Here is a 125374-nt window from a genome sequence, read left to right as displayed (position 1 = left end):
TTAGGTAAGGGGAAGCTTATCCCTTTTTGCTTTGTGTTTTGTTGTTGTTGTTGTTTTGTTTTGTTTTTGCTTTTGCTCCAGCTAGACCTGCGCCGTCCAACATAACTTTCTTTCTATGCCCGTGGGCACATTCTGTAGCTGGTTATCTAATACAGTAGCCACACATGGCTATTTAGCACTTGAAATGTGGCCAGTGGGACTCAAGAACTGAATTTTTAATTAAGTTTGAATTTAAATTTGACTGTCCACACATGGCTAGTGGCAACCCTACTGACCAGCTCAACTCTAATGCTCCACTCACTATAGCCTGGCGCACCCACAGAGGCCCCCTGCCAAGCACCTGGCTTTCACAAAGCCCTCCCATTTCACCAGGAAGCCTCTCTGCTGTTTGGCAGTATACCCTTTATTCCCAGTTCAGGGGAAGTCTCACCAGGAATTATCACTGGATGTGTGGATTAGTTAGGGCTCTCCAGAGAAACAGCCAACAGGAGACCTGTGTGTGTGCACGCGCACGTGCATATGTATGCATGTGTGCTCACACACTCAGACTGTCCCAGACTTGGGATGAACTCCACATAAGATTTTTCAACTCCAAAATGGTGCAAAAGCAATATGCATTCAGCAAAAAGCATACTGTGAGTTTTGAATTTCAGTCTTTTCCTGGGCTAGCCATATGCAATACAACACTGTCCCTGGAGGCTGGGCAGGGGCAGCAGGCCCTCTACCCACAGCTCCCAGTCAACTGGGGGATCATGAGGGGTACAACCAAGACTCTACCACGCACCGTGGAGCTATTCTAGGCTCCTCCATCAATTAGGGGAATTAGATGCTTTTCCACTCATGATACTTTCAAATAATGATGAGTTTGTCAGGACATAATGCCACTGTAAGTCCAACAGCATCTCTCCACTGGGAGAGATTTATGATAATTGGCTCATGTTACAGCGGCTGAGAGGTTCCACCATCTACCAAGTGCTGGAGAATCGGGGAGCTGATGGTGTAAGTCCCAGGCCATGTACAGAGGCCTGAGGAATCAGGGAGGAAGGAAGAGGAACTGGTGTTAAATTCCTGAGTCCAGAAGCCCAAGAATCAGGAACCCCAATGTCCAGGGCAGGAACAATTGGCTGTTGTAGCTCAAGAGAGAGAGAATTCCCCCACCATGTTATTCTGTTATGGCACTCAGTGGGTTGCATAATGGGGAGGCTAATCTCTTTCTCATAGACACACCCAGAAATCACATGTACCAGCTCTCTAGGCATCCAAATCAAGGTGACGCATAAGTCAACCATCACAAGACACAAATTCATTCCTGTCTAGTCAGGGAATGAAATGGGTTTTCTCCTTTGCCTTTTTGGTCTGTAACTTACACTAACAAGTTCTTTTCTGATAAACCACACTAGTATTTTCAGGGTAAATCCTTTTTTGTCATGATGCATATTTATAATACGTCATTATATTTGATGTGATCATATTTTGTATCTATGATCATGAGTAAAATTTGTCTAATAATTCTTAGTGTCTTGCACAAATCAAAATTATATATTGCATCATGAAATCAGTCGGGAAATTTTCTCTATTGTTTCTATCCTCAAATTGCTTTTTTAAAAGGGAGGGGGCATCTTTACTCACCCTCTGAGCATGCTCTCTTGGTGGCTAAGAGACAGGTTTTTGGAAATGTCCAATTCAATTTCCTGGCCTTTGGGTTCCTGGTATCTTGGAGAGTCACCTTTGTTAATTTCTGGTTTTCTGCGTGCTCTTCCATTCCCCCCAGGTCTTCCAGGAGCTCCCTCTTGACCTGTGCTTGGTTTGCCACCACCACATTTCTTGCTTCTTGGAGGACACCCGATACACTATTATATTTCCCCTACCCATGCCCTACCCTGCTTCTGGCCTAATTTGCTGTGACTATTCCAAGGAAAACTCAGGAGGGGCACCCCTAAGAGGAAGGTCATGCTCTGGGTTTTCTATTTCTGGGTCCTAGCTCTTTGGTTGCTTGTCTATCTGTCTGATTTAAAGAGGCATTTAGATCTCGTGTGGGCAAACCCACTTTCAGTGGCTGGTCTCTTCTGGCAGCCAGAGCAATCTCTGGTCTGGAAGGTCTTTGTTTAGCCCCACAGAACTGTACCCAGCCAAGAAACCTCTAGGGCAGCCAAAAGCTCTTGTGCAGGGAAAGCTAATCCCCCACCCCGGGCTGGTGTAGGCTGTGACATGGCCCAGACCTGAAGGTGGCATTGAAGCAGCACTGTGCAGGCTTAGGGTCTCAAGCCATCCAGCCTACCTGCTGGCTTCTGACCTGGCCCCCTGGGCCTGGATTGATTCTCTCGTGGGCTGTGCCCCAGACACCTGCCCAGGCGCGTTCTGGGCTCTCTAAAGTTGAAGCACGCACCTGCTCTCTGGCGCAGGGCGCTGTCCCACGTGAAGGACTCCACGAATTGTCGCTGGCTGCAACTATGGTAGAAGCACTTAATTTGCTTTGGGTGGAGAAACTGCCCAGAGAGGCTAGTAAGTGGTAGAGCCGGATGTGAGGTCTGGCAATCCTGCTCCAGAGCTCACACCAGTTACCGTGTTCCGCTGCCCAGCCTGTTGCAGGTGCCCCTGCCCACTCCTTCGGAGAAACGGAGCGAAGATTCAGAGCTGCCGGGGCCATCAGCAAAGGTCCCTGCGCAGCCGCCTTGGCAGCAGGAAGCCGGCGCTGGCCGGCGGCCGCCAGGGGGCAGTGCGCCCTCACCGTTCTCCTGGACGCGCGTGCCCGGGACGTGGCTCTCCAGCCCAGGGAAGTGCCGGCCTTGGCGCTCACGCTCCATGACCGTCTGAAGGCGGGATTTTTCAGACCCTCAGAGAACGACAGAGATGGGCTCCAAACCATTGCGGGAATCCAAACAGGGTTGTCACCTACAGGAAGAAGTTGCAGAACTCTCACGTTCGGGAACTGAGGACCAAAGAGGACAAAGAAAGGGAGCCTTACCAGTTGGGTGCAGGGGCCTACAGAGGGGGCTTGAGAGCTTGGCCCCGGGGCGGCGTGGAGCCAAAGCCGCTGTGCCTCTCCTCCAACAGGCCATACCAGCCCGTGTCTGCACTGCCCCCTGCAAGCCAGACTCGGGCACTGGGAGGTCCAACTGCCCTGACTGCACGCCACGAGCGAGGGGACGAGGCTCAGCGAATCCCTTGTCGAGGCTGTGCCATGAGCAGCAGAACCAAGACTGGAGCCCACGGCTGACCTACTCCGCATCCAAGGTTTATCTAACATAACCCAAAGTCCCCGCCCCTGAATGCTTAACAGCTGCCACCATTGTCCTAACACTGCTGACTTCGGTATCCGCAAGGGGTGGGCTCCAGGGCCCAGGCTAAAAGGATTGGAGAGGCTCAAGTCCCTTGTGTAAAATGCACGGTGTCGCGCACGACCTCCTCACACCCTCCCATGTGCCTTAGGTCATCCTTGGATTACTCCTACTACCCAATACAGAGTGAATATCATGTAAATAGCTGTTCTACTGCTCTGTTCAGTGCAGGCACAAGATTTTTAAAATATTTTGATTTATAGTTGGTTGAGACTGCAGGTGGAGAACCCACAGGTACACAGAGCCAACTGTATGTACTTTTCAGTGCTTTATTTAGTCCTCATCACAACCCTGTGAAATAGGTGGTAGCAGTAGTAGTATTTCCACTTTACAGAGAGATGAACTAAATCATAAAGGGTAAAGAAACTAGCCTACTGGTACACAGCTAGTAACTGGTAGAGCAGGATCTGAGGCCTGCAATCCTGCTCACACTAGCTACTGTATTCTGCTGCCCAGCCTGTTACAGGGGCCCCTGCCCACTCCTTCTATCTGAGACGATTTGAGACACATGAAACTCCTCGATGCTCCATCAGGGTAGCCGAAGCCATCAACCTGCTGCAACCCAGTTCCTGTGCGCACTGGAGCTGGAGCTCAGCCATGTCCTTAGCTACATTCTGAGAGACCCCCCTCTACAGACTGTACTTTTTTTTAAGCACAAATATCTGATACCTGTGTGTTTCCTTTCCCCAGTGAGCAAGTGTGTTGTAAAGTTCAAACGTGGAAATTGGTATCTGAATAGCAGGCCCCATTCAGAAGTTCAGGAAGATGAAGCAGGTCCCACCCAGCTAGTTCTGCATCATTTCCATCTCCTGGAGGCCTCAGGCCTTACACTTGTGCATGAAGAGGGTGCAGCTTGTGAAAACCAGATTCATGGAGCTCGGCTGCTTCCAGGACCATCATTTTAACCTGTGGGATTCTTGCCCAAATGGACACTATGTTTCCCAGCTACGATGGGCTGTGGATAGGCTTGAACTCCACAATACCTAATGTGTTGCTGGCAAGTGTCTGAACGGCAGGGTTTTAGTTATGTTTTTTTTGGTTTGACTTTTTGGTAGAATGCTAATAACAGAAGCCTCAGGTTTTTCTGCTGTTGCCAATGGAGGGAGACATGTCTGCATGTGTCCTAGTGCCCAGCACAGCAAGTTTCTGACCAGATAACTAGTGCTAATAAATACTTACCAAGCACTTAATATGTCACTCTATGTAATATGTTACTCTAATATCTAGTCTACCCCAGACATTTCTATGTCATTTAGTGGATGCCGAGGAATGATGAACCAGGCTAGGATGATGAACCCAGTTCCTTCTGGTTGTCATGGAGAATCCAAGGGAGACTACAAATTACATGAAGGTGTCTAGCCTCCCTTTCTGGAAACTGATATGGCCAAGGGAGATTACTGGACTGTGCTTGCTCTAACAGAGAATTATTTCTATTTAATTTGCCATACTGTGTACTAGCTTTGATAAAAGCAATGGTTCTTGACTGTGGTGTTAGAATCGCTTTGGACATGTTTTAAAACTCCTTGTCCAGGCGGTACCCCGGAGTAATGAAATCAGCATGTCTACGGAATGGAACCATGTATTTTTCAGAGCTCCCCAGGTGATTCCCATGTGCAGCCGTTGTTCCTAGTTTCCCCCAACCCTAATAGGTGACTTACCTTACAGGGCACCTGCAGAATCAGCCAGAAAATCCCTGTGGGCTGGAAACCCCCCACATTCCTGGAAGAGCCTGAACTTGGACTAGACTGAATCCAAGGAAGCAATTTCCAAGACACTTGCAATGATTCAAATCAGAAATTAAGCCAGGCACGGTGGTGCACATGCCTAATATCCCAGCAGTTCAGGGAGCTTGCAACAAGAGGATCACAAGTTTGAGGCCAGCCTCAGCAACTTATCAAGGCTCTAAGCAACTTAGTAAGACCCTGTCTCACAGTAAAAAGGACTAGGGATGTGGTTTAGTGGTAAAATGCCCCTGGTTCAATCAGTCCATGGCACCCCCCCCAAAAAAAAATGATTGACAGGGACATTTTATAAAAAGGAAAGTCTGTTTGTAAAGGGCAAGCTCTGTCATTTGGAGGAAGTTGAGCCCGGTCTTGGTGCCGAAGGGAGCCTCATCTGATAACAGACAGGGTTCCTTTTGCTTATTCCCGAGCTTCAGTGAAATTTGCACCCAAGATGACAACCTGGTTTGAGCTATGGTTGGAGAGTCAGAGTCTAAGGTGGAGCAAGGGGAGTGGGAGCCTTGTTCGGGCTGAGGTGGTGGCTGGACATGGCAGCAAGGAGCAGCAGTAGCATGAGAAGGAACCACAAGGAGCAGGGCCCAGAGCCAGGTGACAGCAGAAGCCCAGTGTTGTCGGGACCACCCTAGAGCCTGTGCAAACCCTCTGCCCTGGGACCACCTGGGGCGCCTACACCCCTGAAGTGTGGCTGGAAGCTCCGAGTGAAGGGGGCAAAGATGGGGCATCACTGTTTGGACATAGTGATAAATGAGACCCCCCCTGTGCTGGTGAGCAAGTCGGCCACATAAAGGAATCATCAGATAGCTCCAGAGCATAGCTCAAGTCCTGATCAAGTCCCATGAAAACCCAGCCCCACACCCAAACGTGTCAGTTTTCCCTTGACTTCTGTCAGTGTTGGACAGACAGACGTCTTCATGGTTGCTGCAGGGAGAAAAGTCTGACAGGCAGCACAGGGGTCAGAGCTCTGGGACACAGGGGCACCGTAAGTAATGTGTGTCGTACTGGGTGGCAAGCTCCTGAGTGGAGTCCTGTTCCTCGCTGGTGTGGTCATGAGTGCAATGGCCACGTGGAGCTTGTGCTCATCCTAATCTGTGTTGTCTGAATTAAGACACCCCCACGAGAGAACACTGAAGGAAAAAGGCAATGACCTGGGTCTGGCAAGCAGCAGTGTGATTGGGAAACATCTATAACATGCTGTTTACCTTCTCCAGAGCCTCACCAGCAGTGTCACACTAGCCCTCTAGTCATAATTTCAAGCACTGTGTCTCCATAGCAATGACTCGGCTCCCGTTGCCATGGCGATTTTCTATGGGCTAAAACCCTTCCATCAATCCCTTCCCTCCTTCCTATTACCATTGTCGGTTTTTCAATCCAGCCTCTTATTATATCTTCAGGATCTAGCGCTGGTCTGAAAAATAACGGGTGGTCAGGGTATTGAAGGAACAGCCTGCTCGAGACTATTAAACAGGGCTTCCTTGTTCTCTCTGCATCCAGGCTCAGTCCTGTGGGTTATTATACCTTGTCGTCTTTTTTTATTTACTGGGATTTTTAAATTACAGAAGCACAGGCTCATTTTAGAAAACTCAAACAATAAAAATGCCTGCAAGGTTAAAAATAAACCATTCCTTTCTCCACTAAGATCAATGCTGTGGATCAACAATTTAAGCATGAAACAAATCTCTAGAAGAATTTATGATACATAATGAGAAAGATGGTTTTAAATAAGCAGAAAATCCAGAAATCATAAGGAAATGAAACTAATCTATTTGTCCACATAAATATTTCAAAAAAACTACAAGGGAAATAATTCCATAAACAAAGTCAAAAGATCAAGGACAAACTGGAAAAGGTATTTGCAAAACAAATGATAAAAAGCTTAACTTCTTCTATTATCAAGAACTTTTGCAAGTCAATGTGAAAAAGAAGCCAGGAGGAAAATGGCCAAATTCCCTACAAAAAATGGACACGACTGGTGGGATGAGATGCACGGCCTGACTCATAGTCAAGTAAATGCAAACCATCAAAACAGCAATGAATAGAGAGATAGGATTCCTTTGCCTCTCTGATTGGTGACTAGAGATGCACAATGACCCCTGCGCTGGGGCTGAGGGGAGCTCAGGAGTCCTGGGTAGAACTGTGTGCTGTGCATTCTTTCTGGAGGAGTTGACAGCATCTGTCAGAATGAAAACTGCACATCTCCTTTCACTGGTAATCCCTCTCCCAGAAGTTTACCCAAGAGACATGGTTGTACATGTTCAGCAAAATGCACACACAACCGTGTTTATATATTGTTTATATATTGTTTGGCAAAAGGAAAACACTGGAAATACCAGAATTCATGAGTAGGGGACAAGTTTATAATTAGTAGTAAATGCCGGCGATGGACCAAGAACGCCTGGGTGAGAAGAACAAGGTAGCTCTGCATCCTCGAGAATCAAAAGAGCAAGTTGCAATATAACGAATAAGAACATAACCAGATGCATGGATGGTGTTTACGTGTGTGTGGAAGGAGTTTGGGAATGAATTACAGGAAACAGTTATCAGTGGCATGGGAGCGGGTGTGAAGAGGAGAAACTTTCATTTCCATTTTGTATCTTTTACTCATTAAATTTTTCATAATTACATGTTTTCACATATGACATTTAGAAAACTGTCAGTTTGCTTTTCTCCACTTCCCCCAACTGCAAAGGCCAGAGATACTTCTTACATTCTGTTTTTTTCTCTACCTACATAGGAAAGACACAGATATTGTATCTTTGAATATGAATAATTACAATTTTTGTCATGATAAAAATGGGACTCTCTATGTATTTAGTTCTATAATTTGCTTTTCTTCGTTTACATATCCTTCACGTCTTTCCACGTAAAAGCATACTAGATGAAATTCCATAGAAAGAATGTGCCACAACTTATTTACCCTTTCTTCTCTTGTGTTTTTTCCCCAAAATTTTACCTTCGTATTCAATTCTGCAATGGCCACATTGTGCATGATTTATCTGGGTGTCTGTGTATTTATGTGGGTTGATTCCCACAGTGGCATTCAAGGTGAAAAACAGGACAGAGGCTCAGGAGGTCAACCAACACATACAGGTCACTTAAAGCTTGCTCTTATGACACCTTTTGACCTTGCACTGAGAAACATAGTCACACAGAGAATACAAGCCCATGAGGTGGGTCACTCTGTACCCTTTGGCCCAGCAAGGACAGGGCAGGAAGGAAGGCTGGGTGCATGCGACCCGGTCTAGCCCAGTCTGCTGTCCTAGGGGGATCTGTATTTTTAGTCTTGTCTTTTGTTAATGGTGTCAGTTCCTTCAGCAGATGTTATCAGTGTTCTGTCCACAGCCCTAAGGAACCAGCACCCTTTACAGTGACCGTCCGGACTCCACCCAAGGCACAGGCGGGGAGCTGGGAGTTCAGGAGTTGAGGGAGAACTGCTCCCAATTCCTCACTTGCTGTTTAGGAGAAGGAGACACTCTTACAGCCTCCGGGAGTTTCTAACCTGTTGCAGGAAGCAATAGTAGCCTTGGCTGCGCAAATTCTTGTTTTACATGTGCCTTTGAACCCAAACTGTTCTATTCCAAAATTCATAAATCAATCCCTCATATGTAGAGAGTTGGGTGTAGAAATCCCTGGAACCTAGCTGTGTGACTCTAATCTAGCATATCAAGAATAAGGCACAAACTAAATACCTTTTGTAAATCACAGATGATTCTGATACGGGATGACGTGAAGTTCAGGAGAATCCTTAAACTGATTTTATTTTTACTTTCACACTAAACTCTAACAAGAAAACTCTGAGAAGAGATTTGGGAAAAAATGAACCAAATGTCAGGTGGCTCTTTGGAGAAAAGCAGTGTCCACTCTGTGCTCCTGCCTGGCTTGTATCTTCCAAACCCGAACTCCGTATCCAGGTTCCCTTTCACTTCTTGCCCGTTATTTTCCAGGAATACAAATTTCATTCCAAGGCTCTGGTGTGCATGTGTGTGTGTGTGACTATAAAGAGAGTTACTGAGTCTGAGACTCTGAGCACTCAATCAGAAAATAAAAGGGTTATCACCGTTCCTGGGGCAAAGGGGACAGGGAAGGAAGAGGGTCAGCAGTAAGAGGCGGGACTGTTGAGGGCTCTGTTCTGCATGTCCTTGCTTTCACCAGAGACATCAGGAATTGTGGTCCCAAAAGATATGTACATGTCCAAACCCTTGATACCTGTGAATGTGACCTTATTGGGAAATAGGGGCTTTGCAAATGTGTTTAAGGTTCTCAAGATCACATCCTGTAGGAGGTAGGTTTGATGGGTCAGCCTGGATTTAGAGTGGACAGCAAAGACTGGTGTTCTCAGAAGTGGAGGAGATTTGAGGGAGATCTCAGGGAAAGAGCCACGTCAAAATGAAGGCAGAGATTGGAGTGACATGGGTCAGGAATGCTGAGGATTGCCGGCTGCCACAGAAGCTGGGAGAGAGGCCTGGGACAGGTTCTCCCAAATATCCTCCAGAAAGAGCCAGCCCTGGTGGCACCTTGATGGAGGACTTCCAGGCCATAAAGGAGAGGAAGTTTCTGTTGTTTCAAGCCACCTGCTTGTGGAATCGGCTGACAGCCCCTGGGAGCCCACGCAGTGGGGAGGGATGGGGAAGAGGCTTGGCCTCGCTGCCCCAGCGGATCTCCTCCAGCGCTCCCTATGAGCAATGGCAAGGCAGCACGGAGGAGTCAGCCTGCAGGGAAGGGCTCACTGAGGACAGTAAAATGAGGTGACAAACAGAAGCCTAGTGGGGACAGACAGCTGCTCCAGAGAAGACACAGACCATGAGGAGTGCAGGTGACCCTGTGCTCTGGGGTGGTGTGAAGTCGTGAAGGTAAAGGAGAGCATGGAGATCACCCACCCGTCAGGCCTGGAGATGGCCCTGCCTGCGGCCAGAGAGTGAAAGAACTGGACAGCAAGGACATCAGGGCTTCCTTGGCTGCGGCAGGGCTCCTCCTCCAGAAAGATCTCCACCGGCCAAGAGCCCTCCTCATGCTCCCTCCTCCTCTGGTTTCATGCCACTCTCAGAAGAGAAGCTGTCCTTTCAAGGTGGTGTCTCCCGCAGAGCTGACTCGCCTGGGCACAGTGGCTGTCCTGCTCCTATCCTGCCTGGTGATAGCAGAGCTGAGGAAGCCATGCACGCCTCGGGGCAGCTGGTCACCCCGCCTTCCCCCACGGCTTTGACCCTGGAGGTCTGCAGAGCAGCAGGGGAGACGGATGGGCTGGGGCAGCAGGGCAGCGGTACCCACTAGGCACCGGCATGGAAGGCTGCTCCCCAGGACCCCAGGTGCTCGCGGACGTGTGCCTCCTCACCCTGTGAGGTCTGTTCGTATTTTTAGAAGGTTGTTTTTGAGAGCAGTTTTAGGCTCACAGCAATACAGAGCAGAAAGTGCAGAGAGCTCCCACCTGCCCTTCACCCGGGATGTGAAACCTCTCCCGTGGTAACATTTGGCACACTGAAGTGTAGGGACGCATCTTGGCCACCCAAGGTCCAGGGTCTACCCCAGGGTTCACCCTTGGTGTCATATGTCCTTGGGGCCTGGACAAATGTGTATCGTGTGCCACTCGGTCAGTTTCTTACAGAAGACTTTCACTGCTCTGAAATCCTGTGTTCTGCCTGTTCGTCCCTGTCCCCACTGAAACCACTGGAAATCGCTGATGTGTTTACCGTCTCAGTAGCTTTGCCTCTTCCAAACTGTCACATTAGCTGGAGTCACACTGCAGATAGCCTTTCACGCCGACTTCCTTCACCTACATGCACTTATGCTTCCTGCTTGCTTCCTCATGGCTGGATGACCACTGGCTCCAGCCCTGAAGAGCGTTCCATCGTCCAGTGTAGGGTATTTGTCCACGTACCTGCTGACGCCGTCCTGGGGGCTTCCAAGTTTGGGCAGTTATGAACAAAGCTGCTGTGAACACCGTGTGCGGGTTTTTATGTGGATGTTTTCAGCAGGTGTGGGTCGATACCGAGAATTGCTGGATCAGTTGGTAAGAGCATGCACAGTCTTGGAGAAAACACCAAGCCATTTTCCAAAGCGACTGTGCTGTAATGCACTTTTAAATGACTTGATCTTATGCCAAACAGTACCTACACGAGGTTTGCTTTCACTGACTCCAGAAACCCCCTGCTCGGCCGATTCCTTCTCCTGACTGGGAGACCCCTCCCTCTGCCCTTCCCATTTCTTCTTTTTAGTTTAAGTCTTTTGAGTCTGTTAAAATGCAAACCCAGTACGACTGGTGACAGTGTGCGTGGTCATCAACCGTGTGTACCTTGAATGGGAGTGGACGTTGTAAGAGAGCTTCCGTGAAGCGGGGAGGAGCCAAGCTCAAAGGGAGGCAGATACACTGCATCTGACTGGCCGGCTTGCTTCCCCTCCCAGGGACACACCCTGCGTCCAGGTGATAAGCGAGGAAGGAGTTAAGGTCACCAGGCTCTAACTAGAGTCAGGGACACCAGGGTGGGGAGGAACACTGTGGGTCCTTGAGGATCGCACCCCAGCCCCTGACATGTGCAGGCCCAATTTCATCCTAACAGGAGGAGCACTGTGATGACAGAGCACTCTTCCTCGATTCTCAGCTAGTCTGCCTACTTGCTGCTTGAGGTGTCCGGTCATGGGTGCGATCTTTGATGCAGACAGCGTAATCTGCTCTAACAGAGGCCTTAGTGCACACAGGAGCTCAGAGGGGCTCAGCCTGGGGGGCTGCGGTGGCAGAAGAGGCAAAGCTGGGGTTGGACACCCTTCCCAACTGAGGCCTGGCTGAGGCCCTGTCATGAAGGCACATGAGGGAGAACAAAGCACAAACATGTATTTTTAAAAGTTTTGAGGGCCTGCCAACTTAGAAACAGAAACCTAAGCAACGGCTTGTGTATCGTTATGCTTTGGTTTGAAGAAAAATGGACAGTTGTGGAGAAGCACACCTGGAGGGTGGGGGTGTGCTCTCATGTGAGCCTGGGCGCTGGGTGTAGTGGTGGTGCAGTACCTCACGGTGGAGTGGACAGGGGAATGCCGCAGTCTGGCTGGGCGCAAAATAACCAGGAGGTCACGAGCCACTTGTAGGTTCAAACAGTAACTACTTTATTGCCCGAACCCAACAGGAACTCTCTAGAACTCCACGGAAAAACCGCGAGAACCAACGGGAACTTAACGGGAACTCCGCAGCAGGTCCTAAACTCTATCAGTACTCAACAGGAACTCAACGGGAACTCAAAAGTAGCGGGCACCCGAGGTAGCAGGAGCCGCCCCATTGCCGGACAGCGGAGGTCCACATACTCAACTGAATGCACAGCTTGTTTCAATTTAGCATCATCCAGTTACAGCAATCAGTCATTATCTTAATAATTATGCACAGCTTAACTTAATTATCATCATCGTCATGGCTCGCCGGGTCACCTCTCAACCACTCCCTCTGGCAAAACGCCAGGCACCATCCCGACCTGGCCGTGGCTCCCAACAGGGGAAGAGGCATGTTCTGTTCATGGTGGCCAGGAAGCAAAAAAGAGCAAGACAAGGGACTGGGGTCCTCATATCCGCTCAGACTGCATGCTCCCAATGGCCTAACTTCCTCCCAGTAGGCCCCGCCTCTTAAAGGCTCTACCCCTTTTTAGTGTTCCCCCACCCACGGGCTGATGATCAAGCCTTTAATAAATGGGGGCATTTCAGTCCGAACTACCGCACTGTGTCTCCAGGGGTAAACACGTACGTCCCTTTCCCCTGGGCACAGGAGGACATCTCTCAAATGAGGGTTTTGAAACCTGCTTCAGTAGAGAAGGGCAGAGGAAGGTGGAACTGGACTTCCTGCTTCTGCTATCTTCTTAAAGGTCAAGGGGACATATTTCGGGGCAGCAGGTCCTAAACGCTATCAGTACTCAATAACATGTGGCTTTCTCTGGCTCTTTTCCTGAGAGAGCTTTAAGGCAGACAGGTCCGCCTGGACACCGTGTGCTGTCGGGAAAGAGCGTGGTCAGTGTAGCCCGAGAAAACCTTCTGGTGCTGAGGGCGGGAGGGCTGGGCAGGAGTGGTGGAAGAGGTGGGCCTCACAACACGTGGAGGACTTGGTCCTGTAGGCTTGGAGAGCCCCACCCCCGTCCATAAATGGCTCTTGAGTGCAATAATGTGGCCAGTACAACGAGGGGCAGAATTGTTTTTTCCAATTTTATTCACATAAACTTAGAAACGGAAGCAGTCTTAAGACATATTCACAGATGCTCCTCGACTATGAACAGGTTATATCCCAATAACTCATCAGGGGTTGAAATACATCAAAACTGCGCTTACCGGGCGGGGGCGGGGGCTCAGTGGTAGAGCACTTGCCTCACAGGCGTGGGGACCTGGGTTGGATCCTCAGCACCACATAAAAATAAGTAAATAAAAATAAAGGTATTGTGTCCATCTACAACTAACCAAATATTTTTTTAAAAATTGTGTTACTCCACCTGACCTTCTGAACACTGTAGCTGGAACACAGCACCAATGGACTCTGACGGACAGCAGTTCATCTCATGGTTTTCAGCTTCGTGATTGTGCAAAAGTGATGCATGTTCTGGGGAAATCTTATGCCAGATTTTGAATTTTGCTCTTTTCCCAGGCTATCCATATGTGGCCAGACACTGAGGTGCTGGGCTATGACGGGGAGCCCCAGCAAGCCACTGTCAACACTCTCAGTGTGCTGTGTTGCTAAGCACGGGGTTCAGTGGGTTAGGGGTAATAAATGCAATTTTTACTTACTTTCCATTACGAGGGGGTTTATCTGGACTAACTCTATTTTAAGTTGGAAGGAATCTGCACAGTGTGACTTCTTGTGACCACGTGATGGACAGGGAGCCATAGCTGCCTACAGCTATGGTCCTGTCTATTCAAACTAGGAGGGACTGATAGGTCACAGCTCTCATGCTCTGACCATTTCACCTCTGTGTGTTCTTTCATCAACAGGAACTTTCGGGGGACACCTCATCTTCAAACCATAACAGTCTGGAGGAATTTAAACATTTACATGCTAACCAAATTATTTTGATCATAGAATTATGTGCAGATTCCTAATCAAGGAGGTAATCTAACACGAATCCATCTCATGCACTGACAGGATTAGTAGACTCAAGGTGAGGCATGGGCCCTTTTACTGTTTTCTTTAGATTTGTGCATAGAAGAAGCTAGACTTCAGAAAACCAAGCGTTTCCTCGTGTGTATAGCTTATCAGCGGACACCAAACATTTGGCTCTTTTTCAAAGCACTTTCCATGTCTCCTCTCTGTGTTTATAGCTAGCTCTTCCCTGTGTGGTCTCCTTATAATTCTTCCTTGCATCGTGGCTCCCCAGCTGCAAACCCATGCAGCCAGCCTCTGGGAAGCAGAAGCGAGAAGCAGAAGCACAGCGGTGGAGACGCGCAGTGGCAGCTGGGTGGGTGCCGGTGGCGAGCGTGGCATCCTTTGGTGGCCAGGCCTGTGACCTGTGGATGCTGCTGCGGAAGCCGGGAACCTGTGAGCACAGAAGCAGAAGATCTCACCCTCCCACTTCCCCACCTGCCAAGACAAAGGGGGCAGAGCTGCCTGGGGGTTTGGAAGGTGCCACTCAGAGTTGACCCTGATATGTTTGGACCAATAGCATCGGTTCTTCTTTCAAACCCTAATTAGCGTAAGTTTGGGCCAATCAAGTGACCCAAGTGCTATATAAACCCTAAACCAGGACACGCCCCTGGAGAAAATCTGATATTGGATTTTTTCTCGTCTTTAAGTTTTGTTCTGGTTTCTATGCTTCAGTAATTCTATGTTCTGGTCTGTGGATTTCATTTTTCCAATTTGAGAGGCAAGAACCCAGAAACAAAAAGTTGATGGTGAGTTGGGTGGTGTCTGTTGCAACCCTGAAAGACGGGAGCCACCGCTAAGAGCCGCAGCCTATGCCGCTCCACTCACCAGCGGGACTGGGGAAATGGTCTCACTTCGACTCCTTTCCCTTGCTCTGGGCACCTTGAATGTGGACAAGGGTTCTAGGCAATGAAGAATCATCCTGGGATAAACTCCTGGAGAGCGGAGGGCAAACAGGTCGATGAGCGTTTCTCAGGCTGCTGCCTGAGTCATGGGCAGGGCAGGACTGACTCCGACCCACCTGGTGGGAGCCACGTCACCCGGAGGCTATGAGATGCAGACGCTCCCCCAGACCTACTGAGGCAGGGTGTGCATTTCAACCAGGACTTCTACTGCATGGTACATCGTGGTACATCGCCAGAGCTGCCCACACGTCGGCCTCCCTGCTGTTTGCTGTCCCTTGGGACCCTGGCCCAGCGCTGCCTTACCCTTTACTTCCTCCAAGAACCTGGGCCAGTGTGTCTGCACCTTCCCCGTGTCCTGCTGGTGAGTCGGCTTGCCTTTGATGTTCACTCTGAGGAGAAACAGCCCAACCACCACAAATAAGCCTTTGGCCTCACTGTACACATTTAAGATGACCACAGAGAACAAACAGCAGGTGCCAAAAAAGTCAAACACCATCTGCAGGACTCAGGAAGTGGTCATCTGATAGTAATCCCCACTAACATCTTCATTCCTACTCTGTGTGGGGCCTGGCTACCAGATGAAACAGCAGGTTCCTGACCTACTCAAAGACAGGGAAACCAAGGATCAGAAAGGGCGCATGACTTGTTTAAATCCAGAGCTGCAAAGTGGCAAAGATGGTGTCTGAACACAGCAAGTGTGACTCTGGGGTGGGACATCCGACACTCCTGCTGGAAGAGAGGAGAGATCCCTGGGACTCAGGTGACTGCCAGGCAGGAGGGGCCTGTCAGAGGCGGGAAGAAAGTGGAAGTGCAGTCCTCCCGTTTAGGGTTGATGAGGCTCGTTCCAAGTTATTATGTTAAAACTTGTATTCCTGAGACTATTTATAAGAGTCACTTGTTTTCTAGTCTCCTGTCTTTGTCCTCTCTCTGTAACTGTTAGCTCTGATTTCTATTTGAACTTTGTCTTTTTAAGGTGGTAAGGCAGATTTTATGCAGAGGGAACCGTGAGGGTCATGGTCAGGATAGGAGGGGACCCCTGAAAGCTCATGTGTTAAGTCTACTCAGGAATAATCAAGATGGAATGATCAGGTTATGATCACTAACCCGATCAATGAACTCCCCGATGGGCTAATCCATTTGATGGGTTGATCATTTGAACAGGCTGACTGGGTGGTAAGTGCAGGCAGGCAGGGCATGATGAGAAAGGGTCACTGGGCTGTGCCTTTGGGGTCTACCCTCTGTCCCTGGCACCTTGCTTTCTGGCTGCCGGTGAGCTGAGCAGCTTTTCTCTGCCACACCCTGTCACATAATGCTAAAACCCAACTTGTGGGATCAAACTCCATTCACTGCCTCTGCAGGCAGGGCGGTCCACACAGCTGCAGGGCTTTGAAGCTGGTGTGGTCACCCACCATCAGCTGCTTCTCCTCTCTGGGTGCTTACCTCCTGAATTCCAAGAATGAGCTCCACAGTTGTTGAAGTACAGGAACAGTGTAAGGGGGACCCACAGAAGGTTTTCGGAGTGTGCTAGTCTAAAGGGTTTGTACAGCACTTGGGTCACTGCTACTGGTCCAACCTATGCTAATTAGCTTTTAAAAAAGTGCTAACGCTGTTGATCCAAAATTATGCTAATTAGGGCTTGGAAACATAATAGAGCTATAGGTCAGCCAGGAATCCCACTCAGGTTTGCCTTACTTCCACACTCCCCCTACTCAGGGGGCAGGAGGTTGAGGTCATTGAAGGGTGCATGCTCAGTGAGGCTTCTGGAGCAGGGAGAGCGCTTCTGCAGTGGGCGTCCCCACTGTGTGCTGGCTGGTCGCTGTCCTCGGGCCTCTTGCTGCCTATGCTGCAGTCTGCTGAGCCACCATTCGCTGCTGCACCTGGTGCTTCTCAGCAGGGTCCAGTGGGCCTGCTGCAGGGCTTGGTGGCTGGGGAGGGGGCCTGGGGAGCTGTGTAATGCTCCATCTCACCTTGGGTCCAGGGCGATTGGAGGACCTGACCATGGACTGGACCTGTGAAACCATGAGCCAAAATACTCTTTTCTTCCTCTAAGCTGTTCTTGTCAGGGACTTAGGTCACGGTGATGAAAAGCAATGTGCACAGGTAGGTACAGGGGCCACCACAGGAGTCTTGCAGTGGGGGCAAGAGAGCATGCTGAACCTCCAGCGCAGATATTTGGAACTCTTACTCTAAACTCTTCCTGAGGGAACACGGATGAGCAGACGCAGGCACACTCAGGCAGAACAAAGCAGCGATGGTGTCAGAGCCCTGCGGGGTCTCTGGACCCCGCCCGTCCTTGCAGTCAGAGCTGAAGGCCTGGAGTGCCGCCAGATGAGCGCCTTCAGGCTCACACACCTGATGCAGGCTGACCAGGCTCCACTGCCTGGAGCTCGGGTTCTTGGCAGAAACCCCTGCGACCAGGAACAAACTGCTTCCCTCCTCTTCGGGAAAACAGCTGAGTGAGAAGTAAGAGGGCTGTCCAGCCAGAGGCCCGTCTCCCTGGAGAGCGAGCCGGGCTTTCCACGCACAGTGCCCGTCCTGCTGGCTCCCCCTCTCGCCCCTCGTCCTGGACCCAGGCTCCGCTTGCCCTCCATGGTACTGTCCCAATTTGTTTTTTATTCCAAGCTCTGGTTTCTCAAAATGTCCTAGACCTGACCGGTAAAAGGGAGACACGTTTAGCATCCTTTGAGCTCCTTCGCTACAGACCAAAGACGGATTTCTAAAGCACAGAAAACAGGACCAGCAAGGATTTTGTTTTGCTGCCTCTGCGCTGGCTCTCCTACAGGGCTGCGGGGACCCATCCATGTCACCAGGGACGGTCAGTGACGTGCACACACCCCTTCCTAGAGCTCTTCTGCTAGGGGACCCTGGACATTAGGAGCAGCCTTCCTCCTTCTCCACAAAGATGCTAGCGTTGGGGTTCTTAGCTTCCTTCTTCTGACAGACACAGAATCTCTCCTTCTGTGAGACTGGCCCTCCTCTAGGCATATACCTTTCCCCAGATTAAAGGAAGAAACAAGAGGCTGAAGCACATGAACACAAACCCTCGTCAGCCCCATCCTTCCCAGGAGAGCCCCACTCTGCCCCGGGGCCGCTGCCTGCCTCCTCCATGTCTCTGGAAACTCGGGGGACAGTGACCTCAAGCCTATTCCCTACTCACCTGAGCCAGCAGGGCACGGAGGGCTAATCAGGACACCAGGCTGGCAGGAAGGGCACAGGCTTAGAGGAACAGCTCCTCTCTCCTGCCCGTCACATGTGAGCAAAGAAACCCGTCACCTTAGCCCCGACCACCAGGAAACCAGCTTCAGAATGAAAGTTAAACTTGATGACAAAGAGGAAGCTGCAGAGAAGGTAGTGGTAATACACTGGAGCAATTGGTGATATACTGGAGGTATTGGTGATGTACTGGAGGTAGTGGTGATGTACTGGAGGTATTGGTGATATACTGGAGGTATTGGTGATACACTGGAGGTATTGGTGATGTACTGGAGGTATTGATGATACACTGGAGCAATTGGTGATATACTGGAGGTATTGGTGATACACTGGAGCAATTGGTGATATACTGGAGGTATTGGTGATACACTGGAGCAATTGGTGATATACTGGAGGTATTGGTGATACACTGGAGCAATTGGTGATATACTGGAGGTATTGGTGATACACTGGAGCAATTGGTGATATACTGGAGGTATTGGTGATACACTGGAGGTAGTGGTGATACACTGGAGGTATTGGTGATATACTGAAGGAATTGGTGATATGCTGAAGGTATTGGTGATACACTGAAGGAATTGGTGATACACTGGAGGTATTGGTGATACACTGGAGGTATTGGTGATACACTGAAGGTATTGGTGATATAATGAAGCTGTTGAACAGCTAATCATTGCAGACCTACCACATTTTGTAGGCTAATACATTTCCTTATTGTCTTTGCCAGTTTATGGGGGATTTTACATTCAGAGAAACCCATCCTACCCTATACTGCAATGTTCTCCACCCAAATAATCCCATCAGTTTCATTAGTTATTCAGGTCAGAGATCTAAAAATCATATTTTTTTCCTTCGTCCCCCCAAAACTTAATAAATCAAGCCTATTTGCTCTACTTCACAATATATTTGTAGTCTGGTTTGCATCTCCTCCTCTACTCCTTCCAGTTGACTCCACTGTCTCACATGCAATCTGCAGACCCTCCTGACTTTGCTCTCTTCCCCTGGTCTTTCTGTGCAGGGTGCTCCATGGGAAGTCGGAATGACCCTGGGGATGCAGGCCATGCCACTCACCTGTTTCAAACTTTCCAATGTTTCCAGCTTCAGGAAGTATACATTTCTCATGGGCTTAATTATGGTAAAGGCTTATCAAGACCTCCAAATGCAGTGCTCACACAGACAGCAGTTGGCTCCTGGCCAGACAGCTCTGGCAAGCACCTGGGCAGGCTCCTCCCGCCTTGTTCTCCACCTTCCCTTCTGCGGGAGGGGGCCTTATCTGTGTGGGGCTGGCTGGTCACTCAGGGAAGGGAGGGGGGAAGCTCAAGACAAGCCACGTCCTTCGTTGAATGAGGTGGGTTGCTCACCCCTCCTTGCCACATTCCTTGGGCAGGAACTAGCACATGGCCTCACTCCTCTGCCAGGGAGGCTGGGGAATTTAGTGTCTGGCTTCGGATCCAGATAAAAGCATTTGCCAAAGAAGGAAAGGAGGACAGATTTCAGGAAGTCTGCCATCTGACTGTAGCACTCCTGGCTTACAGAATCTTGTCCCCACAGCTCTCCAGCGTCCCTCCTCCACTTCCTAGTTCACTGATGAAAGGCTTCAGTCCACTGCACAGGTAGGACTGCCTGCCCCAGACCAGAGCAGGGCCCAGCAGTGTTCTCTTTCTTGAGAGAGGGGAAATGTAGGTTTCTTGAAAGGATAGACACTTTTGCAATGATGAAGAGCCATTTTCCGGTTCTGAAGACTCTGCCCTCTGAAGCACTGCCAGTGTGACAAGGGCCCTGGCGTGTCTGAGAGGAGGTAGCCTCTGAATCCCCTGCTGGCTGGGAATGGCTTCACCGGGCTCCCTAGGAAACTCCACCTTCACGAAATGAAACCAGGAGGGTCACCAGGGAGAGCAAGCCCTCTCCACGCTCCCACACAGAGGCCTTGGTGTGGGGTTCGCTTCTCTCGAGGGACCTCTCTTAGCAAATGCACCCTTTCTACCAGAATTTGCTGCTCTGGAATTGTCAAAGCCTGCCCATTATTTTGTTTGAATTCCTGTGTCAAGTGCTGGGATGGATCGGAAGCGCAGTGCCAAGGGCGATTCAGAGATCAAGCAACTATCAATTATTTTTAATTTAAAATTCACATCATCTATTTTAAAAATTCACATAAGTGAATGTAAATACACACATGCATGCACACCCATGTATATCCGTGTATCGTGTATATGCGTGTGTGTGTGTGTGTGTGTGTGTTTCCTCCCATGAGCAACACTGCATACACATAGAGGGGTTCAGTGGGAGAGCACCCAGTGGCGCCCCTAGTGGCCACGTCAGAGAACGCAGCCTGGTCTGAAGCGGAGAGGGAAGCCAGGACTCCCTCCGCCCTCCACAGGAGAAGGAAGCACAAGGTGCTGGCTGTATGGGGAACAGCAAATGGTAGAGGACATGGGACCATAAGAGAGAACGTGGGGTGCATGAGCCTCAACTGCACCCTGGGAATGTGGCACAGTGAACCTCACAGCTCGTGAAGTTGTTAGCTCTCCTTTCCTGTGGTACAGGGAATATTGAAGAGGCGGATGGGCATCTTGGCCATTCTGAGCTGCTATGACAAAAATGTCCTGGACTCGGTGGCTTAGGCAATGTGTATTCATTTCTCTGAGTTCTGGAATCCAGGAAGTGCAAGATCAAGGTGTCTGAACAGTCAGTTCCTGGTGAGGGACCTCTTCCTGCTTGCAGATGGATGACTTATGGCTGCATGCTCGAGTGACAGGGAAATCCGTACGTCCTCTCCTGTGTCTTTCCGCAGAGCTCCATTACCTCCCAGAGGCCCACCCATAAGGTCACCCTGAGTTACCTAGAAGATCTACCTAGTAAGGTGATCCTGGTTACTTCCTGGTTCTACCCTCATGACTCGGGTACCTCTCACTGGTCTCCGTCTTCAGAAACCATGCTCGTGACATTGGGGTTAGGATTCCAGCCTGAGTTCAGGGGAGACAGAAACATTCGGTCCATGGCAACAGAGAAGCAAAGTCCCTGTTCTTGCCTAGCATCAAGTATTTTTCTTAAAATCATCTAGAACCTCTGGCCACAAAGTAGAAGCTGAATAATTAAGAGACAACACTGGAGGTAGGAGAGAGAAAATGAGGGCATTAGAATAATCTGGAAAGAGACCAAAGGTCTAACCAAGACAGTGACATAGAGATGGGCTTCTGAATTCAAAACGCTACGTAACCAAGGAGATGAGCAGGTGTGCAAGTCTCTGTGCTGTTTTCCCCTGAACTGCAGAGTGGGGGCCTCCCCGAAGCCCTGCTCCGGTGGCACGTGGTGTCTGAGGCGTTGGGCAACAGCAGGGAGCCAGAAGGGCTGGTGTTCAGGGATCTGCGACTACAGGAGAGTCACTGGGTACAGCCATGGGTACCTGTTGCTGTCACCTGTGTATTTTCTGCTCTACATACTTTTCTTCTGTTAATAATGACGTAGCTCCCCGGCAGCACACAGCCAGCCTACTGGTCTCTGCTGAGAAGCAGCATCAGAGTGGTGGCCTGGATAGGTGGCAAGCACAGCCAGAGTCCACCATGCAGGGGGCCATCCAGGGCCCAGGACCAAGGCGAGCCAAGGAGCACAGACCTGGCCAGGCCTGGGCACAGTACAGATTCCTGCTGCAGAAACCCACTCTGCTCGGGGCTGAAGCCTCATCCGGCAACCTCAACCTCCCACTCCCTGACCCGGCACCTGAAAATGGAAGTGGGGCAGACCTGAATGAAAGCTGGGACTCAAGAGGTAACCAATAGCATTAGTATGTTTCCAAACCCTAATTAGCATAAGTTTGGACCAATAGCAGTGAACCAAGTGCTATATAAACCTCTAGACTACCACATTTGGGTGGAGAAAACTTCTTACGGTGTTCTCTCTTGTGATGCAATAGTTCTATTCCTGTTCTTTAATAAATTCTACTGATATTCACACATCTTGGTCTGGGGAATTTATTCTTCGAATTCACAAGATAAAACCTGATAGCTCTGGGAACTGCTGCAATATCAGAGGACACCGTCCACTGTTAAGAGCACCAGTGCTTCTAGGTTACAGAGGTCCACACCTTATGCAGACCTCACCTGCTAGCAGAAGTAGAGAATCAAGTTTTAATAACACTTCTTTACTTGGAGAAATGTTTCTATTCTACTGTGTTAGTGAGTTTTCCATCATTGTACCAACAATACCTGGGACAATTAAGAAAGGTGGTTTACTTAGTCTCACAGTTTGGAGATATCTGTCCAAGAGCAACTGGTCTGATGGCTTTGGGGGTGTGGCGAGGCAGCACGTCACAGCAGGAGAATGTGGCATGGCAAAGCCACTTAATGAGCCTGGAAGCAGAGATTCTGGAAGCTCTGGAGTCCCACAACTACCTTCAAGGACACAATTACCTAAGTGACAGGGCTTCCTGGCTGCCAAGCTGCTCCCTGCTGAGAAGCGGTAGTGCAGCAGAGGGCGGCCCAGATGGGCTGGAGCTCAGGCCTGAGGTGCAGGGAGCCAGCACCGAGGTGAGCCACCTGTCACCCACAGCAGCATGGCCTGCACGGTGGAGATGCCAGCTGCAGAAGCACACTCCATGTGGTCCCGTAGCCCATCCAACACCTGAGCCTCCCGCTCTCAGTCCTGCAATGGGGACATGGCAGAGGGGCAGACTTGAATGAAAGTCGGGACTTCAGAATCAGCCAATAGCATTAGTATGTTTCCAAGCACTAATTTGCATCAGTTTGGACCACTAGCAGTGAACCAAGTGCTGTATAAAGCCCTAGACTGCACACTTGGGTGCAGAGAACCTGTTATTGGGTCCCTTCTTGTGCTGCAATGGTTTTATTCCTGTTCCTCAATAAATCCTACCATTACATTCACTCATCCTGGTCAGTGGATTTCATTCTTCAAATTCATGAGACAAGAGCCCCCAAAGAAGCGATTGAAGATGAGCTTTGGGGGTTGGCTGCAACACTGGAGGGCATTTCCCACCATTAAGAGCTGCAACCCTTCTCGGCCACAGAGACCTGCAGCGTGTGCAGACCCCACCTGCCAGCAGAAGCAGAAATGGAGTTTCATCCAAAACTCCAGTGCAGGCTGGGGTTGTGGCTCAGGAGTAGAGCACTTGCCTAGCATGTGTGAGGCACTGGGTTTAATCCTCAGCACCACATAAAACAAAATAAAGATATCGTGTCCACCTATAGCTAAAAAATAAATATTTTAAAAAAACCCTCCAGTTGTGTAAGGATTTCTTATAAGACTGAGTTCCAGAGCCTCCCAGGAGCACCACTCTGAGAACCAACCCTTCAATGTATGGACTTTTGGACTGACTTATACAAACTAAAACACCCGTCATCCAGTCCACTGCCAGCCCACCTGATCATAAATGATCTCGCCATTTGTGCTGGTCAGCTTTTTGCCACAGTGACCAAAATGCCTGACAAGAACAACTAAGAGAGGCGAATGTTGATTTTGGCTTATGGTTTCAGAGGGTCTCCAGGGTTGACAGGATCCATTGCTCTGGGCCTCAGTAAGGCAGAATATCGTGGTGGGAAGGCATGGTGGAGGAAGGCTGTTCAGCTCTTGGCGGCCAAGAAGCGTGGAGAGCAAGGGGGGGGGTGCTTCAGGGAAGATGCACCTGCCAGGACACGCCCCCGATGACCCACCTCCTCCAGCCACATCCTGCCTCCCACGGTTACCACCAGTTACTCCATTCAAACTTGGATGGACTGATTAGGTCACAGCTCCCACCTCCAGTCATCCACCTCTGACTATTCATTTCTGCACTAACACAGGAGCTTTGGGGGGCACCTCGTATTCAAGCCATCACACTGTCTCTCTGGTCAAACATGAGCACAGGGCTCATGTGCCTCAATCGCAGTGTTTCTCCAGGATTCTTGACATGAGTAAATCCCTTTGTCTGGCCAAATAGCTGGGAAACCATGACCCTTGTGACTGCTACTGCCTACATTCTTCCCTTCTAGAGAAAGACTATCCTCCTTGGGAAAAAACAGATGTAAAGGGACAAGTCGGCATGGGTGATGGACAGACCCAGTACTGTCCTCTGCCCCTACACCCCTTCTCATCCCAGGAGCCACGCCAGGACTTTCAGGGTCTTTCTAATAAACCACCTCCGTTCCCTCCCGGGGTGGTTGGTTGGTCTCCTTAAGTTGGTCTGAGTCAGCCTTCTGACATTTACAACCAAGACTTCTGACTAATACAGTTGCCAGAGGAGAGGCGGGAAGTGATGAGAAAAGCCAGGTTTCTGGCCTAAGCCACGACAGCGGCCAAGGGAGGGAGCAGGTGTTCGTGTCCACTCAACATGAACTCCATTCAGTGAACAAAGGGGTTTTCTTGTCTTTTCCCTTTTCACTTGCTAAGGGTGGAACCCAGGGCCTCCTGCAGGCTAAGAAGGTGCCCCATCACAGAGCCACACTCCCCGGCCCAGACGAAGGGCTTTTCTTTTTTTTTTTAAACCAGGGATGGAACACAGGTGTACTTAACCCCTGATCTGCATCCCCAGCCCTTTTTATTTTTTATTTTGAGGCAGGGTCTCACTAAGTTGCTTAGGGCCTTGCTAAGTTGCTGGCTGGCTTTGAACTCAGGATTCTCCTGCCTCAGCCTCCCAAGTCACTGAGATGACAGGTGTGTGCCCCGTGCCCAACAGCATCGGGCTGTTCTAGGAAAAGTGCTAAACAGAAGTCGGCACACATGTCCTTCTGGCCTTGTTCTAGTGAGCCTGGATGTGCCAGGGCGGGGGAGCCAGCAGGAATGCACTGGTGCTAAGCTGCTGCACAGATATGTAACCGAATACAAGAGAATATCTCCAGAGAGCAAGGATTGGTGAAAAATAAAGTGTTTTAATGTGAGACTGTGGAATCTTCTCCTCGCTTGCTTCTGGAGACGGATTGATTCATCTTTTGCAGCCGAAGGCCAGAGAGTGGACTATTTAGGAACCCTGTTTGTACACTTTGATCACATCACGTTGCCTCAAAAGTCAGTCTGCAAAATGAAAGTCCTGAGTGACTTTAGAAAGCAGGCAGAAGCCTGGGCTTCCCCTGGTGGCACCCACAGAAGTCTGCCCAGAAAATGAGCTTAGCAAGTTATAAACCCAAAAAACACACAGAAGAATGCACCACTTCTACGTAAAGAAGCCCTGATGTGCTGACTTTGATTTTCCAGAAGTTAATTTTTATATAGCTTTCAGGAACACAGCTTTTACATGGCCCGAGGCACACTCGGTTCTGGAGGCCTGGGAAGTGGGCCCTGGAGGCGCCGCCCTGGGCTCCTGCCACTAGATGGCGAGTCAGGCTAACCCACTCGCCCGCCCGAGGGACTTGAAGCCGCCTCTGCACCTCCTGCCATATTTGGTGAGTCATCTCAGGCCACCTGATAAACATTCAGGAAATGCTTAAATCCAATTCAGCAGAAAATGTAGCTTCCACCTCAATGGTGTGATGAGTATTATTAGAACGTCTCTGCCAAGATTTTCCAGGAGAATCTTAAACCAGCCTACTTATTTCTTAAATTGAAAGTATATAAAAATTTGGATTAGAATTAGTCAAGGGGAGGTGACAAATGACTTCATCTTGCCTCATTCTGTTCCCTCCCATGAATCTACTCTTTCCTTCCTTCTTGAATGGAATCTAGAGCCATAATTTCTTTGTTCTTAACGGTTAACCCCCAAAATGGTCTTATGTCTGTAATTAAAATAGTCCTTCTCTTGCAGAGATGGAGTTCTGAACAGCATTCAGGGGAAGACTTCTTGCCATCTCCTCTCTGGTTTTCAGTCTAACAGTTTGCTTTAGAGAGCGGACACGTGCCTTCCCCACCTTCTCCCACTAGCACTTCACCGCTTTGTGGCTCAATCCCTCATCCCTCTGGGACCCTCTGGGTGGCGCTATTTTGAAGATGGGGACACATAAAAAGCAGGAAAGTTCTTTCCTGACTGACACCAAACATGAGTTCACAATCAAAAAATAAGATATACATAATGGTAAAAGAACCACAGTGAGAGCTAGCAGAAGTAACAAACACCAAAATTAAATTCATGAAACTATTGATATTGGAATAACTAGACACAAAATTTTAAATTACTTAGAATTTTAGGGGCTGGGGTTTGGCTCAGTGGTAGAGTGCTCACCTAGCATGCACGAGGCACTGGGTTCGATCCTCAGCACCATATAAATGTAAAATAAAGATATTGTGTGTCCACCTAAAACTTAAGAATAAATATTTTTTAAAATTACTTAGAATTTTAATAGAGTTTAAGAAATAAGAGGGAATTTCACTTAAGAGTAAGGGCCATGACACTGTCAACAAGGACCAAGATTTGAAAAAGTGCCAAGTCTTTTAGAAATTAAAAAAAAAAAAAAAGTGTGGGGGGTGGTGGCTCAGTGATAGAGCACTTACCTAGCATGCATGAGGCACTGGGTTCATTCCCCAGCACCACATAAAAATAAACAAATAAAATAAAGGTATCGTGTCCATCTACAACTGAAAAATTATTGTAAAAAGTATTAAAATTGAAAGGATGAATAGATCCAGCTAAAGAGAAAATTAGTGAATTACAAGAAAAACTTGAAGAAATTGCCCAGAATAGACAACAGAAAACAAAGGAGATATACAAAGGATAGAAGCTCTGTGGGGGATGGAATGGGATCTAATACACATTTAATCCAATTCCTTGAAAGAGAGTTTAAAGAGGAAATGAAATATTTGGTGTTTTAATAGCTGAGAGTTTTCCATATTTGATGAAAATCTAACCCACAGATTGAAAAGCACAACAAATCCCAACTTAGATAAATAAACAGAAATCCATTCCTGGTCACATGTTAATCAAAACCAAAGAACAAGAGGGACAAAAACAAGAACTAACAGCAGAGACAGGACAGATCACCGTCAAGGAAGGGCAATAGGGCACGGCCGAATCCAGGCAAGCGCAGTGAAGGTCCGGAGAAAGTAAAACGGAAATCTCCATGTTGAGAAAAGAACTATCAGTCCAGAATTGAGTGACCAGGGAAATTGTTTCACGGCAAGAATGAAACAAAATGGCATTATGTAAAAATGTGGATGTGTAACCGATGTGATTCTGCAATTTGTATTTGGGGTAAAAATGGGAGTTCATAACCCACTTGAATCAAATGTATGAAAGATGATATGTCATGAGCTTTGTAATGTTTTGAACAACCAATAAAAAAAAGAATAAAACATCTAAAAAAAAAAGAATGAAATAAAGATTTTGTTCTAGATCAACATAAACTGACACGAGTATCCTACCAACAGATCAATACTGAAGAAATTCTCCTTCAAAAAGAAAAGATTTCAAAAGGAAGATCTGAAATGGGGGAAGAAAAGAAGTATAGGAAAGACATGGGTGATCCTAAAAAAACTCTATATGTAACCTATGTATTACATAAGCAATATCTAATGTACGTATATCATATGTAATATAATGTGTAATATATGTGATCATATATGTGACATGTAAGACTGAAAAAGGCAAGATGGAATTAAATCATTAGCGAAAATGGCAGAAAGTCCAGAGGACATATTCTGAGTCAAACTGTTTCAGTCTATTTTCAAGTTAAATCTCTATAAAAAGGTAATGTTTTTAAGTTAATTTCTACAAGAAAATTAAGCCCAGATGTTTCAAGCAAAGACAGATTTTCCATTCAAACAGGGCCCTGAAATCTGGAACTCCCCTGACCGGGCTTGGCCTCAAGAGAGGATTCATAGCTCCTGAGGTATTTATCGCTTCTAGTGCTAACAAAGGTTTTTAATTGCCTTCTCTTAATTACAGTGCCATGGAACTTCTCAGATCTCTTCAGAACATAAACGTCCTCCCACCAGCAGCTTCCTTCCTCCCTTCCCCAAGCATAATTTCCACCAACAAATGCTAGTTCCCTTCTTGAAAAGCAGCCAGGTCCCAGTGCCTTGTCCACCCACCTCTCCTGCCCGCCCTCTGCCCTGAACAGTGAGCGTCTGAGTGCCCACAAGTCACCGGCTGCAGAATATCCAAACCTGCAGAAGCACATCACAGCCAGGGACTCTGACCTGAGCGAGGAGGGTACGAGTTCAAGGCCAGCCCCGGGTGCTTTCCCAGCATGTGTGGGCGCTGGGCGCTGGGCTGGGGATGCAGCCACACACACACACACACACACACACACACACACACACACACACGTTAGGCCCCCTCAGTGCTGCCTCCCTATCACCCCACGGCATTTGTTGTTGAACTTTCTGGGGAGGGTGTGTATTGCAGGACTCCCCGTCCTGCTGGGGCTGCTGTGAGATCAGGATGAGCCCTGGTTATGTCAACCATGAGTTCTTGGTAACAAACATAGAAGCAAACGCTTTATTTAGTTTAAAACATCACAACCAAATCCACTTTGTCAGTGTGGTACAGAACAACGGTGAGCAACGGTGATGCGCGAGCTCAGTGCTGGTGTGTCACGGCGAGGGCCAGCACCCCCCGGGCAGGCTCTGCCTGGAGGACTTCGCCCCCTCTGCCCGCAGTTTCTTCTATGCCCTTGCTCTTTCTTCACTTCCACAAGGACATTCCTCCTGGGCTTTTCTTCAGGTCAGAGAGAAGCCACGCGTCTTTTCTAGCCTCCTCAGAAAAACTGGGAGGGGCTGAGCCCCACCAAAAAGCTCCAACAAAGCCTTTAGCTAGACTGCTACCTGGTCCCCCCCCCCATCTGCTTCTTGTTCCCGCTAAAACCTGCAGTGTAGCAAGACGCCGGGGACTCTCTTCCTCAGTGGCTCCCACTCCCCAGCCCAGGACGTCTGTGTCCGGATGAAAGCCTGGCTCAGTGGTTCCTCCCCAGGGATCCCGAGGGGGAAGCGCCTATTTCCCAAGCCCTTCCCCTCACTCCAGCTGCGGCACCTGGACCCCTCTGAGGACAAGAGAAGCCTGTCTGCACAGACCCTCCCCAGGGTGACAGGAAGGAGCTGCAAGTTCAGGGCTCCGCTCCATGTGACGGGAGTCAGTCCACCATCTGGCAGGGCCCCCGGCCTGGACCTCGAGTGTCACACACCAGCCTCCCAGGTGACTGCGGGGTAGGATAGGAAAAAAATAGGCTCTTTTTCTTCTAGGGCTTTAAGAATCTGGACTACTATTTTATTGAATTTGAATTTTTACAACTCTAAGTCTATTTCAAACTCCTTTTGGATTCAGGCAGTGCTTCCATCCCACTTTGGAAGGAGACATAATGTAGATTTTATACTCTTGCCCACTCTGCTTTGGGTCCTAAGGTGGAAATGGTGCTGACTAGCAAGGCTAATCATCTGCATGCTTTGAAACATGATTTACATCTGCCATTTCCCAATGGCCTCCCTTCTTTCTATTCATGATCTAAGTTTTGCTCAGAATGGCATCAAGGGAATGAGAAAATTACCTGTAATTCTTGTTGTCTGAGCTGAGACTGTCACAACAGATCACTATTCTGGGAATGCAGGCACTAGAGCAAGCTGGGAGCGGGCTCCTAACTCTTTCTCCCCCCTCGTCTCCCCTCCATTCCACTCTGGCCAGTCTCCAGGTCACCATCAAGTGGGTGCCTCCCTGCTGCCAGCCCCAGGGCAGTGGGAGGGGCCTTACCAGACACCTGAAGAACCCACCCCCCAACCCAGGGAGCTTCAGGCAGCACTAGGAGGAGGTGGGACCCAGTGCAGCACCCCCAAAGGCACCCCATCAAAGGACTCTCCTGAAGCGCAAGTCCAAGTGCAGCTCTTGGCTCCAGACCCCCATTCACCAAGGCAGGCCCCACCGGGACCTTGTAAGCAGCAGCAGTCATGCCTCTCTCCGTGTGAGGCCATCTGTGACCATGATCCTGCAGGAAAGACCTCAGCAGGACGCTAAAGAGGGACCGGGCTTGTGATTTCACTAATGGGGGTGATGTTTCTCCCTCTCTTAAAAAGGTGTGGGTGAATGCTAACCATACCTGTTTCTTCAGCCTCTCTTAAAGGCCACCTGATTGGGTTATTTACACGACATTTTGCAGACTATTGGAAATACATACAGATGTGCCTGGGGTCTGGGAGGCAGCCCCTTCCCATTCTGGTGTGCCCAGTCCTGGGCCAAGTGCAGAACAAGTACACTCTGAGAGATGAGAGGCCATGGTGAAACCTGCCTGCCTTGGGCAAGGTGGGCACAACCCCCGGAGCAGAGTGGAGCCTGGAGAGGTGGACACAGCTCACACCAGCATACCTGGGAGCAAGAGTGCCCGCAGGCCGCAGGCCCCCTGCCGCTCGCCCCACTCCCCAACCCAGTTCACCTCTTTTCAGTTCAGACTTTTGAAGACTGGCTTTTCAGATCATTGATTGAGCATGTCTTTTAATGGGATGATGGACAAACACACACAACACTTAAATATCAAAATATTCCCATTTAAAGAAACTTTTAAATCTCTGGGTTTAATGTAATTTATCCGTAGCACTATTTCCTATCATGTGCACGAACTCCAATTCTTTCTTGGGCCCATCTCATTTCCCCTATTAAACTGCATGGCCCCAGTGGACGGAGACCACATCTGACACAGGACTTAAGCCCCAATAAAACCTAGGGAGGAAGCTAGCATCCAGGCCCTTCCTCTGCAGGACGCAGTCTTCAGGGGGAATGAAAAAGGAGGTGAGAAAAGAGCCTGGCATTGAGAAGAGCTGGCTTTGCCTTGTTTATTCACCCTACACCTGTTACACACCCAGAGACAGCCGCCTTCTGTCTGATGGGTGACTCCTGCCGCCCCACAGAGAACAAGCTGGCCCCTGTGTGACTCCAGCCATTCCACCACCTGCTAGGTTCTTTCCACAGCCCTCTGCCTTTGCATTTTTTATTTCCCGTCTTTAGTTTTGTGGTCTTTGAAATTGTAGACATCCAATTTTAGTAACTCTTTCCCACTGCTCTCCTCAACTGTCACCAAAATCTCACATGTCCCTGGCTTTACAAGGCCACATATTGGGTCTCTGCAGCTGGTGCTATGGGGCTCTTTGGTGGTGAGAAGCCTGGCACAGTGCTCAGTTATAAAGCCGTAACAGCCACTGCGGTCAGCTGTCCAGTGTTCTGCAGAATGGCCTGAGCCAGGGAGATCCAGGGCTGACAGCATTTTCCAACTGAACTGGGGCCCAGATAGACCAGACCTAGGCTTTCTGAGGCCAGGGACATTGTCAAGTCTGAAACTCAGCACCAGGGTTATGGCTTGTGTCTTCCAGCCCTTGGAAGGGCCAGCACTGGGCTGAACTGTCCTCATGGTTCCTCTGGGACAGGCCAGAGAGACCCGAAGTCCTTGGGTAGGCCAGTTCTCCTCTGTGCAGTGACCCAGCTCATCCCTCTGATCCTCCCCAGCTGCTTCTTTGTAACACTGTACATGAAGGGCCTTTTGAAAATGTCATGAAGAACAGAAACGAGAATGGCACTCTGTGGTCTTGGCAGGTGGCTCTGGAGAAGACCCAGGAGGTGCTGAGCAAGCTTCTTCAGAGGTTGTCCACGGACCCACGGACAGGGAATGGACCACTGCTGGGTTCGGAGACAACCAGGACGAGCCTCCTCTGGTGACTCAACCCAGCCACATGTTCCATCACGACAGCACAGGGTGAAAGGCTGTGATAAAAAGGAAGTGGAGGCCGAGAGACACATAGAGTGGATGGAGGAATAGAATCAGGGCAGAACATGCCAATGAGAAGAGTCAGTTTTGTCTTTGAAGAAAAAGGAACACAGAGGGTGCACCAACTTCTCCTGCCTTGAGAAAGGATCAGCAGCTGGCCCTGCTCAGCTAGGCCATTCTTCCACGGTTTTGGCTGGACTCTCATATCTGCACTCAGCGAAGGGCAGACAAGCTGTCACGCAGGGGGACGGGGGTAACGAGGCCCTTTTCTCTCATCATGCAGCAGGAGAGTCCAGGCTCCTTCTCTTGGTGGTGGCTGCAAGGTTCCCAAGAGCAGCAAGCGAGGACAAACTGAATGCACAAGAACCTTTCAAGTCTCTGCTTATGTTACATTTGCTACTGGGCCATGGTCAGATCAAACCACCTGGCCAACTCCAAATTCAGGGGTGGATAAAGACTGCCACTTCTTAGTGAGAAGGGAAAAGTTCTTGGCTATTTTTGCAATCTACAAATTACAAAATCCAAAAGGTTCTTGCTTTGGGATTTAAGCAAGAGTAGGAACAGGAAGGGCTCCTTTCCTAGAAGACAAAACCGTCATCTACCAAAGCATCCTTGCCGGCAGCCCAGTGATGCCAAGAGCTGCAGGCTCACCCCCAACCATGGCAGAACCAGGGTGGCAGAAAGAACTCAGTAAATGAAAACCAGGAAAGACTGAGTGGTAATTATGGGAAGATGCCCCACATTCCAAACACAATCAGACTGGGCATTCTTTTCCATTGGGCAGAACTTGTTTCTCCTCTTGTTCTCTCTCTTCTCATCCATGTGTGCAATTTAAGTATTTACCAAAGGCACCTGATGACAACTTAATCAGAGTGCAGACAGGTGGGGCTCTGTATATGGCACCCACCTGTGGCAAGTCCAGGAAGGAGAGGAAAAGAAGAGCCCCTAAGGTGCAAGACTCAGATGTTGACAGGTGCAGCAGAATGAGAAAGAGCAGTGTTATGTCCTCAGAATGAAAAAAGAAATACCACTTAGACAGGTTTTCAAAATGGTATACTACTCTGTTATGTCACTGGAGAATTGTGATTCCGAACAGCAAACTGAAGCCACTTCTATGACAGTCTGGGAGGTCACTGTCACTGAGGTCACCAGAAGCTCTCTGGTTCTAGTGTCGTGACAGTCACTGGCTAGTGACTGGGAAGCATTGGGGTAAAAGGGATATTTTGCCTTGAAATTATCTCCACCCACCAGCGGGCCTTCTAATGGTAGTACATTCTTCAGTTGCCAGGCAGAGCACGGGAGTACAGAAAAGCATACTGTAGGCTCAGGCAGTTTCTGGAGACCAGCAGTCCAGGGCTGACTCTTTCTGACTAGGAAGTGAAGTCCTGGTTCCACTCAGGAAGGAGACTGGGCAGGAGAAACTGGGGGAGACACTCGGTGTGCGCTGTTGCACATGTTGTCTTCTTGATGAGCTTCTCAAACTAGCTAGAGGGGCACTGAGGTTCGGAACCAGCCTCCTGTCCCCTGCCGAAGCAGAAATCAGTAGATCTTCCAAGGTGGTGGCCAGAGAAGGTCCTGGCCTGCTGGCTTGCATCTTGTCGCTGTAGTCTGTGTCTGACTTCTGGTCCTCCAAAGACATCTTGAAAACATCAGACCACAAGGGACATCCTGGTCGGAAACTCACTCTGGGGAAAAGCAGAAAGAGTCTAACATTAAACTAGAAGATACTTAAAGAAAGCAACAACACAAGTGTTGGCTCACTGGGCGGAGTCCAGAACCTGTTCGCAGCAGGCACATCCTGACTCTGAACTTGTGTTGATGTCCCCAAGCCTCAAACGGGGCTGAAGCCCACAGACAGCAGACAGAACTCTGTTCCGGGCCTGCAGAATGACTTACCACCGCCTTAAGAATAGCTACTATGTTTACCGGGTGCTCCCAGTAGCAAGGGAGGATGGTGTACTATAGACCTGAAGCCCCTGAAAGTTTCCTCCCTACTCACACAGTACTTTGGCCTTTGCTTTCTTCTATTTAAAAAACAAAAGGCAATTGTTTGGAGGGATTAATGACAGGTCAAGCCTTTTTTCTGTTGCTATTCCTTCTCCCTATACTCCCCACTAAGGAAAATCTCCCTTGGACTCTGGAAAAGCAACATGGCGGGGAGGCGGGGTAACTGAGCAGGGGCAGTGGGTCGTGGAGAGCTGCCTCCAAAGTAGGGCTGGAAGCCACTCTGGCACCTCACTGAGGACATCTGGGACAGACCCCGGTGTTTGTCAGAGGTCCAGGTCTCACGTTCGTCGGCTGAGGGACAGAGTGGGTTGTCTGCACTGAGACAGCAACAGTCTACATAACCACTCAAGGCGGGTGAAGGGGGAATATAAAGGAACTGGGCAGCTGGGCTGGGACCCAGGATTTCCTGCACACCCACGAGGCACAGTACACAGTTTACACTCAATAAAATGTCAAAGGAGGAAAGAAAAAGCAAGCTGTCCTTTGTAAAGAGCAGGGGTTCCTAACCTTCTCTGGATGGGGGCTCTTTCAAGAACTTTCTGCGAGTTACGAACCCTCTCCCCTCCCAGAGCGGGCGGGCGATGGGGAGAGTGCACCCAGCACCCCCGCTGCACCCGCGAGGACCCAGACGCCCCGCGACCCCCGCCCACCGTTTTCTTGGCGGGCTCCTTCTTCCTGCGCTTCTCCGAGCCGCCGTGGTGCGGCAGGTCGCGGCTGCGCCAGGACGGGCCGCGGCTCAGCTCCCGCTCGCTGTAGGGCGGCAGCGTGTCGTCGGGCTCGAGCTCCGCGTCGCCGGGCCGGGACTCGAAGGGGGCGGGCGGCGACCAGGCATAGTAGGAGGCGCTGCGCGGGCCGAGCTGCGCGCCGCGCCGCGCGGGCGTCTCCAGGCTGCCGCCGCGGCCCGCGCCCTCGGCCCGCTCGGACGCGCCGCCCAGGTACGCGTGCTCGTACTTGCGCGCGGTGCCCGGCGTGCGGCTCACCAGGCGCGGCAGGGGCGCGTCCTCCGGCCAGCCGCGCTCTGCGTCCAGCGGCTCGCGGCTGCGGCCGCGCCCGTACAGCTCCTCCAGCGGCCCGTCCTGGAGGAGGCCCGTGCGCGCGCGCTCGAAGCGGCTGCCGGCCCGCGGCTCCAGGCCATTGCCGTCGGCGTGGCGCCGCGGGCCGTAGGAGTCGGCGAAGGCCGCCAGTTCGTCCATGGAGACTGCGGGCACCCCGGGGGCGAAGTTCTTCCGCGACAGCATCTCGGACTTGGAGCGCTGCTGGCTGCGGACAGAGGAGTGGTGGGTCAGTGGGCAGAACCGCGGCCCGTGCGGGCTCGGGCTGGCCTGGAAGCGCACCGGCTCCTGGGCACCTCCCTCTGTCCAGCGAGGGCCCAAACACGCCTTCTGATCGTTATGATGAGCCCTGGTCGGCCACGCGTCTCACGCCACCCGCTCTACGCCCCAGCCAGTGGCAGCGCGCACGGCTGGGGCCCCAGGAGCCTCTGCAATTTGGGGGCACACTGAGCGGCCTGTTTCGCCCTCCAGCCAAGGGCCAAGTTACCTCTTGGGCAGAGGGACCCCTGCAGTTGGTGAGAGTGAGAGGCGATGTCGACTGTCCTTCAAGGTAAAGGCAGTAAGTGCCATTCATGGGGACGCATCCAGGAACTGGGTAGGCTCAGCCTCCCTACGCTTGGTCTTATCCGGCTGGTAAGTGCCTTAGCATCTGGAAATTTGCCTTCCCAACTTAAAATGGTATATTACTGGTGGCTGCCTGTGAGTCACGAGAATTAAGTGCAACATTATAAAGCGTTGGCGTTTTACCTTTCAGGTAACAAATGATCAAAAACGATGGAGATGATGGGAGTTTTCAGAGGTTATAGGATAAAATGTACCGGGGCAGAGAGACGTGAAGGTTTCATTAAAGAGCCCAGAGTTCACATTTTCAGAAGGCCTCGAATGATTACTTCTATGCAGTCCCTTCAAGAGTCCTAAGGTCCCCTTGATTAATAAATGTGAGAGAGGGAAGCTCCCCACAGGATGGAAAGAGACCCAGAAGGAGGGACAGTGCTGTTTAGCAATAATCTCAGTTCTACCTGCTTCTGCTCAGCCCCCTGGCGGCCATCACCTGTGCCTGAAGCTCTCCCGATCCTCTTTGTTATACTCCAGGGCTGAGGGTCCCCTGCTGGCCCCACTGCTGCTTCCCATGACACCCGACCAGTAGTCAGGATTGCTCTCCAGGTCCCCAGACACGGGGAACTGCTTGCTCCTCATCTGATGGTAAGACTGGCGGAAGCTGCTGTCCTCTTCATGCAGGGAGCTGAGTTCTGAGATGGTGTTGTTATCTGCAGGGACAGAGATTTCTCCGTGTTAGATGGGAAGGGCTGAGACCAGAGGCTCCACAAACTCCCGGCTGGGGGTGTCAGGCCTGTCAAGGGTGGGCTCTTCACCTGCAGGTGGTATCTGTGTTTTTGGCAGCAGGAACTGGCTCCCGTGGGAAGCCTACCTGCTTACTTAGAGGGAGGAGTCCTGCCTCTTCTTGGAACAGCAGAACAATTGTTTTTGTTCCTAAGGTTAGCTTCCCAGAACTCAGGCTCCCTGCAGCTGGCCTGGCACATCATCATCCATGTATTTTTCTTTTTCCTGTATAATTATTTGGTGAGCTGTGATAATCCCGGGTGTGTTGGACCAAAAGGGACAACGAGAGAGAGAAGCACATCTGACAGCATCTTCCCTGCTGTTGACCAGGGCCAAGATGGGGCCTCCAGAGCCAATATTGCCACAGGCCTTCGAGGACTGCTCTTCTGTCCGCTTTCCACTGAGCCCTTCCCCACGCAGCAAGAAGCCCACGAGGTCAAGGGGAGTGCATGCCAGCATCCCTACGCCTACCTTTAGACCACACTCACCCAAGTGGCACCAAATCCACTCTCCAGGCCTGGAGAGACTTCTTCCCGTGGCCCAGGAGCATTCCACGTGTGTGGCTGCCATGGGCAAGCTCCTGTTTGGAGGAGTGAGGAGGACAGGGGGTGCCTGGGGCCTGTGGGCCTCCATCTGAGCTCTGGTCCCAGCCTAATATGTGAGGTGTGTGTCTAGTCACAGCTCCCTCCTTCCCTAAGGGGCTTTTTGCAAAGCACTTGCAAAAAAAGGATCAGAGCCACAGTTGGGAAATTAAAGGGGGGGGGGGGCTGAGGAGGGAGGGTGCTGCTGTTTATAGAGCTTTGAAATGGACTGAATTTCATTTTATTTAAAAAAATAAATTGAGTGAACCTATTTGTAATGTAACAGAATCCATTTGTTTTCTAAAATCTTTTCATTAGGACTTTGAAAATATTATTAAAAGCAATATTTACTAGGTTTAAAGCCTGGCTGTTGAGCAAGAGGTAAGCCAAGATAAGATGTGGGAAGCACAATGTGTCTCAGGTTCCCTCTGATTTTCCCCTCTGAGCTCCAACAGTCCTGGGAAGAACAGAGAATTCTGCCTAGCACTGCGACAGGCCCTCCCCCACACCAAACCTCCTGGCCCCCTGCTCGCCAGGAAACCAGCCTTTACCTTGAATGCCATTAGGTTTCATCACGTGATCAGTTGGTTTTGAATTATAATCTGATTTTTAATTGTTTTCTACCTCTCAAGAAACTTTTCTCTAAGTTTCTGCTTATTTTTAAAGGAAAGTAACTGAGATACTTTTGATTAATCAATTCTAGAATATTCCTTCTTATGATTCCTATGAATTCCAATTTCCTAGGAACTAGACAGAAAAGAAATTTAAATGAGACCTCTGTAAAGTCATGCTGTTGGCTCAGACCTTTCCTTAAATTTCAGGAAACATGGCCTTTTTCATCCCTCAGGGAGTGAGCGCTATCCCTGTTTCCCTACGCATAGAACAAACTGTCCAGGATGTGCATCACACTAAAACTGCTGCCCCTGAACACAGATGTCAGCGTCCCCACTTCAGAGACAGCCACTGAGGTGGCTCTAAGGAGAGGTAGGCCAACTGTGAAGGGCTGGGTTTGTGAGCCACAGTGTGACAGCCACTCAATTCCACCATCCTACAGGAAGGCAGCCAAAGAGTATCTGTAAGTGACGTGGCATGGCTGTTCCAGTAAGACTCTGTTTACAGAAACAGAAGCTGGGACATCTTTGGAGCAGGGGTAATTGTTTGCTGACTCCTGCTCTAGAATGTTCGGACTTGAAACATCCCAGGAGCAACCTACCACTCATAAGGGCAAGGCAAATAAGGACCCTACTGCCTAGACCTGGGCCTCAGACTCCCAGTCTGACTCCCTGCTTAATCTGAAACCATGAGATCCATGTTACAACAAGACCTCCAGGAGGGGGCCATCCTGGGACCCACCCTAGGGTTGACTTTGCTCTTCAGAAACACTTCACCTCCATGCATTTACTATAATGTCAACGTGCAGCTTCCAGTGATCTGGGCTCCCGTCCCCCACTGGCCCTGAGTACTGGTGCTGGCCACTTTTCCTCTTTGCCTCACTGTCCTCCTCCAGATCCAACAACCTCAGAGTCCTTTCCAGCCGCAGCAGTCTGGAGCCCTCGGAACGAGGAGGCTGTGGTCACCACAGAAACTACAGCTCACAAGCTTCTTTGGTAAAGATCACAAGATTGGGACTCAGAAGAGCTGGGTTCCACCTTGCTTCTGTCACTGTCCCCCTGGCCTTCTGTTTTCTCATGGTTACACTGCAAAGGTTGGCCAGGCAGTCCCTAAAGTCCCCAGTAACTCTGAGTTTCCACTACCTTATGACCGGCTGGCCCCTGGAGACCACCTGGGTCCATCAGACAGGGGAGTCACCACCTAGAGGAGAATCCATTCTTTAGTCTTAATCTTAATTGTTAACTTTTTCTCTGAGCTGTGAGATGCACAGATTTCCTGCCCAGGCTTCTGGATTCCAACTCTGTCTGCCCCTTACAGGGATCCATGACAACACTGCTACCACTAGTTTGTCAAGTGCAGTGACATCTGCATTCCTGACATTCCAATCTGGAGATGGTCTTTTTATAGTCCCCTAGGTGGGAGGGTGCAGCAAGGGCTACAGCAGACGGCTGGATTTAGAATTGCAAACTGGGTGGAATATGTTGTCCTTAATCTGAATAAAGCTCCTGTAGTCTGGGACTGTTTCCCCAACAATTCCATCAAGTCTGTCTTTGGTTCCAAGAAGAGGAGGGTTCAAAGAAAGCGCGTCGTGACCCACTGCCATGCCTGCCAGCACCCTCTGGTAACCAGCCATCCCCCTCGGCCTGCTCTGTTCTGCATCCCAAGACAGTCATTTGGAATCTACCCCAAAGAATCAGCTCTGTCAGCTGCGAGTCTCCGAGGGTTGGGGCCCCACCGTCTCCAGACTTGGTAATTACAAGTTCTCTGAGGAGAGGAGCAGCCTCCTCCCCGCCCTCAGTGGCCACGTGGGGCCTGGGGGAAGGCAGCTCCCTTTCCCAGAGCCACTGTGTCAGGCTCCTCTGACTCTCACGAGGTGAGTGGGAGGCTCCCTTCAAGGCTGGGCCCCTCATGCTGGAAGAGAACTGTCGCTGAGGCTCCAGACGCTGTCCTTGCTCTGCATATGACACTGGGGACGGTGTTGAATAACTCCTTCTCACCCTACGGTTAGGAAGCCAGGTGTTCAATACTGGCTGAGCCCTGGAGAAACCCAACATAAACCAAGGGTGTGTGACTGCCCTGCTCTTCACCCCAGAAGCCCCTGTGCTGCCAGCACCCCAATAGCTGTGGCTCTGCAGGCCCCGTCGCTGCCGGAACAGCCACTCAGTCCCGAGTGACGCAGAGCACAGAAAACCAACAGATGCTCACATCTGCCTCGCATCCTTCTGGCTGGGTCAAACTGAGCCAGCTCCTTCTCCACATAGTACAGGACCTTCATGGAGTCTCTCTCTTTGTCCGCTTGGATCCGGTAACCTTTGCGAACTGTCGAGAAAGCACAAGAAGGTGAACTCAAAAGGAAAATAGGAGGTGAAGGAAGCTTCCGTCTTACCAAGGTGAAGACGTGGTTCCCCACCATAGCAATGCCTTTCAAATCACGGGGAAGTCATGATCCACACACACACCTCTCTTTCATAGGGTGGCACTGGAATGGAGGAACTAGAGGTCAACAACAAAACTCCCCTGCAGCCTAGTGTTAGTCAGTTGTCACCACTGCTCCCATCTTCTGAGCCTCTCCAGGTCCACTGAAGTCTCACCTGCTCTAAGCCTGTGAGTTCCACAGGGCAGGGCTGGGGGGTGTCTACACACTCAAAGGATTTTCTCGATTCGGGACCCTTGTCACCCCACAGCCTGAGGCTCACACCTCCCCTTGGTGAGAGGAGCTCAGGTACCCACACATCACCTCTAGTCACCTGGGAGGTGGCACAGACACTCCCTAAATGGGGGGGAGGGGTTGCCTAAGAGCTAAGATTCGATTTTAGACTCTACGCACAAGCGTACAGAACAAATGGGAAACACATGGGTTTCCAATCAGGGTTCCACTTCATTCTTCAGCATTTTCCTTCTAGGAAAAGGAATACTATATTTTAGACACCATTAATTCAACCTGCAGCTATGTGGTTGCAAACAGGTGCTGTTTTCAGGGCTTAATAAAATACCCACCGAAAGCAGTAGAGACACATCTCCTCCTGCCCATCATACATTGTCAGGGCTGTGTGAGCCCGGGACCACCTGAGTCTAGCCCAGCGTCAGTCCCAAGTGTAGTCAGACATCAGCAACCTACCGCACAGTAGGAGAAGCGGGGATGAGAGACACAGTCACGATGGGATGTGGAACAAGCAGTAATGGGGGGGAGATGGCACAGGGTACTGCTCATGCGCTGAGTGCTGCGCTAAGTGTTTCCACACATGCCTCCCAGTGCCCCAGGAAGCAGTGCTCTTATCCTCTTCCTCTGGCTGAGAAAATCTGAGCTCAGGGATTTCACCTCTTCTCCAGGGATGACCTGGAGCACCCAGCTGGACCGCATGGTCCATGTGACTGAGGCTGAGCCGACCCAGGGCATCCTGCCTCTCAGAGCCTAAGGAGGCAGTTGAAGAAGACGGTGAAGCCCAGGGCAGGCCTGCTGTCAGGCGAGCTGCGGCTGTGCAGTCTGCAGCTCGGACTGTCTCCTGGTCTGGAGGACTGTCTGGCAGATGGAACGCCCAAGCCAAGCCCAGGCCCCCTGATCCCAGATTGGGGCAACACCAGGAGCAAAGCATGTGCCTCTGGACACACTGCACGCACGGCGGACAGCGCTCTCTCCATGGAAGGTGGAAAGGAGAACCCACAGCCCCCTCTCCCCAAGCCAGGCGCAGGAGACAGGGAAGCCGCCCACACAGCCACGGGCAGGTGCACTGACTTTGGACAGGAGAACATACTGGGCAGTCCACATCCACCTCGAATTGTGAAATAAAAGGGAAAAATGAGAAAAAAGTTTACAAGTCTTATCACATGCTTTTCAGTGGGACCTTCCCCAGGGTTAGATCCATCATCCTTATGTGGAAGCAATTATTAGCAGAAATGATTTTATTTATCAAGCTACACATTCTCCCATCTCTGCAGAGGCGTTAGCAGAGTAGTACAGACAGTTCAATTAAAATGCAATTATCCCACGGAGTGCGCTGTCTGTACCAGGCAGCTACGTCTGACGATGAAGCACTGGGCTAGGGATGGGGACTGGGCATCCTGGGGGCAGGCCACTGCTGGTTCTTTGAGGGACCCCAAACAAACGATGGCCTGCAGGACTCGGTTTTCATGTCCACAAAATGCCACCGACCCTTCCCACACTTTCAATAATCTCTGGAAGAAGAAGGGACAACTGAGGCCAAGCCGGAGGAGCGCCAGGAGCGCCTGGTAATCATGAGGGGCAGCTCACGTGTCCCCTCACCCAAAAGGCTGTCCTTGGTTCTTACGGCTAGAAAAGTTCTATTTTTCTGCCTTGACATTTTTCCTAACTCACAGGTCGTTCAGCTGGAACTTTTATCATGGGCCTTACTACATTCTCCTTTGTTTCAAGTTGTTTATACAATGGCCTCATCTTCTCAAAGATTCCTGAAGGAAATGAATCCGATAAGGCTTCCCGTTCCTCCCCTCCTCCCGGAGTGTGCGCTGGATCCCTGCCAGCCTGGGAAAGGGTGGAGCTGTGGGTTCTTAAGAGCCAACATTTCCAGGAGAGTCCATCCAGAAACCCTCAGCTTTCTGAAGGAAAGTACAGGGAGTCTCTGTTCACCTCCACATCCCTACACCTGGCACAGAGCCGGCACATTCCAGACTCCTGTGTGTTCAAAGAATGAGTGAATGAGTGAGTGAGTGAAAGGATGAGGGAATGAATGAATAAATGGAAGCATCAATGAATGGAGAGAAACTGAGAACAGAAAAAGTACTTCATGGATTACAAAGTATGGCACAGGTGGCCCCATGGGTGGTGTGTGGAGGCTTTTGACCAGGAAGGGAAAGCTGGGATGGTGGTAGGCTGAGGGAGCAGCAAGGTTTGGCTGAGTTTCGTGGTTATTGATTCTGGTGATTATTTCCAAGTAGAGGATTCCCGCCTGTTTGTAGGATCAGGGAGGAGCGCTCCGCCTGCAGCAGTGGCTCCATGGAGTTCTCAGTGCGGGTGGCACTGAGGTGGTAAGCATTCAGTGGCACTGAGGTAAAGGTCACCTGGGGGCTGTGGCCACATGGAACCCGCTGTCCCCCAGTGGAGAGATGGCAGCTGTGCTGAGCAGCAGCTGGAGGAGCCTCGGTTAATTGCAACTTGGGCTGCAGCTTAAAAACTGATACTCCTCATCATGATACAGATTTGAGTGTCTGGGCACAGGTTGTCAGGTTCTGCAAAGTTACAGTAACCACAGCCTCAAACAAAGATGACAGTCTTGTCTTTCGTTACTGGAGTGACAAAAAGACTCCCCAGTGCCAGATCCTCCCAGCTTTGACTTCTCAGTCGCAGCAGCTAAGTCTTCAGAAATGAAAATTCCTCTAATTGGTCAAAAAAAAAAGTGGCCAAGTATTGACCTTTAGATTTTATGGGCACCCTCCATTTGGTTTTGGTAACTAAAATTCTAGACCATCCCCGCTTTGAGGATTTTGTTGGTGGTTGTGTTGTTTTTTAATGCTAAGCTACAAGTTGGACTGTATGGCACACTAGATCATTCTCTCTCTGGGAGGACCTGGCTGTGTTGCCTATGGGCCCAGGAGAGAGCTCCTGGCCCTCCTCTCCACGGACAGCAGTTTTCTTTCTGACCCTGCACCACAGAACAGTCTTTCCACTTGAGCCTCGTAACTCTTACTCATTTTATTTCCATTCACAGTTCCCAGTCACCTCCTGCTAGCTGCACATTCCTTGAGGGCAGGGAAGATCTGTAGGCACTCATGAAACGTTTCCTGATTTGAAAACATAGAGAATGGGATCAGACTGATTTTCATCTGTGACTTGAAGATCAAAGAACTCTCACATTTTAATAAGAAATGTCCTAGGCTATTGGCCAAAGTCAAAATAGATGGGAAATGGGGCTGGGGTTGTAGCTTAGTGGTAGAGGCTCACCTAACACAGATGAGGCACTAGGCTGGATCCTCAGCACCACATAACAATAAATAAATAAAAATAAAGGCATTGTGTCCACCCACAACTAAAATAATATTTTTAAAAATATTTGGGAAATGACTTTTTCCTGGTGAAGTTTGAGTTTAGGATCAATGGCTGCTTTATTTCTATTTTCAAGTTAGGTCTGGCCCAGTGCTTTGGTTGGTGGGGCTCTTCTAATTTATCAGCCTTGCCAGCGTGGACTTGGGAGGGGAAGCAGGGATAGTCCTGATGTCAAACCAAAATTTCAAAAACTCTTACCTTAAGGGATTTTAGGATTTTGACCCAATTAAGGATCAACTACTTTTCAGCTAATTTCTGCTTTACAGCCAAAATCCAGCTTATAAAGCTTGCGGAAGAAGTCTCTGCAGTAGACTTCCATGTACATAACCCTGTTCTTCGTGTCCTGTCCTAACAAGCTAAGGAAGGCTGCTTATGGATGGTGGAGCAGCTGCCAGATTCCACCCCCAGGTGACAGCAGCTCAACTGTGGGAGAGTGATTCTTAAAATGCGCATATCCCTCTATACATACAGTAGGCATGTATGCATATATATATATATATATATATATATATATATAGAGAGAGAGAGAGAGAGAGAGTGAGAGAGAGAGAGAATCTGTATACATACAGTAGGCATGTATGCATATACATATATAGATAGATAGATAGATAGAGAGAATCTGTATACATACAGTAGGCATGTATGCATATATCTATATCTATATATATAGAGAGAGACAGAGACAGAGAGAGACAGAGACAGAGAGAGAATCTCTGTGTACATACAGTAGGCATGTATGCATATATATATATAGAGAGAGAGACTCTGTATACATACAGTAGGCATGTATGCATATATCTATATCTATATATATATAGAGAGAGAGACAGAGACATAGAGAGTATCTCTGTATACATACAGTAGGCATGAATGCATATATATATATATATATAGAGAGAGAGAGAGAGAGAGAGAATCTGTATACATACAGTAGGCATGTATGCATATACCTATATCTATATATATATATAGAGAGAGACAGAGACATAGAGAGTATCTCTGTATACATACAGTAGGCATGTATGTATATATATATATATATATATATAGAGAGAGAGAGAGAGAGAGAATCTGTATACATACAGTAGGCATGTATGCATATACCTATATCTATATATATATAGAGAGAGAGACAGAGACATAGAGAGTATCTCTGTATACATACAGTAGGCATGTATGTATATATATATATATATATATATATAGAGAGAGAGAGAGAGAGAGAGACAGACAGAGCAGAGAGAGAGAATCTCTGTATACATACAGTAGACATGTATGTATATATATATATATATATATATAGAGAGAGAGAGAGAGAGAGAGAGAGACAGAGCAGAGAGAGAGAATCTCTGCATACATACAGTAGACATGTATGTATATATATATATAGAGAGAGAGAGAGAGAGAGAGACAGACAGACAGACAGACACACACACACACACACATCCTTATTAATTTTGAAAATGACGTTTCAAGCCCGTGCTCAATTCTTTTTGACAAAGGATGAGTGAAGGCCAGGGAGACTAATTGGGCAAGAGGAGATGTGGGAAGGCCAGGAAGGAGACGAAGCACTAGGCAGGGTGGGCGGCCATGGCAGTGAGGACCGGGACAGCCGCAGCACAGAAGTAAAACAAAACAGGCCAAGGCCAGTGGAGAACAATCCGAAGGACTTAGTGACCACGGGTGATGAACTGAGGGAGAAGGCAGGGTGAGGATGCGTCCTATGGCTTGGACTAGGTGATGATGATGCCATCCACTGAGGTAAGACGTGTGCATCTGAAGTGGAGAGCAGCGGGTTGATCCAGTTTCAGAGACTGAGGGTTGAGGGCCTGTAAGACATCCAGGTGGACATGGCCAGGGCAGCTGGATATGGGACTGCAGAGAGGCTGGGGATAATGATTGGGAGTCATCAGCGTGATGATGGGGAGCAGAGAGGACTCCCTGGGAGATGCTGGTGGGCAAAACGGGGACATCACCATGTGGAAGACACAGGGGCAGAAGAGCCCGAACGGAGAGATGGTGGGAGGCTGCACAGTGTCCACAAGGGCAAGGGGAGAGGAGGGGGGCAGGGCGTGAGGACAAAAGAGCATCCAGCGATGGAGCACCAGGTGCCCTGGCAGGGACTGGTCCCCAGAGAGTGGGGACAGTGAGCGGAGAAGGTTGAGCAGGGAAACGGCACTGAGTGGTCAAAGCTGGCTCAGGAGCTCTCTGTGAAGAGGAGGACAGGGACAGTTGTACTTGAATGGGTGAGATTCGAGCGCCTCTTGACTTCTGCCAGGAAAGGTACTGAAGCTGGGAAGGAGGCGGACAGGGCGGAGCAGGTGGAGTGTGGATGTCCAATAGAGAGCCCTTGGAGGAGCAGCAGGCTGGGTCCAGGGGGCAGGAGGCTGCTCCCTCTGGCTGCTGGAAGGCTCAGGGGAAGGACTCTGGCCCCCTCTCTCTCCCCCATGCAGGGACCAACCAGACCTCTAGCTGGCTCACCAAAGAGGCCTTTTCACCTTGCACAATGTTCCAAAGAGCATGACGCACAAAGGTGATCTGAAAAATCGCTGGTGCTAGATGATCACCCTGAAACTAAGGTAGCATATAAATATTAAAAAAGCTAAATTTACATTTTTACCCACAAACATTTCTTAACATTTTTAGTGTTCTTTACAGAACAATCTACATGGGCCCAAGCCACATTTTTTAAAGGAGAATTAGCCTAAGGCCAACAGTAACCTACCTTGGGACCGTGAGCATGAGATGTGTCCATGGGGACCGTAAGAGACTAATTCCTGGTGCCAGGATCTGATGATGACACAGGCCAGACTGGCTGTGACTGACACTGATGGCTATCTTTGCTGTTTGGGGGCTGACAGACCCAGACTGTGTTTGATCTCAAGGTCAGTAGTTTCTTAGGTCTCTGAAGTGAGGATCGATTAGTTTAAGCCCATCTGGCTCAGGAATGGGCATGGGATACAACTCTGCCAGGGAAGGCTGCTAGATAGGGAAGAGCTCCTGGGAATTTTCAGTCACTCTTGGGAAATGAGGCACAAGGATGAAGCGCATCTCTCTCTCTCTCTCTCTCTCTCTCTCTCTCTCTCTCTCTAATTCATTTAATACTGGAACTATTGCTGTCATCCGTGGATCACAAGGGCCGCCAGCTGAGCAGGCCAGAGGGCGTGCTCAGGATGAGAGTACTGAGCTGCAAAGAGCTAGTTCTTTCAAGGATGCTGCCAAACTGTCCGCTAGGTAGACAAAACCTGTCCACTAGCCAAACCTGGAGCCACCACCTTACTTTGAGATTTCCTGTTATGTGGAATAATTCAGTTTTCTATTTTTAAAGCCACTTCTAATTGCAGTTAATGTGGCAGGATGGGACCAAATGACTAAACCGCAATGACCAGGAGCTCAGGAAAGGCTGAAGCCGGGAGAGAGGACGATCTGCCTGTCTGAGTAGCAATCACTGTGATGACCCACTGAGCAGGAGGAAGGGGCAAGGTTCCAGTGGGAAGGAAGGGAAAGAAATTAGGGGGACCGGGAAAGCAGCAAATAAAGAGCATGGGACGGGTCCCCTCAATGTCCCTTTTGCCCACCCCACCCTTGGGGACATGCAGTGCCCGGTCTTTATCTCTCTGATTCTCTGTGTCCTTGATCATTAACTTTTACCTCTCAGTCTGTGACTCATTCCCAGTCTCAGACGTCAGGATTCTACTAATAGTTCCAGGGAGAGAAAAGCACAAAGACCAACTCCTCACCAGGCTGCCCACCCCTTCCAGTCGGGCGGTGGCAGTTCACCAAGTGGGCTGTACCCTCCTGGCTCCCTGGAGGCAGCTTAGAAGCCTCCCGCGTGAAATGTCTGATTCAGCAGCCCCAGTGGCTCATCGCATCTAGGAATTTAAAAATCACCGCCTAAGTCTCCTAGACACACAAGTTTAACCTCCTCTACCCTGCAATCCTGTCCAGATGCCTCCAGGAAACTGAATTTTAACACTCTTTGCCCCGCCACCCTCCTCTCCCCCTCCCCCTCCCCACCTACCTCCAAGTCCCAGAAAGAGCTAATCATCACCCAAGTCCCTCTCCCAACCAGTTACAGCATCTCAGCTACAATCTGCAACACTGAACACCTTGGGGTACCATCCTGAGGCCCCTTTCCCTCCCTCTCCAACATCTCATCACTTCTTTCAAACTCCTCTCAGGTTCCTCTTGCTGTTCGATCCCGCTGTCTCCATCAGAAGCCAGATGCTCACTGGACGCACCAACCACTTCAGCCAGGCCTTGGCAGGTGGTCTCTGGCCCCACTCTCTCCACCCTCTGCTTGCAGCGCTCCTGCTAACTCACGTACCAGCCCAGCCCTCCGGAGGAGCTGCGAGGGAGGCCCCTCAGTCCGGCTCCACTTGCCCTTCCACCTCTCCCAGGCCGCCCAGCACTCACAGGGGTCCCCCAGCCCTGGGATCTCACCACGCTGGCCTTCCTGCTCAGCACCCCTCTCACTTCCGGGCTCAGCCCAAACCCAGCCTCCCCCTGCAGGCTCTGTAACCACTCCAGCTCCTTCATCTCTGACTTCCAAGCAACACCAGTCTCTGATTGCCACAATCAGGGCCCATCCTCTGTCCCTGACAAGGCCATGCTGCCTTTAGAGAAGCCTGCATCCTGCACACGGTCCCTCCACGTGCCTCAGACGGTCCTTAACACCAGGCGGGGCCGGAATAACATTGAACAAGGTTCAAGGTGTACCTCAGCTCTCTGGCCCTCGTTATTGGGGGTGCTTAGGAAGGAAGCAGGGTCAGCAAGGTCCTCCAGCCTGGGAAAGCCCAAGATGCACTCCAAAAGACACCTCACATGACCAGAAGGACCCCACTTTTGGAAAGCAGATAACTTTCCCCAAGATGCACCACTGAACAGACTGCTTATCAGCAAGGAGCTGGGCGGGGCCAGGGACAAGGCGGGGCAGGGCGGTCTGGAACTGCAATTACCACTGTGGCTTCCTCCTGTGGAGTCACTGGGTGCCAAGGGAGGTGGATGCGGCTTGTCCATCAGCATGCCAGATGAGGGGGTTCCTCCCAAAGGGACAGAGGGGATGGAGAAAGGGCCAGGGACACCGGAGACAGAGGGAGGGTACCCGGCCTTGGCCGCTTTCCCTGCTTCATACACTGTGGAGGAGACGAAGAGCAAGAGAGATTACGTTGTCCCACCCTCCACAACCCTCACACCAGGAATCCCTGAGGACGCTCTCGGGGGAGCTCCTGGACGTGTGTCTTCTCCGAGGACTGAGTGGATTCAGAAGGGACACTCTCCCTGCGACCACTTCAGCTCCAGTGAAAAGTGACACTGTGAGCAGCTGCAGGAATCCCCGTGCGGAACCTGGCATCTGGTGCTAATGCGTTCCGGGAGCTGTCAGAGCAGCATCCCCAGGGTCAGCCGCCCACGGTCTGCAGACCGCCTCAGCCCTCTGGAGGAGGCCAGCACAGGGCTGCCTCCAGGAGGCTGGGAACCTCCTCTGGAGAGGTGAAGAGGCCATGGGCTGCCACGTGAACCTGTGACCCTTGCTGGATGACTCTCAAAGCTAAGCAAATGACCTGAGGCCCCCCAACACGGCTATCCCTAAAGACACTGAAGGTGCACAGTGTGCCTCTCTCTTCCAGGAGGAGTCTGGTTTGTGGTAGGAATGCCAAACTCAGTGCCTACGTGGGCTTGGCTAGTAAGGTACAATCAGTCCCTACAGAGGACCAGTCCTGTTCATCATGGGAATAAGGGAAACTCATCAGTGGCTGCCGGGTGGTGCTCAAAGGCCACAGTTGGCACATCCACTTTTAAAAAGAGGAGGTTCTCCGCATGGGAGGAGAATGAGGAAAGGTTCCTCTGGTTTGAAAGCCCTGAGGAGGGGCAAAGCCTATCCCATGACATGGCCATCTGCACCTGCCCTTTCTCCATCAGTACTGCCCATGGGCTCCTAATGCCTGGGTGAAGGTGTGGATGGAAACATGGAGGCATGCAGGCAGGGGGTGAGCAGGCAGACAGTGGCATCCCTGAAGATGGACTCCGGCAGAAGGTGGGGTCTGGGTGGAAGGAAAGGAGGTGGAGGAGGACTCGGGGCACAGCCGTCAGATGGAGAGGGGACATTTCTTCCACCACTCCACACCTCCCCTGGGTCTTTACTCACAGGCCTGAGGGCAGCAGCAGGAGTCTGGGCAGCACGGGCAGCGGACGTAGCAGCAGCAGCTATGGGGACAGCACTGGCACCAGCAGATCCCCACCAGGACGAAGAAGAGGAAGACTCCCAGGATCACCAGGCCCACAAACACCCACTCTGGAAGGACGCACAGAGAAACCCACACTCAAGGTAGCCCACCTTCAGGATGGGGCACACCAAAAGGGGTGTCCCTGGGGAAGGAGGTCAGGGGGAGGGGCTGGGGAGAAAGCGCTCACAGGGAACAGAGCCCCACTCAACAGGAACCCTGCAGTGAGCGCAGTGTCACGCTGGGCTGGCAGTGCAAAGCCATGGGGTGGAGGAGTCAGCCTGTTACTGGGGAAAGTGTTTGCCAAGCTGACCACAGCGTCAGAATAGGGACAGGACAAGTGCAGGAGGAGTCCTGGCGGGGGAGGGGAGCCGCGCTGCGGGGCTAGGAGGTGGAGGGCTCTGTCAATTCCTTTTATGGTCAATCTTGTCTCTAAAATACAGGCCCTGAAAACAGTCCTCTGTGTCCACATGGCCTCTGAGTAGACCATCTTCAGGTGGCCCAGGGCCTGGGCACACTCATCTGCTCTCCCTGCAGACTGCCCTAGAACACCCTTCCTGAACTCCACACCAGGGCTGAGATCCACACCCCTTGCTTATGGCTGGACAGCGTCCAGCAGAGAAGGCACTGTCCCCATCCCCGAGAATGGGTCTGGTGTGATCCCCTTCAAGCCGGTCAGCCAGCACAGCCAGGGCTCAGGCTCTCAGGGTCTGGCGAAGCGCAAGGCTGACGTGGAGGCCTGGGGAGTTTGACTCCTGCCTCTCATGGCTTGGCACAGGCCGAGCGTGAATCCCATTTCATCTGCCATCTCAAAGATGGAGAGAAAGGAAGTAGATTCTATCTGGCTTCGATAAAAATGACTGTGGCCCTACGTGACTTGACTCAGTAGCAAGCGATGGGACCTGGCAACGGGACCGACTCTCCCTGGAGCCTGGACGGACTGAAGGAGCCATCTCTCCCTTCAAAGCCAAAAGACTAAAGCAGTTCGTTTCAGTTGAGAGCTTTCTCACCAAAAATCCCTTTACAGGGAGCCTCAGTGCACATTTTTTCTTAAATTTCAATTACTAAATAGTCCTTCAATGGACATGTAGTTGGGAGACTGAAACTATGAAGTGTGGGGGCCTTATGATAATGGCAAAGTCATCGGACCTTTAGTTAGAACATTATTTCCTCAGAGAGAAAGTGAACATCCTGTACCTCCTGAAGGTCCCTCCTCGCCTCCCCGTCTGAAACACACTCGGATCACCCAGGTCCCCCTGTCCCTTGGTCGGGGCAGATGGCTTGCAGATCTGGGGGCATTCCTGCTGCAGACATAGACAGCAGGAGGCCTTGGCCTTAGCACTAACGTCACAGCACAATGGAACCCGAGGTAGACAGGAGCCAGGGTTTGGATGAGCTGAGTGGAGGGGCAGGTTATGTTGGAGAAACAAAAGAGCATCACGGTGAAAGGATTTCTGGAATCAGAGGAAGGGAAATTCAGGCGGATAGGAAATGCCTTTTTCAGATATGAAAAAGACAGTAATTCCCCGTTATATAACTTCTAGTTTGAAACCCAGCAACGTAGGTGTGTGTGTGTGTGTGTGTGTGTGTGTGGTGTGTGTGTGTGTGTGTGTGTGTGTGTGTGTGTGTGTGTGTGTATACAAATGCTTTCAAACTGCAGGAACTTTGGACAAGGGGGATTACAGAGAGATATCTCTTGGTGTCCTTGGAACCACATCAATAAGAAGAATGTCTGGTGGGAAAGGACAGAAGAATTCATGGAAGAATAATTAGTAAAGCTCACTGTGAAGGCTCCAGGTGTTTCTTGAAACATGTACCTCTCTGTTGTTATTAGGAAACTCTTAAAATTATGGCAGAAACTCTCCAAAACAAGACTGAACCCCACCTTTTCCTGCCCCTTGATTTGGGCGCCTCCTCACCACACTTCCCTTGTGTCTCTGAGCCTCCATCAACCAGGAGACGCAGTGCTGCCCCAAACTGGTGCTGGCTGGTGGAGGCTGAGACACTGAGCTACATCAGTGTGCTGGGCAGGTGGCCCTGAGCCTCTAGGGAGGCAAGGGGCCCTTGAACCCACAAAATCATATACCAGGAAATGCAGGTCTGTGGATGGCTGTTTTTAAGGCAGGAGGAGTGGATAGCTCTCCTGAGGTTTGAAGAGATCTTTGATAATGTTACAAAAGGCAGTTCAGAGGAACAGGATCATATCATAATGAACGCGTAAATGCATCGTAGGGGATGAGGGATCAGACAAGGAATGCATGTGGGGAGGACACAGCTGTCGGGGCACAGCTGGAACACTGAGGCAGGCATGGAGATTGTCAAGGATACTGTGTGCCTGACGCTCGGGGCTGGGTCCCCACCTCAGCCTATCTTCAATTGTTATTACCTCAGGGACAAGGAACAGAAGGAATATAGTTTAAAGGCTCTTCCAATGGGCTTAGCTCACAGACATACACAGACAAATATGAAAATAATTAAAGAAGTCATTAGTGACTAATGCAGAAGCGAGACAGATGGAGTGACAGCAAATCAGGCAAATAAAGAGTTAAATGACTGAATACCTGGCATAATCTCCACAGCAAAACTGGGCAAGAGATCAGCAAGCAGCCCTGTCCTGCCTAGAAGAGTGGAAAGAAAAGAAGGAGGAAAGAGGTTACTCCAGAGGGAAATGCAGCCTGGAACCTGGCCCCGCTGCCATCCCCACGCAGCCACCCGTCTGCGACTCTGTGGTCCGAGAGGCACATCACCACGGCTGGGCTCGGTCAACAGAAGGACCTCCTCCTCAGCCTTGGGCAGTCATCTAAGTGAAGCCTGCCCTAGGCCAGGTGGAAGCGGAGACAGAGGAAAGATTCTGCTGGAGCAGCCTCCATGGCCCCCTGCTCTCACTCCCCGCCCATCCTCCCGCTAAGTCAAGCCATCTGCATCAGTCTCCATTTTCATCCATCCATACAGTCCTACATCCATACAAAAACAGAAGTACATATTTGGTTTTAACTCAGGATTATCTTGCTACATGATTCTATTTATGGCCTAAAGATGTTTCAATGATTAAAATTTTCAAAGGCAAGGAAAAGATAAAGCTAGATCAGCTACACACTCCTCTCCACTCCTGGCTGGAAGCACTCTGTGCATATGTAGATGGTGTGGCTTTTCCATATGGTACCCACAGCTGGCGTTAGGTACCCCAGGGCCTTCTGCGTGATATGGCATGGAGGCTCAACGGCTGGTGTCAGAACAGGTGCCCCACAGGGGCTCTGGAAGGCAAGAGCCATACGGGAAACAAGATGCTGGAAGGGGCGAGAGAGAGCTCAGTCCTTTTTAAAACCAGCCTGACCTTTAGAAAGCTATTCTGATGCCTTCACAGATTCCCATAAAGGTAAATGATGAGGCCTGTTAGATACCCCCACGCTGGAGCCTTGCTCAGCCACTGATGTTCTGCACCAGGACACAACTAGCAAACCTCCCTCCTCTCCGAGTTGTGATGGGGAAGGTCACTGTGCCACCTGAGCATCCAACTGAATTCTGTTTCACCGAGGGGCATGACATCCATCTCTAGAACAGCACCATCCACTGGAGGTGCAGCCACCAACACACACCATTATATTTAAAGTGTAAAAGTAAATTAATTCAAACATTTTTTTTAAACTTATACTAGTATCAACAACTAATCATCATTTCAAGAATTCTGTGACCCCACATAGCTACCGGACAGCAGAGCTCTGGGGCCTCTATCTTGGCAGCTTCTGTCATCAATGGCTTTCCTGTTGTGAGGCTCACCAATGATTTGGACCACGGCACATGCAGACATGTCTTAAATGCTGGTGTGCTTGAGACCAAGAGTCAACACGAGCCTGGCTTCTCACGTCACCAGGTGCACCAGGAGGCAGAAGGACCTGCTAATCGTCCAGGTCAAAAAACAGCAATGGAAATCCACAACCTACATTTTCTTACACTCATTCACAGTCCTGTTTCCATACAAAAATAAAATCCATGCCTGTGGATTTGGCTCACTTAGAAAACAACTCTTTCCTGTCAGTCTCTTGAGTGCTTTAGAGAAAAGGCTGCCGTGTGTGTGTGGGGTGGGGGGGGCTGATATTTTGAATCTAAAAGTCACAGCTGGTCACTAGTCCCAACTTCTAGAAGACACTCCACAAGAAAGAAGTTCTGACCAGGGGCAAAGAGGAAAGGGCACCTCCAGTGCACCAGGGGGACGTGGTAGCCAGGACACAATGTCAGAGAGTGGGGCAGCAGAGAACCTTGCTCCCTTGGCCTTTCCTCAGCTGGCCTCCACGAAGGGAGGCAAAGGTGGCAGTGTGCATCCAGGTCATGCCTCCTGCCGGGTCCCACGCAGGGAAAGTGAGACTTTTACTCCAAGGGAACAGCAGGGGTCACTCAGGCCAACTCTGCTTTAGGCCTTAGCCAGAGGAGCGTCCTTCTTTCTGTCCTCCAGCCCACACAGCTGATCTGTGAGATGCTGCTCGCAGGGTCCCTGAGGAGGACCAGCGGGAGCCAAGCAGAGCCCTGGGGAAGCACCCTAAGGAGACTTCCTGGCCAGCCTTTCACTGCAGCCCCAAGGCCCCCACAGTTCCCACAGCAGGAGACCAGACAGGTTTGGGACCAAAGTCTGAGCAAGTGATGAACAGTGGGCACAGTCTCATCTGGAGTGTTCTCTGCGGATATCTCTTGCAGACACAGTGAGGCCGTAGGCGGTTGGTCAAAGACTTGGGCATTTGGGATCTTAGATGGCTCTTGCAGACACAATTCACACTCACTGCCCGGCCTAGCCAATCAAGGAATCTAGAGGCAGTGCTGGTCAGCAGGTCAGTCTCCATAGACTGACTTAGTGGGGAACATTTGCTATGTTTTTTTTTTTCCCTGCCTGGACAATTGGTATGTCCGAGTGGATCTCTCATTGTCCAGCCTATTAGTGCTTCGAGATCTCTGCAGGTTCTGTGGTACAAACCATTAATCAGAGTCACAGCAGAAATGCCACTGATGATGTCAGCTTTCCTTGTAGCTCTCATGGGACATTAGTTACGTGGTAATTATTCACCCCTACTTTCCAGGAGGATATGGATTAGATTCAGCCTGTTATGTTAGGAAAAGCAGTGGATGGGAGTCAAGATAGTTAGGGCAGATAGGTCATGAGTTGATTCAGTACCTCCTACAGGCAAATTACATCCCCTTTCTAGGTCTCAGTTTCCTCTTTCATAAGAAGAAGTTGAATGTGGTGGTGTGAAAATGGGTTTGTTGGGACCATCCTGATTTATGCCTATGACCATGGTTAATTATTAACAACACCCCTGTTTACTCAGAGAATTCTAGTTGGGCAGTTGATTATGTGCTCACCCTCTCTATAAATTTTTGATTCTCAAATCCAATACTCAGTGATTGGAGTGGCAAACTGAAATGTGTATAGGGACCAGCAGGTAATGCAAATTAAATGAGTACGGCTGCCCAATGTGAGACACCAGGGAGGGGTCAGGGGTGTAGAAAACAGCAGGGTCTTACCAGTGGGCATCTGTTGCCCCCCGGAAGTTGTCCTGAGAGTGGAGGCAAACCCATTATTCAAGATTCCCTAGATTCTATGTAAAATGTCACGATTTTCAAGTGTTGGGCGATTAACGAACACATTTTTTAAATGGAAGACAAGTCAAAGGGGATATGCCTGTAGGTACAGAGCCCAGAGACCATGAACCTGCCTCTGAAGGCTCACAGTGGCAAAGCCAAAAGCCAGGTCTCCCCAGAGGCTCTTTAGATCACCTTGATGGTGTTCTCACATTGCTCCCACACACAGAATGACAAAAATGTAAGCTCTAGGCCCTTATGTCCAAATTAAAACTTCAAATAACAGCATGACACACCAAATTGTTAGTCTTTCTAATTTTGGGGCGCTAGAAAGAGCATCCCGGAGAACAATGAACAGGCTCTCTGTTTTCATTCTAGGCTGCTTCACTTCTCTTAAGATAAAAAATTAAAACAAGGAGAGAGTATATCAGAAGTATGGACCAGGAATCCACCAAGGCTGTGGCTCCAGGAAGACCTACATCCAGCAGCTTCCTGAAGCCTCAGTCCACACCGACCCCTCGGAAGGTGGAGACCTCCCACAGAGCTCTTGACTACCACTGGCCCTGGGGTGGGGTGGCAACGGACTCTGCAGTGAAGGGGGTGACATTCAGTGTTTTGAGTCCAGAACACGGGGAGCTGGGTAGAGCAGACACCATCACTGTATCCACAGCAGAGTGAGAGCAAAGCTCTGGCTTTTCCACCATGACTTACATTTTACTGGAGTGAGAGACTTTAAAAAAAAAAAAAAAAATATATATATATATATATATATATATATATATATTTAGTTGTAGATGGACACAATACCTTTATTTTATTTATTTCTTTTTATGTGGTGCTGAGGATTGAACCCAGTGCCTCACACATTCCAGCTCTACCACTGAGCCACACCCTGGCCCTGGAGTGAAAGACTTTTGAAACTTGGGTTTGTGCTGGAGTCCTAGATTTCTCATCATCAATTTGCTTTCAACTCTGCCCCTGACAGACCCTCAGCAATGCTACCGTTCTCTTCTCCCCCTCCTCGTCTGTGTGCGAGGGAAGTCTGCTCCTCCGGCATCTAAATGGCTGTGGTGAACACATTCCAGGCTTCAGCAGCACTCTCCCAACTCCCGAAAATCACCATTATTCTTCCAGGGCTTCACTCAAGAGTGGCAATTACAAGTCACTTTACAGTCTGAGGAAATGCTGGAAAGCACACCCTGCAGATAGAAGGCCACATTTACTCTTTTCAAACCAAAGCTCAAACTATCCACGGAAAATACAGTTTTCCTGTAAGCACTCAAACAGTTTTCTCCAAACCTTGCAAAATCCATTACTTGAAAGAAATTTCCATATGAATACTCACAATGAATGAGATCTGCTAATGGCCTGGCATGCACACACCAGTGCCAGGTTCAGGCAGCACTGTCACAGAGTCCACCGCCAGGTATGGCAAGGTACTGTGGGGTGAATGTTCCCAGTAGAAGCAGGCACTGCCAACAAAACACCTAATATCTTATCTATATAGCTGCCGACTCCAGCTGTTTTCTGCCTCTGCCATCTTGAAGTCATCCCCAACTGAAGTGTCTGGACACATTCCCAGGAACCAGCTCGCTCTGTGAGGTCTCCAACCCATTCACTCACTCATTCATTCAACACAGAAGTGTTTACTATACCAGGTGCAGACAGAAACAGGACCAGGACATGGCCCCTTGGGATGCTTAAGAGTCTCAGTGTAGCCCATGCCCACACAGCCTCCAACAGCATGAGCAGAACTTGGTTTTAGTTACCTGCCTTTGTGTCACAAGACTCACCAAAGTCAAAGGAGTTTCTTCCTGCAAATCTGCCTTTCTCTGCCTCTTCAATATCATGTTCCATCTGGCCCCAGGCCTTTCCCCAGAGACTCGGTCCTTGCCTAGCTTCCTACTCCTCTATTCAGAGTGTTATCTCTGCACCTTTCACAATGACTGTGTCCGGAGATATTTCCTCCAATCCTCTAACACTCATGTCTTAGAAGGCCAGGCCCCTTAAGGCGGAATTTACCTAACTTCTTCACTAAGGTAAGCATTTATCACGTCTGAAATGTGTTCTGACAGACTCTGTAAGGAAGCTGCATGGAGAAGCTGCTTCCCCTCCACGCTCCCTGGGACCACTGGGACCACTGGACGTGCATTCCTTATGGCTCTTACCTCTCAGTTGCAATGGTCCCCTTACCTGTGCCTCCAGTGGCAGGGAGGAAACCCTTCAGGACAGGGACTTACCCTAAGCCAAGCATCCCCAGCAGCCCAGCGCAAGAAGGCACCTCAGTCACTTATCAGTAGCAAATCCCCACTGTTTGGTATGCTGGCTCCTGGCTAGGCTCTGACTCGCTGCTCACAGTCCCCTCTCTCCATTCCAGGTGGGAGTAGGCTCTTAATTAGAAATCTGAAGCGACCACTCACTCATCAGTTCATTCATTCCACACTCTTCTATGCACTGCAGAACATTCAGCACCCCCAGAGGCAAGGCTTGATGCCAGGAGCATCATTCACACACTGGACCATACAAATACTATTTGCCATCTAAGAGAATGGAATCAGCCCAACCATCATCCTGAGATTTGAGGACCACCAGGGTAGGGTATTTCCAAGGAAGTCACTACAGAGATACGACATGCATACAGATTTTAGATAAAGAGATTTTTCTTTTCTTTACTCTTTTTTTTTTTTTTTTTTTTAATATTTTTTTTAGTTGTAGATGGACACAATACCTTTATTATTTATTCATTTATTTTTATGTGGTGCTGAGGATCGAACCCAGTGCCTCACACATGTGAGGCAAGCGTTCTGCCACTGAGCCACAATCCCAGCCCCTCTTTTCTTTACTCTTAATACTTCAATCCAAGTTCTGATTTTTAGTTCAAGCCTTCAAAATGCAATGGACAGTGCAGAAGTTCTGGATTTGGTACAGACTTGTTTTTAGAACCTAGGCCTGGCTACGAAGTCACTTGACGATAGCAGACAAGCTGTTAATGCATTGGAACTCATGAAAAAGTGGGATAAGCACATCTTCTCCACCCTCAGATACCTACAGCACGTCTCGTCCATTTGTTTCTCTGAGAGTTTTAACTTCAGGACCACCTAGGGTTGGCCAATATACACCACTAGGGAACCCTCCGTTTCAGAACATGAGGATGATGAGGAGCGCCTCTCTTCCGGGCCGTGCCTCCTCTTCTTCTCCTTTCTGTTCAACACACATCTCAGCTTCATTCACTCCCAAGCTTTCCTCTGGATCTATCTTCAGGGATGTACTGTATCCACCCCCTCTTCTCTCAGCTCCTAGCCCTCCAAAATGTCTCTCTCCTGTGTCTCTGAAGGGAGCAGATGCCTTTCTCTGGCCCTTTTAAGTGTGAAGATGTTTCTATGGCTATGTTTCACGTGTTGTTTCCATGGCTATTCAAAATCCCAAATAGATTGGAAATTTCCCAAGGGCACACACATCCTCGGTTTTATTCTATATTCCCATGGCAACCATGAATTCAATAAATATGGTTTATGGGAATAAACTATAAATAAACAAACGTGGATATAGTCTCTTTTCTCTTATATATGTATTTATAAGCTGTGTATTTAAGCATTTCTTGTGTTTACTTTTTCTTTTTGTGTCTTGTATATTTTAGCTCACTTTAAATTATAATCTTAAAAGAGAATAATTCTGACAGTGAATTCTCTCCATAAAATGACTAGTATTTGAACCATCTGCAATTAACTGTTAATAAATGCTTCCGGCTTTTTGGCGGTGATTATAAGTTTAGCTTAAGGAGCTAACTTCTTCTATTCACACAGAATTCTAGAATCAGATTTTAGGGCCAGAAAGGATCACAGAGGTCTGGTCCATACCCACCCCATGTTTTCAGGAAGTTGGGAGAGGTTTAGAATCTCACCCCAAGCCACAGAGTTGACTAAGGACCAACCGGCAACAGAACCCAGGTCTGAGGATTCCCATCCACTGTTCTTTCTCCAATATCTCACTGTCCTCAGCTTCTGCTTATCTTTCTTCTAGAAATGTGCAGCGACGTTTTCTAGTCTAGTATTTGCAGGGAGTGACTGTGAAATTTGTGTTTGTGACATTATTGCTCTACTTATATAATTAAAGTATAATTTTTGGATGTAGAAAATGTTGGAGATTGTTGAAATTCTCAACACCTTTTCAAGCTGCGACTGGAAAATGATGACTGAATACATCATAACACAGTATGATCTAATTAAAAGGCATTCACCGCGCTGCTACAAAGTAATAAACAAGGGTAAAAATGATTGCAAGTACTCTGCCTTTGCAAAGCACTATCGCGAGGCAGCCTCCTACCCGCGGAGCGCACAGATGCGAAACAGTATTAGTAATAGACCACGCTCTACTTGGCCTGAGATGCAGTGCAGAAGGCAGACCTGACTCAAAATGACGTGGAGGAAGGTGGGAAGGCACGGAAGCAGGACGTCGAGTTTCTTGGGCCTGTGTGTGCTCGCACTCACTGACCAGCACAAACGCACCCATAAGGCAGGACAGGATGGCTACTTTCCCTAACCCAAAGGGCCCCCGGGGTCTGGCCCCACGCGGAGGGGCACGCAGGCCCGCGGACGGGCAGAGCTCCTGCCGGATCCTCGCTCGGGGCCGGCGCCCTCCGTTGGAGGGGCGTAGGAGGGGCGTGGACGAGAGCCTTTCCCAGAGCCCTCCCTGGAGAGGCGATTCAGCCAGTCGGAGGCGCCGCCCGTGTGAACGCGGCCCCTGAATAGCGCAGCTGGCTGGGGAGGAAAAGGGACCCACTGTCTGCGGGCAGCTCCCGGCGCACCCACCCCCGCGGTGCCACCCACCCGGGCTCCCTGTCCCCGCCCCCCGCGGCCTCGCGACCACAAAGAGCTCGCGGCTGACCGGGCCGCGGCCGCCGAGTCGCCAGGCAACGGCCGGGGAATGCGCGCTGATTGACAGCCGGGTCCGCCCCGCGCGGCCGCAGCCGGCGGTGCGGGGACCGCGGGCGGCGAGCCCCGGGCCTCTCGCCTTCCGCCCGCGCGAGGCGGGGCCGCCCTCAGAAGCCTCGGCAGCGTTTTTTCTGGAAATACCGTTATGTCACATCACCCTCTCCCTGGGCCCCGGGGCTTGTGCAAGCGGACGAATGGAGACGTGCGTGCGCCTGAGGTCTCCATGAATAACACGCCACCTAGCAGCAGGGGTTAGGCCGGGGACCTGGGGGACAAGCATGGGACCTCAGGTCCTCTACGTCTTCTTTTCGGTTGGCGGGAGACTCCTGGAGGTGGTCATCCTCTAAGGAAGGGCGCCGTCATACCAGTTTGCCTGGACGATCTCAGTACCTGCCTGTGGTCTTGCCACAGATGATTTAAAACTTCCCCTCCGCTTTTACTCTTCAGTGCCTCCTAGTTTGAAGGATAAATTCCAAAGGCATTCTATCTAAAGTCTTCGCAGAGCCACCTAGATCCTAATCCAAGTCCTAGGTCTTCTCCAAACTCCTCCAGGCTTCATGGACTGGCCCGGTCCCTAATCCTTGTATTTAGCTCAGGCAGAAAACACTCTGTGATTAACTAAGGGAAAATGGGGGCTTCCAATAGCAACCAAAATACAGTATGCTGGGACAGAACGCACGCCAATCCACTAGCAGGAAGACTCCACCGGGCTGATTAGGGTCACCACTGGCAAAGCACAGGGCAGATGTCATGGAGAAAATGTGAATCTATTAGTAATAGGATTGCCAATTCACAGATGGCCCATTAAAGCCTCTGTCTATGGAACACCCGGGAAGAAAATCTGCTCTTTAGCAGGAGCCTCTCAATGTAGAGTTCCCTAAAGATGGCTCTCTCAGACTAGGGATGGCACACTGGTGATGAGAGGTGGGGAATAGGAAGGGGTGGGGAAGGAGGCTAACCTTCATTGAGTGCTTATTATGCACCACTGAATCTTCACAGTAGGTCTTCCACGTGTCTTTATGACCCTTCTCTTATTTTTAGAGATATGGACTTGTCTATGGTCACAGTATTAGAGTCCAAAGCTGACTCCAAAACCTCCGCCCTTCACAGTGGACCTTATCCAGTATCCAGACAGACTTTCACCACCTGGCACTGTTGACATTTGGAGCCCAGATAATTATTTGCCAAGTAGGAGAGGGCTATCCTCTGTGTTGCAGAAGGTTCAGCAGCCTCCCTGGCCTACCCACTAGATGACTTGGCTTCCTACAAGTTGTGACAATTAAAACATGTCTTCCAACTTCACCAAATGCTCCTGGGAGGCAAAACTACTCCCTTCTGAGAATCAGTGGCCTAGATATTTAATATCCAAACACAATTGTAGTCTTTTCTTACATTGTTCGCTACTTCGAAACTCTAACTTTAATCTTCACAAAGAGACATTTTTCTAAGGGCAAGACAATGTCACTTATTTATTTCTTATCTTCACTGTGCTGGACTGTGCTAGGGAGATAACATGCAAAAACACACATTAAATTTCAATTGTAATTTAAATAGATATCAAAGCAAGCTTGAGACGACGCAGGTGAGAGATCTAAAGAGTAAGGAGCAAAGGGCGTGGTCCTGACATTGGAGGCCTTGACCACCTGCCCCCACTTCTCAGTAGAATGCTGTTAACCACAGTCAGGAGCCAGAATCAGATTCTAGCTGATGCCTGGTTTCTGGCTCCTCCTCCTCTGGACTTTTAACGTATTTTTTTCTGATTCTTTCTAAAAACAAGACTGACAGAGGTGCCTGGGTAAGCTTAGGGCAGAGCAAGCCACGGCAGGGGTGGGGAACAGTGGGGCAGAGGCTTGAAAAGCCCCTGTGTTTCTGCATTCATGCAGCCTCTGGGGTTATCTCAGCCCCCCTGGAATCTGAAGGCACAAGTGTGTGCTGAAGGAGGATGTTCTGCCCTACTAGGAGGACCAGTCCCATTTGAAATCTTCTGCACAGGGCGACAAAGGAAAATGTGGGCACAGCCCAAATCAGAAGACGTTCCAAAGGAGTCGTCTCCAGATTTATGGCCAGAGTGTGGCTCTGTAATTAATTCTTTCTCTCCCTTCTGCCAGGAGTAAACTTTTTCTTTCTTCTCCCCCAATTCTTTCCCCCTCTTCCTCTGTTTGTAAATCTTCCAGAGAAACAGCAGCAGCCACTCTCAGAGATCAAAGTTTTAGCAAGCAACAAAGACCTCCAAGGAGGCTGTTGCCATGGGAACCCTGGGAGCTGAGGCCCTTCTAATGGGCAAATCTCCCTGGTTAGCAGCTCGGGGCTGGGCAGGCAAAGAGGGAGGGGGTGGGGAGCTTGGCAACAAGTAGCCTTTCTGAACAGCCTGAACTACTCACCAGAGAGTGACAGACAGGCTTCAAAGGAGGCAGCCAGTGGTAGTCCAGGGGTGGGTGCTAGGGCATTTCTGCAAGCCATACAAACACACTCCTATCAGACACCCCTGCAGTCACCTCTTGAGAGATACCTCTCCCAAAAATTCACTGGCTTCTTATTAGGTTCTTAATAGCTTTTTCACACTACTGGGCAGAAAAGTTTATACTCTACCACAATAACAATTTCAGGCACAGAACTGTGAACAGCTTGATTTAAGAACAACAACAAAAACAACAACAACCCATGCCCACCCATTTCTTCACCACTTGTCTAGGTAATACATGATGTACTTCTAAGTCTCGGGAGGAGATTAAAGAAAAAATAGGAGCATGTTGACTATAGGTAGCAAAATTTTAGGAGATGTTTTCCTTTTTTGGTTCATTTCTGTTTTGTTTGAAATATTGATAATAAGCATTTTTTTTTTCTGAGACAGGAGTGCAAAGGTAACTCCATAACACCACATTTGAGGGGCAGAATCAATCCCCAGTTGCTGCCTGCTCACAGGGGCCTGCTGAGAACATACCTATTTCTGGCCTCTGGGATTAGTGCTGCATTTGGCCCTAAAGCAGCAAAAACTGGTGATGCATTCCACAACGTGTCACCAGTGTGTGTTTTTGCCTGCCTGGCACGCGCTGCTTCTTCATTTGGAAACAACTGCCTGCTTTCCTTTAGGAAGCTACTCCTTTCCCTCATCTCTTCAGATCTCAAGGCTTGCCTCCTCCCCGGCACACAGGCATCTCCACAACAGGACTTCGAAGAAATCACAGGGAAAGAGGAAGAGAGCTGGGAGGTCTGAGACCATGGACACTGGACCTGGGGAGGCGTCCTGCCCTCCTGGAGAAAGCCTGCCTGGTCCTGAGGGGCAGTGGGAGGTGGGGATGTGGAGTTCCCCTGCAAGACGCCCAGCCTGGTTTGATTTTACTATTGTTTCTGTCTCAGAGCCTAGCACTCAGCCATGCCTGAAGCCGGGAACTCCCAGGCTTCCTGGTGACTTCAGCAAAGACTTCTCCTGAGCAAGGGGAGCCTCCATCCTTTGCAACCAAACCAGTTCTGGAAAATGTAACAGTTGACTCTAGATAGCAAAATTTTAGGAGATGCTGGCTTTTTTTTTTCTGTTTTGTTTGAAATATTGATAAAAAGCATGTATCCTTTTTTTCTGAGATGGAAACAATATTAAAATAAAACCAAGCTTCAGTATCCACAATACCCTCTAAGGAGAATGAACTCTGAAATCTGTGCATCTTTCAAATAGAGTCAAAATCACCGAGCAGACTCTGGGAAGCCATCTCACTCATCCACTCTCCCAGACAGGAGAACCTGTTCAAAGTCAAAGCTCCTCAGAGAAGCGGGTTCTATAGCTTCCCTCAGCCATCCTGCATTCCCCCAGTGTGTAATCTGCCCTTAGGAATGTCTTCCTGAGCTTGAATCCAAACATCCCCTGGCTGAGGTCCTCTAAGAGGACAGAGGCAAGAGTGCCCCTCCAGCCCCTGTTCTGCAGGGGCTCCTGCCCCCTTGTTCTGATTGGAGGTCTTAAAAGCCAGCTACCAGGTGGGACATCAGAAAGATGGGGTCAGGCCCTCATAGAAAGAAGTCAGAGCAGGTTACTTCTAAATTTTACAATAACAACTTCTCTGCATGAGCCTTCCTGAAACGGCGAGTCCTCTTCCTGACAGCTGGAGCTGACCGAAGGAATCCGATGCCTATCCAGACGGTGGCATGGTTCTGGTTATAAACAGGCTGCCCTTGCCACTGATCCTGCACCTCTCATCTCAGGTGGCACATTTCTGGAAGCTCCCCCTCCTTCCTCTGACTGGTCTGGCCCTAGGATACCAAACGGCTGTCTAAACATTTCTAAGGTATCTGTCACCGTCATCTCAAAGCACCCAAAACACTGTGTGCATTTCCAGCTTCAGAATGACTTTACCTTCTGAATCATCAAAAAGACATTGGGGGGTGTTGGGCATGGTTTTCCTGTTTAATGTTGGATCGGTGGTTGTCCTCCCATTTCTGTGAATCTCATATCTTTGGATATTTCTGAAGCCTCTGAAAGAAGCATCCACAGCAGTTTGTGGATGGTTCAGATGCACGGGGTAGAAGGAGGGGTGAGTCACACTCAGTGGGGAGGTATTCAATCCAGACAGGAACAGCCATGCCTTTGAAGTGAGGGCCTAGGTCAATGGTTGTAGGCAGTTTCACCAAGAAACAAAGTAAAAGGCTGAAACAAACCTGGGGCAAATAGAAATTGACCCATGGCCCCAGGCAGCAGCCACATTGTTAAAACACAGCTCATTCTATGGCTTCTTAACACACACACACACACACAGGTTGCATGGTATTATGGAAGGAGATGAATCCAGGAATCAGAACACGTGGGTTTGATTATCTATAGTTCTTTTTTTAATGTCATAAAACCTGGACATTAATTTCTTTATTTGGAAAATGAGCAAAATAACGCCTGTCCTCCTCTCTTACAAGATTCTCGCAGAACAGTTTGTGAACTCTGACTGGCCCTCCCTGTACACCGTGTCAGTGGTACCACTGGTGAACATTCACTGCTTCTTGGGCCCCACTTGTATTCCTTTTTTTTTCAACAGTGCCCCAATTTACTTGAGGGGATTAATTCTTGTCTGGGTCTTGATGGACGGTTCACCAAAGCCCCTGATCTCCCAAGGCTGAGCAGCAGACAGCTGACTCAAGTGGGCCGATTGGGCTGTCTGGCCTAAGACTGACTCTCGAGTGGGAAAATGCAAGAGCAGAGAATGACATCTAAGTCTGTTTTGTTCTGGCTACAGAGCCCTAAAGACATTACCCACAAATTCCTGTGACACAGCCCTGGAGCATCTCTGGCAAGGCAGAAACTACTGTGTTCAAACCCTTTTATTTTCTTCCTGGGCACATTCAAAATGTCAGCAGGTGGAACTCTGGCACTCCCAGTTCTGGCCCCTAAAAAGTTCCACGTGACTTTCCTCTCTCCCTTCCTGTGAGTGAGTGAGTGAGAATGTGTGTGTGCATGTGTGTGTGTGCGCGTGTGTGTCTGTAGCTGGGGGCAAAGGTCCCCACAGCAGAGCCAAACAGTGGGAAAGTGTAGACCCCTGGCACCACGTGGAAGAGAGCTACCCAGGCGCCTCCTAACCCACGTCTGGCCAAGATGAAGCAATGACCCTGAGCCGGCAGTCCTTGAGGGCAATGAGGGCTACCCTGACTTCCAAGACTGAGTCTCCACCTTTCTTCAACTCCCGCAGCCTTCCAACAAGTTCCTTTTTGGCTGAAGTCAGCCGGTGCCTATCTCTGCTGCTTTTAAGCATAGCCCCCAAGGAAATTTCATTAGTAATAATTTAAATAACCAAAGAATTCCACGTGGGGTGCCAGGAGGAAATGGTGGAAGTGAGTAGGCAGCAAGTCCCGACCTCCTCACAACCGGGAAAGAAGGCAGAATCAGGACTTTACTGTGGGTTTATACCGGGATTTGAGGAACTGCAAAGAACAACTGGAACAAGTTTTGGTCTTAAGGGTGACTAGGCCGAGCTTGGCTCAGAGGTGACTACAGTAAGGAGGGCTCAGTGTATCTCTTCAAGTGGTGCAGACACTGGGATCAGCAGAGGTCACACTGAAAATATCCTTATCCGGATGCCCAGTCAACCCAGGGCTCTTAAGAAAAAGAAGCTCACAAAGTTGTTCTTCACTTAGAAGAAGGTCACAACTCTACTGATCGATGGGTAGACATATGCACAATCTGAAAGGGCAGGGAACAAACTGTCCCCCCCGACAGTGGCTGGAAGGAGCAGCCACCCTGGTTCTTGGAGATGATTGCAAAACAGGGAGCAGAGAACTGATTGGATTTCAGATGCATTAGTGACGAAAGAGACAAACTACAGAGACAAACTAGATGCAAAGTTGAGGAGAATTTAGTTTCCTGAGTATATTCCCAAAGGTGAGGCTGGAAAGCTGATGGGCAAGACCGGGAGGTGTCATACAGGTAACACTCAGATGTTTGGACTTTGCCGACTTTGCCGGGGGTGGTGGCGCACACCTGTCACCCCAGCGGCTCCTGAGGCAGGAGGATCATGAGTTAAAAGCCAGCCTTAGCAAATTAGTGAGGCCCTAAGCAACTCGGCAGACCCTGTTTCTAAATAAAACTAAAAAGGGGCTGGGGATGTGGTTCAGTGGTTAAGTGCCCCTGGGTTCAATCCTTGGTACCAAAAACCAAAGAGGTTTGGATTTCATCCTGAAGACTCTGAGAGCCAGTGAAGAAACCCTAACAGAACAGTGAAGTTAGGTCTCAGAATCAGAAAGGTGCCCAGCAGGCAGGTAAGCGATGCCGCAGAGAGAGGTCCAAGCAGAGGAGCAAGACCGGGGCTGCTGCCGTGGCACAGGTGAAAAGTGTGGGCTTCTGAACCCGTGGGGAACTGAGGACAGGCAACCTAGAACATTCCTGAGAGGGATGCAGAGGATCTGGGTGAGTGATGTATAAAGGGAAATGAGGAGGGATGGGTCAGACAGGGGACACGTTTCTACCTTGCTGAGCCACAGCTGGCCACGACGTGAGAAGGAGGGCAGTGGAAAAGCAGGTTAAGAGGCAGGAGAATGAGTGGGGCTTAGGACACATCCCCTAAGAAGCCATGGGACACCACAATGGTGGGGTCTCACTGACACTTGGAAAGCAGGCCTGGACCTCAGTGGGAGGTAGGATCAGAGTAACAGGTTCCAGTAACAATGGGCAGGAGGGCCGAGTGCGCCACAGAGCTGACAGGGTGGCGGTCCAGGACAGTACCCGCTGGTCTCGGGTTCCAGTCTCGCTCTGAGAGTGGTCCCTTGGCTCTGGGTGTGTCTTGCCTTGGTTTCCCCCACAGCACCAGAAGCACCCTGACTCTGAGTGCTTCCAAGGTCAGCACCAGTTCCTGCGCTTCCCTCTCCACGTTGCCTAGCCAGGCGCCAAGAATGAAGGCGCTGTGGGGCCTGTGTCTTACGTGGGAACGGGCAGGCCCCAGAGCTGTGCTCACCTTGTGCCTCCAAGAGTCAGTGCTGAGCATGTGCATGCTGACCATGAAGAGTCCACTCCATAGACGTCGACAGCCTCCTGGGAGGTGGCTGGTGTCTCCTCACTGGTCACAGCTCCTTGGTTGTTGGGATCCTCCTGCCTCAGGAGCCGCTGGGGTGACAGGTGTGCGCCACCACCCCCGGCAAAGTCCAAACATCTGAGTGTTACCTGTATGACACCTCCCGGTCTTGCCCATCAGCTTTCCAGCCTCACCTTTGGGAATATACTCAGGAAACTAAATTCTCCTCACCTTTTGCATCCAGTTTTTTGTCTCTGTAGTTTGTCTCTTTCGTCACTAATGCATCTGAAATCCAATCAGTTCTCTGCTCCCTGTTTTGCAATCATCTCCAAGAACCAGGGTGGCTGCTCCTTCCAGCCACTGCCAGGTGTTTCTTTTGTACACCCTGTGAGACCAGTCCTGCTAGCCTGACCTGTCAGCCAGGCCACACACCCTCCTGGCTCTCGAGCATAGGCCACAGCATCCTCCCTCTGGTCCCTGCCAGTGAGCATCACCCGCTCTGTTCTGAAACCCTGTGCATCTCTGTAAAGAGGAAGGATTTCCTGGGGGTCACCTTCTTATTTACCAGCAAATCTGTTTTTTACTTCTTAACCCAACAGTTTAGAATTGCAAATAAAGCTCACAAGTAATTAGGCTGAGTGGGTATTCCTCTCCATAGTGCCCACTGCTGCCAAGATGCTCGATCCAGGTACAGATGTCTCCAGGTGCTGCCGGGCCTTCTTCCCCTGAGGCTGACCCTCCCTGAACCCCGACTCTTGGCTTCTTCTGCCCAGCCAGGCAGTGTGCTGCCAGCCCCTCCTGTACAACGTCACTTCAAATATGGGGAGACATCTTCCACGGTCCCCACTCTGAGTCCTCTACACTGGAACACATCCTCCAAGCACTCCTCACAAAATTCAGTGACCGACAGAACTAGTGACTCATGGACGTGGTCGTTGGTCAACCATGGACCCCTGTTATCTTCCCACTGATGTTTCCATTTCCTTAGTGGCTGGCCTCAGAAATGAGGTCACTCTCCTGGTCTCAAAAGAACACACCTATCAAAGAGGCCTGCGGGATACAACAACCAAACAACTAGGATGTTCAAAACTGGGACAGTGTTTTGAAATTTTTCACAAAGGAGTATCAAGGCCAACAAGGCTCAGTTTTGCGTTCGGTACTTTATGCACCCAGAAAATGTTCGCAGATTGCCAACTAACCCTCTAAATGGGTAACCTGAGTCGTGCTGCCCTAACATTCCCATGGCCCATCAATCCCACTTGAGCGTTCTCACGTGGCCACGCAGAGCCATTCGGTTCCGCCCCCCCAGCCCTTGCCCGGGTCTGCTCAGCTGGGCTGCTTTTCCTGCCATGAACTTTGATTGGCAGCTTCTCCAGTTTCCCCTCAAGATTCTGTTCAGAGTAAGCACTGATTTCTGTCCTTCATCTTGCCTCCTGCCATTGGTGACCATGCTCTTCTGAGCCTTGCTCTCACCCACCAGTTGTGGGTCCCTTTGGCCCTGAGAACAGCATCCTTGACCCCAGTTGCTTCGTGTGCTGTGATGTGGAGGAATGCTCCCACCCACTCCAGCACGAATTCAGAGGACCGCTTCCCCTCAGTTCATTTCCCTGTGTGCAGAACAACTGGGACCAATGTTTTCAAGTGGTTTTTACCTGTGGCCTCGTTCTCCTTCACAGTCAATTACTTCTCTGCAAATGGCCGCCTGGTCAAATAACTGTGCTCCCAATTAGCTAATTGCAGGCTCAATGAGCCACTTGTTCCTCCAAACTTGGCTATTAGAGTTGTGTGATTAAGCAAAAATTAATCTTCTTTATTCCCTTCTGATTCATGGAGCCACAGCAGATCTCAAATTCAGCCTCCTGTGTTCTTTTGCAACATTAATACAAGCCTTTCGGTTTTTATTTCCTTTTGAAAGGAAATAAAAAAGTCTCAGCAGTTATGCTTTGTATTTTGGGCCCCAAGATTAAGTCAGCCTTCTAGCAAGGTGCCCAACGTTACCTTTAGTCCAATTTGTAAAATGCACACTAAGGCTTCAGAACAATTGTTTTGCCAAAGTTATGCGATTAAAACTACGGTTAGACATTCTAAGTAGAAGATGCCACTTTATTTCTGGCAATTCAGGTTCCCACAAAGGGTAAAAATCAATCTTCAACCTCGACTGCTTTTAAAACAAGGCGCCTTTACCCATTCTCCAAATCGCTGTCACTTGATGTCTTGGAAGCTACAAAAAATGTAATTTATTCTGAAAAATTGCTTCAAGTGGATGTCTTCAATCACCCCTTCTCCTACACTTGAGGCAGTTTCTGCATGCTTTATTCTAATTTTCTTATTCAGCCAACATCTATAGAACACAAAACATGCACTCAGTTTTCAGTGTCAACAGGAGGTCATTTCTGGAACAGGCGCATTCCTTGACTCCACAGAGAAGGAGCCACCAATCAGGAGGAGCCTTCCGTGACAAAGAGACTGACAGTAATGAGGATTGAATCTATGTGCTTTAGTCACTCAGACCCCTTTAGGTTTCCAGAATTCGCCTTCCAATTAAACACGAGGACATCTCCCAAACAGTTCTGGGTGTGGTGCACCGTCTGCTAGGGGACTCTGGTTTACAGCCACCTCGTCTGTGACTGTCTTCAGGAGAGGGAGCGAGTGGGAAGGACCCTGAGGTCACTAGAGCCACTCACACACCAAGGGATTCTAACTCTCCTTGGTGTCTGCGCTGCTTCAACACTTCACTGATGAAGGGCCAAGTCAAGAGTAACAGCGAAGTCCAGGTTAAAGGGAAAGTGGAAAGGAGGAGGGAAGGAAGCGAGGAGAAAACACTGGGCCGAGGCTGACCAGGGCTGCAGCCTCCAGGAAGCAAGACATCCATAAAGCTGCTGCTCCCAGGCGCGTCGTCCAAAGCAGGCTGGTCTGAGCACCAACCAGAAAGGCTGCATGCAAGCCACCAACACGCTCAGGCAGAGACGTGAGCACAGGACAGTGTCCAGGCGAACCCGGGCCTTGGTGGTCACTTACCCAACACCAGCAGCTCCACCGAGTCCTCGTTCTTGCCCTCCAGGTCATCGGGGGTGGTGATGACACAGTAATAGAGGCCACTGTCACCCCACATGAGCTTTCCAATTTGAAGATCTGCATCTGTCACGAAAGAAGGACCCAGTTCTCAAACTCTGTCCTCAGCAAGAAAAGCACTGAGCAGCTGGGGACGGGAGAGGCGTCTGCAGTGTTCTCTGAATCTGCCTGGATGGCGATTGAAAGACGTCCCTTTATTTAAAACAAAACCAACAAAACAACAGCAAAAACTGGCCTCCCTCAGGTGAGAACTAGAGATGGTGCAGTCGCGTCTCGTTCCAGCTGTGGGAGGCAGGCCTCCACCCAGGCCTGCAGAGGCCCCGAGAGACGGACAAGTTCCAGAATAACCCTGGACTCCTAGAAATCAGCTGATTTCACAGGAATTCTCCACAGTTTGAATAATCAAACAGCTTGTATCGGACTCCTGGAACTTTTTTTTTTAATCCCAAAACTTAGGGAGCAGGAGACAGGGTGGAATTGATACAGAAACCCACGGGGCTCAGGCCTCACATCCGCCTGGCTCTGCAACCTGTGTGTGACCTCCCTTCTCCCTGGGGACGGGGTTCTTAGCAAAGTCTGCTTCCCAGGCTGGGAAAGGGCCAAAGAGGCGCTGTCAAGGCTGAGGACCTGGGACGGAAGTTCCTTCACTGGAACCTACTCTGACTCAGCTCCGAACCTAAGCACTGTCCTCCGCGGGCCTCTGTGCTCTCGGGAGGCCGCACTCGCCCGCCTACGCCCAGCCACTTTCCCCTAGAGCAATCTGCTGGGTCTCCTCATGCTCCCTCCCACCTCCTATAAAGTGGGATCTCAGGGGCTGAAAGAGTGAGAGGCTGGTGTCCCCTTGTGTCGGCGGAGAATGCAACTGACCTCCCTCCCTTTTCCTAGAGTCCAGAGAAGGGCATCCGTACCGTGAACAATGGTGATCTCTCTGCCCCTGTAGAAGTCTCCCAGGGTGACAGTGGAGCCCTGTTTTGAAGCCACCACTCGGACTGTCCTCCTGCTGTCTAAACAGTCCAAGTAGGGGTCCCATTCCAGGTTCCTCTTGCTGAGTGACTGGGCCCGAGGGGAGGACATGCCCAAGGACTCCCCGACGCGATCCTGGCAGTAGGACTTGAACTTCCACTGCACGACGGCAGGCCGATGGGAGGAGGTGGAGAAGTGGCAGCGAAGCACCGCGGGCTGGAAGAGCATGGCCACCTTCCTCTTGTCGGGCACTGTCACCTGGAGGCCTTCGGCCACGGCTGCAAAACAGAACACGCATGTCCACACAGGGCCACAGCCCGGCCGCCCACCACCGCCTTCCCACTTTACTGCCCCAACCGTTCCGGCCATCTTCTCCATCGGAATTGATGGCATCCAGGTCCACCTGGTGGTCTTTCCCAGACACCTACTTCACTCCCTAGGTCCAGTCGGTTGCTGAGTCTAGCCATCGTGATCTGTTAACATTGTTAAGGTTGCCCCTCTCCTCTTTAACCTCACTCCCATGCTCTTGCTTGGGCCTCTGTTTCTTGCCTAGAAGATGATGAAAACCTCCGTCAGATCTCCCTGCATCCCCCTGTCAACATCCGGACCGTCCTCCTTGCTAAAACTCAGGTGACCTTTCTAAATCTGACAGTTGGTTCTCTTAGAAACGCTCCACCCCTCCTCTAGGACCTCGAGGACCCTCAGCAAAGCATCTGAGGTGCTCCCCACCTGCTTCCTCTTCCCCTTTCAGCCTCAGCTCTTTGAAGCACCTCTACTTTGGCACCAGGCTCCAGGAGTATCCATCAAATGCCTATCAGTTTTCCCGACGGGACGAACCATCTCACACCTCCAGGCCTGGACACACGGTGTTCCCTGCTTCTGGAATGCCTTCCCACTTTCTTGGGAAACTCTTCTGCATCTTTCAAAACCCAGCTCAAAGGCTTCTTGACCAACCCAGTTTGTCACGTCCTCCTTTGTGCCATTGGAATATCCAGCATTCTCTTCTAGACATTTATCACAATAATTTTGCCATTATTTATTTTCATTCCCTTTCAGGTAAGAAGGGTGATTACCTTGCTGGCTTATGAAGCCCACAGATACTCAACATAGGTTCCACAAGTAGTGAAAAAGAAGCCAGGAAGTGTGACTTGAAGAGGAGGTGACTTCCCTTCCTGATGGTGACCAAGTAAAGCGGACAGAGATGAAGGAGAAGAGAAGTCTTTATTCCAGATCAAAGGCAGTAGACTAAGTCCAAAAGCTCTGAAGGGTAGCCAAAAGAAGAACTAAAAAGCAGAAGTTTAAGTGGCAAAAAGATCCAACCTGAGGCTTGGTGACTAAGCAAGATGGGAACACTGGTGAGTGAGAGATCAGCAGAGTGTCCGGGAGACCTTGCAGGGCCACTATGAACCTGACCATAGGATTTAGACATCCCAGGCTACAAGACCAGAAGGTTCCCAGGTGTGTGGGAGAGTTTCCAGCTTGGGAACATCTGTTAGAAGCAGAAATCGAAATATGACGAGAGGCAGAAAAATGGGATCCGAAGACAGAGGGACGAGGTTCCGAAGTGGACGCAGGCACCCAAGGCAGAGTCTTGCCCTAGACCTGCAGTGGGGACCTAGGACACCGAGCAAGGTCTGCTGTCTCAGGTGCCTTGTGTCCTGGCCCACGATGACATCCCACAAAGCCACTCCTTCACTGAGGCTCCCTCCACCAGGGCAAGATAACACGTCTCAGGTCTTTTGATTTCCAGCCCAGAGTTTCTCTTCAATGAAAAGCACAACGAGAACCTAGATTCTAATTCCCCTTCGAGAATGGCTTCTCCATTCCATGCAACCGGGAAGTGAACACAAGAAGGATTTGAGATGTATCAGATCTCAGCCTTCTGTACCTACCAGGTGCTCTACAGCTACCTGTGACTGCCCGGGGAACGGATGAGCCCATGGGTGACTGCGACCGGAGCATGTCCAGGACTCTCCGGGGAAGCTGGTTCATGAGTCACCACCGTGGAGTAGAGTAAAGAGCGTGGGCAGCAGAGGCGGGGCTCCCACCGTCTCCTGGCCATGTGCTAGTCCTGAGGCCCTGGTGGTGTCCACAGAGCAATCTGAGACTCGTGATCACCATCATGCCCACCCCCAGGTCGTTAGCAGATGTGACCTCATCAGGCAACTCCATAGAGTGGACTCCACAGAGGGCGCTGACCCGGGTAGCAGGCAGAAGAGAGTTTACCCTGCCTCACCTCCCCACCTCCCGTTCTGAAGCTCCTGCAGCCCAAAGACCACCCACCACCACCAGCTGAGATTATAGGCACATTAAACAGATGGGAAACTCGTCCCCACGCTCCCCTTCACACCCCCAGATGTTGTGGTCTGATTCTGCTCTTCCTGACTCACAAGGCTGCATTGGGAAAACACACGTCTGCACGGTTTCTCCTTAAATTCTACTGCACTGATTTTTACACTGATTTTCAGTCTTGTGATTCTTCTTCAAATATTTATTCACAGCCCAATTTTTCAGATGATAAAAAGGAACAGGAAGGTGAAGTGACTTCAGTCAGAGCAGTTGGGCTGGATGATCAGTCACAGGCACTGTCCCGGGGACACTCTGTACTTGGCCATCTCCCTTCTGTTCCGCTCCCTACGAGGCTCCATGGGTAAAGCAGAGTTCTTAGGCTTCCCAGGACAAATCAACCAGCAAAGGAGACAGGTGCCCCATACAGTATGTGGTGGTGGTGGGGGGTTAATGTTCTTCATCATTCATTTATTTATGTTGAGAACGAGAGTGGAGTTGGGGTTTTGTTCATTAAATGACTATGAAGAATAGCCTCCTCCCTGGCTATGTTCTCTGTGAAGGAGATTAGGCATTGAGCAAGCAAGCCACTGGACTCTCTCAACCAATTATTAACTAGCGTTAGTCAGTCCTCAGCCTCTTCCATGACAGACACAGACTTGCGCTCCCAAGAATAAGGACTGCTTCCTCAGCAACCTTTGCTTTTTCACAGCATGACAGTTAAAGGTGCAGACTCTGGGGTCAGGCCTGGATGAGAGCCCAGGCCTTACCACTCCAGCCTATGTCCATCCACCTTATAAGGTATCAGCCTCAGGCTGACTGGTCAACTCAGGAGGGAAACCAGAATGACAGTTACACCTTGTGGAGTCGTCTGAGGGTTAAACGACATGCTATCTTAGATACTTAGGAGAATGCCTGGTATACAGTAAGGACTCAATAAATCTGGTGGCTGCCGAGTTGCTGTGGCTGTCAAGAGTAGCCTCTGACTTCCATGAAGCTGTGAACCCAGAGCGGGGCAAGCAAGCTGCCCAGGTGAGACGGGAAGTGTGAACGGGGCGGGACGGGCAGTTACGGCCCAGCAACGCTGGACCTCGTCATTAGGAGTGGACGACGGGGACAGTGTCCCGCTGTGCTTTGCAGCGCACACTGCTCAGGCACCCCGGAAACCAGGGAGAGTGCCCTGTGTGTGTATGTGTGCGTACGGGCACAGACACGTATGTGAACACGCGTGCGCACTTGTACAAATGGACTACACCAAGGAGCGATCTGAAAAGCTGGAGAACAGGGCTAGGGATTCAGTAAATGACAGCTTATTGGATCTGGGAGGACCACAGAGTGGAGACCAAGCTAAAACTGCCAATCCCCACCTGGTGCTTCAGGTCTCAAACTGTAAGACCAACCAATCCTAAGCCTGCCAACCGAGCTTACCACGAACCCCATCCCCTTGAGACTTGTGTTCCTCCTAGTACCGTGAGTGACATAATGCCCTCTCCCCACAGGGGCACTGTGACAGGACAGTGGACGAGGGTGCTAGCCTGCCTGGCCTCCGCCTCCCCACCTCCCACTCTAGCATGGGGCTGGAATGGCTCTGGCCCTGCCCTGACTCGTGGTGAGAGACCCCAAGCAGCACCTCTTTCCTGCACCTCTGTCCACCTTACATGGAGCTGCTTCCCCTTGGTGTCCTGATGTGCCACTCCATCCCCCAATGGGACAGAGCCTTGCCCTGAACACCAGCCTGCTTTCCTGGGGCCCTGGACCCGCCCCTCTCCTGAAGGTTGGATATTGCTTCCTGTAGGCCTCATGCAGGACTGACCCAACTTCAGTGCTGTTTTCCACCCGACTCGGGGGACTTCTGCCCCTTCACAGACCTGGCTCTGCAGGGGTGGGGGCTGACTGGAATGAGGATTTCCAGTCTCCAGGGACACTCAGGGTTGACTTGGAGACACCCTCTCTCTGGCTCCCATTCCCAAGAGATCTGCCCTGGGACTGGGTCAGTGTGCTGAGCTGGGTCCTAACTCTTTACAGCTTTTAAAATATATTTTTTCCCTATTCCAATTCTTTCCAGAAGCAAAAAATGTAATACTTCTTATGCTTGAAACTATACAGGCTGATACAAAAGCATAACCACCACTGAAGGCCAGAGAGATGGATTTAAAAGTTTCTGCCTCTTTGTTAGGCCAAGCTGCTCATCGGATCTAAGAAGCTGTGTCCATCCCTGTGGTTCCAACTACCAGCTTTGACCCACACCTCAAGTCCCTTAAGCCTCGTTGGTTTGTCGACAAGTGCTTCAAGAGGAACATGGGTAAGCCTCACTGATCATCTCTCTCCACCCAGCTCTTGTTCAGGAGCTCCTTGCCTCGTCCTGAGCTCTTTGGCCTATTTCCATTTACCCTGCGACCCAGATAAATCTGGCCTGGACAATCTCCATCTGACTATATTCAGGTGGTCACCAAGTCTCAGGCGCTCTTGAGCCATCCTTCCCTGTCCCACTGTCACTCCCTTAAATCAGGTTCCTATTTTCTCTTCCTTGACAACAGTTGTCAGCACTTAACGGGTGTCTGAGATTGTGCTAAACTTCTCATTTGTTTTCTTTTATTTCAGTGCTGGGGACAGAACCCAGGGCCTTGCCCGTGCGCGTCACACCACATCTTCGTGAATTCTCTGAACAGTCCTGTAAAGTAGGCCCTGCGTGTTACAGATGGAGACACCGAGGCTCAGCACATGTGTCTGTCCTGCCTAGCAGCTCAGGGCAGCAGGTGGCAGGCTGGAATCCCGGCTGACGGGCTCCAAAGCCTCCTCCTCACCTCACAGTCCATCACCACCAGTGCTTTCCTGTCTACTTCCAGGCTAGGCCACTGTCCGCATGTTTCCAGAGTCTTCTTCTGAAAGCACACATCGTCCAATCATGTCAGTTCAGTTTCTTGCCTTAAGGTCTCACTGACTCCCCAGTTCCTCCAGGATAAAACCCACACACCTTGACCAGGCTCACGTGGCCTGCTCTGGGACCTAGCCCACGCGGGCTCCAGCCACACTGAAATACTTCTGTCCTTGGACTACAGGTGTGTGGGGAACCGTCAGGCGTGTGACTGAAGACGCTCCTGGGAGTGGGAGAGAGGCACCGACGGGGGGGGGGGGGGGGGGGCCTCGCCCAAGGACCACAGGCTGCGCAGCAGGAGGGCCGCTCCACTGAGGCCCACCAGGCCACAGCTTAGGAACTCCAAGCTCTTACTAGATCTGCAGAGGTGCAGAAAAAAATCTGTCCTTCATCCTCCAAACTACAGCATCATTCCAGAAAACCAGAGAGGCAGTTTAGAGAAGAGAGCAGGAGACAGAAGAGGTGAAGTACAGGATCATGGTGTGCACAGCACTGCTGTAAACATTAGCCCTCTGAAATGAAGGTGCTGTTGTTTGGGTTGGTCTTTTAAAAATGAAATCCTGATCAGAGGCAGCCCTGAATGGCATCCTGAAGATCATGAGTGGTTTTCTGTGCTAGGGAGGAGGGGGTCCTCCTTCAGAAACAACTTTATTCCTTATGCCCCAATCCCCAGGAAGACTCTAATTTTGATTCAATCAATGACATTTTTAAACTCTACCTTAAGTTCTGGCAACACAGACATAAGACCAGCCCCCGATCTTGAGAAATTCAATATGAACTAGGTTTTTAACTATGAAGTCCCCGAGGGCATGGACCAGTCCAGCTCCCCGTGGACTGCTGAGGGGGCTGCTGAAGGTCAAAAACCGGGGCCTGACTCTGTGAATGAAGAAATGAACCTGGGAGGCTTTTCTCTGCGGTCTGGGAGGCTGCCTGAAGGCAGAGTGGGAAGTGGGAGCTCAGAGCAGCAGTCCCCTGGGCAGTCTGAGGGGTAGCTGGATCACCAGTCTGGGGAAGGTCAGCCCCCAGGGCAGCAAGGCCTCCCTGCGAGTGGTAAAATAAGGCCCTGCCCCAGTTCTCCAAAGGACTCTATATCTGACGAACTGTGTTCTTGCCAGAATAACAAAGCAGACGTGAAGGCAAAGCTGTTCTTATTTTAGCACTTTCATTTTTTTCAAAGCCATTCCTTTCCCCACTAGTTGTAAGCTCTTCCTTCCAGCACCTTTGAGAGGCAGATCTATAACCACAGCCCCATTTTAGAGAAACAAAGACTGCTGCTAAAGGTCATGGAAATTATTGTTAGAGACAGGCATCTTTAGAAATTTTGTACAAAGCTCACCCATCCCTTAACTCAAGTTTCCAAAGCAGAATGTGACGAATTTGCTCATTCCCCAGGATAACTTGGCCTCAGACAACTAAGATATTTCTTTACGCACTATGACAATACAATCCTTCCTTTTCCTGCCTTTGAGTTAAGACTTCTTTAAGAAATTCATCTTCCATTTTTGCACTTTTAACATGTTGTTCCAACTTCCTAAAGCATCTTTTAGAAATGATGAATGGGTAGCTTTTCCAAGTGGAAGAGATGAACGGGGTGGGCTAGCCTCTCTGCTAGGACCAGGCCACCCTCCAACAAGGGAAGAGTCTGAGCATCCTTTAGTGCAGTGACTGTCGAGATGGGGACAAGGCTGACCTATAGGCTGAAGGTGTCAAGTCAAAGAACAGGCAGCTTGACGCTTGTTTTCCTCCAGAAATAGGAACTGCCCGTGTTCTTCATAAACTTGGGTTAAAACATAAATGGCTTTGCTAGAATAGTAAGCACTGCGTAGTGTCTGCCTATGTTTTGGGCCTTATTCTCCAGCATTGATTCTCTGAGTTAATCACCCTCCTTCGGGCCAATTCCTGCCCTGGCCAGAATCAGTTTCTCTTGTCTGCTACCACGGTACCTGAACCTCGGTCTCAGGTCGGGTAACAGACGGATGGACCATTCCGAGACCTAAAATACATGATAGCATCCTTGTATTCTCTCCAAGAGTTCTGAAGGGCAGCAGGATGTGGTAGATGCCGGTGCTGCCCTTGCCCAGGTGGGCTTTGCTCATGGCCTGGCCACCATCTGCTCCGATACCTTTGGCACTAGTGCTCACAGAGCTTGTGTCCATCCAGCTCATCTCTGTGTGTCCCACTGAACCGTGCCGCCTCAGTCTCCACCACCACTGTGTGGGTAAGTCAGGAACAGATCCTCTGTCAGGTGTGCCTGCCCCCCACCGACCTGAATGAGCTCCTGGGAGGTCTCCCCGGCCTTCTTGTTGCTCCAACGGCAGCAAGCCAGTGCTAAGGGGGACAGTCCTTACCCTAAAGGGCAGAGGTACTTGGGAAACTGTGCTGGTTCGTTCAGTGGATCGGATTTCTGGGATGAACCAGTCATCTGAACCGGAAAAGAAACTCCTAGAAGAAGGTTCCTAAGGCCCTTTATCAGCTCATCATCCGTACTTCCTGTCGAGATCTCTCCTCCGAGCTCTAGACCCAACTATACACCTTCCCTGCCCATCTGGAAGTCACAGAATGGAGACACCCATCTGCCTGTCCCCTTTCAGTCACAGAACATCCCAGGTTTTAATCTGGCCAGAAAAGCCAGCCAAGTACTGCATTTCCTGGCCCCTCTTGAAGCTGACCGTGGCCATGTGACTAGGTTCAGGACACAGCTCTGTGAGCAGAAGCGATGTGTGCAAATTCCAGGTCACCTCTCCAAGACTGCTGCCCCGCTCTGCCTCACTTGCTCCTCCAGCTGAGAAGTGCCTGTGACCAGAGCGGTCCGGGGTGCCACACAGTGGGCATGGAGGACTTGTCCCCATGGGCGGGAACCGAGAGAGAAATCAAGTACTCTGTGTGACTCACTGTACTGTAGGGTCTCTTCGCTACAGAGCTTGGACTATGATGAAGAGAAAGAAAAGAAACGAAGAGCAAAGGCAAGGAGGGAGGCAGGAAAGGAGGGATGGAGGTGCAGAGGAGGGAGGCCTTCATCTCCCTCCCTGGGATGTTCTCTTGAATTAACTCATGCCCACAAGTGGGAGCCCCAGAAATCCTCAGCCAGAAACTGGAGGCATCCTTGACCCTTCTTCCCCTTCAACCACCACATGACCAGCCAGTCCTGCCTCCTCCCTCTCCGTCACCTCCCCTCCTCTCATGCCCGCTGCACGGCCAGGGCTCAGGGTCCCGCGCACCCTGCCTTGCTTTCTGCAAGGGTCTCTTACTTGGCTTCTGCTGCAAGTCCCACCCACCCACATGCAATTCACTCTCTGCTCCAGGGTCAGCAACATTCCTAAAATGCACATTTGCCTGCACACTCCCTGGCTCTGGCTCTGGCTCTTCAAAGTCACCCTGCAGCCTCCAGGAGCACGAAGGAGCTGCTCAGCCTTTCCTCCTGCCACACTAACTGCTTCCACCCTACTTAGTTTCCAGAAGTCACCATGTCCTTGACTCTTGGCTCTTGCACCTTCTGTGCCCTCTGCAGATCTCCCTTCCCTCCTAGTCATTCCCCGCTCACACCTACTCTTCAGGAGTTGCTCTTACTGAAACCACAGCAGCCCCACAGAATCATGTTCCCTGGCCTGAGAATGTCCTGCTTAATCCTCTATGTCCTCCATCAATAACAAGCTCCTTCTGCAGGATTCTAAAGACTCTGGGGCAAAGTAAGTACTGGACTGTTTGACACGCTTGCACTGGTCTCTGTGGGCAGAACACCCTGGCCACTCCATAGACTGTGCTCAGCCACATGACTTGTTCTGCCCAGTGGAACGGGAGCAGATGTGCCCTAGGAGCCACCAGGCAGACTTCAGAGGCACGTGTGTGGCTCGGCTCTGCACAAGCCCGCACTCCTAAGCATTTGCCCTCCACCAGGAGAGCAACATGCCCAGGTAGCGGCTGTCCTGTATCCAGGGTCTTAGAACAAGACAGCTGGAACTGGGCCAACTCCACCAAGCCTCACCAACCCACAGCTGCCCGCAGTGCACTGCAGCTCTCCCGCAACATGAGCAAGAACAAGTACAGGGGGCTGTGAGCTTTTGAGATTTTGGAGTTGCTTGATCCTGTGTCAAAATGCTGATTAATGTGCCTCATCTAGGTTCATAAGTACTGAGGGCCTACTGTGTGTCTAACATCGTGCTAGGAGTTTTACACAATCTCATTTTAATTATCACAACAACATGATAAGTAGGTTAGCTTTCTATTTTCAAGCCAAAGAAAATTATATCAAGGTATCATGCAACCCAAGCCACTTAGAGCCTCCTTCCTCCCTTCACTGTCTCTGAGTCCACCTCTGGGTGCAAGGGCATGGGAGGGGGTCCTGCCCCCAACTCAGAGTGCTGCTTGCTGCAGGGCTCCAGATGCTGGAAGGGAACAGAAGAAGCAGCATGTTCTTCTGAGCTCCTCCTCGTTTCTTGGCCCATAAAGAACTCTAGTCATCCAAAATACCTTCTTTCATTTTCAGAGAGCCAAAATGGTCTCAAAGACTAAGACTTTAAGCGCACATATGCAGCAGCCATACCCCGTGTGGCTCCTGGGTGCACAGCACCAGCCTGGTCCCAGGTGGCCAGCAGCACAGCCTGCCCTCCTGTGCCTTGCTGGAGCACTGCCCATTCACTTGCCCCTTTCCTGTGCACTCAGCACTTGTCTGGGGGAGATGACCCGGCATCCTGCCTTGCTCTCCCCTGCTCTACTCCCCTGACTTCTACCAACTCGAAGCCTCAGGACCCCGCGTGCCATAATAGATATTATCTATGTTCTCTTAAATCAAGACTTCTAGATTGATCCACTTCCACCACCAAGTAAGTTTTCTCTTGGATTCAAACACTAAAAACAAACAGGTCACATTAAGTCCACGACACCGTGTTGTGCTTTTAATCAGCAAGATACCATGAGCTTGGACGAGTCACTTATTTCCTCTGAGCCTCTGTCTTTGTGGTGTAAGTGGGCAGTGCCCGCCTCACTTTGAAGGTTCAAATGGGATAAGGCGCAGGAACATCACCTAACCCAGAGAGACACATCACAGCTGGTAAATAAGAACAGCCACCCCCACATCATCTTCCTTTATATTCCTGCTTGGAGGAAAGAAGTTGGAAGGAGTGAAGAGTAAGTGAGCCCTGGAGCAAAAATCTGAGACTGGAGCTGGGCACGGTGTGCACACCTGAAATCCCAGTTACTTGGGAAGCCAGGGCAGGGGCATGGCTTGACGCACAAGTTCAGAACCAGCCTGGACAACACAGCAAGACCCTACCTCAACGAAACGATTCTGGGTCACTCTAGATCCGGGCTGGCTGGACCAGCAGTGGTCCTATCTGTCTCCCTTCACCAGCCCCACAGGACCACACTTCATTGTTCCAAGGGGACAGTGTCCACCGAGCACTGGGAGCGACTCCATCTGCTCTGAAAGGCCTAACGAGCACCTCCTTTCCTAGCTGGTGTTTTCCATTCCAGTTGTTAACTGGACTGAAAAGGCTGAAGGAAGCGGAGGCCCCCTGATGGCTCTGCCCTGGAGAGGAAGAATGGGCCTGTCACTCAAGCTCTGATTCCCAGTCTAAACTAAAGGGAGAAAAGTTCAGAATCTAGAATCTTAGAGGTCAAAGCGACCTCAAAAAACACCTCATTCCTCACCTTTCAAGACCAAGATACAAACCCACTATGGCTGCAGGAGGAGCTGGGACTAGAATCTAAACCACATCTCCCAGGCAAGGGATCTCTCCACTCACCAAGCACTAAGTACGGCACTCAGACTCTGAGCACAGTACTCGCCACACCTCACACTAGACTGCTCGTGCAGTCCTCCATCAGGGTGAGGCCACCACCCTTCAAAAGCACATGTCCAGATTGTGGGGAGTAACACTGAGCCAACCTCCTCCGAACCCAGCGAGAAACATCACTTGGGGGAGGTGGGCATGAGGATGGCTGTGCTAAAAGCATCAAAGGAAGATGTCCTGGTCTGAACAGGTCACTTCTGTGGAGGAAAGCAGAATACGGGAGGGAGAGAAATTGGAAGGGAGACAGGGTAAGCCAGGAGAGCATGGAGGTTGGTGTCAGAAGTCTCCAAAAGCCACACTTCCATCTCCATGCCACTCTGTCTCCCCACTCAAACCAGTCCTCACCATCACCAGGCCACCCCCCGAGTGCAAATGAGACCAGGAAATGACCACTACCCAATACCTCCTTCCCCTGAGGCTGGGTTAGGAGCCCCTTAGGCACCCACAGTACTTAGTGCAGGTCTCTATTGCTGCTTACCCACAACACGATCACTCCATAACTGAGTGTCCACAATTCTATAACCCGTACCTGCACCACCATGCTGGGCTCCTAGAAGGCAGTGGCCGTGTCCTGTCTATCTTGTTAACTCCAGCACAATGACCAGGATGTGGGAATAGCCCACTCCCATTGCCTGAGGAAAAGTCCTCATTCACCATCACCTCCTCTGAGAGCTGATCTGGACAGGAACCCCTAGTGCGGCCTCACTGGGCCTCCCCGAAGCTGGCCTGCAGCACGAGGTGGCGCTCATCAGGGACCATCAACCACCAAAACAAAAGGCCTGAACACTAGGTCACAACCCTCGCTCCAGGCCACTGACTGCGTCCTCTGGTGCTTCCTTCTCAGCACCTATCATAGGGCTTAGAAGCCACAGGAATGGAATACAAGTTTGCAGAATGGAGGGACACATGCATGAATGACACCAAGGCTGCCACAAGAAATGCTGACAGAGCAGGCAATCTTCATCTCAGACACCCGCCAACGTCTCCAGGAAACACACGGATGGGCCCCCAGAGCCAAGCCCCAGCCCTTCCCCAGCCCCTGCTACCAGGAATGATGAAATGCCACCTATATTCAGGAACAAAGACCTGAGTGAACCCTCCTTCAAGCCTTGTAGCTAGAGGGCACCTGTTGCTAAAATGGCAGCTGGTAAGCATTCTGTTTTTCCAAAACAACAACAGCAAAATCAATCTACTGCAGGAAGCAGTATCACAATGACAATAAGAAATCATGAGGCTAAATATGTAGCAGGAAGAAATTCAGAATTTTAGCAGAGAGAGAAGGAAGGAGCTGCTAGAGCCTGAGGGGGAAACCTGAAGTGTTGATTGGAAATTGCTCAGCCTGCAGGGGGAGGGGGCCGGGGGAGAGAGGGAGAGAGAACAGGGAGGGGGAGGTGGGACAGGGAGGGAGAGGCAGGACCATGTGGCTTTCTTCTTGGCTCTCTGTCTCGTTTTTAATCCGTCTTTTCCTTTCTCCCTCCCTTTCTACCACCCCCTCAAGAGAGAATTCATTGATTGGGCTAGACTAAAATCTTCTACCTTTCCTCACATGGTTTCTCTGTGAGGAATGAGTCTGATTCCAACTCATCCTCCACTGCTCTTCTCTCCTCGACCCCCCTCCCCAGCCGCCATCGTTAGCTCCTCTCCTTGGCTCAGGCTGAGAGACAGCTTGTCCTTGGGCACCTCTGACACCAGCGAAGGAGGAGAGGGTGCCCGGGGTGACCAGTGGCTCGGAAGGAGCAACCCTCCCTGCAGAGCAAAGCAGCCCCAGCCATCTGACTGCAGAGGTGGCCTGATAGGAACCTGTTGCCTGCTGCCCGGTAGGAGCAGCCTCTCCAGGTGCGGAGGGCAGAAGGCACAGGCATCGCCTCCTCATGCACAAATTGAACAAACCCCTCCACCAACCCAGGAAGGCAGAAGGGGAGAGTGCAACAGGACCGGCCGAGGTTCCGGTGGGAAAACTGCAGTCTAGTTCCAATGACCCCTGTGCTGGGTGCATGCTGCTTCCCTGGGCCTCCTTTTCTAGAACCAAGAGAGCTGAACTAGATTCCTCGGGGCCCTGCCACTGGAAGGAGTCCACAAGAAACGGATAGCCATCTAGAGAGGCCAGATGTGCTGCTCCCATCCCCTGCACAGCCCCAGGGTGCATCTCGGGAGCAGGTCTGGAAAAGCTCCTCTGGCTCAGGACCCCTCCCCAGATGCCTGGCTGACTTCAGGGAGTTGCCCGTACAGGCTGCAGGTCTCAGCGCACCTGGAAGATGATAACTGAGAAGAGACAAATTAAGGAAGCGGAATCATGAGGGTGGCAGTGGAAACGCTGGGAGGCCAGGGGAGGGGGAGGCATGGATCAGCCAAACCCTGAAATTAGAGATGATTCATATTTGAATAACGTGGGAGGGATGAACTCAGAGCAGCCAAGATAAGATGCTAGCTCTGCTAAGGGTACCCTCTCCAGCTGAAACCCAGGGGCACAAGAGCAATGTTAGGGGCCTTTCATTTGAAATAGAAGAAAATTGTAGGCAATCAATAATCTTATTCTGCAACAAGAGAAATGAGCATTTGCCTTTCTTCTTAAATGTATTTTACCCTCCTTCAGGCTCGCCTGGGCTATCTTAACCTCGTTCCCCTTTCCAAGTGACGTGATTTTCTTTTCCAGACCTGGTGGCAACTCAGAGGGGCAAAACTACTTCCTGTTTGTGCTATTTTTCCCTTTCCTCTATGCCCCTCATTGTCCCCACCCTGTCTTGTCACCTTTCTGACACCTTGCTGTTTTCTCTATCACTCTGTCCCCACTGGGTTTTGAACAAATCCCAGCCCAAGCCACCCCACCCCTCATTAGGGCAGTTTTGGCCATCTCTTAGGCCTGGTCACTCCCTAGGCTACTGTCCCTTGGGGGTAGGACATATTGTTGTTAGCTGCCAACAGGAGCCTTTCCCAGCCCCGGAAGAATGGGAAGAAAGTTCACAAAAAGGAGAAGAGGACACAAGGATCCAGGGGGACTCCAGCGATGGATGGGGAGAAGGCCAGGGCCTCCGGACCTCTCTGCAAAGTATCTTTATTGAGTGTGTGTGGGGGAGAGGAGTCCATTATTAGAAAGGGTCTTTTTCTTTTACCACGGAACCACTCCCCAAATGATACCAGTGACAGAGCCAGGCCCAGACTCCACGACCAATCAAGCCTGGGTCCCCAATCCTCCCCAATCCTCCTCATTTGAGCCCTGAAGCCCAGGGAGCCACAGAGCATGCCCTGGGTCTTCCTCCTTCTCTAAGAAAGGAATTGGGGAGATACTCCCCTACCCGTCCCCCCCCAAAAAAAAAAACAATCATTCCTTTTTAAAGAATCAGCCTCCTCCGAGCCTTGGTTTTTCAGCCAGGGTTTTCCCAGGATTCGGCATTACAAACTCAGGCTAAGACCAGGAAGAACTGCGGTATGGAGACAGGAACGCATGAAGAACAGAAGCCCAGAGCCAATGAGTCAAACGTGGGGCTTCTCCCCTGCCCCCCCATCACACACACACACACACACACACACACGGCCCCTCCCCCACCTACCACCAGCTCGCTAAGCGGCTTCAACATGGTCACTAAGGAGGAAGCCCAGGGTGGGTGAGAACCGCACCGCTGTGGGAATACACGTAAAGTTCTTCGTCTCCGCGGAAACGATTCTTACCTGTTAGCCAGAAGACAGCGATCCACCCCAGCACGACCCTGTCCATTTCCCCCAACTTCCCATGCAGGTCAGGCACGGGAAAGTCAGAGCGGCCAGAAAGAGGGGTCCGACGACGTGCGGCACAGGCGGCACAGGCGTCCCTGGATGGCTGGCTGTTCGCGCCGAAGAACCCGCGGTGCAGGAGAGCGGGGCTGGGCGCGCAGGAGAGCCGGGATGGCCACGCAGGAGAGCCGGCTGGGCGCGCAGGAGAGCGGGGATGGCCACGCAGGAGAGCAGGCTGGGCGCGCAGGAGAGCAGGGATGGCCACGCAGGAGAGCTGGGCTGAGAGCGTTGAAGAGCCGGCTGGGCGCGCAGGAGAGCTGGGATGACCACGCAGGAGAGCCGGGGTGGTCACGCAGCAGAGCCGGCTGGGCGCGCTGGAGAGCCGGGCTGGGAACGTGGGAGAACCGGGCTGGCTGCGACGCGGGGCTGGTGGCGCCGGAGCGCCCGGCGGACACACGCGCTGCCGCGGGCGGGCTGTGCGCGGCGCTCGGCGGCGCCTTCCCTGCAGCCGCGGCGACCTGCACGCCCAGCAGCGAGCGCGGGGGCGCCGCCCGCCAGAGCTGCCGCGTGGGGGAGCTCGGCCGTCGCCCGCGCCTCCCCCCCCCCCCCCGCAGCGCTGCTGCCAAAGTTTCCCGATCACGTGCCGCCCCCGCGGCCCGGGGTCAGCGCAGAGCCGCAGAGGCACCCGGACAGCCCGCGAAGGGGAGGCGCTGGGAAGCAGGAGCGACCCTCGGGTTTCCCCCAGCTGAGGCAGCGCGCGGAAACCCCGCAAGAACGTGGGCCGGAGACTCAGCAGCGGGCTTTCTGTGCCTGGGCGACGAGGCTGGAGAACCTGTGGGGACTTGGCAGATATTAGGCTGCAGGTCCGGTAGGCAGGAGGTTTGCTTTCCCTGGGCCCCCACCCCTGAGTCTGGCTCTCTTTTTGGCAATGCAAGGAACCAGAAGACGCGGCAGAATTGAAAAAGGTAGGCGGGAATCCCGCCTCACAACTTTTCCCTGTTAAAGAATAAGAGCATACGGCCTTTAACAGAAAACAGGCAAAACTAGAATGAAATAAACATTTATGACTGACATCTGTCCAGTATGTTTTGCAGGGCATGCTCATTGGATTATTCCTATCTCTAAAATGGATTTGTCACTTGTGTAGGAAAGGAGTCACAGGGTGTTGAGACAGAACTAAGGAATATATGTTTGGCTTACCAAATATGTGTAGTCTCTCCTAGGTGCTAAGAACCAAGGACCTGACGATAAGACAGACTTCTGCCTTTAGGGAGTCATCTTGGGTTCAAGAGAGGAGAAATTCAGACCATTAGGATCATAATAATACATATTCATTGTATAATCCAGCAAATGTGGTCATAGAGACACAGGGAAACTTCCTGGGGAGCAGGAAGGAAGGAGCTAGTTGGTCTTGAGGGGGTGAGGATCACCATAAGGAGAGATAACACCTGCACAGTCTGCATGTGCAGAATGGGCAAAATCTGGGACGGTCAGGGATTGGTAGTGGAAAGATGTCGTGTGTGGGGCATTATGGGCAGACAACACAGAAAGGTCTAAAATAGTGGCCCTGGCTTGAGAAGAGTTCCTAACTCCACACCTCAGGATGATCACATCTGAAAGCAGGGGTGACTTGAGCGCATAGGAAACCAGGAGACCCTGAGTGGGGGTCTTCCATGGCTGCCTGGCTTTTGAGCTCCCTTCACATTTTTGAGCAAGTCCAACTCCAGGAGCTGAAAGTCCAGAGCAGCTCCCGACTGCTCCAGCCAGAGGGCAGGTCCTTGACCCAGGCAGGTCAAGCCTGGCCTCTGGGCACAGCTCTTTGAATATGGAGCAAGTCATCAGGAGGCAGGACAGTGTGACCATCTGTTTTGCTGGCCTCTCTGGGTTCCAGATTATCTTCTGCATCTGGATCTCCAGCTTTCCTGGCTGGAGCCTCCTAGTATCTTTTCATGAACTCTCTACCTCTCTGTTTTATTTTTGCCAAGATGATTTTTGATGCACACCACTAAGAAACCTGAATAACATGCTGTGTGAGAGAAATTTAAGAACAATTTTCTTTCATATATGAAGAAAAAGTATATAGAAACAAAGGAGGTACCTAACATTTGTGAGTTTCTTTTTTTTTTTAAAGAGAGAGTGAGAGAGGAGAGAGAGAGAGAGAGAGAATTTTTAATATTTATTTTTTAGTTCTCGGCGGACACAACATCTTTGTTGGTATGTGGTGCTGAGGATCGAACCCGCTACCGCTTGAGCCACATCCCCAGCCCTGAGTTTCTTTTTTTTAAAAAAAGAGAGAGAGAGAGAGAGAATTTTTAAAATATTTATGTTTTAGTTTTCGTCGGACACAACATCCTTGTTTGTATGTGGTGCTGAGGATCGAACCCTGGCCGCACGCATGCCAGGCTAGCGTGATACCCTTGAGCCACATCCCCAGCCCATTGTGAGTTTCTTATTAGATTCTAGGCATAGAATCTCCATGTTCTACAAGATTTCTCATTTAATCCTAATACGGACACTTAGGCCTTGTGAGTATAAGTAACTCCTCTGAGGTCAGGTAGCTAGTAAAAGACAGCACTTGCATTTGAACTTAGGTCATCGACTCCAAAGTGATCGAGTCTGCACCATAAAAGGGTTTGAAGACACCAGAGGTTTGAGATGAGGCAGTGTTTGTATCATGTTCTGCCATTTACTGCTGTATGTATGTGCATACCTGGTATGCCAAAGTGTTTGAATAATGTTCAGTATCTGAGCACACTTAACAATGGCATTTTTATACATAGTTTGGACACAAAAACAGGTTTCTACAGGTGAAAACGGGAAATGGACTGAGTGAAGAGACCCAGGATGTGCCAGTGAAGTGGAAAGTGAAGGCCCACAGAAGTGAGCTTTGCATGTGTGCTCAGAGTACGTGCCTGTGCACACTTCCAGGGGAGGCAAGCAGTGTGCTGAAGAGCTCAGCCAGAGGGAATCACAGAACACAGGCACCTTGTCTACCATTCCAGGAGCTGGAAGTCGGCGGAGCATCCTGCATGCCCACTTTATACCCAAAGAGCTACAGGTGATCTATCCTGAGTCTTCCTGCATGAGTGGGGCTGCAGGTCATCCCTAAATTAGTGTGTGCCCCTCCCAAATGCACATTATTACCAAAATGATGGAGGTAACAAGCTTTAAGGGTTTAAGGGTATACCTACTGATTCAAAGCATGCAGCCTAAGGTAGGGAGCTGGGAGGAGGGTGGGGCAATATTATTTTGCCATATTGATGGAGGGTAGTAGAGTGTGACACCCAGAATCCCCTGTTCTTCCAAGTGTGGTTTTTGAATTTCCAACACCAGAATCACGTTATCAGGCCCACTTAGAAGTCAAATTCCCAGGCTTTACTATAACTGATGAGATCTGATATGCCAGACAGGCCTGGAAATCTGCCTTCCCCAAGTGCTTTTGATGCACATTAATGTTTGAGAAGCAATGCCTAACCTCTTGGGAAGCTGCGGAATTAATGTTTTCAAATGTACCTACCCTCTGGCTAAGCTCCAGTTGTCCATTTGTCCTTGCCACGTAGGACAGGACCCTAAATAGAGAGTGGCTCATCTTGACCCTTTCTCCTGCAACTGGAAACCAACATGTCAGAACAAGTCCTATGTGGGACCAGACCAGAATTCCCAGGAAGCCACAGCTAGGGTTGTGTTTGGTGGGGAGGCAAGTGGACTAACAGGCTGCTCCCTCAAAACTGAACATTTTAGAACAGAATTGGGACACAGGGAAAGGGAAGTGAACCAGTGCAAGGAGACATGCTGGTAGCTGGTAGCAACCACATAGTTATAAATACAATGCCACCGAATCCTTTAAAACACAGTCTTCTTGCAGACACAGGCGTGCACGCACACGAATCCTGCTAACACAGGTCTTTATAAAGCACACGCATAGAATCACATTTCCACTGCTCCTCTCCGATCTTGGGTTCCAGGAGGAATACAGGCAGTGTGCCTCAAGAACAGATGCCATGCTTCTCATCTAAGTTGGGTTCATCTTTCCTTCCTTGCGCTACTTCCCATCCCCCAAACCTTCAAAACCATCCTCAATTATAAGGTTAAAAAAACTAAATTAAACAAAAGAAATTTAAAAATGGAGGCTTTATGCTGAAAATGGAAACATTTTTTAATCTGGAAGCCCTTTCATGTTGAGGAAAAAAATTGTTTCGTTTTTTAAAAAGCAAATATAAAGTGCATGATGCCACCCCATCCCCAAAATATGAACTGGCAAGAACAGTGGTGAGTATATAATAAGTAAAAGACTAGAGAACATGCTGAGAAGTCGGCTTGCGGCAGATCTAATCCAAGAGCCGGCTGCTTCCGGCTTCAGTCCAACTGCAGCAGGGCTGGATGCTGAGTGGGTGCTGGGCTGGGTACTTCTGTGTTCCATCCTGAGGCCAGACGCCCCCCTCCCCAGCAGTGGGATAGCCTCGTCTGCATCAGCTCTCCCCAAGAGTCCATCAAAGGATAGTGTGAAGAAAAAAAGAGTAGAACATAAAAGGATATTTACAGTATGGACTCAAATGTCAAAAAGTGCATTTAAAAGAGACAAAGGAACAATAAAAGAGTAACAATAGCCATCTCTGGGTAAGACCATCACCAATTTACATTTTCTTCTTTATGATTTCTATGTACTGTACTATTATCTGTTGCCGAAGTTCATTTCTACAATGTAAAAAAACTTGCTGGTCAGAAGATAGGCTTCTGCAAAATTGACTGAGTCTCTAGGACGACCCCGGAGGAAGGAGAGAAGCAGGGAGAAGGGGAACAGGTGTTTGTCAGGTCTGTATTTTCAGCCACCCCAAAAGCCCCCACATGTGCACCTGCTCTCCTGATGTTTCAATTGTGCTCAGTTAATCAGGTTAATTGTGAGCATCGGGCCTGGGGAGCCCTTACCAAGGGAGAGTTCCAACTGTAATCTCTCTGTAATTTGAGCCAAAGATGAAGTACGGCTGCTTCCTTTAGGAGCCCTGTTTTCCCCTTTGCTTCTGTTTTTGTTTAGATGTGAGCATCTTCTGGAGACCTGAATAGCATTAATGGCCCCCAAAATGAGCAGCAGAGCAATTCTGATTCCAATGGGCAAGCCGGGCTCTAGATCCAAGGGACCATGCTGGAGTTGTGAGGGGGGACTCTCTCACAAGTGTTGGTGCAGTACCCCTCCCCCAAATCGGGGTGCCCTACCCATGGAGAGAATCATCATAAATTTCTTTAATTACAAACTATTCCAGGTTATTCACCTTCCTTTTGCTCATCTTTCTGTTGCCTAAGTTCATCCATTTTCCACACACAAAAGTGTCCATTATATCTAGAAATTCAAGACAGGCATTCAAAGGTGAATGAACGACATCCTCCTACTCAAAGAGCTAATAACCAAGTTGTATCCATACGCATGGGGAAGGGCAAACACGAGGCCTTTCAATATGAAGTCTGACAGGGCCTGGTAGGACATGTACCAGATACAATGTAGAAACAAGAGAGGGATCCATTATCCATCAATAGTGCTGGTCAGAGATATCTTCATGCAAAGGTGACCCTGAGAAAGGGACAAGGAGGTCCCACAGAGGTGCAAGGAACAGGCAAGTGAGAGCAGGACCTGCTGCCTGGAGCTGGGGTCCACAAGGCGCAGAGCCAGTCATGAGCTGGGCAGGTAGGCTGGGGACCCACAGGGGAGACCAAGCCACCAGGTGTGGACTTAACTCCACAGGCAAAGAACGCCCCCATGAGGATTTCTAAGCAGAACATCAGACCTGTATTTGGGCAGTTTATCTGGCTGCAGAGTGTAGCAGGAGTTGGAAGAGAAACCAACCGAGGCCACTGGCCTGGGAAAGTTTCTCACCAGATCCCTAGAAGGTCCCAGCATAGAACGACACTATGGGTCAGCACCAGCAAGAACCAACAGACTCCACAGGGAGACAACAGGCAGAATCCGCAGACCCGGCAAGAGTTGCATGTATAGCCTGAGCAAGCAGGAGGATCCTCCACACTGCAGAGCACAGCGGTGTGTCCACGCGGTGTCTAGAAGGTAGTTGGAGATTCCCCTCTGCTTTGGCACAGCATTTGGTAGGAAAAAGAGCATCCGTAAGGAGCAGATTGGTGTGTGAATGTTGAAGCAGGGAGTGCTTAGAGCCCAAGGTCACTCGTGTGTGGTGTGGCCTCAGTTTCCCCTTTGCAAACCGGCAAAACCACAGAATCCGTTTCATGGGGTTGCATGAGGAGGAGATGAAATGACCCTTCAGGAGCCTTTAGCAAAGAATCCAACACAGTACCTTGTCATGAATGTGTCCTATCATCAGCGCCACCATCATCACAGGATGGAGGACCCACAGTGAACAATGTCAGGACCTTAACTCAAACCAGCATCAGGAAAAAACTAGGACATATTTCACATGAACACACTGGTTTTCTCAGGTGATTTTCATAACATTTGGCTAGAAATTACACCTTACACTTCATGTTAAAAAAAAAAAAAAGTGGAAGCCGTCCAAGCCTCCAGTGGCTTCACCCCATGTAGGTAAACTCTCAGTCCTTATGGTGGTCTTGTAAGCCCTATAGGACTTGGCCCCCACTCCCTCCCTAATAGCCTCTCTACCTTCACCCTACCCATTTACCCCGGTCGCTCGCCTCGCTGCACGTGCTGGGTGTGCTCCCACCGCAGAGCTCTGGACTTGCTGTTCCCTGTCTGAATGCTCTTCCTCCCACATCCTCATGGTTTGCCTCCTCATTCCAGTCTTTGCTCAGATTTCGTTTCCTCATAGATGGTCTTTCCTGACCACCCTAAAACTGCACAGTCCCTCTGCTTCTATTCCCTTATCCTGCACTAGTTTTCCTTACTCAACTTGTGCTATCAGATGACCTGACATCTTGGTAGGGGTAGGACTGTGTATTTCTTTATTGTCTGTTTTCCTCATGAGAAGCTTTCTTCCATCCACCTACTATTGTGCTTCAGGTAGCCTCGTACTCAGCAGGCTCTTACTAAATAGACACCGATTAGCTGAGTGCCTTCCTGCCAGAACGCTTCTCTTTCCTTAGTTTCCTGCACTTCTCACTTCTTAGAATGCCCCCCTCCTTATTCACATTTACTGGTCTTCCTTCTTTGACTTCTAAATGCTAGTGTTCCTCAGAACTCCATCCTGGATCCTTGTTCTCCTCTCCAATCTCTCCTTAGGTGATCTCATCCATTTCCATGAATTTAAATATCATCTTTATGTGGCTTACTTCCAAATTCCCTCTCCAGCCAGAGCTTCAGCTTCCATGGCTGGCTGCCTACTTGACATCTCCACTTGAATACACAGTAGACATCCAGAAGTCAACATGACCAAGGGAACTCTGCGTCCCAGCCTCCCACACACACCCCAACAAACCCTGCCAGCCTTTATGATTTCTGAATCGGAGAGCTGATTTGGTTGGAAAGTGGGGAAAGCTCTTCTGTTTATGTAGAATTATGTTTATGTAGATTTCTTTAAATGAATTGTACCAAAGAGGGAGAGGAGCAGATACCAGAAATTATGGGGAAGGTTTGGGCCTTTCTTGGCATTAGCTGCCCCCCTCTGTCCCTCTTAGAAAAAGCATCACTTGCCATTGAGTTACTCAAACCCGAACCTCGGGATCCCTCCTTTCTCTCTCTTACACACTCCTCGTGTGAGCTCATTCTCTCTTTCCCTGAGATGCCCTTTGAGCCCTCCCTCGCCTCTCCACATCTGCTGTGGTTTCTCTGTCCTAAGTCACCATCGTCTGCCACCTGGACTCTTGAGGGAGCCTCCTAACAGTCTCACTGTGCATATCCATCCTGCTGTGAGCCCTTCTTCAACAACAAAACTGATCTTCCTAAACTGCAAACCACACATTGATATGTCTTTAAAAACCTTACAGTAGGTTTCAAGTGCTCTCAGCATCGAAAATAAGTACATGATGTAATGCTTGTATCAGCTCGATTCAGCCATTCTGCAGTGGGCACATATTTCAAAGAATGTTGTACGTAGTAATTTGTCAATCAAAAACAAATGATAAATACACAAAATAAAACCCTTAAATGGCAACGGTTTTATTTAGAGCTGTAGTTGAACCACTCCTAGTGGCCACTCTGAATCCTGTTGATTTCTCCAACCTCAGCATGCACCAGTCTTCTACCTCAAGGACACACCCAGCTATTTGTCACCTGAACCTTTACATATACTGTTCCCTCTGTTCAGAATGCTCCTCTCTCCGTTCCTTTCTATCCTACCTTGTTCTAAAGGTCACCTGCTCTGCAGGGAGGTCTCCCTTGACCACCTATCATCTAAAATTTAGTAGTTTAGTCTAAATACTGTTTTAAGATTAAAATAGGAAGGGAGTTATCTTGATGAAGATGGAGTAACAGGGAACAGATTTATCCAGCAGCCTGACACTAAAACCCTGGTCGAATACATATGAAACAATCTTTTCAAAGAGGGTACATCAGGGAACAGATGGGAAAACAAGGTGAGCCTGTGGTTGTCCCAGGTTGCTGCCAGGGGAGAGCCCCAGGATGTGGTATCAGGAAGGGCAGCCTGGGCAGAGCCAGGGGACTCCTGGGGTTGAGGGGATGGGCTCAGGTGTCCTGGTTGGACCCAGTGGCAAGAGTGTGTGGGCAGACTACCAGAAAGATAGAAAGGGAGAAACAGAGCCCGGGAGCTCTGGTGAGACTCCCTCCTCGCTGTCGCTGAAGCTGAATGCTGATCATCGCCGGCGTGGGCGGGAACTACGGTGCCAGGGAAAGGACTGGGAGAAAGGATTGGGGGGGGCAGTCTCTGGATTCACACAGGGCTGGAAATAGTTTGTTTCCCATCAGCCAAAATGGAGAAATCTCCAGACTCATGAGTCCTCAGGTGGAGTCCTCAGAAGGGTGCAGTATCAATAGAGGAGGAAATCAGTCCTAGTGGTTGCTGCGATCTCACACAAGAAACCACAAAAGCAAGTTTCAAAAGAAGCAAAACAGCCTTAAACTGTTTCTGAGTACCAAACTGTGACTCAGAACAAAGCACAAGAATACTTATAAGAATACAGAAATACGCAGCATTTAAAAGGTTAAGTTTACAAGAGTAGCATCCCCTACTTCCAGACAGGCACACAGAGAAGCAAGACAATGCAGAGCAGAAGAAGAAAGTTAGCCAGTAGAAAGAGACAGACCAGAAATGACTCAGATGACATAAACCAGCAAAGATGATTAAAGGTTACTATCTGTCTTCCATTTCTCTACTCAATATGGTCTCTCTCTCTTTTCTACCTTTTTAAACATGGAATATAGTTATAAGGTTTAATATGATTATAATAACTATGTGTGTGTTGTGTGTGGTTCAGTTAACTTTTAATGATGAAAACTATAAACAATCTGATGAGAAAATACACTGGATGGTGTTAATAGCAGATTAGACATAGAAGGAAATATAAGAAAAGTATATAAACAAAAAAAAAAAAACCTAAAGGAAAATGAACAGCATCGTGAACTGTGGGCAGCCTCAAGCAACACAGGGGTGGTGAGGAAACTTGGGAGATGGATATGTTTATTATCTTGATGGCAGTAACAGTTCCAGGTGTATACATGTATACATGTGTCATCAAACTCCAACAACAACACTTTCAATATACTCAGTTGGTTATACTTCAATTATGTCTCAATATTGATATTATTAAAAACCTAAAACCAAACAGACCTAAAACCAAAATCTTGAATGACATTGACAAGGCATGACAGGGACAGCATGATGGGGGAGCAGTAGAAGAGGAGATGGAGAGGGAGAAGTATTAATTTTCTAAGCTTCTTGCCTGCTTGGGAACGGGGAGTATGGATACCTATAGAAGTTGTGATAAGAGTGTATGTTTTAAAACAAGAACCTTAAAACTTAATGGGTAAGGAAAGAATGAAGAGCAATAAGATGTGAACTTCAGAACCAGTGGAAGAGAGAGAAAAATTGATTGATCCAACTAGTGTAAAAGAGAGAAAATAAGCCACAATCATAGTGTAGACATTGAAAAGAATGGATACACTTTTTATTCAAAAAACTAGAAAAGAATTACAAAACAGCCTGAGGTGAGTAGAGACAAGACAGTAATAAGCTTAAAAGTGGAAAGGAACACTGTGAAGCTGACAATAAAACCCAAACAGATTTTTAAAATCAGTAAGTGCTGAGAGCCATAGCCGAGTCCGAATGAAGCATGGCATTTTTGCCAGAACGGAGTGGTTGAGAGGTGACGCCAGCAAGCCATTGAGATGATAATGGTTATGTGAAGCTGTGTATATTAGACCCCTGCTGTCCGCCTCGGTTGGTGGTGTTCCTGGAGGAGCCGTGTACATTCGGGAGAGTTCCTGGGGAGCATGTGTGGAGTGTGCTGGTGGAGTTCAAAAATAAAGTTTGTTCCTGCTTCAGTGGCTTGTGATTTGTGCCCAGCCAGACTGCGTTTGGAGGGCTTGGGTTGTAGCTCAACTGGGGTAGAGTACTTGTCAAGCACATGTAGGTACTTGGTTTGACCCTGAGCACCTATATATTTATTTATTTAATATTTAATATTATAAATACTATATGTTTGTTTATTTTAATGCCACCACATTAAAATAAATAAATATAAAATAAGGATATGGTATAGTGGTATATTAAGAATTGTAGTGCAAAAATAAATAAAATAAGATAAAGCTATAAAATTTTTTTCTAAAAAAATTAGTTTGGGCAGTACTAAGAAAAAAACTTAAAAGATACCTATAATATTAGGAATGAGAAGGAAAGGGACAATAGTACTGTAAACATTTGTTTTAAGTTGCAAGCAGATATCACCTTCCTTTTAAGCCAATATTTCTTTTGTTTATAAACTCAACTTTTGAGCTATAAATTACATGCAATAAAATGCACACATTCAGTATATGGTTAGGTGAATTTTGACATGTACAACTTACAACTACACAGCATGAAATATTTCTGCCAACCTAGGTTTCCTGTGTCAACCTCTTTCCCTGTCCTCCTGGACCCAGGTTGTGGCTGGTAACACGTCTATACTATGGTTTCACCTTTTCTTGAGCCTTATTTTATGATGATGATGATTCTGGGGATTGAACCTGGGTGCTCTACTCTTGAGCTATGTCACCAGCCTTTTTAATGTTTTAATCTTGAGACAGGGTCTCACTAAGTGGCCCAGGCTGGACTTGGGCTCCTCCTGCCTTGGCCTCCCAAGTTGCTGGGACTACAGGCATGAACCATATCTGGATTTTTTCAAGTTTTTATATCATATAATATGTACCCTCCCTTTTATGTATACCTTCTTTTGCTCAACAAAATTTCAAAACACATCTATGCTGATGAGTATCAGTGCTAGTTCATTCCTTTTCATTTCTGAGTAGACATATACTTAGTAGACATCTGTCAGTAGACTGTAACTTATTAATTCACCTGTTGATGAACATTTGGATTTTCTGGCTTGGAATTCTTATGAATAGAGAGGCCATAAAAATTATCTATAAGCTTTGTATGGATATAGTTTCATTCCTTCTAAAAAAGTGGAATTGCTGGCTCCTCTGATAAATGTAAGAAACTGTTGAGCATCTGTCCCAGCAATAATGTACGAAAACTTCAGTTTCTTCATCCCCTTTCCAAATTTTCAATACTTGAAAACCCAAATGTAATAGATAATTGTTACAATTTGGATCTGGAATATTTCCCGAAAGCTCATGTTCCCACCATGGACCCCAGTGCAGCAAGGTTCAGAGGTGGGGCTTTTAGAAAATGATTGGATTTTGAGAACTATAACCTCATTGATGGATTAATCCACTTTATGGTTAATAATTTGAATAGGCTATCAGATAATAACTGCAGGCAGATGGGGCATGCCTGGAGAAAGCAGGTCACTGGGATCTTGTCCTTGGGTACTACAGCCTCTTCCTCACTTGCTCCACTCCAGTCTTCATGGCTGCCACAAGCTGAACGCTTTTCTGTGACTGCCCTTCTGCCATGAGGCTCTGCCTTTCCTCAGGCCCAGAGAAATGGGGCCAGCTGACCAGTGACTGAATGGTGTCAAATTCTGAGCCCCACATAAACTTTTCTTCTAAGTTTTTCTTGTCAGGTATTTTGGTCACAGTAATGAAAAGCTGATTATCACAACAATTTTCTAAGAAAATTACAAAAACTGGCTGAGGAAAACTAGAAAAACTGAAAAAACTAATAAACTATAGTTTAGTTTAGATGGTAGTCAAAGGTCAGCCCCAATCCCACTCTCCAGAGATGCACTATGATTAGAGAGTTTTACTGAGAACTTCTACCAAACTGTCAAGAAATAGGAAATTACCATCCATTTTCAAATCTGAAAGGTGGAAAAAAATGGTAGTTCATTTGTGAGGCTATGACAATGCGGAACGCTCAACGTTTGTTAAGGTCAACACCACAAAATCTGTAATTTGGTATCACTATAGTTAAAGAAATAAAAATTCTATATTAGGTATGTTTTTAAAATTTTAGCAATGCCTCATAATTGAGAGGAGTTCATGCTAACAATGATAGGATGCTTTAACATTAGAAAAAACTAGCAGTATTATTCATTATGTTAACAAACTGGAAGATATAACTGTATGGTTATATGAAAAATGTAGAGAAAGCATGTAATGAAATTTCAATTGTTTATTTTAAGATACATATATACATATAGTACTCATACACACACTTAATAAGATGAAGAAAAAAAGCATTTACTCTGGGACATATTTCTAACTAGGAAATCCAAGAGAATCCACTGGCATTATTTGAACCAGTGCAGACAGTTCAGTATGACTAAATACACAGGATCAACACTGAAATCAATACTTCTCTACACATCAGCAGTAACCAATTAAACAAAGAGAAAAAAGAAATCTTTCATAATAGCTCCAAAAGTATTGTGACCTATTAATAAAACTGACAAAAACTGAGCCATACCTTCATAAGGAATCTAAAAATGTATTCAAAGACTAAGTTTAAATCTCAGCCTCTTGCTGTGTTTCCTTCTTATCACATTTTTAAATGCAGTTATGTTTCTTTGTTGCTTCACTTGTTTCAGCATCCAGTAAACTTCTTGAGGGAAGGACCTTATTTGTGGCGTTCCTCACTCTGTCCCTACCGAATGCCTCTCACAGTGCTCAGCAAATAATCACCACTTGCAGTTGTAAAACACCAAGGAACCCAAAGAGCCCACCAGTACTTATTCTCTACCTACTTGCACACAGGGTACGCAACAATATACGGAAAATGCGGCAACCCTACCACGTGACAATGCTCCGCCCCCAATCCCTCCTGGCCAATTAGAACAGTTCACATGTGTGACGTTGGCCCGCCCCACCCCAGGCAGCACGTGGTGGAATCTTCCGGTTTCAGGCTGTTTTTTCCCTCCTCGGGCCAGTGCGGCTGCGCGCTGTGCTCTGATTGGCCGAGAGCTGGCTGGCTGCGCGCGCAGTCGCTGCTCGGTTACTAAGGGCGGGAGCCCAGCGAGGGCGCTGGCGGCTTCTTCCGTCTCAGGCCCGCTTCGACGCCTGGACGCTCGCCATGCCGAACCGCAGGGCCAGCCGCAATGCCTACTACTTCTTCGTGCAGGAGAAGATTCCCGAACTGCGCAGGCGAGGCCTGCCTGTGGCCCGTGTGGCGGACGCCATCCCCTACTGCTCAGCGGACTGGGCGGTGAGGCCGAGGGCGGCGGCTGGGCAGTTGGGCAGCTGGAGGCCGAGGGCCTCGCCTGGGCCAGCGAGAGGACGGGCAGGCGAGTCTGGGGCGGGCAGGGAGCAGCCCGGCAAGGTCCTCACCGTGTTCTCCTCTGGTCCTCCTCCCACAGCTCCTGAGGGAGGAAGAGAAGGAGAAGTACACAGAAATGGCTCGGGAGTGGAGAGCCGCCCAGGGAAAGGACTCCGGGCCTTCCGAGAAGCAGGTGAGGCGACTGGCCGAGGCCGCGCCCTGAAGGCCGGCCGAGGGCCGGTGAAAGGCCGGGACCCTGCCTGAGCGCCGCACGGTGGGCCCCGGTGGGCCGGGTGCGTGGTGCGAGGGGCCGCGCTGGACGACCCCGGGTTCCCCCACAGCCCTGGGCCGTGACAGCTCTTGATTCTGGAGGATTAAAGGTACTTTGGAGGATTATTTTAAAACATTCCTGGAACCAAGCCAGGTGCTGTGTTTTAAAGGTGGAGTACGGGACTGGGATATCTTGGCCGGGGGTATCTCACAGGTTTGAATGAGCAGTCAGACGTGGCTAGAGTACTGAGATTTGTTGTGTTGCTTATTTGTTTCAGGAAAGTACAAGGTAACTGTAAAGGTGGTCTTCCCTTTCCCTCTGTTCCTTCCATTCTTACACTGTTAACACTGAATGAAATCAAGAGAGTTTTGCTTGTTTTTGAGAGATTTTATTATTTATGTTTGAATAGAAGCTCTACTCAGTTGAATTTGTACTTATATTTGTGACCCCTATTTTTTTTAAACTATGATTTCTTCTGTTTCCCTTCAAAACTTAAGGTGTGTTGTATATATACCTCCTGTGGGACTTGGAATCGGCACAATCTGGTTTTTAAATATTAGAGTTCTTTGGGGAAAGGTGTTCTTTGGGCCACTGGCCTGGCATAGGTGGCTCAGGAACATGAGCTTAATCAATAGTGGAGAATAGTTGAGTTTGTTATTTACCATTCACCTTCTGGTTCAATATACTTATAGCTTTTGCAGCATTCGCTGCCTTTGAATGTTGGTGTTAGTGACATATATGATTTTTCATTGGGTTTATTGGCCCTGAGAGGTTTCTGACATAATCTATAGGTTATTGTGAAATTATTTTGGTGAATTAAAATGTTTGATTCATCCAGTTTTTAAGTGTGTGAATGATGATTCTTTTCTTCTTCAGAAACTTGTTTCCACACCACTAAGGAGGCCAGGCATGCTCGTACCAAAGCAGAGTGTTTCACCCCCAGATATGTCAAGTTTGTCTCTAAAAAGTGATCAAGGTAAAGTATTCCAAAATATTTTGTTTGAATTTAGACACTCAAAACACTAATGATGTATTGGTCAGTAAAAACATTGTATTTTGATCCTCCATTTAAGAGTACTTGACTATAAGTGTTTAGATATTTATTATAGCTTTGTATAACCTTTAATAAAAGAAAATTTTAGAATTTTACTGGAGAGCTTTTTGTAACAAATGTCGTCTCTTGATTTCTATCATTCCAAATATTGTTGAAAGTAGATACTTATTTGTATATAACTAAATACACTTGTTATAAAGGTAGACAGGAGGAATAAATTTTTGAGATCTATGGTATCATGGGGTGACTATAGTTAATAAAAGTGTAATGTATATTTCAAAATTGCTAAGAGTAGATTTTAAATGTTTGCATGACTAAATATGGGAAGTGATGGATATAAGCATGTTAATTAGCGCAGCTTAATCTACAATGTACATAATATCAAAATGACATTGTATCCCAAAAGGATATACAATTACTATTTTTCAACTAAAAATAAAGCTTAAAAATAATATTTTGGGGGAATAGTAAGGGTAAAGGTGAATTACTGAGCTAACAGAAGAGAAATAGCTAATAAAGGACCCTTGCTCTTTCTTCTGGCTGTTTTTGACAGTTGTGGTCTTTGTTTAACATAGAATAAATATTTGATATTTATCTTAAATATGGCCAGTCCTGCTAAATAAAACACTTCATACATTCATACATTTTTTCCTCATTTATACTTGGCTTACATATATTGGTAAAAAGCATAAAAGGAATGAACTAAATTTTCCATATTTTACAGAATTTATCCATTCTGCTTGATTTGTATTTGCTTTTTATTTGTTGAATATGGGTCCTGAGAGTCAAGACTGAGTGTAGCTGATTTATAATTGAATTATTTATAAATTTATTTTTATATAATATATAAATTATATAATTTTATATAATTAATAAATTTATAAAATTGAATAATTTTGTCACTTTAAACAAAGAGTGGTTACTACTATAATTTTTGATAAATGTAATTATAAAAATTTTGGCTTATTTATGTGATACAAGCCAAAATTTTGTGAATTTTTTATCATTCCAGCTCTCAGGAATTTAAGAACACGCATTGGTTCCAAAACTTTCTTCCTCTCAAACTAAAGAGGCTTTTAGGGAGGGATAGATTTAAGACACTCATTTGTTCTTTTTGTCTTACTATTTTTTTCTTGTAGCTCTCCTTGGAGGCATTTTCTACTTTTTGAACATTTTTAGCCACGGCGAGCTGCCACCTCATTGTGAACAGCGCTTCCTCCCCTGTGAAATTGGCTGTGTTAAGTACTCCCTCCAGGAGGGTATCATGGCTGATTTCCACAGTTTCATAAGTCCTGGTAAGTAGCCGGTGAGTGTAGATGCTAGATCAAAGAGCGTACTTTTTAAAAAATTTTTTTATTTCATTTACTAATGGTATTTGTATTCTTAAAAGCATAAATACAAACAAGTTCTTAAAATATAACAAGAAAAACTGAGGTTTTAGGTATTGACATGGGGTTGTTGGTGTAGCTTTTAGCTTTAAGTAAGTGTCAGCATTGGTGGAACCTGCCCCTTGCTTTTCTGTGGCCTTACATTTGGATCACTAGTTTTTTATTAAGTTGCTGTTTGTAACCTTGAGGAAACTACGAAATCATTAGCTTGTCATTGGGTGGCTTTTACAGGAAACAGATGAGAGTGTGGAAATAGCTAGCACTCTCAAATTTTATTAGTATCTCTGCTTTCCATGATTCCACCCCCAGTAATAGCCAGGTAGTTCTGAAGACATAGGATTTGGTTCAGTTCCCAAAAGGGTAGATGGAAGTTAAGGGAGCGTCATCTTCTTGAAGGTGAGAAGGGAAGGCTGAGAAAAGAACTTTGGCTTTAGTTTTATCATTGGTTTAAATTAATTTTATATATATAAGATGATCTTTCATTTTTATATATTTGAAAAACTAATCATTCTGCTTACACTTGTGAGCATTGCTGCCTAGAACAAGTTGAGCAGTTTCTTTTTCCTTATGTGTTATAAGGCAAACTGTGGAGGTCTTCTTCCTGCAGGGCCTCAACCCAGAGCCCCATTCATGGACTCTTTTTTTTTTTTTTTTTTAGAGAGAGTGAGAGAGGAGAGAGAGAGAGAGAGAGAATTTTTAATATTTATTTCTTAGTTCTCGGCGGACACAACATCTTTGTTGGTATGTGGTGCTGAGGATCGAACCTGGGCCGCACGCATGCCAGGCGAGCGCGCTACCGCTGAGCCACATCTCCAGCCCCCATTCGTGGACTCTTAAGACTCCTTTTGTAAAAGCTTTTTTTAATATATATAAATACTTTTATTTATTCATTTATTCGTTTGTTTATTTATTTATTTTTTGCATGGTGCTGAGGGTCGAACCCAGTGCCTCACGCGTACTGGGCAAATGCTCTACTATTGGGCCACGAACCCAGCTGGCCAAAAGCTTTTTTATTAGAGTATTTTTGTCTGTAAGGAGTAACTTTTGAAAGTAGTTTAGACAATATGCCAAGTTCTTGGGTAGTCTCTGTCTTTGGTTAAAAAACAAACACTGAAGGTTTAATTTTTTGTATTTTCACATAATAAAAATTACCTACGCATGCTGTAACTTGGAATATTACTATAGTACAAGTAGGGAACTTCCAAATTTCTGCTTCTCAAAATATTTTGTATTACAGGAGAAATTCCACGAGGATTTCGATTTCATTGTCAGGCTGCAAGTAAGTATCAAGGAGTGGGAGAATGTAGTAGTTGATATGTGCTGCCTGGTTAGATTTTACCTTTAGCTGGGAAGATGGACTTCATGGAAATGGTAGATGGTGTCTGCAATCTTTGAAAACTTTTAAAACTTTTATAAACTGTAGTGTGATGTCTTTTCAGAGGGTGGTTTTATTTATCATATGCTCTATATCCTCTGTTTCAAGGTTTGCTGCTATTAGTGGCCAGGTACTTGGAAAAGTCTTTTGAGAAGGTCTCATTATCAAGCTTTAGGACCATTTATAAGGGAAGTCCATTCAAAAAAATATTTTCTAAGTTTATGGTTCAAAATAATAGAGTTGAAAAAAGAAAGTAGTTTGAGTTTTTAGATGAGAAAAGCAAGTTTTTAAATATTTTGCAACCAAAGGGTATGACTATATGTATACCTACCCTTTCAAACTAAATTCCTTTCTAGAAACTGTTTTAAGCAGTTTCCAGTTGAATTATATTGATAGTCATAATAGGTTTATTTTTTAATTTACATTAATTAAAAAGTGTCATTGTTTGGTTAAGGACCATTGAAAGATTCTTGTTTTTATTTCTGTCTTTTTAGTTAACAAATGTAGATAAGTAATCTGTAGAAGTGTTTATAATTAGAAGTACATTTTCAAGTCTTCCATAAAAAGCAGGTGTATTGTAATTCTTATTGTGTCTTTCCTATAAATGCCAATATTTTGACTCATTTTTACTTCTCTGTATTGATTTTTTTCCTAGTCTTGTGAAAAATATGTACCAATTCATTTTTTTGATTATCTTTGAAACAGTATTATAAGTTATGGAATATATTATCTAAGTTATTTTTTAGTATTTCTCTTTATGTAGTTTTTGATGAAAAATAGTTTGAGGTTATTGAACAAAGAAGATGGTAGTTTAAAAAAAAAACAAAAATAGAAACTTAGCCAGTAAACTAATTTTCACATTTTTACTTATGCTTTGTTTCTGGTTTGTTTGTACGTTGGAATCCCTACTGTGTACCAGATAATCAACTGAGTGTCACTGGTTTACTGTTCCTGTGCTGTCTTGATGCTGATAAATCCTTTTTAAAAATCTATTTTAAGGCTACTTTTACAACATTTTCAAATTAACCAAGTGTACTGTTTTTTTTTAATTTCTTTAAAGACTAGGAATATTTTATTTTTTAAAAAAATATTTTTTTAGTTGTAGATGGACATGATACCTTTATTTTATTTTTATGTGGTGCTGAGGATCAAACCCAGTGCCTTCCACATGCAAGGTGAGCACTCTACCACTGAGCCACAACCCCAGCCCAGGAATATTTTCTTAATTATTTAATCCAGTTGAAACTGAGCACAATGTTTCTCATTGAGGTAATCTCACCAATTTAATAAGCCTGGGAAATGTGCCAATTAAATATTATAAATGACAGAGTGACAGCTATGTCGACATAATAACTAAAAATGCCTGTGTTAAGGTAATTGGACTGACTGGGAGGAGACCATGTTATCTACAGAGTACACTGGAGCAAATACATGTGTGAGTGAGTGAGAGAGTGTGTGTGTGTGTGTGTGTGTGTGAGAGAGAGAGAGAGAGAGAGAGAGAGAGAGAGAGATAAAGCGCGAGCGCGCGATCCATTTGCATAGTAGCTAAATATCATGCATCTAGCCCTTTTGGCTCTGTTCTCTGATCTTTCATGGAGTAGTAAGTAACAATAAGTGAATGTTTCCTGGGCATCAGAATCAAAGAATTTCAGGATTAGAGTGATTGTGATGTGGAGTCCAGTTCCCCCCCCCACTACTGTTTTCCTCTGGAGAGGTACTGCAGGCTCTATGTGAGCATGGGGTCTTGACTCTTCTTCACTTCAGCTAGACCATCTCTGCTTTTGTTCATTTTACTGGTTAATATTAAAACTTGTCTTTTTACAAGTTTTACTTTGAAAGAAACAAAGCTTTGAATTTGAATACTGATGTTAGCTTTCAACCTTAAAACTCCATCAGCTTTTCAAATGAAGCTTCATAACACACACACACAAAAATATAACATTCATTTAAAGGGTAAAGAGTGTTAATGGACAGCCACGCATGGTGGTGATGCCCATAATCCCAGTTCCTCAGAAGACTGAGGCAGAAGGATGGCAAGTTAATAAAACCCTGTCTCAAAAATAATATTTATAAAAATGGTTGGGGATATAGTTTAGAGGTGAAACAGATTGTGTGCATATTTCTGTACCTGCATTTGATTGCAAGTTGTCTTTTACCCATTTTTCTATTGTATTTTTCCTTAAGGTGTGTTGTGTATTTTACCTGCTTACTGATTTTTTGATTGTGTAGATACCTATTTTTAGTTCATGTTTTGTGTGTTTCATTCTTTTTGGTCTGTTAAGGAAGAAAAGTTTTTGTTTTCAGTTTGCCAAATGTATTAATCTTATCGGTTGTGAGTTTTAGGTCCTGTTTAATAATTCTCCTGTACCTGAAGGTTATATAGTCAGTTTTCACCTTAACCCAAAAATTATAAAGTTTTGTTTTTTGTATCCAAGTCCTTTCCATCTGTAATTGACTTGTGTAGGTTTGAGGTAGAGATTCAGTTTCATTTTCCTCCATGTGGTTCATCAGTAGTTTCAGGATCATTGAGTAATCAGTTGGTTCATTGAGTAATCAGTTGATTCATCAATAAGCAGAACCACCTGTACCCTATCAGGCTTCTGTTGACACACATGTCTTCTATTCTCTTTATTCTGTTGTTTTTGGTGCCACTGTCATACTCTTAAACATAATAGTTTGGCGATACTTCAGATCAATCCCCAACACCTTGTTGTTCTGGAGTATTATGGCTATTTTTGACTTTTTATTCTTCCATGTTCAGTTTTATAATTAGGTATTCATTTTCACAAAAAAATCCTGTTGGATTTAAATTGGAATCACCTTTAAATCTTTAGCTCATTGTGGAGAAAAATGCTATCATTATAATATTTATATGAATATGCAGCACATTCTTAATTTTGAGGCCTGTAATGTCTTTCAATTTTATAATTATAGTAGTCTTAATACCTCTGTTAAATTTATATTTTGTCTTACCTTTTTACTACATTATAAGTGATATTTTCTGAAAATTACATTTTCTTATTGTTTATATTTTTTTTGCTGCCTACCACTAAACTTTTGAGTTTTTGTGAATTTCTTATCTGTGAAGTCACTTTTTTCCTAATCTGTGTATCTGTTTTGTTTTAGTATGTTGGCTAGGACCTCTAATTGATGATGTTTCACCAGTAAGGATTGAGGATGCCATTTGCTGTAGTTTCCCTTTTTTTCTCTCTCTCTCTCTCTCTTAGCCCATCTCCTTTTTTTGTTGTTTTTACTCTTATCAAGAGAAATTTCCTTCTCTTCCCATTTTGCCTAGGGATATGTCAGCTCAGTGTTTTAATGAATGCTCTTTCTGCATCTCCAGTGATTTGTGTCCTTTTTTCATAGGGTGACTTACTAATTTTTGCTGCATTTTTATTGGTGCATTATAGTTGTACATAATGGTGGGATTTGTTAATATTCATACATGCACACAGTATAACAATATAATTTGTCCAGTGTCATTCCCCAGTAGTTGCCCTCTCTTGCCCCTCCTCCCTCTTGCTGCTCCCTTTACTCTACTGATGTCCCCTTGATTTTCATGAGAACCTCCCATCCCTTTCTTCCCTCTTACTTCTGAATATGAAAGAAACATGCCACCCTTCTGAGTTTGACTTATTTCAGTTTCATCCATTTTCTGTCAATGACATAGATTGATTTTTCTTGATGACTGAATAAAACTTCGTTGTGTATATACACCACATTTTCTTTATTTACTCCTCCACTGATGGACACCTATGCTGGTTCCATAGTATGGCTGTTAAGAATTGTGCTGCCATAAATATGGGTATGCATGTATCCTCTATAGTATGAAGACTTTAACTCTTTAGGGTAAATATTTTAGTATAACTCTTTAGGATAAATATTCCTCATCTAGGAATGGAACCACTGGTACAGCTGGATCATAACGGTGGTTCCATTGCTAGATGAGGAACCTCCATACTGACTTGCATAGTAGTTGTACTAATTTATACCAACTGTGTAAAAGTGTTCCTTTTACTCCACATCGTCTCTAGCACTTAGCATTATTTGTATTCTTGATGGCTATGTACTCTGACGGGAGGGAGGAAGGTGAAATCTCAGGGTAGTTTTGATTTGCACTTCCCTAATTGCTAATGACATTGAACATTTTTTCATGTTGGCAGTTTGTATTTCTTCTTTTGAGAAGTGTTTGTTTAGTTTATTTGCCCATTTATTAATTGGGTTATTTCTAAGTTTTTTGAGTTCTTTATTCTGGATATTAATCTTGCCAGAAGAATAGCTAGCAAAGATTTTTCTCCCATGCTGTAGATTCTCTTCATATTCTTAACTGTTTCCTTTGCTGTGCAGAAGCTTTTTAATTTGGTGCTGTCCCATTAATTCTTTTTTTTTTTTTTGAGGGGGTACTGGGGATGGAACTAAGGGGCACTTGACCACTAGCTGCATCCCTAGCCCTATTTTGTGTTTTGTTTAGAGACAGCTTCTCACTGAGTTGCTTAGTGCCTTGTCTGAGGCTGGCTTTGAACTCGTGATTCTCCTATCTCAGCCTCCTGAGCTGCTGGGATTACAGGCATGTGCCACCGCACCCAGCCTGGTTAACTCTTCTCTTGTTACTGTAGCTCTGTAGTATAATTTGAAGTCAAGAATTAGGATGCCTCCAGCATTGCTTTTTTGGCTTAGAATTGCTTTGGGTATTCTGGGTCTTTTGATGCCTTTTTTTGTTTTTTGTTTTTTGGTTTTTTTTTTTTTTTTGAATGGACGATTGAACCCAGAGAGTCTTTACCACTGAGCTACATTACATCCCCAGCCCTTTTTATTTTTTATTTTGAGAGCGTCTCACTAAGATGCTGCGCTGTTCTTAAACTTGCGATGCCCTCCTATCTCAGCCTCCCAAGCCATTGGGAGTAAGGGTGTTTGCCACTGTGCCCAGCTGGTCTTTTATTCTTCAGAATGAATTGTAGGACTGTTGAGTTCTGTCAAGAATGTCATTGGTATCTTGAGGGGATTGCACTGACTCTGTATATTGCTTTTGGTAGTATGGCCTTTTTGACAGTATTAATTCTGCCTATCTGTGAACAGGAGAAGTCTTCTATCTTGGGTTGTCTTCAGTTTCTTTCTTCAGTGTTCTATAGTTTTTGTCGTAGCGGTCTTTCATGTTCTTGAATAGACTTATTCCTAGGGTTGGCTTTTTTTTTAAGGCTATTGAGAATGGGATTTTATTTCTGATTTCTTTCAGCAGATTCAATATTGTTATGTAGGAAAGCTACTCATTTTTGTGTGTTGATTTTGTAATCTGCTCTTTGGTGAATTTGTTTATTAACTCTAGCAGTCTTTTGGTTGAGCTTTTTGGATCTTCTAAATATAGGATTAGAACATCTGCAAACAGTAATAATTTGGCTTCTTCCTTTCCTATTTGTATCCCTTTTATTTTCTTCTGTCATTTACTTGTTCTGACTACAATTTATACTCCTGTATTAAATAGGAGTGGTGAGAATGGACATCTTTGGTCCCTGATTTTCAAGAAATGTTTTCAGTTTTCCCCCATTTGCTATAATGTTGGCTTTTTTTTTTTTTTTTTGTAGATAGCTTTTATGGTGTTGAGGTAGGTTCTTTTTATCCCTGGTTTCTTCAGTGGTTTTTTGTTTGTTTTAATTGCGAATGGGTACTGAAGGCTTTCTATGCACCTATCAAGATGACTAAGTATTTCTTTTTACGAGATGAATTTAATTTATTGATTTGTTTATGTTAAGTCATAGTTGCATCTCTGGGATAAAACCAGCTTGGTTATGATGTACAGTCTTCTTACTTTGTTGTTGAAAATTTTTTGCTAATATTTTATTAAGGATTTTTGCATCTAAGTTATCAGTGATATTTATATGTAGTTTTCTTTCCTTGATGTGTCCTTATCTGGTTTTAGTATGAGTGTGAAACTAGCTTGATGGAATGAATTTAAGTGTTCCGTCCCTTTCTGCCTCATGGAATTATTTGAGGTTCATTGGCACTCGTTTTTCTTTAAAAATTTTGTAGAATTCAGCTAAGAATCCATCTAGTCTTGGACCTTTCTTTTTGGAAGTCTTTTACTACTATTTCTCTCTCATTGCTAGTTATTGGTCTTTTGGGTTTTCTGTCTTCTTGATTCAGTTTTGGCAGGTTGTATATATCTATATATATCCAATTCTTCTAAGCTACCCAGTTTATTGGAGAATAAATAGTTTCTAATGTTCCTCAAGATTTCTGTGATGTCTCTGTGATTTCTCCTTTTTTATCTCTAATTTTATTAATTTGGATCTTCTTTCTTTTGGTTGATTTTGCTAGGGGATGGTCAGTCTTGTTTATCTTCTTAGGCTGAATTCATCCTGCATTCTCTCTTTTTTTTTTAATTGTTTTAGTTGAACATGGACACAACAATACCTTTATTTTGCTTATTTATTTACTTTATGTGGTGCTGAGGATCACACTCAGTGCCTCATGTGTGCAAGGCAAGCACTCTTCCACTGAGCCATAATTCCAACCCCCTGCATTCTCTTCTTATAGTTCTTAATTTTACATTGAAATTCATAATTTGAAATTGTCAAACATAAGCATAATTATTTATCTGGAGTACCTGTGGATCTTTATCAACTTTATTTTGATTCTCATTCTTGTCTTTTTGTACTTGATTATAAAGTATGTGGGAAAAGTAAGTAATTTGGGACCTGTAATATTGTAATCTTCCTCCAGAGTAATTTGGGACCTGTAATATTGTTATCTTAGCTGGGCTTCTAGAAACTGTGCTTCTAGAAGTTGAAACCCCAAAACTGCAAAAGCACACTGCTCAGCCATTTGCTTTCTCTTTTGGAACTGGTAAAATAACCCAAGGGAAAACTTCTCCAAAATTAGCCTTGCTTCTCTGGATTTCTGTATTCTTGTGTACCTTGACTTAGTAATTCTTTACTCTTGTCATATGCTCTTAATATTCCCAAGGGATTTTATTTTTTTTCCTGGATAGTTGGTTCAAATTATTTGGTCTATTAAGGAAATGAAAGTCTTCATCATACAACCTCTTAAAAAGTAGTCAATACTACAGTGTTTCCCAGCCCTACTAACAAAATATTCCCAAGAGGCAGCATGGGAATAGTGAAAACACTGCAGGCTTGTTCACTTAAGCCTGTGTTTTGGGTCCTGACCCCACATTTACCAACTGTTATCTTTCTCTACCCATTTCTGGGATCCTCAGTGGCCTTTACTTTTGTATATATCATCAATCTCCTAAAGTAACTAAGACTGTGAATTAAAATGTTAAGTACCTAAGCATACCAGCACATGGTACAAGTGCTTAAATATGAACTACCCACTATTCTCTTCTCTTACTCCTACTTCTAGACTACACCATAATATTTATATTGTTCAAGTTTGAACTTCTACCTCCTTTTTATTTCCTTCAGGTGATTCTAGTCACAAGATTCCTATTTCAAACTTTGAATTGGGGCATGACCAAGCAACTGTATTACAAAACCTGTATAGATTTATTCATCCAAACCCAGGGAACTGGCCACCTATCTACTGCAAGGTAATTTCCAGTTAATAGTTATTAAGGTATCCATTTAGATACCGGAACATCCACAGAAAGCACCTAGAAAAAGAATTCTTGTCTGTGTATTAACTGTGTGTGTGAAATGAATTCTGAGTAGTTTCAGAGTGATTAATATATAATTCCTTTTCTTTTAAATTTCACTGATTTGGGAGAGATTTTGAAGACTATAAAGCTGAATATATTTTCACTTTGATAGATAACATATTTTCTGAGCTCTTCCTTTTGAAATATCTGCAGTCTTTTTAACCTGAAGAATGGATGCTGTATTCTGAACATCTATTATTCCACACAAGATTATCTTTTACAGAAAGTCTAATGTAGCATCCCCCCCTTTTTTGTAATACTGAGCGAAAACTATATTATTTATTTTATCTGAATTCTTCTAGGCTAGGAGTCAGAGAAATTGGGTTTTAACTTTTGTACTTATTAATCATGAGCAGATTATATAATATTTTCCTTCTTAATAGTTTTATGCGTTTGCGTATCCTAAGTCTCACTTTGTTAGCATTGTTAGGTAAATGTAACTGGTGAGTAGTAACAATAGTTTTTTTCTAATGTATATCATTTGTTTTTAATAGTTCTCATTTAGTTATCAAATTCTTCAGTCTTTATTCCCTATATCTCCCCCCACCCATTTGAGAGGACAGCATTAATTAATTAAAAGCAACTTAAGGTAGGCATACAATACAAATAATTTTTTTCCCCTTGTCCAGTCTGATGATAGAGCCAGAGTCAATTGGTGTTTGAAACGAATGGCACGAGCATTAGGTAAGTAAAACTATGGGTCACTGCAGAAGTGTGTTATAGTACCTGTTTCCTTTTTGATACACACCTTCACTAATTGTTTTTTTCTTTACATATGGAAGAATTCAGGCAAGATCTAGAACTTCTCACTGTAGAGGATCTTGTAGTAGGGATCTACCAGCAAAAATTTCTCAAGGAGCCCTCAAAGACCTGGGTTCGAAGCCTCCTAGATGTGGCCATGTGGGATTATTCTAGCAACACAAGGTATTAATAGTGATTTTGATAAGAAAGTTACTTTGGCTTTTTTACTGAATTATATTTTCTTAGAATTGGTATTTTTTTCTGAGAACATATGGTAGGGCTAGTTGTTTTTGCCTTTTTGAGCAATTTTTTTCTATGAGACTTTGTATTGTATTTTTTTGAACATAAGACTCCATTGGTTATAAGATACATTGTTACTTTGTGTACCACTAAAAACAAATGGAACTGCCAAATAAACTGACTGTTCTCTCTTATCACTTAGAGTTTCTGTACAATGAAAAGAATGTTTTTAAATTTATTAGATTTCTTTTTTACTGCATGAAACATTTTTGTGCTTACTGATAAAGGAACATGTAAAATGAATACATTGTCTGAAGCATTTTTTTATTTGGAAATAATCTGATTCACTGAGAAGTTGCAAGAATAGTAACACATACCATTCTCTGATTTCCTAGTTAACATTTTAGTACATTCTCATTACAGTTTTGTCTCTACACACTTTTCGTAAACCACTTGAGAGTAAGTTGCTGTCATCATGATTCTTTTCACCTAAACACTTCCATGTGTTTCCTAAGAATAAGAACATTTCTCTTACATTACCATAGTACAGTTACAAAATCAGGATATTGCCAATGACACTGCCTAATGTGAAGACCATATTCATGGTCTCAATGGTTTAGAGAGTGTTAGGTTTCCATAGTGTCTGGAGCAAAAAACCAAAAATCAAGCCAGAGTACAATCCAAGAACACAAATAGTACTTTGTCTCTTTCAAAGCTTCTTTAATCTGTAACAGTTCCTTAGTTTTTTCTTTAACTTTCATAATCTTGACGTTTTTTGAGAGTACAATCCAGTTGTTTTATAGAATGTCTCCCAGTTTGAGTTGGTCTGTTTTTCTTCATTGTTAGTTTAAGGTTATGCATTTCAGGCAGGAATACTACAAAAATGGTGCTGTGTCTTCTCAGTGTGCCATTATGTGGCAGTATGATGCCAGTTTGTCTCATTCCTGATGATCATGATAACTTTGTTATTTCTTTAAAATAGTGTCAGTCAGAATTCTTTATTGAAAAGTTACTCTTTTATACCTTATTAATAAATATTTTGCTGGGAAGTGCTGTGAGATTAGATCACTATTTTGCTGCTCGAATTTTCATATCCATTGATGATTTAGTCTAAATCATTTACTACTATGTGAAATAGTGGTTTTTCTAATTTGATTATTTCTTTTGCATTTTTTAGTTGAAATTCTGTTTGAAAGAGCTTTTCTTTTTCACTCTTTTTTTAAATATATTGACATTAGCATGGACTCATGGATTCCTGTTTTATTCAGTGGAATCTAATCTGTTATTACAGTAATTTATTTTTATGCTCAAATTGTTCCATATATGGCCAGTGGGAAGTCCTTTAAAGCAGTGGTTTTGTTTTTTGTTTTTGTTTTGTTTATGGCACTTAGAGTGAGCCACATCCCCAACCCCTCCTCACCTTTTTCCTTTTGGAGATGGAGTCTCACTAAATTGCTGAGGCTTGCTTTGAACTTGGAGTCCTCCTGCCTCAGCTTCCCAAGCCACGGGGATTACAGGCATGTGCCATTGCGCCCAGCTTCAAGCAGTGGTTTCTGTGTCCTGACATTGACTCTTCATTCTTCAGGTGTTTTTGATTTCTGGTACCTTATTTTCCAGACTCACCTTGTAATTCTGCTCCACCCTGAATTAGCTATGATTCCAGCCATCTGTGGTTCCTTATTCATGAATGATGGCATTGAGGGTTAGGATCTGGGTGCTAGGTGTACTGTTGATTCCTTACTAGAATGTCATTGATTCTAGGTCTTAGTGCAGACAGTCAGGAAATGTGTGGTGTGTGTGTGTGTGTGTGTGTGTGTGTGTGTGTGTGTGTGTTCATACACACACCCTCCATGTACATGCGTCTCTTCTCTTTTTTCTCTGTATCTTGCTATGAGTTTGTACTGGACCTAAGTTCCAGTGCAGTACAGTAGAGTTGTGTTGTATTTTCTTATTTTTGTACTTCCTTTCTCTTGAAAGTGAGAAACCTGGATCTCATATTTTTACTTCCTTGAATGCATTGAAAGTAGGTTCAGAGTTAAATGGGGCACTGTTATAAAACAAAAGAAATGGCAATTAAGATTTGTTTATAATTGTCAGATGGCATGGAGTCAAAGTAATGTTCAGAAGTTATTTGAGTTATTTTGTTTTCCACTTCAGTATAGTTAAATTATGTGTTTGAAATAAGTTTATTTGCTTGTTTATATTCTGTGTTTTTGTTGATTTAGTTATTGTTTGAAATTGTGAAGTATGACCATTTTTCAAACAAGATATATGCAGATGTGTCGCTTCAGGCCATCTCCATAACTTAAAACTAGACTCTTTATAGTGCTGAGTTGTATCCAAGGACAGGGATATCTTGCCATTGGTCAAATCTACTTTTGTGTCTTTCAGATACATTTGAAATTTTTCCCACACAGATTGTGTATATCTGGAATTGGCAATTTTTTTTTGGGGGGGAGCAGTTTCTTGATAACTGTTTTTGCTATGAAAATGAGTTTGTTTAGGCTTTCTAATTCTAATGGAATAAATTTTGATAAATTGTATTTTTGTAGGAAATTGTGCATTTTATGTAGAATTCCAGGTGTATTTGTTTACAGGTTTGCAAAGAAGGTATTCTTTAAAAAATTTTAAATTTCCCTTGTTTCATTGGTTATCTTACTTCTTGTATATCTGTGCCATCTTGTTTTTACTTAAGCCAGTGTGTGTGGTCTAGATCTGTTTTTGTTTGTTTGTTTGTTTTTTCTCATTTTCAGCTTTTGTTCTCTGTACTCTGTAGTTTTTTTTCTACTTTGGGGGTCAAAATTTAATTCACTCCTCTTGTTTGGTTTTTATTGTATTTCATCATTGTTTTCAGTGGATCCCATTGATTCTGAAATGCAGTATTTTCATGGGTCATTTTTAACAAGTTCTTTAATTTTCATGACAAAGCTTTTAAATGTCCAGATAAGCCTTTCTGGGTTTTGTTTCTGTTAGTAAATTATGTTGCTTTTGCATTATGATCAAAGAGTGTTTTCTGTAACATTAGTAATTTTATGGAGTCACTTGGCCTTAGGTTTAGGGAGTTTGTTTTATTTTGTTTTTGCTTAGTATATAATCAATTTTTGTGGCTTGTTGTATGGGCATGTGAGAATATGTGTTATTTTTTCAGGTCACAGCATTACTGTATGTTCATAAGGTCTGCATTGATTATTGTGTTAGTCAGCTTTCTGTTACTGTGAAATACCTGAAATGATCAACTTATAAAGAGTAAAGCTTTATTTTGGCTTACAGTTTGGGGGGCTCCAATCCATGAGGGCTTTTGAACCTGTGTTGAGAGTGAATTGTGGTGGGAGTAGTGGGGAAGTGAGAGGGGAAGAAACTTGGCTCACAGTCCTTGGAGGCCACACCCCCAGGAACTTGGTGACCTCCCTCTAGACTCTACCTCTCTAGCACCACATTGGACATCAGGACTTCATTAGTACAGAGACCTTTGTGGGCATGTTCCAGATCCAAACTATAGAAGTTATGATGTTTGGATTTTCTTATTGCTTTACTTTGACTTATCCTATTGCTCTATCTTGTACTGAGAGTGGCATTTTTACAGTCTCATGTAATTACTGTGTTTCTGTGTCTTATTATATCTTTTGTAGTTTTGGCTAGTTGCTATGTTTTTTGGTGCCTGTACATAAAAAGTTCGCTGAACTTTGGTATTAGTGGATTGATGAAAGGCTCACCGGAATAGTAAGAGGAAACTGTTTCCTATGATACTTTAAGCACATTAGTAAGGAAATGCTTTGCATAGGAGGGGTCTGTCACTGAGCTCCATAACATAGTAAGATTCTAATGTATGATATTTTACAAGGGAGTTTGGGTTGCAGTGAACTCTAGTAACTGATTCAAACCTGCTAATATAAATGAAAAGGACTCATTTCAAACACTGCTCTGAGACATATGTTAAGAAGACTGTAGTTGGTAATAAAATTTTGAAAAATGTCTCTTAACTCTAGGACTAAAGGGCAAGTTTATATTGGTGAAATGAATGCAGCTAGACAAAGCAAGTATTTATTATTATCTTTATGTTATTATCTTTATGCTTCCTGTAAGAATTCCTGTTGGGTTAATTCACTGTCTAACCTACTGATGAAAACAGGTGTATCCTTTACTTAACCAACTAATATTTATTGAGCATATCCTTGGTGCCAGACAGTTATGCTACTCACTGTGCTTACGGTGCAAAAAGTAATATGAGCCTGGTACATTGGTGCACACTTGTAATCCCGCAGCTCCAGAGTCTTGAGACAGGAGGATCATGAGTTCAAACCCAGCCTCAAAAAAAAGTGAGGCACTAAGCAACTCAATGAGACCCTGTCTCTAAATAAAATACAAAATAGGGCTAGAGATGTGACTCAGTGGTCGAGTGCCCCCAAGTTCAATCCCTGGCACCCAAAAAAGGAAATTAATGTGATCCCTGCCTTTGTGAAGCTACCAGTTAAATGGGAAAAGGACATGGGTTAGTGGTTTTAAAATGGTAGTTTTAGCTTATGGTAAATGCTAAAAAAATCAACAGGATACTCTTAACAGATGTTTGGACTGCTTTATAAAATGTCAAATAGTGAAGGGTGGTAGGTTAGGTTTCTAAAAGATGTCAGAGTATTTCATGATTGTATTGGAAGGACACAAATGAAATATGGAGCCTGTGATGGTTAGATAACCAGGCAAGCAGTGACTTGGCTTAGATAGGTGACATCAGAGATGGAGGGGAATAGGTCGATTTCACATTGTTTAAAAGTAGGCCTTCCTGGTGGCCTGGGCACAGGGAGAGAGAATAGAAAGAAAAAATGGCAGATGACATAGAGAGGAGCACATTTAATACATTCGGAGACACTGGTGAGGATCAGATGGACCCTGCAGCATGCAGATGAGATCACCTAGACAGAAGGCAGAAAGAGAAGATGATTCAGCACAGCTCTAACTAGTTTTGACATGTTAAAGTGGGCAGAGGCTGAGTTTTTGAGACTGTGGTATCTCTCAGTGTATAGTTGTTGTGATGTTAGGAAAGTTCTCATAGCCATCATCAGTGTTAATTGAGGGGATCCTGAATGCAGTAACTGCAGATTTCCTTGAGTTACTCTTTGAGCCCTCTATTTGTTTTCGTTCCCTGGATTAGTTCATTTGGGGGAGTTGTAAGTTGCGGTCTGTTCTGGATGTTTTCATGTTGCAGGCTTTCCTTCAAGTGTGATTGTTCCTGGTTATGTTCATTATTAGAAATGAGGCTTCAAAGCCAAGTAAGTATCCATTGTGTTCAGTAGGGATATCAACTGACTAGGCTTGGCTGTAAGGAAATTAGACAAGCAAGCTTGATAATAAATTAGAGGTAGAATCCTAGTTGCCAGAATATAGAGACTTTGCTTTAGGGTTTCAGCAACCACTTTTGCTGCCTGGTTCTCCAAGTTTAGTTTGTTCACCCCTTTTCCTGGAGTTGGAGAGGTCCTCTATTCTTCGTACAGAAGTTCAGCCTCAGTTCTTACCTCTGTTCTGTGGAGAGGGACATGTCCTCTTGAGAGTCCAGTGCCTCTAATAGATCTTCTCCTGTTGCTTTCTCTGTTAGCAGTGAAGATATCAGTTACTGTTCTTCATTTTTCATGAATTTGTTAAATCTCTTCATCTCTTCCATGGAGATTTTTTCCCCTTTTTTGTTAAATGAATACATGTTATCTTTTTTTTTTTTTTTTGGACTGGTAATTGAACCCAGGAGTGCTCTACCACTGAGCTACATTCCCGCCCTTTTTTATATTTATATATTGTTTATGTATCTATTTGTCTTATTTATTTTTTACCTTATTTAGGTTGGTAGGTATTGGGGATTGAACCTGGGGATGCTCTACCACTTATAAACATTCCCAGTTCTTTTTATTTTTAGACATGGTCTCCATGAGTTGTCTAAACTGCCCTTGAACTTGTGATCCTCCTGCCTTAACCTCCCCAGTAGCTGGAAGTACAGGCATGTGCCACTGCACCCAGCTTACCGTTTGTATTCATTGTCATTTTCAGAGGGTCTCAGAAACAATAGGAAACAATTTTGTACATGTATTTAATTCACAACCTTAAACTAGAAGCCCCAGCAATAGTAGTATTCAGAGAAGTAGTTTATGTTTTGATATTGTTTTCTTTAGTCCAGTTTAATGACTTTAGTCCAGTTTTTATATTTAACAAAAATTTGAGTAGTTCTTGTGTACATATGCATTAAACTAAATTCTGAGGGAAGTGTGGAGAAGTGACATGACCATCCCTGCCCTCTGCCTTTTGCCTCATAGGAGCAGTAGGCATGTGAAGACACCCTTCTGATGCCCCATTTTCTGGTGATGAGAGAGGTTCAAAAGGTGATGATAGAAATGAGAGAGAAATCACTTTATATGAGTTTAAAAACTCTGAAATGCTATATGGAATTAATGTTTGATTTGGTTCCTCTGGCAAGACGGGTAAAATTTTTATGAGCAGAGATTTCAGTTAAAAGGAAGATTTTTCCATAAGGTTCAGAAATTACCTGAACAGTGACTTCAGAGTGAAGCACAGAGATGGTTGAAGAAAAACCTGTGTGTCCGTTTGACTAGAGCATTACATAGCTATAGCTGGATGGTTCTGAAGGCAGGATTGGCCTTGAAAAGTGGAAGGAATCATAACCCTGAAACAGGAGGGCAAGAGAACACCAGGACTGTCAATGTCTCTGGTGGAGGGAAACAGTATGGGGGATTTAGGAGGAAGCTGTGAGCCTACTCAGAAGATGTGAGACACTGTGGCCTGATGTGAGAATTTTGGAGTGGACATTCATAAAGGAAACATCTGAGAACAGGTTGCAATAGGAGCTAGATTGGAGGCTGCACAGCAAGTATTAATAGCTTAAAGTACATAGCCAATCTGATTTTCAACAGATTTATAGAGTGAACTTTATTAGAAGAACACTCATTTTTAGGGAATGGGTATGATTTGGAAGTAGGAAATCACAGATCACAACAATGCTGTTTTTAAATAATTATTTTTTCAGTTGTAGTTGGATATCTTTTTAATTAATTTATTTTTATGTGGTGCTGAGGATTGAACCCAGGGCTTCGCCCATGCTAGGTGAGCGGTCTACCACTGAGCCATAACTCCAGCCCCAACAATGCTATTTTTAGTAGCAGTACAATAGCAGATTGAAGATATTTTCCCCTGGGGGGTCAGTATTTTGTAAGTTTGGTTGGTTGGTTTTAATCCTTGAATATGTTGTTAGTTTTTCAAATTCATTTCAGTTCTGATCTCCAGTTCTAATCCTTCATTTCAGTTCTGCCCTCTCATTGCCTAAAAATGTGTTTATGAGGTAGATACTATTGGGCCTCAAGTTCTAGACAAGGATCAAAACCAGTTAGAAATTAAAAGTTACTTAATTCTGTATGGTTGCATATAAACTTAGGTTTAGTTTTTTACTTAAGTTTAGGATTTGGAGGTTTAGGAAGAACATTTCCTGGATCACGTTTCTTTGGAAATAGTGGGGGAGTTTTAACCTTATTTAGATAAGACTTTCATTCTGTTAAATAACTCATCAGTGTGAATGCATATCACTGACACTTTATATTTACTGCAGAGCATGTTTGTAATTTGAGATGAAGATTCTTGCTAAGTTTACTCCAGTTTTGCATTATGCAAATAATGCTGTTCTGAATCTCAAAAGACTGTGTATTCAATGAAAAGACCCACAGGTTTTGTAGTGGTACTCATCAAGTAACATTGTGTTGAATCACACAACTTATTTATTCATTTCCTCTCCAGCATTGCCTCCTGAGGTCTCCACTCAAACATCGCCACCTCAGTGAGCCCCTTCCTAATGTTTATATCATCCCTTCTTACTTTTTCCTCCTTAAGCTGTATCATTATAACTTAATATCTAATTTACTATGTATTATGCTTGCATATTTTGGTTAGTCTCCCCACTAAAAAGTAAATTTTGTGTTATCTATTTCTTTCAACACTGTATCCCTAGTGCTAGAACAATGACTGGCAAATAGTGTGCGCTCAATAAATGTTAAATGAATATGTGTTATCTTTAGTCACTGCTGTGCCTCTGGAACACCCATTTTATTTCTGTTTAGGGTTATGTGTTATTTGTGTAGTATCATGACTCTGCATCAAATGAGATAACATAAAATCTGGGTTTTTTTAAAAAAATCTATTGTGTATTAAATTTAGAAACCTTAATCTTTGAGTAATAGTGTGAGTTTTTCTTAAATTATTTCAGCTAGGCAAGCTAGAAGTCTGGCATGTGAAGACCCTTCAGCAGTGCTGCTTCAGTGAGGATATTAAGGTCCATTTTTTTGTACAGGTGCAAGTGGCATGAAGAAAATGACATTCTCTTCTGTGCTTTAGCTGTTTGCAAGAGGATGGCGTAAGTTGGGGAAGGAGTTTCTTCATAATGCTGCTTTTTGTGCTGAGTTCCTTGGTGTCCATTTTGCTTACTCTTGGGCAGGTGGGTGGGTCTGTTCACCCACCTTACTATATTTTTGTTAAAAAGAAAAAGTGGTTGTTCATGTGACTTCTGTCTTACCGCCCATGTCACTACTCACTGACACATTTTAGTAAATCTTCAGAAGCCTGCACTGAAACCTTTCCTCCTTGGAGTCCTGAGTGCTGAAGGACAGAGCACTTCCTTGTGGAGGTGCTCCAAAAGCATAGACCTTTCCCCTCGTCTTGTAGTGAAAGCACCTTATAGTGAGTCCCGGATCCCGGGGGTTCTGCTAGTCTCTTCACTTAGCAGGCAGTCGTGAGTTCTGAGGAGTAACTGTTCCTGGTTTTAGTTTTATATCTGCTTCTGCCCTCTCATTGCCTTAAACATTAGAGAATCCTGGTCATCTTTAACCTCATTCCCATTCCTTCATAACACACCTAAAATAGAACCTGGCAATCAGAAGATTGCTTACCCAGTAATAATCTTTTATGATATGAATTTTACTGCCGATTTCCAACTTATTTCTGAATCTCTAAATTTTCTTTTCCCCCCCGCGATTAAAAGCAGTGTCTCTCAGATGCTTGCTTTTTGAGAATTTTAAAATATGAATGCTTTCATAGTGAATTGGATGAGAGTAATATAGTGGGCTTTTTGTCTTACTTCATTTTAAAGGTACTGCATCAGCAATTCCCTGGCCACTCTCTTTGGAATCCAGCTTACAGGAGCTCATGTACCACTACAAGATTATGAGGCCAGCAATAGTGTGACACCCAAAATGGTTGTGTTGGATGCAGGGCGTTACCAGGTAAGGACCCTGGGCTACCAGAAAAACCTAGATCTTTTGACTTCTTTGAGGAATTCTGTGTACCCTTTTGTTTCTAAATAAACTGACTTTCCTCTCAGGACGCTGCTTCTGTTAGTCTTCTCAAATGATGACATCATCCTCCCCTTCCTTCATCATGGGCCTGCATTTGAAGTAGTTGACCTTGATTTCAGCTTCCAGACTTCTCATTCCTTCTCCCTAAAACCTGTAGGCCTTTGACTCTCATGCTGTCTAGGCAAGAGTACCTGACAACCCTTTTTGGATTCAGTGTACACTTAAGTTGGTCCTCATTCTTAGAGCAACACTGGCTTGGGAAAACAGTTTTCCTGTCAAACTTCTTTGAGTTTCCCCATAGGTAATCTTTTCAGCTACCTGACCTCTGAATTTCTGAACTTCCCTTCCTCCAGTCTTCCACCATGGAAGTTTCCATTCCTGGGATCAGACCCTAGACCCCAAAGGTATTTTCTTCATAATCTCAATTTCAGACATGATCCTCTATGACTATCTTCCTCTGGTACTCTAGTGCCAATGATTATTTGACATATGTAGTTACTTATACAATTACTTATGCCTCCACTGTTTTACACTCCTTTGGACCATGCATTGCACAACCATAGGGCACCTTTCACACATATGAAGATGCAGCCTCATTACCTCCTTCTGTCCCACCGTAGGTTCCCTGGTCTGTCCCTTATTCCTTGCATACATTGTCAGCTCCATTAGGCCTCTTTTCTTAATCATACTTGGTTGACAGAAACAACCCTGATTAACTCTTCCTGCCCTGTGGAGCTACATGAGACTGGAAATAAACCAGTATGCTGACTGGTCTTTCTTCATTTTCATTACCACCAACCTCAAGAGGGCCATTGATGTTGCCTGGCTATTACCCATGTCTCTGGTTTGGTTGCTCTCTCACTCTCCTTGACTTTCTTGTGTCTTCTATCACCTCTTCTCTAGCTGACCCTGATGACTCCTCTTAAACTCTAAGAAAATAGAAGCAATCAGGAGAAATTTTCCACCTATTTCTACCACCCCTGCTAGCTGCACCCACCACGTCCTCTGCTTTCATTCCTGTATTAATGAGTGGATTGTCTGTTTTCTATCTAAAACCAATCTGTTTATATATTAGATCTCATTCTCTTACTAATCAAGGACATAACACAGTAACTTATTCTTATTTCTTGTATCGTCAGGGTTTCCCTCTGTTCTGAATCTTATTGGCCAACAACCTCATCTTTAAAAAAAAAAAAAAAAATTACTGGGCACAGTGGCGCATGCCTGCAATCCAGTGACTCTGGAGGCTGAGACAGGAGGATCTTGACTACAAAGCCAGCCGTAGCAACTTAGTGGAGCACTTAGAAACTCGAGGAGACCCTGTCTCTAAATTAAAATACAAAAAAAAAAAAAAAAGGCTGGGGATGTGGCTCAGTGGTTAAGTACCCCTAAGTTCAGTCACCAATACCAAAAAAAAAAAAAAAAAGGACCCTGTAATTCCTAATGTCCCTCCAGAGTACCCTATATCTCTCCTTCCCTTTGCAGCAAAAGCTGATAGACACAGGAAAACTCTTTTGAGTCTTAGTTTGCATTTGTAAACAGTAATTTGAAGTAGACCATCCAATATTTGATAATAAATAAACATTTCCCCCCACCCCTGGTATTTTCCTGTTACTTTACAGAAGCTAAGGGTTGAGAGTCCAGGATTCTCTCATTTCAACTCTTCTAATCAGGAACAAAGGTCAAACACAGCCACTGGTAAGCATCTTAAATTTTATAAGAATGTACATCACAGAGGTTTTAGGGCATAAAGCTTACTAAGGTCCCAGCTTACTGAGCATCAGATGTTCCTAGATAAGCTTTAGGATATAGGAAACTTGTTGAATTAGTGTTTTGCTTGGCATTAGCACCTTATACAATTTGATATGTACATTTTTTATCACTTTCATGGAGTATAACTTATTCCTCAGACTTTTGTTCAGGGTATTAGAAAAAAAGATTGTAGCCACTATGGTTGTATAATTTTGATGTGGTGATATATCTTTTGGGAGATGAGAAACTTTAAAAGCTAGTAACATGAAATTTCAAGTGGTGCTTGAAGAACTTCAATTAGGATTTTCTGCTCTAAAAACAAAAGGGAACATTTTTCTGCCTTTGCCTTTACATAGAATTTCTTCTTTTCATTATCCATTTAAATAAGGCTTAGAGGCCTACAGTAGGATGAGAGTCAGCAATTAAAGTAATCTTTAGAGAAAAATCACTACATTTCCTTTTATTATATTTTCAATATCCTAGGTGATTACCCATCTGGGGTGAAAATTTCAGGCCAAAACAGCAGTGTTCGAGGAAGAGGGATTACCCGCTTACTAGAAAGCATCTCCAATTCCTCCAGCAATATCCACAAATTCTCCAACTGTGAGACCTCACTCTCACCTTACATGTCCCAAAAAGACGGGTATAAATCTTTCTCTTCTTTGTCTTAATGATGGTACTTTTTTCAATTTCTGGAAAAATAACAGGCCCAACTTCCCTTCTGACTACAGTCGTATTAAACACATAGATCACATCAATGATAAATGTCACTACTCTAAAGACTATGTAATTTGTAAGGAAACTCTGTTTCATAGATTAAAAATAATTGTGGTTGGAGAAGATCTTGGCATTCCTGCTTTTTTCCTTTTGAAGCTTATTGTGTTTTCTGATGGTGTGGTGGGCATGCCGTTGAAGTTCAGTATTCTATAAGAACTGTGCTTTAGGGACTGTTATAAATTAGTAATTCTCTCCCCTGAAATAAAGGTATTTTGAGTATTAATCTGTTTCTTCCTATTATGAAATATAAGAACCTTATACTGGAGATCTTGAGGCTATTTGCATTGCAGATACCTAAGAAATTTAGCCTTTAACAAAAAATAAAGTTGTGCTACTTTAAAAAGTTTTTGAAATAAGCTTACTCTGGCAAAAGGAGTCATTTGAAGATGAGAATTCAAAAGGAGAAAAATTATGTAAGTTAATCACCTGGCTGGATAATGACTGAATTCTAGGATTTGGGGCCACAGAACTCAAGGAAATGTCATACTGTATCAGGTGTCTACCCAGTGACTGACCCCCACTGGCTGATGTTCTTAACCTAGTGTGGAGTATTAAGTAGTCCCAGAGGAGGAACACAGAATTTTGTTTCCTTTGGAACCAGAGCCAAGACTATACTTAACATAGGCAGAAACAGCATTCTTACTTAGGACTGTCCAACCTGAGACCTTGGTCCCTCTGATTACAC

General features: G+C 47.1%; 2 protein-coding genes across 3 annotated transcripts; one reads left to right on the top strand and one right to left on the bottom strand.

Annotated features, from left to right (window-relative positions):
• Window positions 1-33457: 33457 nt before the first annotated feature.
• Ildr2 (immunoglobulin like domain containing receptor 2) lies at window positions 33458-86393 on the bottom strand. Its single transcript, XM_026381811.2, has 10 exons — window positions 86340-86393; window positions 71669-72001; window positions 70707-70826; window positions 52276-52332; window positions 49639-49785; window positions 48452-48628; window positions 39683-39796; window positions 35995-36211; window positions 34542-35151; window positions 33458-33569 (listed from the first exon to the last, which is right to left on the bottom strand). The coding sequence occupies exons 1-10, from the start codon at window positions 86383-86385 to the stop codon at window positions 33534-33536; spliced, it is 1857 nt and encodes a 618-aa protein (XP_026237596.1). The 5' UTR covers window positions 86386-86393; the 3' UTR covers window positions 33458-33533.
• A 13529-nt stretch (window positions 86394-99922) lies between these two features.
• Window positions 99923-124583, top strand: Mael (maelstrom spermatogenic transposon silencer). Of its 2 annotated transcripts, XM_077802858.1 has the most exons (12): window positions 99923-100054; window positions 100206-100298; window positions 101253-101352; window positions 102570-102725; window positions 104056-104097; window positions 111615-111739; window positions 112477-112531; window positions 112630-112771; window positions 121161-121223; window positions 121956-122088; window positions 123783-123858; window positions 124396-124583. In XM_077802858.1, the coding sequence occupies exons 1-12, from the start codon at window positions 99923-99925 to the stop codon at window positions 124581-124583; spliced, it is 1305 nt and encodes a 434-aa protein (XP_077658984.1). The 2 variants fall into 2 exon arrangements, with proteins under 2 accessions (XP_077658984.1, XP_077658986.1); XM_077802860.1 differs by lacking the exon at window positions 100206-100298.
• The last annotated feature ends 791 nt before the right edge of the window (window positions 124584-125374 follow it).

Source organism: Urocitellus parryii, chromosome 9, assembly GCF_045843805.1.
Source record: "Urocitellus parryii isolate mUroPar1 chromosome 9, mUroPar1.hap1, whole genome shotgun sequence".
In the NCBI taxonomy this organism is placed as follows: Eukaryota; Metazoa; Chordata; class Mammalia; order Rodentia; family Sciuridae; genus Urocitellus; species Urocitellus parryii.
Note: the sequence above shows the minus strand (reverse complement) of the source record. Positions and strands in the feature narration are given on the sequence as shown.

Bases quoted from the DNA above. Each gene is read 5' to 3' on its own strand.
- Mael (XM_077802858.1), top strand. From the start codon at position 99,923: ATGCCGAACCGCAGGGCCAGCCGCAATGCCTACTACTTCTTCGTGCAG. The intron at 101,353-102,569 runs GTAAAGTATTCC...TTTTTCTTGTAG, and splicing joins GTCTCTAAAAAGTGATCAAG to CTCTCCTTGGAGGCATTTTC. The intron at 112,772-121,160 runs GTATTAATAGTG...TTTTTTGTACAG, and splicing joins GATTATTCTAGCAACACAAG to GTGCAAGTGGCATGAAGAAA.
- Ildr2 (XM_026381811.2), bottom strand. From the start codon at position 86,385: ATGGACAGGGTCGTGCTGGGGTGGATCGCTGTCTTCTGGCTAACAG. The intron at 70,827-71,668 runs GTACGGATGCCC...CTTTCGTGACAG, and splicing joins AGAGATCACCATTGTTCACG to ATGCAGATCTTCAAATTGGA. The intron at 52,333-70,706 runs GTAAGTGACCAC...CCACTCTTCTAG, and splicing joins GGTGGAGCTGCTGGTGTTGG to GCAGGACAGGGCTGCTTGCT.